Below are 144179 nucleotides of genomic sequence, written 5' to 3' on the forward strand. Positions count from 1 at the left end.
TATGTAATACCTTAATCCATAAAGAAATTTAAAAGATAAAAATCAAGTGAATAAAAAATCTGATGAATAGAATAAACTGGTGAATATAATAGAATCAGGGGCACAGAAAGGGAGTGGACTGACAATTCTCAGGGGGAAAGAGGTGTGGGGGTGCGGGAAGAGACTGGACAAAAATCGTACACCTATGGATGAGGACAGTCGGGGGGAGGTAAGGGCAGAGGGTGGGGTGGGAACTGAGTGGAGGGGAGCTATGGGGGGAAAAAGAGCAACAGTTGTAATCTGAACAATAAAGATTTATTAAGTAAAATAAATAAAAATAAAAAAATGAGAAAAAAAAGATAATGTAAAAGTTATCAAGTTAGTAAAATGAATCTGCTGATAAACGTTTTATCTGCTCATTGACTATTAGTAATTATATCAAAAAAGGGATCTTTTATTTCTAAAATGAAAATTAAACCTCGGGTTCTGTTAATTCTAATTGAGGTTTTCATAGTTTTTATTTTAAGGTGAAATGTGAGCAAGCAGAGTGTTATCAAATAAACACTGGAGTAATAGAAGTGTTAACATTTTGCAACATTCACTTTACCACTCTTTATAGTACTAGAGGCCCAGTACATGAAAATTCATGCACTGGAGGGGGGTCCCTCAGCCTGGCCAGCCCCCTCTCATAGTCTGGGAGCCCTCAGGGGTGGGAGGCAACCCAGCGATCAGGGGAAGGCAATGCCCCATCACACCTCTGCTGCCACCACTGCTGGCAGCGCAAGCCTTGGCTGGCCCTGGTTACCTGAGCCTTGGGCGGCCCTGGGTGGCTAGGCAGCTGCCATCCAAGGCTTGCCTGCACCTTAGGTCCACCCTGGGCAACTGGGCAGCTGCCATCTGAGGCTTGCCTGTGCCTCGGGCCAGCCCTGTGCGGCTGGGGGGCTGAGGAGACTGGGCGACTCCAGAGGCAGGCGCCCCGGCAGGGCTGAGGGGACTGGGCACTGCCATTTTGTGGCTGTGGGCGCCACCATCTTTGAGAGCATGGCAGTCAATTAGCATATTCTCTCCTTATTGGCTGTGGTCATCATCTTTGAGGGTGGGGCAGTCAATTAGCATATTCCCTCCTTATTGGCTGTGGGCGTTGCCATATTTTGCGATGGTGTGAGGGTCAATTAGCATATTCCCTCTTTATTAGATAGGATTACTAGAGGCCCAGGGCACGAAATTCATACACAGGTGGGGTCCTAAGGCCTGGCTGGCTATCAGGGCCAATCAGGGCCTGCCTTCATTCTGCACCACCCCCTGGTGGTCAGCACACATCATAGCGAGCAATAGAACTCCCAATCTCCCAGTTGAACTCCCACGGGGACATTTTGCATATTAGTCTTTTATATATATAGATTACTTTCTTTTGCTCAATGATTTGAGAGTAGGTTGCAGGCATCTTTGGCCTTTACTCCTAAATACATTAGCATGTACTTCATAAAAAACACAGACATTCTCTTACCTAGCTAGTCATAGTACAATGATTGAATTTCAGAAGTTTAACATTGGTACTATAGTATTATCTAATTTACAGTTTATATTAAAATTCTTGCTAATTGTTACAAAGATGTTCTTTGTTGTGATCTTTTTATTCAAACACAAGATCATGCATTGCTTTTAAGCTATGTAAATTTTGTTGCTTTGCAACATGTCACTTCTGTTCAGAATAGAGTTTATCCTTGTGACTCATCTCCTGCAAGTTTTATTGAAGAAAAAAAAAGATATTTGGGATTTCAAGGTGGCTGCTTTCTAGAAAACCAAATTTACCGGGTAAGAGGACCATTTTTATTTTTTATTCTAAAAACTTTGGCTGAGTTTTGGTGTCTTGACTCAGCAAAGTCTGTTGTTCATCAAGGCTTGGTAAGCATGAAAGTGGGTACTGAAGCTTTCCTTTATTTCATAATCCCAATTGTTTTTCTAGAAACCATCAATAGTTTCTGAATGACTGACTCAATTTTTGGATTCTATTCTCATGACCAAGCAAATGTTTGACTTGAAACCAGCCTAGTATAAATGTCTCTGTGCCTCTAATTCTGAATCTATTCCTGGATTTCAGCACTAGAGAAACCCATCAAAAAATGTCTAAAACTGGAACAAAGGTAAGTAAATGGTCATGCTGATTTTTAGCCTAACTGCTTTCTTTTTACCTAATGATACGTTGAAAAAAAACATGTAGTAAAGCTTTAGCTACTTTCCCTGCAGGTGAGTATGATAGTGTTCAGAAGGTTGGGATAGGGAGAGAAGATTAAGAAATACTTATTATATTTTCTACTCTAACAGAATTATCAAACAGTTTGTTAAGGGGTTATCAGTATGTGTGGTGCTATGTTGAATACTGTACAAGTATATAACATGTAAATATCATGATTTCTCTCTTCCAGCAACTAATATTCCATGAACTTCCACAGGAATAGGAATGCTGATCAGAGGATTATGTGAAGTAGAAAGCTTTCGGTATTCAATGAAAATTTTGTTTTATGAAATTTAGGCTCAACCATTAATATTTTAAAAGGCCAAGGTGGATGGAACAATCAAGAGAATTAAATCCTACATATCCTCTTCATTCAAGCAGTTACTCTTACCCTTTGCCCAAAATAAAGAGGTTATTAAGTTAAGAAAATTGCCTTTAAATATGTGATTTACAATTGTTGAACTGGCTATTTGATCCCAAGGTAGGGCTTAGGGAATGAAGGAATGTACCTTCATTCTCTTTTTAGCTCTTCCACTGACCGGGGACTAAAGCAAAGCCATGGTTCCTGATTTGCCCCCCTGACTTTTTACTGGAAAACTTTCAAACCCATTGCATCATTTTAGAGAGTACCTATTAATGTGTTCTAGAACTGGTTAAACTGATTATATTCCTTTTGGAAAATAGAACTAATAATCATACTTATTATTCAGAAGGAGAAAAATGAGACAGTGTCTTTAGTGCTCTGAATTTCTTGATAATATGCCAAGCACATCCCACTGAGAATGTGCAGTCCTAGAGAGATATCAATGTACCTTGAGGTATAAAACCACCTTAGATGAAAACATCCCTGCTTTCAGAGATTTCTGAAGTAGTAATGGTGTGCTCTCTCATTTCTTGTGGCTGGGCTTTTGCTTAAGTTAAATAACCTTTGTTTGCTAGACCAAAGAAGACAGCATCTCTTTCTCTTATTCTCCCTTTCCCACTATCTTGCTAGCAGTTTAATCAGAGGAGTTAAGGGCTTGGCAAATTCTTGCCTCTGGAATACTTGAGACACTTTTCTTTCTGCCACATTGGATTAGTAGGCTATTTTTCAAAAAGTCAACTTGAAAACAAGAGGAATTTTGAAATTTTAGGCAAATCTTCTGCACATTTCTTAGCCTTTTCTGCAGATTTCCCTCCCACCCCCAAGAGATAAAACCTTCTATTAGCTGACCATAGAGTAGACTTCATAGACCTACAAATGGAGAGTGAGTAGATTTGCAACATTCTCTGGGCCCTGAGAGTTAGAAGGTCTCCCTGAAAAGTGAGCTTGGTCCTGGAGCTCAGTAATAGTTCCATGGCAACATCAGTGCTTTGTTTCAATCTTGGGATGGTTAGCTGCTCTGCTGGGAGGTTGGACAGCAAGGTGATCTTGTAGAATATCGCGTATATTTAACTTCTCAGATATTGATGTTAGGCACATGTGCAGAAGGCAGTAAATGTGAGAAACAATGAAGGAAAAAGATGATACTAACTTAATTTCCCATAACATATCCCTTGCAAAGCCTCTTGTGATTAGTTGGCTGAAAACCAAAGGTAAATTGAATTAAGGACTTTGGGTCTATCTATTCATAGAAATGTTACCTTGATTTTCCTAAAGATCTTTCCACAGGTTTGGGGAAAAAACCCTCAGACTCAGGATCAGTCTTGTTCTGTTTCTAAGAGAGTAAATGCTGTTTGTCAAACAGGGATAGCTGTGTAGGTAGGAAGACAGCAAAAGGGAAAATAAAGTAAAATAAAATGAACCACAGATTACTAACCAGGAATTTGCACTGCAGTCCACTCACTTGCCTGCAACTAACTGATCACTGGATAGTGACCTTAAGCAAGTTAATTAACGTATTTTTCTGTAACAACTATAGGAAAAGCTTATTGGCAATTTTGAACTAGGTATTAAACTAATTGCGTTATCTACATTATCCCATTGGACCCTCAGAGCAATCCTGTGTAGTAGATATGATGATCCAGTTTTACAAATGAAGAGACCGAGCCTCAGAGAGATTCAATGGCTTGTTCAAGTCACAGAGCCAGTGACTAGTGGTTCTGCTATTTTATTTTGTTTGGGTTTTTTTGTGGGTTTTTTTTTTTTTTTATCTGTAAACAGGGGCACCATGTATCTTTAAATACTAGTATGTGCTGTGCTAAAATGGGAAAGGGAGCTGGAAGAGATAAATTTGGGAAGGGGTGAAAGGAAATAAAGTAGATGATTAGGGGTGGGAAGGAAGCTTTTAGAGAACAGGAAATAAAAGAGTTGAAAGAAATGGGAAAGGTAAAGAGGGGAGATTAAGATGGAAGGAAATAATTAGCAGGGAACCATCTAGAAAGAACTACATGTGGTGGAAGAGAATGAGGTCTTATGTCCATTTGTGAGTCATTCTTGGTTTCTTCTCGCCTTTATTCTCTTCATCTAATTAGTCACCAAACCCTAAATTTCTTTTGCCTGTTTTCTCATCATCATTCACATTGCCATTGCTTTTCCATTGGCCCTCATCACTTACCTTGCCCATAATAACCATCTATTTCCAGGTACATCTCCCACATTATCGCCAAAGAGATTCTAGCATGGTTCCTGTTTCTCGTTTCTGCCTTTATTTCCTAATACTTCACAAATACTCAATATAATGGTCCCTACAATGGCTCATAATCTCTCACTCCTTTATTCCTTTGAACAGGCTATCCTTTTTCCTTTGCCTATGGAGAAAACCCCTACTTAATCCTTCAAGCCTCACCTGGAAGATCCTCTCCAGACTACTTGGCTCTGCTCCTCCTGGTTTTCTCCTTTTAAACCCATAGAGCAAATAGTCACAAGGTGGCGGCATAACGCCAGGGAATTAACTTGAATCAATGACACCTGTGATTTCAGTTTTAAACGATAACCTAGCATTGATCTTGGATTGAGGAATTATAGCCCATTTGGTCTACTGGTTATCAGACACTGTTTCGTGAAGCCCTGGGTTATTTCTTGTAACTCTATCCCCTATTTCAACCAGAAAAGCTCTGAGTTTTATTTCACAGCCAGGGCGTCCAATGTAGTCTATTCCTTTCATTTGACAAATGGGAACTTGGAGCCCAGAGACGGCTTGACTAAGGTAGTAAGGCTGATTATGGAGATGCAGGTCAAGAGACCAGGTTTATTTTTTTTATTTATTTTTTTAAAAAAATATATTTTATTGATTTTTTACAGAGAGGAAGAGAGAGGGATAGAAAGTTAGAAACATCGATGAGAGAGAGACATCTATCAGCTGCCTCCTGCACGCCCCTACTGGGGATGTGCCCGCAACCCAGGTACATGCCCTTGACCGGAATCGAACCTGGGACCCCTCAGTCCGCAGGCCGACGCTCTATCCACTGAGCCAAACCAGTTAGGGCAAGAGACCAGGTTTATTATTTCCAGTTTTGCAGGGCTGCATGTTTTCCAAGGCCATCACAGATCCAAGGGGGTACCCCAAGCATTCTGTTAGAAACTGGGGAAGAGCTTGAAACAGAACATTTTGTTACTTTGCAACAATTTTCTTGGCAATAAAATAATACAGAAAATAATATGGTATATTTTCATGCTCTGTAGCCATCTAAAATAAGTTCTCTAAAGTTAAGGTCTATGTTTATTTTTCCTATGTCTCTTCCATTTCACCTAGAATGAATGTCTGCATTTACACTCACTTGCTTTCACCATTTATTGAGGGTCTGTCAAGTGCTAGGCACAGCGGTTTTTAGCTCAAATGAGGTTTGGTCTTCACCATTGAAAGAAGTCCACTAGAAGGTCTGGTGGGAGAGATAGACATGTTAGTAGATAATTTATTATGTAATGTGATAAGTACAGTGAGCTGTGGGAACAAAAAGCAGGAAGCAGTGAGCTTGAGTCTGAAATTGCCGGCTTATATTAGAGCACTTTTTGTTTTTTTATGTTAAGCCCTCAGAAAGTACTCATTCCTATCGTTGTCTGTTAGAAGGTAAATGTTATAAGGTGAGGTAGAGCAAAAATAGAGAAGGAAGGAATTTCTGAAGTGGGAAGTATGCTCGTAATTTTTATCTTATGTATGAATGATGCCACCCAACTCCTCAGTTCTCTTTGTTTGCCCTGTACTTCAGATTACTTTCTATGAAGACAAAAAATTTCAAGGCCGCCACTATGACTGTGATTGCGACTGTACAGATTTCCACATGTACCTGAATCGCTGCAACTCCATTAGAGTGGAAGGAGGCACCTGGGCTGTGTATGAAAGGCCCAACTTTGCTGGGTACATGTACATCTTACCTCGGGGCGAGTACCCGGAATACCAGCATTGGATGGGCCTCAACGATCGCCTGGGCTCCTGCAGGGCTGTTCACCTGGTGAGCCTGGTGGCGCTCTCCCTATCCCCACACTTCGTTTTACGTGAAAGTTTATTTTGAGGTTTTTCTACTTCTTAATGGGAAGCTGTCTTTTTTGGCTGTGGAGGCTTAAATAAAATCTTAGGTCAGTTCATCTTAAGACTGAATACACTAATTATTTCCATAGCACTTTTGCTACCTCTTGAGGATTTTAAGAAATTAAGATTTTAAGTCAGCTGTTTCAGTCAGTGCACAGTGGGGATGGGAGTTCGGATCATCTAGATTTCAAGATGGTGGGTTCTGAACCATCCTGTTCTCTCAGTCTGTGACCTGCTGGTGATTTCCATAATGGTTACTGTTCGTTTCCTTCTGTGTTTTTTTAGTCTAGTGGAGGCCAGTATAAGATTCAGATCTTTGAAAAAGGTGATTTTAATGGTCAGATGTATGAAACCACTGAAGACTGTCCTTCCATCATGGAGCAGTTTCACATGCGAGAGGTCCACTCCTGTAAGGTGCTGGAGGGTGCCTGGATTTTCTACGAGCTACCCAACTATCGCGGCAGGCAGTACCTTCTGGACAAGAAGGAGTACCGGAAACCCATCGAATGGGGTGCAGCTTCCCCAGCTGTCCAGTCTTTCCGCCGCGTTGTAGAGTAATGACATGGATGGGCCATAAGCTTCTTCCTGGGGGCCAGACGCTGGCTGGCCTTGTCATCAAATAGGCATCATAAATAAAACAATTGGCATGCACTCCACTGTTGACTGTTGCCTCCTTAAACACTCTTAGGGATCAAATAGTATTCTCCAGAGTGGGCAGTTACACAAAGCAACTAACTCAAAATGGGACTGCATGAAAAAGACTAGAAAATCATAGTGCCACAATGTTACTAAGTTTTGTGTTAATTCACAGGTACAATTATTATAGCTGCCATTCATTTAGTGCTTTTATTATGCCATTTTCTCTTCACAACAATCCTGAAAAAGAGGTGATTCATCTGCATCTTATGAATAAGGAACCAGAAGTTTAGAGAAATTAAAAACTTGCCCAAGTTCACCAACTAGTGAATGACGGGACCAGGATACTTATGTTTCCAAAGCCCTGTTCTTTTCTCTTTATTTTTAACTCATTCAACACATATTGGCTGGGGATCTGTGCACATCATGTAAGTACACAACCCTAGGATAGGGTACCTATCAAACGGGGCTATTACTTGAAAACAGTGCTGTAAGTCTCTTGAAGTCCTTTACAATCCAGAGATTCCTGTGCCAGTTACCTCTCAACCCTCAGTTCAGTTTATCTGTAAAAAGAAAGGACATGTGAAACAATTTATGCCTACTTTAGAATAGTTGGGATGGAGTTTTATTGAATTCTTCTTACTTTGAGATTTTACTAGTATTTATTTAGTCTTGAAGGAATTGGGGCATCACTAGTAATATTTAGTGCACTGAACTGGGATACTCTGGATGTACCTGTCTTTAGAGAGATGGCAAAGCTCGTGTCTCCTAGGAGTTTTTCCTGGAAAGGATGAGTAGAACAGCCGAGGACCCTCCCTTTGTGTACACTTCAGTCTGTACTCTTGTATGCAGTGCATGCTCTCCCCTGAATGCTTTTATTCATTTTGTTAACTTCAGCCCTGCTTTCTGTCATTTTTTTCATTTTGAGTGGAGGACTTTGAGAAATTTGAGTGAAAGTGAGTGAGAAAGACATGATACACAGAGGAGGAGGAATGGGAGGCCACTTGCTGAGCTGCAGAGCTCTGGACCTTGTCACCTACCATGAAGTTAACTTTCCTTATCTCCACAAAGAGGGAGGTGAGCCAAATGCTCAAGTCCCATCGAACATAAACATTCTAATTCTCTGAAGGCTAGGGGGATGCTGAAAGACTAGCTGATGTCTAAAGACCACTAATACTTATTTTTAGAGGCACAATTTCTGGGAATGACCTTGGAGATCCTGCCTCTCCTTTTCTGCAGAGGATGCTGAGGGTGGGGTAACAGTCAGTGACTGCAAGTCTCTCCTCTCAGACCAACTGCTGCCGTGTTCCAATCCTTGGTGAACTGGTCACAGTCTGTTCAAAACAAGCAGAAAAGCAGTTCTGGCAGCAAGGTAGGAAAACAGGCATCAGGATGACTAACCACGGTCTCAGAGAAGTAGAAGATGGCTTTTGACAGATAAAACAATTATTTGGGAATGTTTTATGCCCCTTGGTTCATGCCCTGGTCCAGAAAGAGATTGCCACCATTCTCCCCAGCCATGGACACATTAATCAACTTGCATGAAAAAGGAATTTCACTAGCAATCAACATTATAGTAAAAAACAAAATAAAACACTGTATGTCCTTATCTATCAATCAGCCCCAGGTCTGATAGAACATTCTGCTGTTAGAGCCAAAAGCACCTGTCATGGACACCCATGGGTTGTTATTTATAAGTATTATCTCTCTCTTTATTGTTTTGCTGCTCTAAAATGGGGGAGGAGGTGTCTCAAGAAAATAGGACAATGGCTTACTTAGACAATCGTAGTCCTGTTTCCATTCTACGCATTCCTCGGACACAAGTTGAATATTTCCCAAACATAGAGCCCACTTCCTCAAAATGTAACATCAGGGGCTCTTCTTTAAAGCCTTTATAGTAGTGGAATCTAAAAACAAAACAAATAAATAAAACAAACCCATAGATACAGAGAACAGCTGATGTTTGACAAAGGGGAGGAGGTTTGGGAGGGAGTATAGGGAGGTTAAATGTGACCAGTTATTTATTCCTTTATTAAAGGAAAATAAAATTTAAAAATAAAAAAATAAAGCCTCCAGGTAGGGTTGCCAGATTAAGTAGAGTACAGAATTAGTAAATCCCAAGTCAGAGAAGTCAGATGTAAACATAGTATAAGTATATCCCAAGTTTGGGATGGAATATACTTACACTAAAACGTTATTTGTCATTTGTCTGAAATATAAATTTAACTGCATTCTGTATTTTTATTTGCTAAATATGTCAACTCTATGCTTAAAGGGCAAAGGGGTCACATGGCGCTGAAAGGGAGTCAAAATCTTTCATTGAGTCAAAATCTCCCTGTAAGTTTCAACCTCTATTCTAGTTCTGCTTTTCATTTAATTCTTCATTCCCTTTAAATAAGCATGTCAAACTCAAAGGCTAACACGGGCCAAATAAACAAGGTTTAAGTTTATGTGGGTTGCAAAAAACAAAAGCTTCAATTTTCATAGAAACGTAGGTTTATTTCAATAGGGACATGCTGAATACAAAGGACTGAAATAAATGAGTAATCGTTAAAATAATAGAACATTTTAATAAAAATTAACATTTTTTCTTAAATATTAACTTACCAGACACTGAGTAACTGCACACACATTAATAAGCGTAACGCAAATAAACCTACTTTTCTTGTTCTTCGAAAGCGAAATATTTCCTATTGCGCACACCAAACAAGTCAGTACAAGACTAATGACATGGCAATCAGCTGCTAAAATATTCACTGCTAGTATTAGTGGAGAGAATGGTGCATCTGCGAGTAAGGTGCATAAGGGAAATGAATGCAACACAATTATAGTAATAAGTCATTAGTGAACGTTGTAGTTCATTATTAATAATTATGTATAACAGGATATTGTAAAAATTTAAGTTATAAAATTTTTATTAAAACGTTTCTTACATACCGTTATATTGGCTGGGCCACAAAAATATTTGTTGTGGGCTGCATGTGGGCCAGGAGTTTGACATGCTTGCCGTTAGGTATTTGAAGGTGTCTCCTGTTCTCCTCCACACTCTCATTTCCAAGTGGAACAACTCCTGGTCCTTCCACTGTTTCTTGATGTGTCAGCTCCCAGATTCCTCTCCATCCTGTGCTGATTGCAGATGATCTTTCCCACCGTTTCAGCTAAAGTCTGACCAGAGCAGAGGATCTGGGGGATTGTGTTCAGTTCTTCCACTTTCCTTTCTTAGATATATACTGCTCTTTCCTTTTTGAAAAAATTAAATTTATTGGGGTGACATTGGTTAATAAAATTATATAGGTTTCAGGGGTATAATTCTATAGTATATACTGTTCTTGACTAAGCTCAGTTCTCCTTGAACCTTCCCACCAGCCTTGATAATGGGTCTGGCCACTCCTTCCCAGGAACTAGCATTCCATTTCAAGGAGAAAGTTCCTGTCCCCTCTGGAAAGTTAGAGAGAAATGGATTCAAATCCTGCCACTTCCACATGTTAGCTCTAAATCACACAATCTAATATGAATAACCTTGATTTCCTTATCTGTAAAACAAAGACAACACTTGCTCTGTGGGCATTAAAGTAATGTATGAAAAATACATAAATATATGGTCAGTTCTTATTATTTGCAGTAGTTATATTCTTTTTAAAATATATATTCTTATTGATTTCAGAGAGGAGGGAGAGAGAGAAAGAGAGACTGAAATATCAACGATGAGAGAGAATAATTAATCGGCTGCCTCCTGCACACTCCCTACTAGGGATCGAGCCTGCAATCTGGGCACGTGCCCTAACTGGGAATAGAACCATGGTCTCCTGATTCATAGGTTGATGCTCAACCACTGAGCCATACCGTTCGGGCTGCGGTAGTTATCTATACTAATAAAAGGGTAATATGCTAATTAGGGTGGATGTCTTCTGGACGACCATCCGGACAAAGCCGCAGCAGCTGCCTGAGGCTCAGGCAAGCCGCGGATGGCGGCTGCCACTGCCCAGGGCCGGCCCAAGGCTCAGGCAGCCATGCCCAGCTGTGAGGCCTGAGGCTCAGGCAGCCATGGTGGCTGCCAGTGGCAGCAGCAGTGGGGTAATGGGGGCAGCGCCTTCCCCTGAACGGCCAGGTCACCTCCAGCAGAGGGAGGCCAGAATGCAGCTTAGGGCCAAGGCAGAGGCAGTTAGGGGTGATCAGGTCGGCAGGGGGCAAGGTAGGGGCAATCAGGCTGGCAGAGAGGGCAAGGTAGGGGTGATCAGGCTGGCAGGCAGGCAGAGTGGTTAGGGGTGATCAGGCAGGCAGGCAGGCAGAGGGGTTAGGGGTGATCAGGCAGGCAGGCAGGCAGAGGGGTTAGGGGAGATCAGGCAGGCAGGCAGGCGAATGGTTAGGAGTAAGTGGTCCCGGATTGCGAGAGGGATGTCCTACTGCTGGTTTAGGCACAATACCACGGGGGTCCCAGATTGGAGAGGGTTCAGGCTGGCCTGAGGGACCCCCCCTCCTATGCACGAATTTCATGCACTGGGCCTCTAGTATTCTATAAAGATAGTGAACGTGGATAGTGCATACTAAACCACTATTCCTAGAGGAAATATAGGGTCAGGTGCCTGTGAGCCCCTGGTCACAACATTTTTTACAACCAATCAATACATAACCTTTTAAATTTTTTTAAATTTCCAAAATATTATTTATGGAAGCCTAGCTATTAGTCAAATTTTTGCCTAGGTGCTAGGAATAAAAGGATAAATATATATATTGTTTCTACCATGTTATATGTCCCTTTAACAATGAATTCCAACTCTATCTGAAAATAGATCCCACAGAGGTTACACATAACCTTTTTAAATGTGTGCTTCTATTTAAAGACACATTAATATATATTGTTGATTCATTAACATTGAACTCACAGCCAACTCCTATCTGAATGAAACTTATCTAACACATATTTTCTCTGTAAGGCACACTGCAGCCCTCTGGTGCTAAGGAACACTAGACAGCACTTCAGCACTACATTGAGGGTCTTTTCATATGGCAGTTTCTCCAACCAAAGGAAAGCAATGCAAAACACAACACAAAAGGTACTTGTTTACCATATGAGAGCTGAAACCAGAGGCAGAGAGCATTTGTTTGACCTTAACTGGGAACACATACATTGGGAGACTCAAATTTTTTGCTGTTCTGCTTATGTTTGTGAATGACCTTGAAAGCACTGTGAGTAGTGGTTTAGGGATTGCAAACACATTTTAGTGAGCGGGCAAATCCTATATAATAAAAGAGCAATATGAAAATTAACCATCACTTTGCTATACCCACCAGCCACGCTCACCAACCAATCAGGAGTGAAGATGCAAATAAACCCAACCAAGATGGCTACGGCCACAGAGAGTAGGAGGGAGGCTTGGGTTTCCCTGGCAATGGAGGAAGCCAAGCTTTCCGCCTGCCCTTGCCGGCCTAGGCCTCCACTAAAGGCTACAAAGTTTCAATGATAGAAGATACATAAACCCAAACAGAAATGGCGGCAGCCGTAGAGCTGGAAAGAGCAGGAGGCTAGGGTTGCCACTGGTGATGGAGGAAGCCAAGCTTTCTGCACACCCTGGCCGGCCCAGGCCTCCGCTTAAGGCTACAAAGTTTCAATTATAGAAGATACATAAATTCAAAAAAAAATGGCTGCTGCCATGGAGCAAGCAGAAGGCTTGGCTCTGCTCCAGGCTACAAAGTTTCAATTGTAGAAGATAAATAAACCCCAGATACCAGGGCCTCCGCTTGGGTCACCAGGGGGCGTGGCCGGCCTGCAAACCACCACAGGCCCCTCACCCAGGCCGCCTCACGCCCCAAGGGAACCCCCACCCTGATCCGGGACACCCTTCAGGGCAAACCAGCTGGCCCCCACCCATGCACCAGGCCTCTATGCTATCTAATAAAAGAGTAATATGCAGATTGACCATCACTCCAACACACAAGATGTCTGCCCCCATGTGGTCAAAGATCCTACCCCATGTGGACACAAGATGGCCGCCACAAGATGGCTAGCAAGGGAGGGCAGTTGGGAGGGACCAGGTCTGCAAGGGAGGGCAGTTGGGGGCAATCAGCCTGCAGGGGAGGGCAGTTAGGGGTGACCAGGCTGGCAGAGGAGGGAAGTTGGGGGCGACCAGGCCTGTAGGGAAAGGCAATTGGGAGGGACCCAGGCCTGCAGGGGAGGGCAGTTAGGGGTGACCAGGCCTGCAGGGGAGGTCAGTTAGGGGCAAACAGGCTGTCAGGGGAGCAGTTATGCATCAATCAGGCTGGCAGGGGAGTGGTTAGGGGGTGATCAGGCTGGCAGGCAGAAGCGGTTAGGGCAGGGGTGGGCAAACTTTTTGACTCGAGGGCCACAATGGGTTCTTAAACTGAACCGGAGGGCCAGAACAAAAGCATGAATGGAGTGTTTGTGTGAACTAATATAAATTCAAAGTAAAGGAGCGGAGGGGAGAGCAAGAGAACCCTCCGCTCTTTCGGCTCCGCGGGCCGGATAGAACAGCCGAACAGGCCGGATCCAGCCCACGGGCTGTAGTTTGCCCACGGCTGGGTTAGGGGCAATCAGGAAGGCAGGCAGGTGAGCAGTTGGGAGCCAGCAGTCCTGGATTGTGAAAGGGATGCCCGACTGCCCATTTAGGCCCGATCCCACGGGATCGGGCCTAAATGGGCAGTCGGACATACCTCGAGGGGTCCCAGATTGGAGAGGGTGCAGGCTGGGCTGAGGGTACACTCCCCCTCCCCCGTGCACAAATTTTGTGCACTGGGCCTCTAGTTCAAAGTATAAAAATCTGTGAATAATAAAGATCGACTGTACTTTACCACCATGGCTAACATGCTAATACCATTTCCTAATACTTAAGTACCTCTGCTACCAAGTTGTTTGTTTTTTGTTTTGTTTACTTGTTTAGCTTTTACATACCGCATTTTTCCATGTATAAGACACTGTTTTTTTTCCTAAAATCATTGGACTTAATATCAAAGGGCGTCTTATACACAGAAGTCAGCCTAGGAGGGAGCCCTGCAGCTGCATACCTGTCCATACCTTGTCAAACAGGCTTCCTCCAACCACTAGCCTTATTGTTACTGACATCAGCTGATGCAGTAATTGGAGGTGGAAGTGGAGAGTGTGGAGGTGCAACAGGAACCAGAACGTTCTGAGCCCATAAAGATGCCAAAAAACAAAAAAATAAATAAATAAAATGAAAAAAAATAAATACCAGTAAGTGATTGTTTTACTCTGCAAAATTCAAACTGAATGTAATCAGCTATGCTCTATAGAGCTGCAAAGAGACAATATGGATCTCCTCCTATTGAGTATATGATCAGACAGTGGAGAAAACAGGAAGAACAACTCCTTAAGATGCTGAAAAAGAAGAAGGCCTTAAGAGGAAAACCAGCAAAATGTTTAAAATATTGATTTCTTGAGAAAAAAACAAGATGGCGGCATAGGTAAACACCTAAACTGCTGCCTCGCACAACAATATCAAAACTACAACTAAAAGACAAAACGGACACCATCGAGAAGCACAGGAAAGCTGGCTGAGTGGAAATCTACAACTAGAAGAAAAGAGGAAAGCACATTGAGACTCAGAGGAGCTACAAAAGGCTGAGGTACAGAGGCTCGCACGCAGAGAGGAAGGGCGGCTGTGTGCACGGGTAGCTGAGTGCGCGGCTGGCTTTCTAAAGCGGGAGGGAGAAAGAAACTCCCGACTGCACTGAACTCCAGTCCCGGGCGAGACGCTGGGAAACCAGACTCATTGCGGGGAATCTGGACTGTCAGGAAAAAGAAAGCACACTGAGACTCGGGAGCTGCCAAAGGTAGAGGTCTGGAGGCGTGCACAGAGAGAACCGACTGCTGAATGCACGAAAGGCTGAGTGCACAGCTCGCTTTCTAAAGCGGGAGGGAGAAAGACACTCCTGACTGCGCTGAACTCCAGTTCTGGGCAAGTTTCTGGGAACCCTGACTCATTTGGTGAGAAACTGGACTGTCTGGCAGTGGGCGAAACTCGAGGGTGGCTTTCACTCAGAGGTGCTTGCAGCAATTACCGAGGGACACTGAGACCCAGGGGCCTCATGGGGCAGGGCTGACGGGAAACCAAGGCTGTGTGCTCCACCCTGAAACTCTGCCCCATCCAAGCTAAGCACAGAGGCTTTTGCAGTTTTGCAAGTCTTGTCTCATAGGAGTGTCTCCAGCACAGAAGTGTTCCCATTGTAGACAGAGCTGATCCTCACAGCCAATTGGCCTGGAGGTCAATTCCTCCCAGTGATACCAACAACAATCAAGACATAACTACAACAAGGCTGAGCACACAGTCCACAAAGGGGTTCACCAAGAATGTCCACCTCAGGTAACTGGGGAGGCTCAGCCACTGGGCCCTATAGGACACCTACCATACAAAGCTACTCTACCAACTCAGGAAAGCAGCAAAAATGCGGAGACAAAGAAACAGATCACAAATGAAAGAAATGGAGGAAAACAAATGACTGGATATAGAGTTCAAAACCATGGTTATAAGGTTTTTCAAGAATTTCCTAGAAAAGGCTGATAAATTTAACAAGACCCTCGAGGATATGAAAAAGGACCAACTAGAAATTAAACATACACTGACTGAAATAAAAAATATTATACAGAGACCTAACAGCAGACTAGAGGACCACAAGAATCAAGTCAAAGAGTTGAAATACAAAGAAGCAAAAAACACTCAACCAGAAAAGCAAAAAGCAAAAAGAATCAAAATATTTGAAGATATTGTAAGGAGCCTCTGGGACAACCTCAAGTGTACCAACATCAGAATTATGGGGGTGCCAGAAGAAGAGAGAGAGCAAGATACTGAAAACCTATTTGAAGAAATAATGACCGAAAACTTCCCCCACCTGGTGAAAGAAATAGACTTACAAGTCCAGGAAGCGCAGAGAACCCCAAACAAAAGGAATCCAAAGAGGACCACACCAAGACACATCATAATTAAAATGCTAAGAGCAAAAGACAAAGAGAGAATATTAAAAACAGCAAGAGAAAAACAGTTAGTTACCTACAAGAGAGCACCCATACGACTGTCAGCTGATTTCTCAACAGAAACTATGCAGGCCAGACGGGAGTGGCAAGAAATATTAAAAGTGATGAATAGCAAGAACCTACAACCAAGATTACTCTACCCAGCAAAGCTATCATTCAGAATTGAAGGTCAGACAAAGAGCTTCACAGATAAGAAAAAGCTAAAGGAGTTCATCACCACCAAACCAGTATTATATGAAATGCTGAAAGGTATTCTTTAAGAAGAAGAAGAAAAAGGTAAAGATAAAAATTATGAACAACTAATACATGTCTATCAACAAGTGAATCTAAAAATCAAGTGAATTAAAAATCTGAGGAACAGAATAAACTGGTGAATATAAGAGAATCAGGGGCATAGAAAGGGAATGGGCTGACAATTCTTGGGGGGAAAGGGGTGTGGGAGGTGCGGGAAGAAACTGGACAAAAAGCGTACACCTGTGGATGAGGACAGTGGGGGAGAGGTAAGGGCAGATGGTGGGGTGGAAACTGGGTGAAGGGGTCTATGGGGGGAATAAAGAGGAACAATTGTAATAATCTGAACAATAAAGATTTATTAAATTAAAAAAATAAAATAAAATATTGATTTCTTAATTTTGGGTTGGAAAGTGGGGGGAATCTTATACACAGAAAAATACGGTATCCCTTTCTATTCCCCAGTTGTTTTCAGAAAAGCATCTCTATTTTTAGCAGATGCTTCATAGTTGGAAAGAAATACATCAGAGTCATCCAACCCATCCCACTGCCTTAACAACAGCCACATTTTTTTAAATATTTTTTTATTGACTTCAGAAAGGAAGGGAAAGGGAGATAGAAATATCAATGATGAGAAGGAATCATCAATCGGCTGCCTCCTGCATGGCTGACACTGGGGATCAAGCCTGCAACCTGGGCATGCATTCTGACCAGGAATCAAACTGTGACTTCCTGGTTCATAAGTCGACACTCAACCACTGAGCCACATTGGCCAGGCAACAGCCACATTTTTATAGGAGCCTGGCCTTCTCTTAGCTCTCTCATTCGCCTCTCTCCTGGTTCTGGTTGCCACTAAATTCCAAAGTTAGCAAGGTTGTCCCTAGTGTTCACACAACCCCGCCTTGTGTTGTAGCTTCTACCTAGTCTCTTTACTTGGGGTCTATCAGGTGACAGAGGACAATGAATTGCCGTCCAGCCCTTTGTCTTGGCCAGCCTTTGGTACACACAGGAAAGGAGGATTCCTGTGGGTGTGATTTCAAAGCAAGGGAAACCCCTCTGTCCACAGACACCTCCCACCTCTACCTCTTCACTCAAGCCTCAAACTTCAAAATCAGGGAATTTTAGAACTGGAGGGGCTGGGGGCTTCCCACATACCATAACAACACGGTGAGATGGAGCCTACTAGCCCCAGTTTACAAATGAGGAACTAGGGCTCCAACAGGATAAACACATTGTCCAGGGCCACTGGTTCCAAACCTCTTACTCTTTCCCTGCACTGTGCAGCTTTGAGATAGAGCCATGGAACCTGTCAGTCATAGCATCAACGATTCCTTTTAAAATAGCCTTATTGAGATGTCATTCGCTTACCACACAATTCACCTATTTACAGTGTACAACTCAATGGTTTTTAGTATGTTCACAGATGTGTGCAGCTATCACCTCAGTCAATTTTAGGATATTTCCATCACCTCAAAAAGAAATCCTATACCATTTAGGGATCTCTGCCTTATCTCCCACCCCTCCCGCTGTCCTGAGCAATCACTAATCTACTTTCTGTATCTATATATTTGCTATTCTTGACAATTCATGTAAATGAAGTCATATATTATGTGATCTTTTGTGACTGGCTTCTTTCACTTAGTAAAACGTTTTCAAAGTTCATCCATGTTGTAGCAGATAGCCTTGCTTCATTCTTTTTCATGGCCAAATAATATTCCATCATATGAATATTCCACATTTTGTTTATTCATTCATCAGTTGATGGACATTTGAGTTGTTTCTACCTCTTGACTATTATGAATAACATTGCTTTAATAAAGGCTTTGTGTGGACATATGTTTTCATTTCTCTTGAGACATATATAAGTGCAATTGCTGGGGGCATGAGCTATTTCTTCTTATATGCATTTGGGTTCTTAAAGCCACACAGACCCAGGTTCAAATCTAACTCACTTTCTAGTTGTAAGATTTCAGACAAACACACCTCTCTTAGTCTGAACCTTCTCATATATAAAAAAGAAAGAATTATACCTACTTCTACTTCTCAGTGGTTTTGTTGCCATTACATGAAATAATAAGGGAAAATTCTTAGCCCAGTGTCCTACCCAAAGGAGCAGATACTCCAGACAGACAGCTATTCTGAAATCTCCCTGGGGGGGGGGGGGGGGGCGGGGATGGTGGCCGAGCAGTCATTGGTGCTGAAAAGGTTGGAAACCAGTGGGCTTGTGGTCTCTCCAACCCCTCCTGCTTTAATGATCAGTACCTGAGATGTCTGGCCAGCAGGTGGAGGTGGTGGGGAGTGGAGGCGAGGCAGTGGTAGGGGTAAGGGCTATGAGAGAGCCAGAGAGCTCTGTGCAGCAGAGGGGAATAGCTATTGCACAGGAAGGGAAAGTTAACCTCTCCATTTCTGCCAGGCCTGTGCTGCCCCCTTGGTCTTCTCTTCTCTCTGCTAAATGATCTCATTTCCTTTCACTTTAGTGAAAACGGTTTCCCATTTACCCAGCACCAGTGTGGCCCTTTGTGAGTCAGCAATTAAGTGGCTCAAAACCCTGGTTGAATGATTCTGGAATTGATTAGCTCCGGGGGAAATCCTGCCAGCAATTTGTCCTTTGGGAGCACAGAGGGCAAAGATTTGTCTCCATTGTTCACGCCCCACCTCCCTGAATAGGCCACATTAGCCTGTCCACTGAACCAATGAGGACAGACAATGGTGGGCCTGGCCGTGGTGCTGACCTCCACAGTTTCCCAGTACACAATGGACGGTTACCCCGGCTCACCGCAAACCTCCTGACCCTGCCTAGGCTGGCATTCCAGCATCCAGTGTTCAAATGGAAAGAGAAATCTTTAGACTATTCCTATGAGTAGGAGGAGGGGGAAGGGGACTCTGCAGGTTGCTTACAAACTAGAAATAAAACATATCCCAAACTTTCTTTGACGCAAGGGCTCGGGACGCAGCCGCCCTCGGCCGAGCGCCCAGCCAAGAGCGATCCCAGACGGAGCCTTTCGGAGTCCCTCCGCCCCCACCTCGCCCGGACCCCGAGCCTCGGCCCTCCTCGCCGCTCTCCTCGTGGCCATGGAGTGTCCGCACCTCAGCTCCAGCGTCTGCATCGCTCCGGACTCAGCCAAGTTCCCCAACGGCTCCCCGTCGTTTTGGTGCTGCTCCGTGTGCCCATCCAACTAAAGCCTCTGGGTCTGTTTGACTTGTTCAAGTGTCCACTGTGGAAGGTATGTGAATGGCCAGGCAAAGAAGCATTATGAAGATGCACAAGTACCCTTAACCAACCATAAGAAATCAGAAAAACAAGATACAGCTCAGCACACAGTGTGTACGGATTGAAGTAGCTACAGTACATACTGTCAATACAAATGAAACTGTATGTGGTATGCATTATTGTATCAAACAGAAGCAGATTAAAATTAGCACTTTAGGCCCATTCCCTGCTCCCCTGGACACTTTTAGGCTGGTCTTGGCACGTTTGGAGACCAGGAAGTTGATATCGCGAGGCCAGCCGCTGAAAGGCGGCTGCGGCTCGCTGAAAGACGGCGGCTCGGGTGGGACAGTCGCCAGGGATGGAGGAGCGTAAGGATGAAGCGGGGGTGTCGGGGCTGCTCTCCTGGACGCTGAGCAGGGGCCTGTGGCTCTCCGGCCTCTTTGAGCTGGGAGCTGCCCCGGAGCCCCGATCATGAAAGAGAAAGCGCTAGAGATTTATGATTTGACTAGTGACCCCTCGCGGGAAATCGCGCGAGACCTAGACCCCGCTCCCCGCCTGCGCCATGGGACCGCCCCCAGTCCCGGAGTCCTGCCCCGCTTGGCCTGCGCGCGACGGGAGGGCCCTGAATCCTGGAGTGCCGCTGGATGCCCCCGCCCCCGCGCCGCGGAAAGCCGGGCAGAAGTCGCGCGAAGCGGCCGCCGGCCCCGCCCCCGCTGTGCGTGCCGCCATCTTGTGAGGGCGTTTCGCAGTGAGGCTTAATTTGTCTTTTACCTCTTTATTATATAGGATTCGAACTATGGGGGACCCAGAGAAGCCCAATACTTTGGAAAAACGGAAAGTGGTAAGGGAAAGTTGTGTGGAGGTTTAGGAAGTAAATGAAGAGGACTATTTAGTTATTACCAGGTTCACGCCAACAGTACCTCATTGCTCTTTGGCAACTCTTACTGGGGCGAGCTGAAGAGTCAAACTTCAGCGGTGTTTACCATTTAAACATAAGGTCTCTAAGGCCACAGCGCCTTCTCCGGCGCCTTCTCCAGGTCAGACTACCGCTAGCAACCACGGGGAGCATGGCGGACACGGACCTGTTTATGGAATGTGAGGAGGGGGAGCTGGAGCCATGGCAGAAAATCAGTGATGTCATTGAAGATTCTGTAGTTGAAGATTGTAATTCAGTGGATAAAACTACAGTTTCTGTGAGCCAGCAGCCAGTCTCAGCTCCAGTGCCCATCGCTCTCTATGCTTCTGTTGCTGGGCATCTCTCTACATCCACCACCGTTAGTAGCAGTGGGGCACAGCACAGCGACGGTACCAAGGGGACACTTGTCAGACTAATTGCGGATGACAAAGCCGAAAGAAAGTGGTGTGGACAGAATATGTATGAACAACTATTGGCACAACGTGCCTCTGCAGCTGAAAGAAGCCGGCGTTATCGACAGAATATGTCTGAAGAACAACGATTGGCACAACGTGAGAGAAGACGGTGTCGTCGACTGAATATGTCTGAAGAACAACTATTGGCACAGCGTGCCTCTGCAGCCAGAAGAAGCCGGCGTTATCGACAGAATATGTCTGAAAAACGACGATTGGCACAACGTGAGAGAAGCCGGTGTCGTGGACAGAATATGTCTGAAGAACGAGTGGCACAACATAGCTCTGAAGCTGAAAGAAGCCGGTCATCGACAAGTACTACCAATACTGGTAGGAACTGCCTTCATAGAGAAAATGAGGTAAATGAGGATGCAATTATCAAACACAGTTGTGGTGGAATGTAACACATGTGGTGTTACATGTCAATTTTGCCTATCCCTAAGTTTCTCCGATGAAATGGAGTTATTTGTTGCTATCTCTCAAGTTCAAAGAGTGTGTGACGTTAAAGTTGTAAATACTTCGTCACAAGGGAAATTAGTCAAGCACTCTGAAAGTGTTTTTACTCTTAATGTGGTATACAGGGAGATATTAGAATAAGTTTAATCAATTTATCAGTCATTGTTTTTAACCAGTTGTTTTTATATCATGTTTTTGTTGTTTTTACATCTTTTTGTTGTTTTCATATGTCTTTGTTGTTGTTATATCATGTTGTTTATTTGTTAATGAATTTATATATTATTTTCATGTACATTTTACTAATTTTCTTTCATCTCTGACACTTCTATTATAGAGAAAGGGTGAATAGCGATATTAAAATATTTCTTCTAATTAATTTCCTTTCAATGTGCGCGAATCCGTGCACCAGGCCACTAGTATTGAGATATTTATAGGTGAAATGATATGATCTAGAACTTGTTTCAGAATAATATGGGCACTAGTAAGTGGGTAGAAGGTATAGATGAAACATGATTGGCTAATTATTGAAATTCAGTGATGGTACATGGGATTCATTTTTATATATATTTTAACTTTCCCATAATCAAACATTTAATGTAAATATATATAGTCAGTAAGTTGCCAGTATAGTTATCATAGATAAAACTTGTTGGAATTTTTTATCTGTCAACCTCTATAATCACTACTCTGCTGGCCTAAGTGTCAGGGTCTAGTCCACTACTGGGCTCTCAGTTTCTCGGAGACTGTGGGACAAACCACTATTGGCCCATTAATAGCCACCTGTATACCCACTCTGCTGGTTTTGCTTTGTAGCTAACTGCAGTGACTCCATTTGCCAAGTTGAACATACAGTTCAGAGGAGTCCATCTTATTCTGGTGATTTGAGATAAAAAATTTGAGGCAATATTTGCTTTTATCTTTGATTTAGGTATATTGGCTCCCCCAAATTTTCTATCTGGTTTTAGAATATTTGTAAGTTAGAAAAGATAGTATTGAATTTTTTTAGCCAAATGTAGTATATGGAGGACTTAAAAACATTTACAAAATTGCTTTTCTCACAAATGAAAAAGAATGTAAAATATTTCAATAACGATTAGCCCAGTTTATTAGTATGTGTTTATTAATATTTATTCATGAATGAATCATTACCTTATGAAGTCATCATTTTTACTTAATGCTGTTGACCAGGTCTTTTCTTTATCAGTCTTGATGACATAAAGAGAAAGAAGGCAGACTATCAATCTCTGTGTTTCCATACCTAAGACTATGGTTGTTTTGAGAGTCTTTTGCATTTCCGAGATTTGACTCACTAGGAAGAGATGCCATTCTTTTTTTTTTTTTTTTAATATATTTTTATTGATTTCAGAGAGGAGGGGAGAGGGAGAGGGAGGGAGGGAGAGAGGCATTGATGATGGGAGAGAGTCATTCATTGTTTGGCTGCCTCCTGTGTGCCACACATTGTGGGTTGGGCCCCCAATCTGGGCATGTGCCCTGATCAGGGAATTGAACCATGACCTCTTGGTTCATAGGTCGATGCTCAACCCCTGAGCCACGCCAGCCGGGTGAGATGCCATTCCTTAAAGTCTCTGTACTTGCTGAGTTAATGCTTATTGATGAATATTCCTCTTATAAGAAAAAAAATTAGGTGGTGGGGGCGGGCTAGAAAGGATCAATGGGGGAAAAGGGGGACTATATGTAATACTTTCAACAATGAAGTTGTTTTTTTTTTAAAGTAAGGTGGGTTAGCAGCAAATTACATTCTGACAAAATAGGTGGTACCTAGTTAAAATATGGTGTTCTTGTTTTTTGTTTTAAGAAAAACATGTCATTTTATTTGTAAGAAAGATAAACATGTTATTTTGTTTTGCTGGAAAAAAAATAAAGAAACCTTTCAAGTTAAAAAATAAATATATCCCAAACTAACAAAGCTTTGGGGGCCTCCACTACACGCTGGGACATCTGTGGTTTTCAGGGAGTTGTGTTTTCATGCCACGTTGGCTGTGTCGTACAGCCACTCAGTAGGAGCTCACATTTGCCAGAGCAAACTATTTTGACGTTTATAAAGCTCTTTCACATACAATATCTCATTTGACCTTCACTATGGTTATGGGAGAAAAGAAAGATAGTTGCTGTTATCCCCATCTTTAATAATAAAAGCATAATATGCTAATTAGACCGGACCTTCTTCCAAATGACCTTCCGGATGAAGCCAGGGCTGCGAGGGAAGCCTAGGTCACGGGTGCCTGCCTGTGGCCAGAGGGAAGCAGATGCCAGCAGCAGGGGGAAAGAAGGCCTACTCTTGCACAAATTTCATGCATTGGTCCTCTAGTTTTTATATATGGCCTGTGGGATTGGGCCAAAACCGGCTCTCTGACATCTCCCAAGGGGTTCCGGATTGCGAGAGGGCACAGGCCAGGCCAAGGGACCCCACCGGTGCACGATCGGGGCCGGAGAGAGACGCAGGAGGTTTGCCAGCTGGGGAGGGACTGCAGGAGGGCTCCAGGGTGTGTCTGGCCCATATTGCTCAATCCTGATCAGCTGGACCCCAGCAGCAAGCTAACCTACAGGTCAGAGTGTCTGGCGCCTGGTGGTTAGTGCATGTCATAGCAACTGGTCGACCAGTTGACTGCCTCCTGGTGGTCAGTGCACATCATAGCGAGTGGTTGAGAGGCCTTAGCATTTCATTAGCATATATGCTTTGATTGGTCTGGTTGACCAGACACTTAGCATATTAGGCTTTTATTATATACTAGAGGCCCGGTGCATGAAATTCATGCACGGAGGGCAGGTTCCCTCAGCCAAGCCTGCACCCTCTCCAATTGGGGATCCTGCTCACAATCTGGGACCACTGGCTCTTAACTGCTCACCTGCCTGCCTGCTTGATCACCCCTGACTGCCTCTGCCTGCCAGCCTGATTGCCCCTAACTGCCCTCCCCTGCTGGCCTGATCTTGCCCCCAACTGCCCTTCCTGCTGGCCTGATCTCACCCCCAACTGCCCTCCCCTGCAGGCCTGATCTTGCCCCGAACTGCCGTTCTCTGTTGGCCAATTTGGTTCTGATTGGTCGGTTCCTATGCCAGTCAGTGTCAAAAGCTCCGCCTCCTAGACAGCCATTGGTTCTCACAGCACCCACATTTGGTTCTGATTGGTCGGTTTCTATGCCAATCAATGTCAAAAGCTCTGCCTCCTAGGCAGCCATTATTTCTTCACAGCACCCACATTTGGTTCTGATTGGTTGGTTCCTATGCCAGTCAGAGTCAAAAGCTCCGCTTCCTAGACAGCCATTGGTTCTTCACAGCACCCACATTTGGTTCTGATTGGTTGGTTCCTATGCCCGTCAGCATCTCCGGGCCTATCTCTGGGCCTGATCAGAGAGGCAGGGCTGAACAGCTGCCGCCACAGAGGCCAGGAGAGAAAGAAAAGCCCAGCTGCTGGCAAAGCTTAGAAAGAAAGAGGAAGAGAAAGAGGCAAGTACTGATCAATAGCTGCCACTGAGGCTGTGGATCAGACCCTGCCTCTCTCTGGGTCTCAGCGCCCTGCATAGTCAGTGCTGGGTCGCCAGGCTGCAGCGGGGCAGTCAGTGCTGTGTCGCCAAGACAACCCAGCGCTGACTGAAGGACTTCCAGGTTGGTCAGCCTTCAGTCGTGATCAGTTGTTACTACCCTGGGCTTTTATATATTAGGATAGGATGAAGTGAGTCACAGAAAGGCCTGGTGACTTTAGGGGGCATTACACACTTCTAGACGTCCATAGTTAAGAGCAGCTCTTTGATGTAGCAGGTGTTCATGCCAAAAGTCTTTTTTCCATGATAAGACAATTTTAAAAAAGCCATTTCTTTTATTTGTATCACAAGTCTAAAGCATACAGTCAGAGTAAGTGGCTCCTAGGCTAGGGTGCTGGACTGGAGAGGAATGTGTGAGTACCTGTGAGGATGCATCAGAAAGACAAATAAAAATGCATTTTGTTTATCCATTGCTTTGTATTGTCTTCTACCCTTCTGCCCTCTGTTTTTCTGGTTTCCAATGGGCCCTCCCATAATGAAAAGATGTATATGGAGGATCTATCAAGCAAATGGGATACACTCCCTTATAAGTGAATCCAATTCATGAAAAAATTCAAATTTGCAAAACAGATTAAGAGGAGAAATATTCACTTTACAATGACTATCTTTGGAATTCTTTAAAACTTTAACAAAAATGAGATATTCATAGAAGCTTTACTCTCAAAGAGCTCTCTCTGTCTCTCTCTGGTTTGGTAATCAATTGAGTGAAGGGCATTTAGGGAGTCGTTTAGGCTGAAATGACCCCTTAGACCAGGGAAGAGGGAGAAAAGCACAGCCTCTGCCTGGGAAACTAGAAAAAGAGGGTCTGATGGATTTACCTCTTTACTTACTTGGGGTAAACTTTATTGAGGTCAAATTTACAAACTATAAAATTCACCCTTTCAGTGTTTGGTTTGATGAATTTTGACAAACTTATACAGCTGTATTACCATCAGCACAATCAAGATACAGAACATTTTCATCACCCAATCAAATTCCCTTATGTCTCTGTTGTTCATCACCTCCCCTCTTCCTGTTCTGGCCACCTCTGACCTGTCTTCTCCCCACAGCTCCCCTTTTCCAGAATGTCAACAGGTGGAATCATGCAGTACATAGCCTTCTGTGCCTGGCTTCTTTCACTTAGTGTAATGTTTTTGAGTTACTTTTTATATGTTGTTACATGTATTATTCTTTTATTAGTGACTAGTATTCATTTGTATGGATGTAGCACATTTTGCTTTACCATTTACCATTTGAAGGAGATTAGTTTGTTTCCAGGAGGTCTGCTTTGTTTCAATAGTTGCTTCAAATTACCCAACACCAGGATCTAGCCAGAGAAGTTTCCATAAGAGAATTAAGCTCTTTCCATTCTCTCTTCATGGGTAATGTAGTTTTGGGAGATGCTTAGAACTGCCTGAAAATCCAGAGTTGGTAAAATAACATACAGGGAGGGGGGCCACCCTGCCTGCCCTGGCTTTCTGGGGACCTTGATTGTGTCAGTCCCTGTCCTGGGTTCAGAGGGTCTAGTCACAGCCAGTGATCCTGGGCCCAATTCAGCCTGTGTCCCATCCTGCACCAGCTGATCTGAGCCACCCCTTATGCCCATGGGTGCAGGGCTGAGCTACAGGAAATGCAAGGGTGACCCCTGGGGATGGGTTAGGAGGCCCTGGCTGGGAATGCAGGCCTGCTGTGGCAATTGCTTAATTTATAGTTTTAAGTGTTTAGACATCTGGTATGGAGGCCTCCATGTCAACACTTCACACCTGCAAATGTTATGAGGGCCTCTCTTGGCTGTAACTGAGGCACTTGGGAGCTGCATCCTACACTCCCAGAAGCAAAGGACTACACTGGCACCAGAGGCCCTCTGGTGGTTCAGAGGAGAAACATCAAGTCTGTACCTAAATCGACCTGCTCTGCTCCAGGGTAGCTTTTGTGGTGGGAGAACTCACCTCATTATTCCATCTGGTCCCCTGACTATCAGCAGCTGTCAAGCCAGGAGAAAACAATCTGTGCTTGGCAGTCCTTCTAGTGTCCCTAGTCAACTCCTCACCCACTCCCCACAGCAGCTGTTCCCTTCTCACTCCCCTCCTTCTCCTCCTCGCCGCCCCCCTGCCCCCATACCCACACACTACAGGCTGGTCTCTACAGATATCTCTACCCACTACTTAGTTGAAAAAAGAAAGACTAAGACTAGAGGGCCAGCATGCTCTCAGCCACCCTCCCCACGCCCCACCTCAGAACATTTTTTCTGTCTCTAAAATATCAGGTTTCCCTGACATTTTGTTCTGTGTCCTCTTCCCAATATACTCCTGGATGGATTCGACTTCTTTCTCCGTGTATATGACTCCCAAATCCTGTCTCCAGAGCCACACTCTCTCCTGAGTTTCAGAACCTAGCCATCCTGGTGTCTTCATCCTCTCTTCTTCCATATTCACTTGGTTACAAAGTCCTGTCCTGTCCATGCTCCAAGCACTTCTCAAAGCCTTTGTTTCTGCTCCAGGTCCCTGCCTTACACCTCTGCTATGTCCTCTGTCCTCATGAATCCCCACCCCAAGCCTCCCAGCCTTCTCTCACTCCTCGCCAATCCATCAGCCTCTCTGCTTTCAGCATATTCTCCTTAATACACAGTGGGGATTGTGTCCCTTCTTAATGTAAACCCTTCTAATTAATCTTTCACGTTCTGAGTGTTTTCTGAACAAAATCCAGATTTCCCAGATTATGACATTTCCCCCCTGACGTTGTCCATTGTGCTGAGGGCCTCCAGGAGGGCTGTGCAGTGCGCCCAGAGCCATCCAGCCAGTGGGAGGTGCTCTGCAACTGGAGAAAGGGGCTGGGGAAGTTCCAGGCCTGCAGATGGGCCCCTTCTTTCTACTCCCCCAGTTCCCACCTCCACCCTCACCCCCCTACTCCCAGTTGACTGCATGCTCAGTGAATTGCTGGTAATCCTTCAAAGATACCATGCTATTTCCTGCCTGGAATGGCCCTGCCTATCCTTTTGCATGTGAGTTTTCTCATCCTCCATACCAGCTCAGCTGTCTCCTACAGGGGAAGGTCTTCTCTGACAGCATCTCCCCTCCCCATAGGGCTACACACCTCTCTTTCATGCTCCCATGGCACGCCACCCTCACCTCTATCACAGTCCTTAGTATCCTGAGTTGTCCACGTTTTTCTTCCTCTTTAGACTGTGAACTCCTTGAGGTCAAGCACTATGTCTTGTCCATATATCACCGGATAGATTGAGGTTGCTACATTGCTATTTACAGCAGTGTGTGTCAGGTGCTTTGTACTGTTGCCAGTACTGGTGGGCTAGAATTCAAGAGAAAGATTTCTCTTGAAGATCTAAACTTGAGCATAACTTGTCATAGATCACAGCAGAGATCCTCTGTCATCTTAGGGAGACCGAAAGCTCCGCATCCATCACAGTTTATTGTGCTGTGATCGAAAGGAAGAAGTTCCTTATGTGTGGGCACAAATTATCTAAGAAAAGTCAAGCCCTAGAACAAATGTTGGCTGAGTAGGTGATTATGTCCTAATGTTGCCATGGGAAGAGGAAGCTGGGCAGGTACCTTCAGATTTCACAGCCCCAAGGGCAGGAGCAAGTAGGCGGCATGCCTACAGTGGCTGGACAGCTGCCAAACATAAGTTCAATGACTCCTTATTCTTCTTAAAATGTTTTTAATTTTTTCAGTTACAGTTCATATACAATGTTATATTAGTTTTAGGTGTACAACAGTGATTAGACATTTATATAACCTGCAAAGTGATCCCCCTCATAAGTCTGGTACCCATCTGACACCATACATAGTTATTGCAATATTATTGACTATATTCCCTATGCTGTACTTCACATCTCTGTGACTGTTCTTATAACTGGCAATTTGTACTTCTTAATCCCTTTACCTTTTTCACCCACCCCTTCACCTCCCCATCCATTTGACAACCATTAATTTGTTCTGTGTATATATAACTTAATTTCTGTTATGGTAGATTTTTATTTTGTGTTTTAAATTTCACATATAAGTGAAATTGTATGGTATTTGTCTTTGTTTGTCTTACTTCTCTCAATACCCTCTAGGTCCATTCATGTTGTCATAGATGACATGATTTCATTCTTTTTTATGGCTGAGTAATATTCCATTGCATATATGTACCACATCTTCTTTATCCAATTGTCTATCAGTGGACACTTAGGTTGCTTCCATATCTTGGCTATCATGTTTTTCAGATAAATTTATAATTCTGACTTGTCTTCTAAGCAACATGACTGCTGTTGGTCATATGGCTCAAGGGTTCTGGTTCCTCTAGTAGTTATTCCTCATTATGAATTACCAACTTGGATAAGCCCATATTTATTGTGCTGACAGAAGCTGGTTTCTGGGCTTACAAGTCTGAGAGCCAGCTCTTGGACCTGGACAACTTTACCAAAGCAATTAATAATATTCTGTGAAAAATCTTGGGACATAGACAGCATCCCCAGGAGGCGGCACATCCATGGAACTGTGTAGCTACAAATGAGAACTTTTAAAATGTAGACAGACAGCCTTGTGTAATGGTTACCATGCAGGCTCTCAGGCTAGATAACACAGGTTCGAATCTTGGTACATTATTTAATCTTTCTGTGCCTCAATTTCCTCATCTACTAAATGGGGATAGTAAAACTACCTACCTAACTGTCATCATGTTCTCCACACCTTAAGCCCTGTCAATCCTTGTAGTAATCCTCAGACAGAAATGCTGAGAAGTTATAGGTGAGGAAATGAAAGCTCAGAGAGATGAAGTAACTGGTCCAGGATCACAAAGCCACAAATGACAGCACCCAAATTTAAACCCAGCCTGCCCATTCTCTTTCCACTTCACCCAATACCTTACCATGCAAGAAAGGGTCATGGGCCTCCACCCACGCTGGTTCCAGTTGCTGTTTTAACTCAGCACTCATCTGCCCATGCGGCTGCAATGCCTGCGAGCAAAGGGAAGCCTCCCCCATCCCCGCCACGGGCAGCCAGGCAGAGCTGAGTTCTTCAGATGTTTCCATCACTTCCATGGAGTGGGTACACATGTGGGCTGGCTTGTTTCTGGTGACCTAAGTTTTTTATATTTTTTTCTGCCCTTGTATAAACACTGGCAGAGACTTCCCTGTTCCTAAACAAAAACAAAAATTGGTTGATATTTCAATAAACATAAATAGGCTAAAAATGATAGCATGAGGTAGGAAGCCCAGGAGTGCTATTAGCAGTTGGGCATTTCCATCTCTGATGGGAATGGTGATAGCCTCCCAGAAACGTGTCGTTATGACTAAGACATCGTTATGAGTGAGGTCATGTGATAGTTACCTTTCCCGGACTGGCCTGTTTTGCTTAGCATAATACTCCTCAAGTCCCTCCATGTAAAATCTAATGAATAAAATAAACTGATGAGCAAAATAGATCCAGAGACATAAAAGCATGGAACAGACTGACGAATCTCAGAGAGAAAGCAGGAGTTGGGGGAGAAAGGGGGGAGAGATTAACTGGGGAATTTATATGCATATATGCATAGCCGATGGACACAGACAATAGTGTGATGAAGGCCTGGGAGAGGTGGGTATGGGTGCGGGGGGTCAATGGGAAAAAAAAGGGGGACATCTGTAATACTTTCAACAATAAACATAAATCGAACAAACAAACAACAAGACATCAAAACTGTAGAAACTCAGACGTGTAGTTTGGCACAGGAACAGATGCAAATGTCCCACCAGAACCAGATATGGATGTACAAAGTTTCTCTTGGCTCCCACTTAGCAACTAAAGCTCTAATTTTATGACAAGGAACACCAAGAGGTTTCCTAGGATCACAGGCTATTTGAGCTGCTAGGAACAGGAGACCATCAAGCCCATTGCTCTCTGTACCTTGCGGGTGAAGTAACTGTGGGCCAGAGAGGATGTCTGACTGGCCCATGGTCCCAGAAGTTCACTGGGGCAAAGTCAGGAATAGGAACTGGTCTTTTTCCTCCCACAACTCTCCATGCCCATCTCTGCGCTACAGTTTTCCCCTCTTAACATGGTGTCCTCACCCGTTTGAGCTGCTCTAACTGCTTACCATGGACTAGGGAGTTTAAACAATAACACATACTTCTCAGAGTTCTGGAGGCTGGGAAGACCAAGATCAAGGTGCTGCAGACCCAGGGTCTGGCGAGAGCTGCATCCTGGTTTGCGAATGGCAAGGAGCAGAGGAAGAGTAAATCTCTAATCCTGTTCATGGAGGCTCCACGTTCATGACCTAATTATTTTCCCAAAAGCCTCACCTCCAAATGCCATCACATTGAGAATTAAGCTTCAACATATGAATTTTGGGGAAAACACAAATATTTAAACCATAGAAAATGGGAATTAAAAATAATTCCTGGATTTCAGGGTTGTAAGGATTAAATGGGATAGTTTATGTGAATGCTTTATAAACTGCAGGTATCATGCAACTAGGGGGAGGCAGTAGAGCAGAAAGAACATGTTTTTTAGAGGCAGGCCTGGTGGGAATCCTTGCTTCCCATCTGCTTCTCCTAGCCCTGATTTCTATAAAATGTGATGATCTCGTCTCCTGCATCAAATTGTTATGGGAATTAAATGAGATATTTAGTATAAATCTAATTCTCTGTCAAAATACTAAATACTAAATCCTCTGTCAAAGAAAATACAGTAGTTCCCCCCACCCCTTAGATCTGTGCCATCCCACTCTGTCTCACCCAGGATATGAGTCATCCCTCAGTCCAGCACATCCATGCTACCCACCCTTAGTCACTTAGTAGCCGCCTTGATTATCAGATCTACTCTCATGGTATCACAGTGCTTATGTTCAAGTACCCTTAGTTTACTTAATAATGGCCCCTAAGCACAGGGTAGTGATGCTGGCAATTCAGACATGCCAAAGAGAAGCCATAAAGTGCTTCCTTTAAGTGAAAAGTTACAGCACAATAAAATATTTTGAGAAAGAGAGACAGAGACCGCATTCATATAACTTTTATTACAGTATATTATAATTGTTCTCTATTATTATTGTTGTTAATCTCTTACTGTGCCTAATTTATAAATTAAACTACATGTATGACAACTATGCACATATAGGAAAAACATCTATACTAATAATAGAGGAATTGCAAATTGTCCATGATGCCGTCACAGTAACGACTGAACAGCAGGCTGCCGTGGGGCGACTAGGCCGGCAGGGGGGTTAGTGAGGGACAACCAAACAACTGACCAGCAGACTGCATGGGGCAACCAGGCCAGTGTGGGAAGGGCCATTTGGGGATGACCAGGCTGGTGGGGGGGACAGTTGGGGGTGACCAGACCGGCAGGGGGGTAGTTAGGGGCAATCAGGCCAGCAGGCAGAGGTGGTTAGGGGTGATCAGGCTGGCAGTGGGGGCAGTAAGGGGCAATCAGGCAGGCAGGCAGGTGAGCAGTTAGGAGCCAGCAGTCCCAGATTGTGAGAGGGATGTCCGACTGCCGGTTTAGGTTCGATCCCTGGGATTGGGCCTAAACCGGCAGTTGGACATCCCCTGAGGGGTCCCAGATTGGAGAAGGTGCAGGCTGGGCTGAGGGAGACCCCCTCCCTGCACCATGCACAAATTTCATGCACCGGGCCTCTAATAACATATATTAGGTTTGGAACTATCCATGGTTTCAGGCATCCAGTGGGGGTCTTGAATGTATTCCTTGTGGATGAAGGGGGACTACTGTACTAATCCTCTATCATATGTTCTCCACTTTTTGAAGGGATAACTGAAATTGGATATTTGGGAATATTACTAGAAATAGAAAATATTTGTTGAAACAGGAATTGGCCCAAATTAAACACATAAGGTCTTTTCATTTCCTAAGAGTGCCTACCATTTCCAGAGGTATCGGTGAAATCAGCTGAGTGGAGAGCAGGCAGAAATGACTTTCCATGAGGTTGACAAGATGTCAGGGGCTGGCTGTCAAAATGAAAGCCTGCTGCTTCAGTATTCTGAGCAAGTCTGCTGTGCTATTTATGGGAGCCTTATTTGCATATTTAAGGAAACACTCAGGGTTGCTGTATTTACAAGCAGGAGCAGATTCCTCCTGCAGGGACACCAGGCAAGGGGAGCAGGCACTGCTAATCCTCTAGGTAGCCCTTTTCTCCTCCCTGCAACAGAGTATGATATCAGTCAGACTCTTGACCAGGTTTTACATTTTTTTTCAACCTGTTTTTAAGCCCCAGGTAACCTGCTTTTCTAGTCTTACTCCTTTTTATTTTTAAGGTAGTACATACCTTAAATGCATACTACATAGAATGGTGTTCAGTCTCCTTCATCTCTCTTCACCCCTGACACACACCCTATTGCCTCCCCAGTAGGTAGCCACCAAAGCCATCTTCTCATGTATCCCTTCAGGAACATTTTTTTCATGCTGTTTTATTTCCTCACTTAATAAATACTTATTGAGTGCTTGTTCTAGATTTTGGGGATAGAGCAGGGAGAAAAAATGACACATTCTTGTGCTCAAGGAACTTACATTCAATGGTACTTCCATTCTTCCCTGTTGTATATGTATTCTGTGATTTTATAACCACATCTCCTTCAGGACATCAATCATGCATTATACACACTCTTATGTACCTTGCTTTTTTCACATAATACTGAAGCTAGGAGTATAAGGGCCATATTTAAACTTAGCACAGAGGCTTTTTTGTTTGGGTCACCTGGGCCCCAGACATCCACTTCGGCCCAAAGGAAGGTAAGATCCACCAATGACTCCTGACAGAGATAGAAAGAAAGGGCTGGCATTCCAAAGCTGTCTCTCTGGGGATAGCCTTGGTAATCAGGCCCAGATTCCTGTATAGGTTCAATATGGAATTAATTAGGGCTCTTCATGTTTCCAGTGTTAGAAACTCAAGTCACACTGGCTGAAACATGGAGAATCTATTGGTTCCCAGAGCCAGTGAAGACATGAGGAGAGCTCCCAGAGAATCAGCTTGAGGGTCCCAGGTCCCTTCAACTCCTCATCTGTGTCTCCTCCCTGAGTGTCTGGTTCGGTGGGCCTGCCGGCTTCCTTGTGCCCCACAGCAAGCAGACCTTTTGCATTTTGTGGGGAAGCATTGGTGCTAAGGTCCGGCAAGAACCCTTATTGGCCAGGACAGGGTCACATGTTCATCCTTTTGTCCAGGGGGATGGTATCTATTCCATGAGACAGGTGATGGGGAAGTTCTCTCAATTGATAGCAACAGTGACTAAGCCCTGTTTACTGGGCTCCTGCAGTCACTTTTCAGAGCAGTGTCCCCACCAATCTCATGTTTCTTAGACCAAATGTCATGCTTAAAACTCAAGTAAGAATGAAATTTCCAGAGCTATCTTAGGCCATATACAAATTGTTTATGTTTTGCCACACTGGCAATTTACTCTTTCATTGATTTATTATTCATTGATCCAACATTGATAAGTACTTATCATATGCCAGGCACTATTCTTGGATTCTGAATATACCTTCTGAATGAATGATACCTTGTCCCTGGTCAGAAAAAGAGATTCAGCCTCTGCCCCATACACTTTTGTCAGGGGCCACCTGACAAAAGTATATGGGAAGAAAATGGGCAAATGGCCACTTAGATCATTATCACACATGGATTTGGTACAGAACTGTGCACAAGATGCCATGGGAAGAGAGGTGGGGCAACTAACTCTGGTGGTGGAAACTTCAGAGAGGAGGGATACACACAGCAGGGTCCTAGACAGGTGGGGTGGGGTGGCTTGAGATGTTTATTATGACTCTTTTGGGGACAAGACATAGAAAGCAAATTTAGCTTACTCAAGGGAAAAAAGGAAAGAATTATATGATTACAGCTGTATTCTGGAAATTGCAGAATCAGGACCTGCAGGACAAAAGACAACCGGGCAGCAGTGTTATCTGTCCATCACTTGTCTTTACTTCTCTCTGTCTATCTCTGTCTCCATTTGTGTGTCTTTCTCTCCAGTCACTCCTGTCCCAGACCAGCTTTCTCTACCCTTCAGTCCATATTCAGGGGCATGTTCTGGTGGAGCGGGGAGGGGAGAGGGGATACTGAATGGGAGAGTAGAATGAAAAGTTAGACAGTGGCTCATGGAGGAGTCCAGAGCTGCCAGCTGAGAACTCTTGCACGCAGACTGGAACTTCATAAAAGCCAGTCCATGCAAGCCTTCCCAGGACGGAGAACAAGGTCAACTGGCCACAGTTCAGCCTGTAATGGCAAAGTGAGGGCCAGTTATTTCCAAAGGAGCAGGAAACAAAAAGTGCCTGATATCGAAGAGGGGGGAGGATTCCCATTGGAGGGGCCACCTGACAGAAGTGTCCCCAGAGCTAAGGGAGGGAGGGCGACCTTACACCAGAGGGACAAAAAGGAGCAGAAGCATGCATCCCCTTCTGAGCACCTGCTCGTCTCAGCCAGTGAGTCTTGCTCAGAGTGAAGTGCAACAGAAAGAAGAAGAAAGTCCTTTCAGTTTGAGTCTTAACATGTACACGTACAGCCACATCTCATTTTCCCAGAAGTCCAGGCCCATGAGCTCTGTAGTCAAAGGTGCATGGAAGAGAGTCCTCAGAGGTCCTGTGGGGCTGCCCATGTGGGAGTGAGCTCACCACAGTCACGGCCCAGCTTCCAGCTGGCCCACACAGCGTGCAGCAAGGCTTAGTAACAAATAAACGAACTTACCTCTTTCCTGGATTCAACAAGCCAGGGGCCTGGAGAAGGATACGATGGGCAGGTACACCTCTGAGGTCCTTTTGATGGGGATGTGAACCATACCTCGATTTGTCAAGTTGTGGGCTGGATTCTGAAATGACTAATATCACACACACACACACACACACACACACACACACACACACACACGCTTTGTCCCCTTACTGTATGATTTTCCGAAACTGGGCAGAACTAATTCACATGTTCACGATGTCACCATGTTAGGGATGCTCCCAGTGGCCACTAGCTGAATGTGGGGGCAGGAAAAATGCTTATCCACCCTCTAGATTATTCCAGTTTCAGAGGCAGAGGGGTCAACTGGGTATTCACAACTAATTTTATTTATCCATTAAATGGTTTTATATTTGCTTTGCAAGAATTCTTCCCATCTATGTTTTGACTGGAGCAAGGATTGGGTAGCGTGGGTCAAGGGAGGTGGGTTGTAAGGCCACCTGTTTCAAGAGGCTCTGAAACTACCCCACTCTCCTTTGGGGTGAGTCTCTGGGTGGGTGGTCTCATTTAATTTTCTTCTAAATACACCACTCACTTCCCTCATCTCATCTCATCTCATCTCATCTCATCCCTTTGAGGTGGGGCAGCCAAGTTTCTGTTAATATAAGCCAGAAAAGAAGACGGTAGGGCTTCTGTGCTTTAAAATGAGAGGTGTTCGGGCTCTGTGTTTCATTATTCCTTTCTTCAAGCCTGGGCTTTTTTTTTTTTTTTTTTTTCACAGAGAGGAAGAGAGAGGGATAGAGTGTCAGAAACATCGATGAAAGAGAAACATCAATCAGCTGCCTCCTGCACACTCCCCACGGGGGATGTGCCCTCAACCAAGGCACATGCCCATGACCGGAACCGAACCTGGGACCTTCCAGTCCGCAGGCCGATGCTCTTTCCACTGAGCCAAACCAGTCAGGGCCAGCCTGGGCTTTTGAGTGTAAGCCTAGCTCATAGTGCCCAGCACCCCAGAGCCCGTGTGAATGGACAAACTAGATACACTCAGTACTCACAGAGAGTCATTTGTGAGACCGGAAGATGGATCTGGGTTCAGATCCAGTTAAAAACAAGAGCTTGTATTTATTGAGCCCAGACTCTGTGCTAAGCATTTTTCATGGATGATGTCATCTAATCCTTCCACATCCATCCTCATAAATAGAGATTGTCATCCCCATTTAACAGAAGAGCAGGCTAATGTTCAGAGAGATTAATAATTAAGTCACACGCCTTTTAAGTGACGGAGCCAGCATTCCAATCCAAGCAGTTTGAATTCAGAGCCAATACTTCACACTCTCATCACTTAGCTGGGTGTTTGGGGGAGTTACTTAACTTGTCTAGGCTTTAGTGTCCTGGTCTACCAGTAAAAGCATGGTTATAATAGTACCTACATTGAGGACATCAGATGGGATAGAGTCTGCAGCAGCCAGCACACAGGAAGCAATGGCAGCAATTACGTGACGCTTTGTCAGGGACAAACATCCCAGACCCACCCCGGATGAAATTTCCTTGAACCCTGTGCAGGTATCCAGGACTATGTGGTCCTCAGCCCTGAGATCTCTCCGGGGATGGACCTTGACCTGCAAAGTCTCCGAAAGTGAGAAGGAGGTTCCTATTAGATGCAGTAGGGGGCCTTTAGTCCAGCCGGGTGACCAATGCACCTGCTTCATGCTCTCTCTGACCAAGCTCCGCTGGGCTGGGAGGGGACCCCCTGCTCAGCACTCAGAGGGATCCACTTGGGATGGCTTGTGTGATGCTGGTAGTGGGTGGTCCTTCTAGCTGGAATGTTCCTGAGAACAGATGGGGCTCTCAGAGTTGTTCGAAGGTGGCAGCTTGATGTATATTAACTGGCAAACTGCTCATTGTGTAGGGGCGGCCCGGAAGAAGGCCTGCAGCTGTGAGTGGGCGAAGGGGACCACAGAGGGGAAGTTGGCATGCGGGATGGCACAGTGTAGGCGGAGGCAAGGGCAGAGCTGTGGGTGGGCTGTGCTCAGGAGGTGAAGAGGTGAACCCGGCTCAGCTCAGAGCCCGCTTGGCCCAGGCTCCTCACCAAGGGAAGCATATTGGATAACATTGGCTTAATTGATCTCATAGAAACAGCATCGTGGGAGCCTGGAATTAGAGTGAGATGCTGTGCAAGGCCTTGCAGCTCCTACGGTGCGACCTGCAGACAGACACTGAGGCCAAGAGAAGGGAAGAGGCTAGTCTGAGTGGCACAGAATGTCTTTGTCCTAATGGTCGGTTACAGGCAGTCTCTCTATAAATAAATCCAAGTATTCAGACTTTGTTTTTAACTTTTAAAAGTATGATGATCGACTCAAAAGAAGTTTAGAAAGAAAAGAAAAACATCATCCTATAGCCCACTTATGATCATTTTGTGCTTTTGTTTTCAGCCTTAAAAATATTTTTATGGATCTGCAATCTTTAAAGAGAAAATTCTGCTTTCTCATCTAATAGTGTGATATTTTCTCACTCTAATCATCAGAGCTGTTACAAAAAATCCCACAAACCTCATGCTTTATAGTTGGACAGTAAATCAATGTTCAAAATGACACAGACTTGAACTCATGAAATGTGACCAGCCTGAACTTAGTTAAGGCTTTCTTGATGACAGCTTCATGTCTGTCTAGTGTCCCTCTTGTCCTATTGGGAAGGACCGTGCTTTGCCAAAAGATAATTTGAAGCCAAAATGAGAAGCAGGACTGGGTAGGAAACTGCCTAGGCTTGCCTAGAACCCCAAACATTACCGATGTTTATGGTCTGCAAGAACAGTGGTTCTCATCTGTGGTGCACATTGAAATCACTCGGGGACTTTAAAAAATATTATGCCTAGACCCGATGCCCAGGGATCCTGATTTCATTGTTCCGGGATGGGACCCCGGCATAGGCATTTCCCCCCAAAACTTTCCAGGATTCTAATATGCAGCCAAGATGGGGAACACTGATGTAACAAGCCAAATCCTAGAAAGATCCTCACCACATGTCACATAGAAGATTTAGAACTCTATCCAATAGCAGAGTAGAGACTTCTGTCATTTGTATAGTGTGACAGCTACAATTTGCATAGAACATGCTATTAACATTATTTGGCAAAATGGGGCTTAGAATAATGCTTGTTTGATGGGAAGGGAATGAAGGTGATCAGAGGGAGGTCTGGGAATGTGTTTTGAAAGGGAGGGTGGTGACATAGAAGATGTATTCCTGACCCACAAGAGGGCTTTGATGGCTCTCTGATCCTGAGGCTCATCAGTAGTTAAAAGACCTGGGTTGGCATTGCCAAGTGAACTATTTCCACAGTGTCCATCTCAGCTGGACCTGTCATGGATGCCTGGGCATCCCTCATGTCCCTCATGAACTAGACTCCTCCAGCCCAGAACCTGCAGAACCTTCCAGGGAGCTGGGGAAGTGTGCTGTTGGCACCACAGCTCGGGCCCACAGTGTCTGTCTGTGGTCAGTGAGCAAGTAATGACAGTCACCTCTGGCTTCTTTCATCTCTCTTCAGTTCAGCTTTTAAAAATTGTCTCAAAGGTTTTCCTTCTCTCTGGTTTGGAAAGTTTTGCCATGACTGATTGGGCATATTCAACATAGCTAATCAATACTGTCTGCTCTGGGCTTCTTAGATTCTCTGTGTCTTTAGGCTGCCTGCCTGCCTTGAGGGACCGAAGAAGGAAAAGGAAATTAATTCAATTCAGCAAACGTTGACTGGAGCAAGACTTGGGTCGCATGGGTCATGAACTGTGGTTGGCAGCAGAGCCTCGTAGACAAGTGAGGCCCAATCTTTGTCTTCCCTAATTAAGTCGTGTGTCAGACTGTGATAGGTTCCATCTCTGATAGACACGGAGGCAATTTATTCATTCCAAGGGCTCAGGAGCCTCTGCACTGAGGAGTGGGTATTTGAGCTGCACTTACAAGGAAGTTGCTCCAGAAATCTACTATTGTATAATAAGCCACTCCAAAACTTAGTGGCTTAAAACAACGATTGATCATTTCTCTCAGTTCTGTGGGATGACTAGACCCTCCAGGAAGTTCTCACTTGGGGTTTCCTATGGGGTTGCAGTTAGGTTGCAGCTTGGGCTGGGGTCATCCAAAAGGTCATCTGGGCTCGGCATCCAAGCTTCATCACTCCCCTGTGGCACCTGGTCAGGGATGGTGGGAAGAGCCTGGGCTGACAGAGTATCTCTTTTTTATTGTTGCTGGAATATTTTACAATAAACCGAGATCTCTTATTACTTCATTCACCCTTTTACATCTAACAAACTTTGTATTTAAAATATTTCTTACATCATCTCAGTGTAATTACGGACCCAATGGAATTAGAGATTTCACTCTTTGGATTCCAGTCCACAGTTGAGTTTGCCCAGTTGTATAAAAGCTAACTTGTCCAATCCAGGATCCAAAGTGCATTCATTAATTGCATTGGGTGGTTATGTCTTCAAAGTCTCTCAATCTGAAACAGTTCCTCTTTTCAAAGCCATTGAATTACTGAAAAAGTGAAATGAGTTAGTTGTTCAGCAGAATGAGTCACATTCTGAATTTGGCTGCTTCCTCACAGTGTCACTGAACTTGTTTCTCTAGCCCTTGAAATTTCTTTATCTGGAGATTAATTTGAAAGGCCTGATTAGGATCAATCTTTGTGGGGGCAAGCACAGTTCATAGGGTGTACTTTGTGCTCTGGGTAAAGCTTTGTGCTTCAAGTGGCCATGGTTGCAAACTGGCTGCTTATTAGAATCTGCTGTGACACTTAAAAAAAATCTCTGTGATGAGGCTGAACCCCAGACCTTTCAAATCATAATTGTGAGGATGGGTCCCAGGCACATTTTTTGTTAAGGCTCCCCAGGTGAGTCCCAAGTGCATGTGAGGTGCCATCCACTGTATGTCTCATCTAGCAAGGGGTCCATACATTGGTAATCCCATTCTTAGTGATCTCACCCATTCTTAGTGATCTCATTAATGGAACAGTAGTGGTCAGGTGGTGGCAGCCTTGTCTCTCCGTGTGAAGTTTCCCATTAACATACCGTCTGATCGCTTCCTCCACAGGTGATTTCACCTGAACCACAGGGGACTGCAAAAAGATGATTTTCTAATTCTACATTCCATTCACATTTTTTAAAGCTATTATTATCTATAAAAAAGAAATTTCCCGTATCCCCCTGGGCTATGTGGTTACCTCAAAATACAATCCAACTAAAGCAAGATACATGATTATCTTAATCAGGAAGAATGGTTGAAAGAAAAAGATGTCTTTTTCTGAGACCATTTGAAGGAGATGAAGGCTGAAGATGTAAGCATCCTTTGAGGTGAAGGTCAGAAGAGAGGGCTGGGAATTCACTATCAAGGGAGGCAGGAATAGAATAGAAGTCTGAAGTATGTGCTGCTGGGAGTGTGGCAGGAAGTTCATTATCAAGGATTGGAATGCCCAGTAGCCAAGGGATTAGAGTGTGGATTTGAGTTGGAACCAGTGGTGGCAAATTCCTACAGCCAAGTTCAGCAGCAGAAAAGGATTCACCCCTGTCTGGCCAGCATTGGAGTTGGCAAGGTGGGTCCTGAAGGACAAGGGGTGAGGGAATCAGGGTGCAGGCAAGACCATCGCTACAGGAATATCATGATTTGTGTGTGTGTATGTATCGCTTCCTCTGCCTAGACCTCACATTTCCTGGCCAACTCCTGGTTATCCTTCAGGCCTCATGCCATAGGCTACCTCATCCAGAGCCACCCCTGTCTTTTCAGCTGATAAAGCCCCTGTCTGACTGAGGAACCTTTTTTTCTGCTCCCACAGCTCCTACGTTGTCCCATCACAGCTCATATCAGCAGCACTGCAAGTGTTTATTTGGTTGTGTCCCTGCTTGGACTGTAAGTTCTATCAGCCGTGGGCAAACTACGGCCCACAGGCTGGATCCGGCTGTTCTATCCGGTTCTCTTGCTCTCCCCTCCACTCCTTTACTTTGAATTTATATTAGTTCACACAAACACTCCATCCATGCTTTTGTTCCGGCCCTCCGGTCCAGTTTAAGAACCCACTGTGGCCCTCGAGTCAAAAAGTTTGCCCACCCCTGTCTAGCTGAAGTCTGCAGAGGTGTGATGTGGGCTGTGCAGAGGTCGCTATTGAGAAGTGGCAGTGGTACCAGAAGGACAACTTGTAAACCCCAGACATCATTATTGATCTTGTAGCTGAGGGTGACATCACACACAGAAACCCATGCTTTCACACTTTAAAACCGGGATAGGATTGTGTAGCCCCTTCTGGAGTTTCCAACATCCGAGGAATAAAACCCTGCTGTGGTCTGAATGGTTGTGTCCCCAATACCCCATTCATATGCTAACATTTCAGGGCCTGGTGTAATGGTATTGGGAAGTGGGGCCTTTGGAAGGTGCTTTGGTGGAGCCCCCCCCAAATATGATTTATGTCCTTATAAACGAGACCCCACAACAAGAAGTCTGAATTCAGAAGAAGACACTCACTCAGCCATATTGGCACCTCATCTTAGACTTCCAGCCTCCAGAACTGTAAGAGATAAACTTCTATTGTTTATAAGCTACCGAGTCCATGGTATTTTGTTAAAGCGGCCCTTACTAAGACCCAGGAGGATCTATGATCTGCTCCCTCTGTCACCCTCACTCACCCTGCTCCAGCCTCAATGGCTCCTTGCTTTCTCTCCAGCACTCTACATAGGAGCCACCATAAAGCTTGGCACCTGCTGCTCCCCCAGCTTGGACCTCCTTCCCACAGATATCAGCCCATCTCCCACACTTCATCAAGTCTCTTCTCCAATGCTATATTCTCCTTCCTGACCACACCGCCTCTCTCCTTCACAGCACCTACCACCACTATGTCACATCTTTAGTTTCTCTTTGCTTGCATTCTGTCTCCCCACTAGAACATAGCTGCCATGATGGTGGGACTTGTTCTTGCTCACCACTGGCTTCTCAGCACCAAGAACATTTGCCTGATTTGAAGTAGATGTTCAACATTTATTTTTTTTTTGCATATGCCTAGGCACTTGCGAATGGGGTGTGTGCTTGTCTGCATCTGCTGCACCCCTTGCCCCTCACAGGATGAGGCACTAAGCCCCAAACAGAGAGGCAAAGCCAGGGCTGGAAGCAGCACCAACCATCCTCTGCACAGAGAAAAGAGCCCAGGGCATGTCATGGGTGAAATGAAAAACAAACAAACAAACGAACAAACAAAACACCACAGGAGGCATGAGATACCTGTGAGATTCCGGAAGTGCTATTGCCCAAGGGCAGCGGACCTGATGCGTTCTCTCAGCCAGCACACAGAGCCCTGGTGTGGTCTAGATCCTGAGCTGAACCCAAGCACAGACTCACCTGGAGGAAGACATAACCCTCTACTGAAGGAAACCACAGAATAGAGGGGGCTCTGAGGAATTAGCAAGTAAAAGGAGGGGTGACTGGTGCTAGAGGCTGGAGGGTACAGTGGTTAGGATGAGGCATTTGAAGCCTGACTGAGAGACTCAGATTCTCGCTCTGCAGCACACAAGCAAATTACTTCTTTTTGTCTTGGTTTCCCCATCTGTGAAATGGAGATAATGATAATGCCTATCTCATCCTGGCTGGTGTGGCCCAGTTGGTTGGAGTATCATCCCGTATACTAAAAGGTTGTGAGTTTGATCCACGGTCAGGGCACATACTGAAGGCAACCTGCATCAATGTTTCTCTCTCTCTCTTCCTCTCCCTCTCTAAAATTAATAAGCATATCTTCAGGTGAGGATTAAAAATAATAATAATGCCTATCTCATAGAATTGTGAAGATTAAATGAGTGAGGGTATGTGTGTGTGTGTGTGTGTGTGTGTGTGTGTGTGTGTGTGTATTTATATACACATATACAATAGTCCTCCTTTATCTATGGAGGGAAATGTTCCAAGACCCTCGGTGGCTACCTGAAACCACAGACAATACCAAACCCTACCACATACATTCTGTTTTTTTCCTATACATTTGTACCTTGACAAAATTTAATTTATAAATTAGGCACAGTGAGCGATTAACAAAACTAATAAACATAGAACAATTATAACAGTATACTATAATTAAAATTAAATGAAGGTGGTGTCTCAAAATATCTTATTGTACTGTACTCACATTTTCATTTAAAGAAAGCACTTTAAGGTTTCTCTTTGGCATATCCGAATTGCCAGTATCAGTGCTCTTGCACTTTGGGGCCATTATTAAGTAAAATAGAGGTACCTGAACACAGGCACTGCAATACCATGGCAGGCGATCTGATAACCGAGACAGCTGCTACATGACTCCAGTAGGTATGCTGAACAGAGCGATGATTCATGTTCTGGGTGGATGGTGGGAGATTTCACCACACTACTCAGAACAATGTGCAATTTAAAACTTGTGAATTGTTTATTTCTGGAATTTTCTATTTAATATTACAGACCACGGTTGACTAATGGTAACAAACCACAGAAAATGAAACTGCAGATAAGGAGGGCTACTATATATCTTAGAACAGTGATTGAGGCATAGCAAATACTTTATAAATGTCGGCTGTCACTTATTATTGTGAGAGACCTGTATATGGAGATAATGAGATCACAAAGTGAGGAGGGCCAATGCTCCCTGGGATATGGGAAGAGACAGAAAAGGCTCACAGAGTGGGCTGTGGAGATGCAGCAGGAGAGGTGAGTGAACTGGCCACCTGGGGAGGGGCGCTGTGAGGGATATGCTGAGCACTTGCTGGTACAGGGAACATCAGTTCTGAGGAGACAAGGGTGAGATAAAATTTACTGGCAGGAGCAGAAAGTCTGACCGAGCCCTAGCCGGTTTGGCTTAGTGAATAGAGCATCGGCCTGTGGACTGAAGGGTCCTCGGCTCAATTCCAATCAAGGGCACGTACCTTGGTTGCAGGCTGGACCCTTGGCTCTGGTCAGGCCCCTGCAGGAGGCAACTAACCGATGTGTCTCTTTCACATTGATGTTTCTCTCTCTTTTCTCTCCTCCTCCCTTCCACTCCCTCTAAAAATCAATGGAAAAATATCCTCTGGTGAGGACTGACCAAAAGAAGAAGGAGGAGGAGAAAAAGGAGGAGGAGGAGGGGGAGGGGGAGGAGGTCTAGGAGGAGGAGGAGGTCTGGTGGGAAGCAAGAGTGCAGGACTTAGTGACAGCCTCAAGGAGGCCTCCCTTTGGGATCCTGCTTGCAGCTTCCAGCCTGTCCAGGGAAGTGGCCACAGGATGGCTCCATGTCTCCATAATAAGCCAGGGCCATGTACAGGCTGACTGTGTTTTTTTAAAGAAGAAATACGATTTGCTGGTGCTGGAGAAGACATTAGTTTTCTTATGTGGGCAGCATGAGTCATCCAGGAACAAAGCGAGAAACCTAAGTGCACTTCCCACAGCCTCTGTGTGTCACTCTGGGCCTGCCCTGGGCTGGTCATCACTTCAGGCAGCTCAGATCCTCTGCCCCATGGAAGGTCCAGTGTTGGCCTGGCCCCTTGGAGCTGCAGAAACCCAGTCCTAGACCTTCTGGGTCCATACCAAACCTAAGCCTGTTTGCAAGCCCAAAAAGAGAAGGGAAAAAAAACACCTGACTCCTCCTTCTCTGGGTTGGGGTTCTTCTCATATGACCTTGGGTATGTCCCACGATTCCTCAGCTCTTTAGACTTCTCATCTGAAAATGGGGTGCAGGGCCCCCACATCAGGTGAGGATAAATGTGACAGCACAATCAGGACATATACCTACAAGGATGGGCTCTGTACACCTTAGTTCTGCCCCTCCCAGCAGGTGGAGAGCTCAAAGAAGACAGTGTCTCTTCTGCTGTCCTTCCCTGAAGCTCCCAGCCCAGCCCTTTCCCCTCTGAACCTCCTTAAAGGATCTGTAAGAAGAGGCACTCGACTCAGTTATTATCTTCCAGCATGGATAGTTTAAAATTCTAAGACTGAGGCAAGAACACATTTGCCTCAAGGTAACATAAGGGGTGTGTTTGGGCCTGACTAGAGAGTTAAATGGGTCGTTAATGGTGCATAATGGAGTAATAGCTCCCAGCAGGTGCTAAATCAATCTGGTGTTGGTTCCAATGGACAGGCAGTACTATTTGGATTGACAGTGTGGTTCTTTATTTAGGGTTGAATCACAGGGGTGGGGGGTGGGGAAGCTGAAGACAGAAATGAGAAGGGCCCTTCCCCAAGCTTGGCTGAGGCTTCATCAGCCCCTGTGGGAAGAAGAGGGGAGGATAGCAGCTGGGACTGAGAGCAGGCTGTTTGTACTCAGTTAGAAGCAGGGAGGCAGAGGAATGCCCTACCTTGAGAGCTGCCTAAAATATCAGCCTTCTGTCAGGCCCTGGTCAAATCCAGCCCCCTCTAAGAAGTATACAGCCTGGCCTTTTGGAACAAACAAGGGTTTTGAACTAAGACTCTGGTCCTGATTCCATTTCTCGCTGGCTGTGTAACGTTGGTCAAGTTACTGCTCCTTTCACTTGTAAAATCAGGGTAATAGCAATTCCATTCCTCACAGAGTTGTGTATATTAATTGAGATAAGGGAAGTACCTTGCACATAGTAGCTACTCAACAAATGGCAACTGTATACAGCCTCTCTAGAACCCCCCTGGTTCGAGAATCTCTTCTCAACTTACATAGCAGTTGCTCTGTGCCAATCAAGAAGTTCAGGACTGTTCATGGATCTGCCTTCTTCTCCTAGTGAATTCTGAGCTTCTCCGGAGTGAGGATTGCTTCAAATCCATATCTGATTCCTAGTGTGCCTGGCACAGAGTAGGTGTTCAATTAAAGCATCCGGACTCAAATGGAAGACAAACTCCAAAAGAAGAAATTGCATTTCTCTCCTTGCCAGCCTTCCTCGTCAGCCTAGCTTCCTGGCTCCTACCGGCCAGCCAGGTGCCAGTAAGCACGTGAGTGTGCAAGCCTGGCCCTTGGCACTGACAGCCTAAAATATCAGAACTGGGGACAAAACTGGGCAGCGGGAGAGAGGCGGCCCAGGCACCACATGCCCAGGGGCCCATCTTCTGTCTATTTGGCAGTATAGCCCGAGGTAAAACAATCTGCCAGCCAGACCCTGTTCAGGCCACCTTGGCTGTTCTCATCATTTGTAATAGAAGCCTCCAGCAGAACATCACAGTTAATTGCAAAGAAGGGTGAGTCACGTTAAGCTGCCTGAGAGGAAAGGGCACTCATGAAAGGACAGAAAGACCGGCCAGAAGGCTACAGAAGGCCAGCTCTGGTGAGGAGCCACAGGGCTTTGGGGGAGCAGGAAAGGGAACCATAACCATACCCGCTCTGCCCCCACGATGTGTCATGGACAATACACAGGTGCTCAATCGTTCTTCACATATCTCACATTATTATTATTTTTGACATTTTAAAAATACAAGATTTTAAAAATAACAAGACAGATATCTGTACACCTGATTATTTAATCCCGTGACAGTGCATAGAGGGAGCAATGTCAGCCTCATCTACAGATGGGAAAGCCGAGACCTGGAGATTCTGTGGTCTGTCCACCAAAACTTTTACGTAAAACTTCTCAGGGCCGAAAGACCATAGGAAGAGGCTGACAACTCCCTCATGATATCAAGAGTTTATTAAGGGGACTTACACACAAGGCTTGTCTCAGGAGGTGACAAGACGACTTGGATGTCCCACACGCTGTCCCACAGGCACCAGGGGTTATACAGGACAGGGCAGGATGGATAGGGGTACTGGCGTGTGACTGACCCCAGATAATGGGAAAATGCCTTTCATACTTGCCTGGGATAGGTGACAGCCTGTTCCAAGAACAATACCAGCCAGCACGCTGTGGGGCACAGGGGAGGGGTGACCAGATCATCTCTGAGAGGATTTTCAAGAAGCAGTCTCTGTTCTGGCCTGGATCTAACTGTGCGGTCGGGCAGCAGTCGCATCATGAAATCATCTCTCCTTCACAAAAGCCAATGCTCTGTTCTCCTCACTGTGGTCTGGTCAAATCTTCCCACCAGTGCAGGAATGATCTCGGGCATCCCTGACATTCATCATCCAGCTCGGTTTGACCGCTTCTGGCAATGAGGTCTCACCACCTTGCAGAAACAATTCTATTGAATACCTAGCACTTATGTACTAGTAAGTGTATGTATATGTCAGCACTATTCAATGCCCATTACAAACATTGACTTGTAACCCTAAAATGGCCCCAGGAGGTAGGTACCGTTATTTCCTTCACTTTACAGATGAGAAGAGAACATTTAAGAAACATGCCAAGTGCACACAACTGTTAAGTAATAGATCTGGGACTTGACTCAGGTGGCTGCCCCCTGAGGTCATGCTCTGGTCCACTTTCCTGAGGGCCTTCCTCGGGCAGCCCCCTTTGCTGCTGAGCTGCTCTGTTCAAAAGGTTTTCCTTATTATGGGCCAAGTCTGCTGCCCTAGAACTTCTACCTGTGGGTTTTAGTTCTGTCTGATGCAGAAAAAATTCCACCTCCTCTTGGACATGACAATGCTCTAGCTAGCTGCCCACTCCACTCTTCCTCCACCTGAATCTTCTCTTGCTGGGTTCTGACTTCACTTCACCTTCTGGAGTAAATGTGCCTCAGTGGAGGGTGCAGAGATGTCCCAACATTCCAGGCATCACTGAATAAGTCTCCAGATTGGATGAGCTTATCAGGAGTCACATCACCCTGTTGGCTCTTGAGTCATTTTCTGTTGAACATGGTGAGTCAGAGGCTCCACATCCCACTGGCTTAGCATTGCTTCGCCAGGAGGCTCAGTTCAGCTTCTGAGTCTGTACACAAGAGCTTCCAGACTCTTGGGGGTCCATGCCCTTTTTGGGCTCCCCAGTTGTCCTGGGGGCTCTACTCAGGGTATCCTCATAGGTGAGGCCAAATGAGAGCAGAATGATGATTCACAGCAGGGACCAGGTGTCACCCGAGGGTTGTGGTTGACATCTGAAGTGATGCTCCCCTTCACCTGAAGGCTACACAGGAGATGGGTTAGGCCAATGGTCGGCAAACTCATTAGTCAACAGAGCCAAATATCAACAGTACAATGATTGAAATTTCTTTTGAGAGACAAATTTTTTAAACTTAAACTTCTTCTAACTCCACTTCTTCAAAATAGACTCGCCCAGGCCATGGTATTTTGTGGAAGAGCCACACTCAAGGGGCCAAAGAGCCGCATGTGGCTCGCAAGCCGTGGTTTGCCGACCACTGGGTTAGGCCCATTGTAGATGATGTGAAGGTGCCACTTATGGGAATAAGGAGGATGGATTGAAAGCTGTCAGATCTGGCTCCTCAGCACTTACTCAAATGTGGCTACCAAAGCAGTTCTTCTCTCAGCCCATTTACTAAGCAGCGACATCTTAGGGGAGAAAAAAGGGGGAAGTAAAAAGTACAAATTTTGGGTTTCTTGGCAACTTGATTCTTTATTGTGTTGCTTATGATAAAGAATCAAAATAATGCCATGGAAGGGAGTCATCTTGGTTTTGGCCAAGTCCTAAAACATGACCTAAGCAAAAAAGGAAATTTGTTGGGAAGTTATCAGGAAGCTCATGGAAGTAATAGGGAGTCCAAAGATAGCCTGGAAGCAGGACAGGAGGCACTTGACCATCAGAGTGCTGCATCTTTGCGATACTCTGCTCACCTTTCAAAGCCCCAGGGGAGAGACTGATTGGTTGGGCCTTGGTCACAGGCATACCTCCTAGGCTGTTCTACAGTGACAGAGGAGGGATCTGACCAAGGGAGTCTCCTGAAATGGAGGCAAAACACTCCAATATGCCACACAATGTGTGTGGGGGAGTAACTCCCCAAAAGGACACTGGAGTATTTTATTTTTAGACAGGAAAATAATGCTGGATAGGCAAGGTGAACATACATGTAAAACAACAAACGTCTACCCCATCTATAAAAACCAGAGCTCAAATCATTAGTGATTTAAACATAAAAGAAGGAAAAACCAGGACCCCCTTCTTTGAAGGCATAGAGGTTTGGTGTTAGGAGAACACAGCCATCTTCTGCAGGCATTGGAAGATGTTTCATCCCGTCCTGAGGGAAACTAGATGAGATCTTCCAATGCAGCAAAGAAGTTCAAACAAATCCAGTGTCTTATCAAAGCAAAGGTCCATATCCTTCTACAGTTACTTGATCCAAAAAGTCATGGGATGTAGCCCATCTAAAAGCATTGCTATGAAAGATAAATTAGATGCTGTGGTGCTCTGAATGCAATAAGTGTATTGTTTCATTAGTTGTTGTTTCCAGTGTATAGACAGCTTCTTTCCCTATGTCTGCTCTAAACCAGGAGTCCTTGTTTGAGATTATGGAAAGATATGGCAGTTCTGGAGGACTGAGTTTGGGCCAATTTTTTAGGTTATAACAGGGCAAACTCCAGCCAGGAAACAATGAAAAACAACAATGACACGGGAAATGGGCAGGAGCAGCTATTTGGAATGTCCTTATGTGGGACTCTGTCTCTTTATAGATTACTAGAGGCCCAGTGCACGAAATTCATGCAGGGTGTGTGTGTGTGTGTGTGTGTGTGTGTGTGTGTGTGTGTACCTCAGCCCAGCCTCTACCCTCTCCAATCTGGGACCCCTCGAGGGATGTCTGACTGCCCTCTCACAATCCAGGACTGCTGGCTCCCAACCACTCGCCTGCCTGCCTGCCTGATTGCTCCTAACCACTTCTGCCTGCCAGCCTGATCACCCCCTAATCACTCCCCTGCCAGCCTGATTAATGCCTAACTGCTCCCCTGGGTGGATTCTGGGCCCAGAAGGCCTTACTTAACCCTTACTGTGCCAGCAAAGCAGCCTGTGCTGTGGGGTTGCTCCTGCTTGTCTGGCTGGCAGCATTTGGCAGTCGAGGCTCTCACTCCTCCTTCAGTCTCAGCCAGCTATGGGTTAGGGCTCACTTCCAATTGTTTCAGATTTGTCAGGGCTCTGCTTTAACCATCTCTGCCCTTAAGGGGGCGGCTGCGCAGGGCCTCCCTTGAGAGCCTGCAGCCCTCCCAAGGCTGAGCCAGGTGGTTGGCTGTGAGCCAGGGATTCCAGGCTTGGGTCCCTCTGCCCTTGTTCTCAGTTCTCAGTTCTTCTATGGCCCCAGCAGCCCGCAGAGGGCCTGGCCCAGATGCAGAACAGGCAGTGCTGTCAGCCTCATGCTTCTGCTGTTGTCCAACACCCACCTGGATGAGACCGAATCCCCCTGAGCCCAGAGTCGTGACAGGCTTTGTGCAGCTCTGCGCAGGCGGGGCTATAGTTCTTGTCTTTTTAGGGGCCACCAGAGGGCTGGGGAGTGTGGGAAAGGGTTGCGTAGGTTGGGCCAGGAGCTTGGGAGGAGCTGCAAAGTGGATCTTGGCAAGTGGAGTGACTCAGGCATCTCTGGGCTGAGAAAACAGTCCAGAAGCAGAGGAGGCCCCACAGGAGGGACAAGGCTTCAATTTCCAGCTGGGGACATCCGCAGCTCCCTGAGACCCCATTGTCCCTGAGAACTGTGGGGCGTTTTTCAGAGGCTCTTGTAGGAACTGCAATCTGCCTTTCATTTGATGGATTTATATTTGCTTTGTTCACTTCCCTTTGTTTCCCCAGAGTAGCTTCTGGTGTAAATGTTTCTTTTGAATCATTTTCAATAATGCTAAAGAGGGAAGGCATCCTCCCGCCCCTTCCATTCTATCTTGATGACTTCTAAGATGGAGAGACAGGCAGCAACACCTTCCCCCCAGAGAGGGTGGCGGCAAGAATGAGCTGCAGGCGGGAGGGAGAGGATTACTGAGCCCCTTTTAAGTGTCAGGAGCTCCATGTACATGGATCAGATTTCATTCTCACCGCAACCCCACAAATAATAAGCTTGACTATTCCCATTTCATTTCTTTAGATGAGTCAACACTGAGTCTCAGAGAAGTTGAGTTACTTGGATTACCGCCAGCAGGTAAGTGGCAGAGCCAGGATTAGAATTTAGGTCTGACCCAAAGCCTCTCTTGCCTCCATGGTGCCTCTGGGCTCAAAGGGGAGAAGCAGGGCTGCTCCACCTCTCAGGTTCAGAGTCAACTGCCCCAGAGCCACTCCTTTTCTTACCCCCTGGAGGATCATGGGTCCATGGGCTGGTCCCCTTTTAGGTGTATGAGTGAGTATCCTCAGCAGTAAGATACACCCATGGGAGAAAGAAGAGGAAACAAAGTGAGCCTGGAGAACCCGACCCACCTACACAGATAGGCCCTTGGCTGGACTCTGGGAAGGACACACATGCTGGAAAATTGTCAGTGGGCAAAGGGTGTTACAATTGGGCCAGGAAATTATGTCCAGGTCCACCTGCAGGGGAGAGTATTGTCCAAGAAACCCCATGCAGGTGGGTTTAAATGTGGTCAATATCCCCAGTCACTCTGTGGCTGTCTGCCTAGCCAAGCCATGGGGTCTGAAGGTCTGGGATTCACTGAGTAACACCATCCTGGGATGCCAGAACTGGAGGGTCCCCTGAGGTTATCCCATTGAGCCTCTTTATGTGGTAACACATGGAGAAGTGAAGTTGCACAGCTCTTTCATCATCCAGCAGTTGTCCTATGGTGACCAGCCCAGTGCTCTGTTCCCTCCTCAGTGGCTGTCACCAGCTTGGGTATCAGCCACATCAGAATCACCTGGTTTTGGCCCAGAATCTCCAGGAAGGGGCCAGGAATCCACATATTAAGAATTGCCATAAGGCAATTCTTATGCCCATTAAAGTTGAGCCTGTTGGCTAGGCCAGTGGTCAGCAAACTCATTAGTCAACAGAGCCAAATATCAACAGTACAACGATGGAAATTTCTTTTGAGAGCCAAATTTTTTAAACTTAAACTTCTTCTAATGCCACTTCTTCAAAATAGACTCGCCCAGGCCGTGGTATTTTGTCGAAGAGCCACAGTCAAGGGGCCAAAGAGCCACATGTGGCTTGCGAGCTGCAGTTTGCCGACCACTGTCATATACTACCCTTTACCTCTTTGCACACAATATGCCACAATTGCCTAATCCTCACAGCTTCCAACTACACGGTAACATTTAGTCTAGTCCAGTGGTCGGCAAACTCATTAGTCAACAGAGTGGCAAACCACTAGGCCATGCAAATGAGCTTACACAAACTTCAGTGATTAAGATGTTTTACCAAGCAGAGCTAAGGGACTGGATTCAGCCTGACTTGACTCACCTTCCTCTGGTGCTGTCCCGTAGATAAGTAGACTGGATGAGGTATGAAAGGTTAAGAAGTGGGGGTCATCCTTAGAGGGGTCTGTACTTTCCAGTTCAACATAGTCTCCTGTTCAGTCCACATCAGTCCTTTGGGTCCCCAGGTCCCCAGTCTGGAAACCTAAAGTTTGCCCCTTCATGGTGAAATGGCGAAGACCTCGCCAAAGAGTCCAAAGAACAGGATGTTAGTCTAGTTCTGATGCTAACTGTAGAACCTGCAGGAGTAAGACGTCCCCATACTGGGCCTCCTTCCCCTCCCTGGTATAATGAGAGGTTGTACCCTCTTGCATTCAGAGCCTCGTGATTCACGATGATAGACTCGTCTGAATCACTGGTTTCCTCCACACCTATTCAGGACCTGGAACATAGTAGGTGCTTCATAGCAGTTTATTACTAGAAAAACATTAATTTGGAGGTTCAAGCATTGTGGGAGTTTGTTTTGGTTAGAGACTGACTCTGGCCACAGACATATAAGAATGAAAGTTGTTCTGGGAGACTTGTTACATGAACAGCTTTCTTTTTTTTTTTTTTTTAATTTGTCTTTATTATTGAAAGCATTACAGATATCCCTTTTATTTCCCACTGACCCACTCCACCCCGCACCTGCCCCTCCCAGGCCTTCACCACACTATTGTGTAAGTCCATGATTTCTTGAATTTTTCCTAGTCTCCATACCAAACTAAAAGAGTGGCTTCCTTGCTCAGTAAAATGATAATGATGGTTTTAAACTGCTCTCTTCCCCTGTTAAAAAAGCTTTGTCCCCATCATTTAGAATGAGAAAACAAAACAAACAAAACAAAACAAATCAGGTCAGCATTCTAGCCTGTCAAGCTGCTTCTGGAGAGGCCCATTGATTTCATTAGCTTTGCTGGCACACCTTCTCTAGTAAATGATTCTGAGTTAGCGTGACCCTGAGGTAGGGTCTCTAGTTTGGTGCTTACTCTGTTACTAATGAGGTCGATGACGATGACGATATTTTCCAACGTGGACATATTGCTTCTAAAGGGCTCTGACTCAAGCAGTGGAGGCCTGCTTGCTTCTTTCACTCTGGGATCTCTCTGTCCCGGGTCCTGTCGGCACTATGAGCAAGCATGCGAAGAGACATCTCTGATGTTTTCGTGAGATGAAGGATAATACATTTTTGATTCACAAAAACTCCTGGAATATAGGAGCCAGAAGGACCCTGCACCCAGCACCTTTATTTTACCGACGAAGAAACTGAGGCCCAGAGAGGGGACTTGCCCACAGGTGGTGACTGGGAGCTGTGCCTCAGCAAAGCCTCCTCTTTCTTTCCTGTAAAACTGTCCAGTAGGAGCCACTTTGGCCTGACAGAGAAGAACATGCCCCCAGTCTCAGGGGCAGGCAGCATGCTCTATAAAAAGGCTGATCTGGGAGTTTACCCTGCCCCTGGTTATCATCGCTGGCGTGGCTTTGCATGCCACTCACAGGGCTCTAGGCCAGTGGTCGGCAAACTCATTAGTCAACAGAGCCAAATATCAACAGTACAATGATTGAAATTTCTTTTGAGAGCCAAATTTTTTAAACTTAAACTTCTTCTAATGCCACTTCTTCAAAATAGACTCGTCTAGGCCGTGGTATTTTGTGGAAGAGCCACAGTCAAGGGGCCAAAGAGCCGCATGTGGCTCGCGAGCTGCAGTTTGCCGACCACTGCTCTAGACAGTGTCTCCACAGCAGGCCAGGAAAAGGGCAGGGCAAGCCCTTGGAGGAGTAGGAATATGGGAAGTTCCTGAGAGAGTGTGTAAAGGAGATGAGCCTGAGGAAACTGAGGATGTGTGGAAGGTGGGGGAAGGACTGAGAAAGCCCTCTTTCCAGGCTCCTCTACCCGCAGAACAGCACTTTTGACAGATTTTCCTTATTTGTCTCTGAAAGGGGTTTCAGATTATTTAAGATGGACTCAAGTGGTTGCCAAGGCAACAGTGTTACCATCATCACTGCCATGGAAACCCTTTCTGTGGCACAATATAAATATTTTCCTTTAAGAATGAGACGAGGAGTTGAGTGGGTGACAAGTTATTTTCTAAGGCTCACGGGCAGTAGCTAGAGTCTGCAGTGGATAGGAGGAAGGAAAGGATCAAATTAGCTCAGATAATACATAGTTAACACAACATGCTGTTTTTATTTGTTTGCTTTTAGATATAAGAGACAAAAACATTGATGGGAGAGGCAAAAAATGTCAACAAAAATAGTCCATAGTCTGAAGCAGAGAGAGGTAAGAACTTTCCTTTTTTAAATAAATTTATTTTTTTATTGATTTCAGAGAGGAAGGGTGAGGGAAAGAGAGATAGAAACATCAATGATGAGAGAGAATCATTGATCAGCTGCCTCCTGCACACCCCACACTGGGGATTGAACCTACAACCTGGGCATGGGCCCTGACCGGGAATCAAACGTGACCTCCCGGTTCATAGATCAATGCTCAACCACTGAGCCACACCAACAGGGCTATTGGTAGGAGCATTCATGGAGGGACTAGCCCTGAACTTCCCATTTTTTTGTTTTTCTTACGGATGATCTACAGGACTGGATTCTTGGAAAAAGTGGTAAAGACTTTTTAAAGGGTTTCCAAAGCCTCCTCTTCTTCCTCAAACCTCCTCCAGCAAAGGACGAAGCTGTGAGAGTCAAGAGTACCCTAGACTTCTGCGAGCGGCAGTTCAGGTAGTGACCACAGAGAAGGGACATTGTTTGGCTGCATGTACTAGGTCAGAAACTAGAGCCAAAAAAATGTTTCTTACTTTTGCTACCTTGCTCATGTCCCTACACCCACAAGGTGTTGTAGCCACAACATTGCTGCACTCAGCTTTCTCAGGAGAAATTCCTGTCACCCAGGTGTGGAGATAGGACCAGATGCCCTCTGAAGGAACTTCCAATGCGACATTCTAGGATTCCCTGATTCCTACTCTCAAGAGTGTATGGTTCTAAGAGTCAATGGTTCTGTATACAAAGATGCTCTGATTTTATTATTCTAAGAGCCTGTTACTTTAATTGAGAGGCAAACGAACCCCGAGGGCAGCAGCTGGGGGGCGGGGCTGGCTGGAGGAACTGGTCACCCCTGTGCTGCTGTGCTGGCTTGTGTATTATCCCTCCCAGGGCCTAGAGCACTGATGTCAAGGCCTCCGCCTGGCTCTCCTCCAGGTGGTTTCTGCTTTGGGAGTTTTGCTGGCTTAGGTAACTGGTCAGGGAGCTGATGATGAAACAGGCTCACAGAAGGCACAGCTGGGCTACAGCAATGACATGGCCCAGAAGCAGCCAGCAACATCCCTCTTGAACACTGGTCGACTGGACTGCATTTCTTTGCCACGGGCTATTGGTAGGAGCATTCATGGAGGGCCTAGACCTGCATCCTCACCTTGCAAGTCCACTCCAGAGGGAGAGGGGAGGGAGAGGAGGGCTTTGCCTGGAAGCTTACACTATAGCAAGATGATGAATTTGGCCTGGGAGACTGAGAAGGTTCCGAATTCCAGTGACCTCCAGTTCTTGGGGGTTGTGTCTGGAGCACTCTCAGCTGTGTGATGCTGGCTGCTGGCCTGGCCTGGGTCGGGGAGGGGGGGTGCTTCAGTCCTCTCAACCTGTTCCCTGTTCTGCAGTGGGGGGAACAGCACAATGGGAGGAACAAACCATCAATCTGTGAAATGATCCCAGGTTTAGGAATGGAGCATGTACACCTATTTAAAAATTTTCAGGATGCCAAGGAATCCTCTTCATTGCAAGAGGGAGGGAGTGCTGGAATATTTTGAAGAAATACCACCTCCTTCATGACACAGTAAAATAAAGGAACCTGTCTGTTCTGGGTCAGGACCAGTTAAGATTTTATTTTAAAGAAATCATCAGGTATATTCAAGGATGATGGGTTCTGGGAAATTTTTGTTTGTTTTTTTCCCCTCAATGAAAACAGCTTTATTGATGGTTTAGTTTATATGATTAACATACTCTTTGGAATAATTTTAACAATGTTATAGAAATGTAAGAAGGACTTTTAAAAATCACTTAAAATTTTCACCCAGAGATGATCTCATTAACCATTTGTTGGCATATACATAAATGTTACACATCTCCATATCTATGTACCACTTGACATACATCAAACTACCTCATGCATGCTGTTTTTATTTTGGGAAATTTAAAAAATATGCAACCTGTTACGATCTCAGCTTCCTGCTTCCCTTCTACATCCCTCTTCACTGGCTTCCTCCCTCCTCCCCACTGCAGGTAACCCATGACAACCACTTTGGATACCAGGCCCTGGACTGGAGGCCAAGGAGGCAGGGGAAAATATGAAAAAATATATTCCAGAAATATCTCCAAGTCTTATGATTCAGATATAATTCCTTTTTATTAGTTTGGTCCCTGGTGATATGTTGTTTGCTTATTTGTTTTCCTTCTGTTTAATTTAATTGTGTTTTTTATTGGTCACTTAGAAAAATGTCATTGGATATATGGTCATTATATCTCATGGACTCTTGCTTCTATTTTATCAGATTCCAAGGAGAGAGACTGTTAGGTGGAAGGGTATGTGGATTATGTAGATTTTTTATTTTAAAAGATAGAGCAAAGTTGTTCTAAAAGATAGAGCAAAGTTGATTCCAAAAGTTGTCACATTTCTATTTATAATCTGGGGTTGTCATAAGTAGTAGCTGTTTTCCTTCTCTTTAATTTTTTGCCATTCTGTGAAGCTAAAATGATACCTCTTATTCTTTTAAGTGTTAATTTCTCTGATTTTTAAGAGTGCTGTACATATTTTCATATGTCCTTTGGCCACTTTGTATTTCTGTAAATCTATTTTTAGATTTGGCCTTTTCTTCTCTATATTTTTTTTTAACTTTTAATTTGAAATAACTTTAAACTTACACAAGATAGTTACATGATATCACTGAGGACATTAATCCTGATCACTTGGCCAACGTGGCATCTCTCAGGTTTCTCCACTGCAAACTTATTCTTTTCCTCCAAGGTAAGGGTTTCTCTTGATCTCTGTTTAGCCACAGTGCCCAGCTCTCAAGTCAAACCTAGATATTGCAGATGACACATGAGAAATCCCTCAATGCCAGTTGTAGACACAGGCCAGTCATGGATGGGCAATGATCTTACAAAGTCTACTAGCTTCTCTGTTCAATTTTATAATGGCTGACACTTTTTGAGGGCTTACTATGTGCCATAAGGAGCCTATGATGTCTTTTTGTTGCTGTTGTTCAATTAAGTCTGTCTCAATAGCAGTGCTATTTTTTCAGTAATTAATTTTTTTAAATCAAAGTTAGTCTTCATAACTTGAAAGTCAAATGAAACTAAAAGGCTCATAGTGAAAACACAAGTCCCTCACTCATTTTTTGCAACCCTCCCTGTGTCCATTACTATCCTTTTGGCAAAATGTAGGCACAGCAAAGAACTGGAAACCTGTGGCCAATTGGATTTTTAAAACGGAAACTTGTCACATGAGTTCTAAAAACATTGAGCCACAGATAAAAAGAAAGCAATTAGGGACTTAATTCTTTTCTCCCAGAAAGCTTCTTGACACCTACATAAATTTGTCTACTTGTTTTCAGGGTAATAATTTCTCTAGACAAAAATCCATGAGGTGGTAGACTTTAACAACCAAAAGATATATTGTCATATTGACAAATGGAGTGAGGGGGGAGGGCAAGAGGGGAAGAACAAAATGTGGTAAGGTATTGGAAGGATGGGAGCCAAGGAAGCAATGAGAGATTACATAGACGAGAGGAATGAAGAATTCAGGACTACCTTTATTCCTTAAATATCTCCTACTTTCCATTCTTAACATTATTGTCTTGATTTATACTTACATTGTTTTACTCCTGGATTGTAACAATGGTTTCCCTACTGGGAGGTGTCCCTCCTTTCTCTGTTGGCTCCCACTAATGCATCACCCATATGGTTATGTCCGTTGTTTAAAGTAATTTATCAGCTCCTGCTGCCCTCAGGATGAGGTCCACGTCACTCCCATGACATACAAGGCCCTTTGTTTCCTGGCCCCATGAAACCATGTGAGAATTTTGTATATTAGGGTAGAGAATGTTTTTCTAGCCATGAGATAATATCTAGAAAACTTAAAATTCATCTCTATAATTGTTTTTTGTAACTGCATGAAAAAAAAAAGCCATAAATAAAGTCAAAGACTAACTGGAAAAGCTTTTTGTAATATGCATAACAAAGGGCTAATTTTCTTATATAAAGAGTCACAACAATGGATTTATAATCCAGTAGAAAAATGGGCAAAGGACATAAACAGATAGTTCACATAAAAGAAAATACAAAGGACATTTAGATGATTTGAAACACACTCAACTTTATTTACAATTAAAAAAAAGGTATAAATTAAATATTTGGAGATTTCATCTTCACCTAGATTGGCAAAAACAAACTGGTTTGGCAAGGGTGTGGTGAAATAAGCATTATATTACATTGTTGGTAGGGATGTAGATTAATACAATTTTTTAGAGGACAATTTGCCAGTATCTATGAAAATTGAAAATATGCATTTTTTTGATCTGGCATTTGTATCTCTAGGTGCACCTTATATCTAGAACAGTGGTTGGCAAACTCATTAGTCAACAGAGCCAAATATCAACAGTACAATGATTGAAATTTCTTTTGAGAGCCAAATTTTTTAAACTTAAACTTCTTCTAATGCCACTTCTTTAAAATAGACTCGCCCAGGCCGTGGTATTTTGTGGAAGAGCCACACTCAAGGGGCCAAAGAGCCGCATGTGGCTCGCGAGGTGCAGTTTGCCGACCACTGATCTAGAAGTATACATTTAGATGCACCAGGATATCTATTGCATTTATTAACAAACTAGAGGCCTGGTGCATGAAATTCATGCATGGGGGCGGGGGGGGGGGTGAGTCCCCTCAGCCCGCCTGCACCCTCTCCAATTCTGGACCCCTCCGGGGATGTCCGACTGTGTGTTTAGGCCTGATCCTGGGTATCGGGCCTAAACAGGAAGTCGGATATCCCTCTCACAATCTGGGACCACTGGCTCCTAACTGCTCACCTGCCTGCCTGCCTGATCGCCCCCAACTGCCCTCCCCACTGGCCTGGTCACCCCTTACTGCCCCCTCTGCCGGCCTGCCGCCCCTAACTGCCCCCCCACCAGCCTGGTCGCCCCTTACTGCCCCCCCTGCTAGGCTGGTTGCCCCCAACTTCCCCCCCCCCGCCGGCCTGGTCGTCCCTCACTGTCCCCCCCTGCCGGCCTGGTCACCCCCAACTGCCCCCCCCTGCGGGCCTGGTCACCCCACGCAGTCTGCTGTTCGGTTGTTTGGTCACCCCTCCCTAACCCCCCTGCCGTCCTGGTTGCCCCATGCAGCCTGCTGCTCAGTCATTTGGTCGCCCCTCACTAACCTCCTGCTGGCCTGGTCGCCCCATGCATACTGCTGCTCGGTCGTTTGGTCACCCCTCATTAATCCCCCCTTGCAGTCCTGGTCACCCCACGCAGCCCGCTGCTTGGTCATTTGGTCGCCCCTTACTAACCCCACTGCCGGCCTGGTTGCCCAAGCAGCCTGTTCAGTTGTCCATTTGGTTGTGATGGTCGCTTAGGCTTTTAAATATATAGATATTGAGTGGATGGTGTATAGAAAGCACTGTGCTAAGTGCTAGAGATATAATGGTGAGGGAAAAAGACAAGGCCCCTGCTCTCAGGAAACTTGCAATCTCTGGACACAGAGATATCAGTTACATAGTTGTGTTACCCAGGTGAGGGCCATGGGGGTCTACTAGAGCAGTGGTCAGCAAACTCATTAGTCAACAGAGCCAAATATCAACAGTACAACGATTGAAATTTCTTTTGAGAGCCAAATTTTTTTAAATTTAAACTTCTTCTAACGCCACTTCTTCAAAATAGACTGGTCCAGGCTGTGGTATTTTGTGGAAGAGCCACAGTCAAGGGGCCAAAGAGCTGCATGTGGCTCGTGAGCCACAGTTTGCCGACCACTGTACTAGAGTATGCCTAAAAGGAAAATGACAGGAAAATCCTGTGTAGGAGATATTGCCACTAGGAACTGCATTCAGAGGGTTGGAGTTTGAAGGGAAACAATGTAAATAACCACAAGGCAAATTGTCGATTGTGATAGTTCAACATAACACAGGGGATTTAAATAACTCACATTCTTATTGTCCACCCTTTTCTACCGTGTCCAAGCAGTAGGGGGAAGGAAGAGAGGGCACTTAGCTTCTTTGAGCTTCAATTTCACTATCTGTAAAACCGGAATTATAGCACCCTGTAAGGTTATTGTAAGGGTTAGATAACACAATGAATGTGTTCCTACCTGGAGGGGCAGGGCAAGAGACTGACTTGTTTATCCAAAAGTGAGGCAGTATAACTGATTAAGAGTTAAGAACTCATCCTGTCCTTAAACAAAACCACATTTAAACCATCCAACCAGGAGAAAGCTTTTCTTTCAAGATTTCAAGAAGAAAATTAATAGCATTTTTTGATAAACCCAGTGTTAAATAGTAAATTAATTCTCATTGTGTTAGAATAATAGGATCTTAGAGCTAAAAGCCTAGAAAAAAAAAAAAAAGCAACATAGGGAGCAAGTTCAGGGACTTGCCTCAGGTACACCCATTAGTGTATGGGGTGTTCTTTCTCCATTATTGTCTGTTTTTCCTCATAGCTAGCTGAAATCCTTCTGCCTGACATTTTTTTCTTTGTTAAGAGTATCTAGTCACCATCTTGTGACCCTACTATGTTCAGGCACTAGAAAGGGCTGGGAGCTGGAATAAGATCAATATCATGCATGCATCCTGCCCTTAAAGGCTTTAAACTTACTGGGACAAGATGCCAACATGGGGACAATTAGGGATCCGTCCAGCACTGTGGGTAATAAGGTGTTTTCTTATGTGGCATGGGAAAATATTTGATTAGAAGTCACTTGGGCTTCTCTGTACAGAAAGTCAATGCCTCATTGTAATTTCAGGTGTTATTTGGCTTCTGGTCACACTATTTCCCCGAGACATCTTCAGACAAATTTCTAAATATTAGGCCACCTCACTGAGGAGCTTAGGGCAGGATCTGGACACTTTTAGGGCATAATACAATGTCTAGAACACAGCAAGTTCTTAATGAGTGCTTCTTGGTTTGGGATTGGAGGGGTTTAATGCCTTTAACAATTGTCTTCCTCAGAAGTAACCAAGGTCTTTTATATTTATAATCTACTAGAGGCCAGTGCACAAAATTCATGCATGGGGATTGGGGGAGGGGGTGTCCCTCAACCCGGCCTGCACCCTCTCCAATCTGGGACCCCTCAGGGGATGTCTGACATCCCTCTCACAATCTGGGACTGCTGGCTCCTAACCGTTTGCCTGCCTGCCAGCCTGATAGCCCCCTAACTGCTCCCCTGCTAGCCTGATTGATGCCTAACTGCTCTCCTGCCAGCCCGATCGCCCCCAACTGCCCTCCCCTGCTTTCCCAGTTGCCCCCAACTGTACTCCCCTGCCGCCTGGTTGCCCCCAACTGCCTTCCCCTGCTGGCCTGGTCACCCCCAACTGCCCTCCCCTGCTGGCCTGGTCGCCCCCAACTCCCTCCCCTGCCAGCATGGTTGCCCCCAACTGCCCTCCCCTGCAGGCCTGGTCGCCCCTAACTGTCCTCCCCTGCTGGCCCGATCACCCACAACTGCCCTCCCCTGTCGGCCATCTTGTGGTGGCCATCTTGTGATGACGTCACACGAGGGCGTCACGCGGCGCCACCTAAGCTTTTATTATATAGGATTCCTAAGTGTTCTCTAGTCAGAATTACCCTACAGCCCAGAAGGCTTTTAGTTCACAATCTCTTCCTGGGATGACAAAGTAGGATTGGAGGAAAAGTAGAGTGAGTTGCACAGAGGCTGTAGATAAGAGGGAGAGGGCCAGGGGAGAGGTCCTTGGTGGTAATTTGTCTCATTGGTTCATGCCTGTGGTTGAGCTCTGACAAGGGGTTAATACAGTATTCAAAATATATAAAGAACTCATACAACTCAATACCAAATAAACAAACAATCCAATTAAAAAATGACCAGAGTACCTGAACAGGCACTTCTCCCAAGAAGACATAAAAATAGCCAACTTCACTAGCTATTAGGGAAACAAAAATCAAAACTGCAATGAGATACACCAGTTGTATCCACTGTCCTTCCTCCTTAGACCTGTTAGAATATCTGTTATCAACAAGGTAAGTACTAACAAGTGTTAGAGAGGTTGGGTGGTGGACACACAATGCAATAAACATATCATGTATCATATAAAAAATAGAATGAGGAAAAAATAAAAAAATATGCACATTGGAATTACCTGGAGAACTTTTTTTTTAAGATTTAAAAAAAAATATATATCTCTTTATTGATTTCAGAGAGGAAGGGAGAAGGAGAGAGAGATAGAACATCAATGATGAGAAAGAATCACCAATTGGCTGCCTCCTGCACGCCCCTTCCCCCCACTGGGGATCAAGCCCACAACCCAGGCATGTGCCCCTGGCTGGAATCGAACCTGGGACCCTTCAGTCCACAGGCTGACGCTCTATCCACTGAGCCAAGCTGGCTAGGGCTACCTAGAGAACTTTTTAAAAATATTGATTTCTATTAAAGAGAAAATTAAACTAAAACCTCCAAGCATAAGGCCCAGGCTTCAACATTTCCATTCATTTATTCACAAATATTTATCAAGTATTTACTATATGCCAGGCATTTCTCTAGGTCTTGGGGACTGAGTGCAGCCTTCATGAACCAGTACTGCACCTGGAGGTGCTTAGGTTCTTGGAATGCATCACAAGCTTTAGGACAAACCTTTAGGAACAAACAGATCCCCTTCTAATCCAGGTCCCACCACAGTGGGCAGTGGGGGGAGATCCTGGGCCTGTGCCAGGCCAGTCTGAGTCTTCTTCCTAGGGCTCAGCATACCTGCTTCACAAGGTATGGAAAAGTGAGATGATAAAGGTGAATGGACCAGGGGCAGGGGTGGCAGGGAAAGAGAGCACAGAGAGGAGGGAGGAAGGGGCCCGGCACAGGGTAGGTGTTGAGTAAGTTGTGCTTCTTGTTTTGTGAAAGAGGTAAGTACTTAGGGCTTAGGGAACCATCCCAGTGGGAAGAGAATCAATCAAATTTTAAATAAAATCTGAAAAATTGTTCAGGAAGGAAAAGAATATTAAGAGGCTTTTGAGCAAAGTGCAGGAGCAGAAGGAGAAAACAAAGGTAATTGCTTTCTCAGGCCAATTGTTTGGTTTTGGAAGCTTTGCACCTTAAAGTAGGTGGTTTCACAGGAGCAGCAGGTGAGAGAACTGCAGGGAGCAGGTCTAGGGAATGACAAATGGTGCAGCTCTTTGATGAGGCTGAGAGAAGGGGAAAGCCCCACAAGAACTCAAAGGGGTGCTGCATGCCATCTTGTCTCTTGAATATCAAGTAATCGTGAGGCTGGGGAGCGGTTTTAGAGATCTTCCCCCCAGTCCACTGTGAGGAAGACACATCTGCCTGGAGGAGAGAGGGGACTTCTCTGGTCCCACAGCTGGCTAGTAAAAAGTCTGGGAACAGGGAGTTCCAGGGCTTCCTATGACTCTTTCTTCTCTAATGGGGAGCAATGTATCTCCAGGAAAATGTTGCAGACCCAAAAAGCAGGATCAGCCCCATGACCTGCCTTCACCCGATCTCATGCATCTGATTTGGTCTTCCTCCTGTGGAGGATGGAGCCTGGATTGGCCTTGTGAGCGAGCTGGGCCAGGTCTCATTCCAACAGTATGCTGCCCTGAGATTTCCAGACACCAGTAGTACCCACTGCCCCTCCAGCTCAACCCTCCAAAATAGCAAAGTTCCCTAGATTTTTCTGAGGTGGCCCTTAGCCTGCTGTTAGGAGGCTGCCTCACTCAGACCTTCTTCTTAGCAAAATTTTCCACCTCAAAGATGAAGACACAGCATCCAGGTTCTTCCCATACCTCCAGAAAACTGTGAGACTCAGATGTGACTGGTAATGGGCCCTGTGTCACTGCCACCAGAGAGCCTGTTGGCAAAGTGGATACCACTCTCCATACCATTCATTCTATTGCATTCCATGACCATTTGCTGTGATGCTGATGGAAGAGATAAATTAGAAATGGTCCCTGCTCTCACGACTCATAATTTTACCAGGGTACATATATATGACAAGATAAACCTAGTGGTATAACCTTCACAGAGTGTTGTTTTTTCTTCTGTCTTGCCACTCCATCACCTAGTTCTTTATTTCTCAAACAGCAGCTCCTCCCAGCCTTAGGATTCTGTACAGCCCTCTATAACAATATCCTGGTGTACCCTGGGGTCCACGTGGAGGATGCAAGGTGGTGGGCTAATTGTGACCACCAGACCTGCTGTGGTTGGTCCACATTGGGTTTTATTCGTTTATTTTTAATTTGAGCCCACTTTTAAGAATTTAGAAGTTTCACATAAACATATTGCTCTCTAGCTTCTCTTAAAAAATTAGGAAACTTTGGTAACATTTGGGCCCTTATTGGCAATAATGGGCTGGTGCTGAAAGCAACTGTGACTGAGATGAAGAAATCAGCTCATCCACAAAACCACAGCTTTGCACGTCAGAAAGAAGGAAAGGAAGTTGGGCTCATCATGCTGATAGTTCCTTAACATCTGGAGGGATGAGCGTGGCTTCCCCTCTGAAATATATTTTATGACTACTTTCATGCTTTTTTGAAGTTTGGACTTTGATTATAAGGTCCTGCTTCTCTTTCCCTACTTGCATGTCAGGAGGCCCTCCCTCTCTTGATGACCGTCTGGCAATTCTTAAAGGGGTCATGATTTGTATTTGTTTATAAAATAAAACATGTAATTTTGACATATCAGGTAAGGGAGGTATAGTGAGTGTTTAGCTACTGGCTGGTGAATACATCCTCCATCCTCCCTATAATCATATTCTTAATACACAATAAAGACATTTTGAATTTTGAGTCTAATCCTATCTAATAAAGAGGGAATATGCTAATTGACCATCACTCCATCACAAAGATGATTGCACCCACAGCTGAGGCCAAGTTCCCATAAGGAGCCTTAAGGAGCAATCAGCAGGGACCTGAGGCTATGCCCTCCCCAGCCCCTGTGGGACTTGACAGTGGACCTCAGGCTGCATCCCCCACCCAGCAGGGCTTGACAGGGTATCTCAGGCCACACCCCCCACCCGGCAGGGCTTGATGGGAACCTCAGGCCATGCCCCCCACCTGGCAGGGCTTGACAGGGGACCTCAAGGTGTGCTTCCTGTCCTGGTGCTGGGCTAGGGGACCTCAGACTGTGCCCCCTCGCCTGGCGGGGCTTGACAGGGAACCTCAGGCCATGTCCCCCACCCAGCGGGGCTTGACGGGGGATCTCAGGCCGTGTCCCCCACCTGCTGGGGCTTGACTGAGGACCTCAAGGCACGCTTCCCACCCCAGGCTGGGCTGGGGGACCTCAGGCCATGCCCCCCATCCTGGCACCGGGCAAGGGGACCTGAGGCTATGCCCCCTGCCCAGCAGGGCTTGACAAGGGTGGGACTGGCCTGGTCTGGATCTAGCCCAATGCGGGGGGGGGGGGGGGCGGGCGCACGGGGTGCTGGCTGGGTCTGGGTCTCACATGATTTTGAGGTGCATGTGGGTGGTGGGGACTTGACTCTGGGTCCCGTGGTGAGCCCAGACTCTTACAGGAGGAAGGTTGTCATATACGTTTTACTAATTTTATTTAATCTCTGACACTTCTATTATAGAGAAAGGGCAAGTAGCAATATTAAATTATTTTCTCTAATTAATCCCCTTTTAATGTGCACAAATTTTGTGCACCGGGTCACTAGTATTCTATAATACCCTTTAGACAAAACATGGACTTTTTAATTTGACACAATCCCTCCCCCAGGTCTTTGCCTCCTCAGCACTGGGGTTGAATATTGGTTGCCTTTTATTATCATCCTCACATCATTAAACAATTGTAAACACTATTTTTATGATAGTGACATATTTTTCTTTACTTATTCTCATATCTCACTGAAGATGGTAAAAAATGAGTTAGACAGAGAAGACCAGGTACTTAAAAAGAAAAACTGGAACATGGTTCCTAGTGGAATAAAAGCTATTTTTAAATGTTTCATATGCTAAGTGGATCTAAGTTAATTTTTAAAATTTTGCCTAATTTATTCACTTACATAATCTGCCTGACCCTTACAGATGTTTACATTTGCATTTATAGCTGATAACATCTCACGGACAAGGCCCAAGATCTGCAATTTCCCTCTTCCTATCTGGGAGGCAGGGAGGGAGCAGGTATGCTATTAACTATCATTTTACAAAGCTCTGCTGAAGCCAGAGAGAAAGTGGGGGCAGTCCCTGAAGGGGGCACTGTGAATAGCCCAGGATTTGAACCTGTCCTCCTTGGCTCAGATCCTGCCTCCACTACCTACTCTGGACTTTTGAGCATTCTGTCTGAGCCTCGGTTTACTCATCTGCAAATTGTGGATGATACCACCTATTTTATTGGGCTGATGTGTCAACTAGACATAGCATATTAAAAGTGGAGCGGGGGAGGCATGTGATGGGTAAAAGTGGCTGTTTCCCAGTTCCATGCTGAATTGGCAGCTGTAGATCAGACCCTGGCCAATACCCATGCACGGAGTGTCCTCTGTGTCTTTGCAGAGTGTTTTGAATGCTGTGGGAGAGCTGCCTACACCAAGTGCTTAGGATTACAAAGAGAAATTTTAGAAAATCTTTAAAGTGTTTTTGTGAAAATAAGACTTAATTCATGTGAAAGCAATTAGTAGGAGACTTAGTCCTTCTGCTCATTTTCCTAATATTTAATGTCCGGGCACAGGGACCTGCATGGGTTACAGACTCAGGGGTTCTCTGCAATAGTTCTCAGCATGATTGCAGGGGCAGGAGAACAATGCTGGGGTCTAGTCATTAGGTTTTAGCTGTAAAGACCTTACCACACTGGTTCTCCAACTTTAGTGCACATTAGAATTGTTTAAGATTCTGATCCCCAGGCCACACCAGATCTACTGAATTAGAATCTTGTGGGGGGAAGAGGGAGCAGGAACGTGTGTTTCAACACACTCCCCCTCAAGGTGTACCTGATGCAGGTAGTCCTCCAGTAGCATGTGGAAAAAATACTTGCTCTCTCTCTTAGCCCCCTCTCCTCCTTGCATCTTTTGCATAAGGTTTTTGGCCCAAGTCACAATCTCAGATGGAACTGACTCAAGACTAGACAGTGGTTGGTTGGTTTCTTTATCTATGTTTTAATAGATTTCTAAATTCATGTGACTTGGGCATAATCTCTAGATTTTATCATGATTGGTCAGTTGTGATGTATCTTTTATTTTAAAAAATTAAGCATATTACTTTAAAAGTTTGATTTTTAAGATTAACCTGTTCCAGCCTCTATAAAGACCTGTTTCTCCATTGATAGTTTTATTCCTGGGTGACAGAGGTCTCAGAATTAAGGCTGGACAGTGATGCCAGTTTCAATGGTTCTTCTTCACACTTGGTTAAAGGGTGTCTCTCCATCATTGACACACATTGACATTCTTCACAGAGATGGTCATCCATGGACCTTCAAATACTCAAAACCAAGATCCTCTCGATACCCATTCCCCCTAGGCCTCAGCAGCCCTGGCTACAGAGTCCCAGTAATGATTTTAAACCAATGGTACTGGTCTTTGCCCCTTTGGAGGACATGTCCCATCCCAGCTCACAAATCCTCCTCCATTCCCTAGAGCTCCACAGCTCTTTTTCCTCTTCACCCTGGCCCCTTCATGCAAAGCAAGAAGCCCAGTACCTACTGCGGTGTCTGTAGTGAAGAGCTGTCCTAGGTGCCTCCAGAGCTGCAGCCCCGAGAGGCCAGAGCAGGTGGGTCTTCCTGGAGAACTTGGTGGTCCAACAACTGGCTGACTTCCCTTCAGAGCTGTGGGGGTCTTTGTGCCATGCCGCCACTTGAGTCACCACAGGAATGGTGACTAGATACTCTTAACAAAGAAAAAACACACAAGAGACTTAATGTGTAGGGTCCACCCTACTACTTAGTTGTGACATGTTTAGGTCCAGCATGTGACCCCCATTACATGCCTACCCTCTTACACACACAGAGTGTGTGACTCGCAGTCACACAGGCCCACCTCACAAGGGGCTCTGCGCTTGGGCTAATGCTCTGCTGTCACTATGGTGAATTCTTTAAAAAAAAAAAAAATCTTTATTGTTCAGATTATTACAATTGTTCCTCTTTTTTTCCCCCATAGCTCCCCTCCACCCAGTTCCCACCCCACCCTCTGCCCTTACCTCCCCCCCCCACTGTCCTCATCCGCAGGTGTACAATTTTTGTCCAGTCTCTTCCCGCACCCCCAAACCCCTTCCCCCCTGAGAATTGTCAGTCCACTCCCTTTCTATGCCCCTGAATCTATTATATTCACCAGTTTATTCTGTTCCTCAGATTTTTTTATTCACTTGATTTTTAGATTCACTTGTTGATAGATATGTATTTGTTGTTCATAATTTTTATCTTTACCTTTTTCTTCTTCTTCCTCTTCTTAAAGAATACCTTTCAGCATTTCATATAATACTGGTTTGGTGGTGATGAACTCCTTTAGCTTTTTCTTATCTGTGAAGCTCTTTGTCTGACCTTCAATTCTGAATGATAGCTTTGCTGGGTAGAGTAATCTTGGTTGTAGGTTCTTGCTATTCATCACTTTGAATATTTCTTGCCACTCCCGTCTGGCCTGCATAGTTTCTGTTGAGAAATCAGCTGACAGTTGTATGGGTGCTCTCTTGTAGGTAACTAACTATTTTTGTCTTGCTGCTTTTAATATTCTCTCTTTGTCTTTTGCTCTTGGCATATTAATTATGATGTGTCTTGGTGTGGCCCTCTTTGGATTCCTTTTGTTTGGGGTTCTATGCGCTTCCTGGACTTGTAAGTCTATTTCTTTCACCAGGTGGGGGAAGTTTTCGGTCATTATTTCTTCAAATAGGTTTTCAGTATCTTGCTCTCTCTCTTCTTCTGGCACCCCCATAATTCTGATGTTGGTACACTTGAAGTTGTCCCAGAGTCTTCTTACATTATCTTCATATTTTTGGATTCTTTTTTCTTTTTGGTTTTCCGGTTGGGTGTTTTTTGCTTCTTTGTATTTCAAATCTTTGACTTGATTCTTGCGTTCCTCTAGTCTGCTGTTGGATCTCTATATATTATTTTTTATTTCAGTCGGTGTATGCTTAATTTCTAGTTGGTCCTTTTTCATATCCTCGAGGGTCTCGCTAAATTTATCAGCCTTTTCTAGAAAATTCTTGAAAAACCTTATAACCGTGATTTTGAACTCTAAATCCAGTCGTTTGCTTTCCTCCCTTTCTTTCATTTGTGACCTGTTTCTTTGTCTCTGCATTTTGGCTTCTTCCCTGAGTAGACAGAGTGGCTTTGTGTGTTAGGTGTCCTATAGGGCCCAGTGGCTCAGCCTCCCCAGTTACCTGAGGTGGACACTCTTGGTGCACCCCTTTGTGGACTGTGTGCAGTCTTGTTGTAGTTAATCCTTGATTGTTGTTGGTATCACTGGGAGGAATTGACCTCCAGGCCAATTGACTGTGAGGATCAGCTGTGTCTACGCTGGGAGAACTTCTGTGCTGGAGAAACCCTTATGAGACAAGACTTGCAAAAGCATCTGTGCTCAGCTTAGATGGGGCAGTCTCAGGGCAGAGTAGACAGCAATGGCTTCCCATCAGCCCTGCCCTAAGAGGCCCCTGGCTCTCAGTGTCCCACGGTAATTGCTGCAAGCACCTCTGAGAGAAAGCCGCCCTTGAGTTCCGCCCGCTGCCAGACAGTCCAGTTTCTCCCCGAATGAGTCTGGGTCCCCAGAGTCTCACCCGGAACTGGAGTTCAGAGCCGTTGGGAGCTTTTGTCTCCCTCCCACTTGAGAAAGCCAGCCGCGTACTCAGTTGCCAGCCCTCTCCACGCACGCACGCGCCTCCGTATCTCTGCCTTCCGGAGCTCCTCTGAGTCTCAGGGTGCTTTTCTCTTTCCTTCTAGTTGTAGAATTTCCACTCAGCCCACCTTCCTGTGGTTCTGGATGATGTCCGTTTTGTCTTTTAGTTGTAGTTTTGAAATTGTTGTGCGAGGCAGCAGTTTAGGTGTTTACCTATGCCGCCATCTTGGTTTCTCCACTATGGTGAATTCTTAATCATTTATCTTAGAACTTGTGCTTTGTAAATAAATTTCATGTGGGACAATGGAGCATGTGGGTGTGAGAAGAGGAGATGCCCCAGGTGGCACTGGGATGTGCCTGGTCCCAAGTCAGCTGCTACAGTGGGCAGCATGGGAGCCAAGCAGTTGGCGAGGCAGCCTGAGAGGGACTTGTGCCAAGACTGGTGGTGATGACAGTGCCAGCAGCAGCAGAGCCAGCAGTGGTGACTGCAGCAGCCAAGCCCTGGGAGAGAGGAAGAACTCTGCATGAGAGCAGCAACAGGGCCACTGCTCTCAGGATAAAATGCCTGTGTGTCCCCAGAACCCATCCCTGCAGTGTCTACAGAAAATAAACTCACTGGCCTGAACAGGAGATAGGAGCTGCCAAAGCTCAGACAGTCAACTGTCAGTAAATTATTACAAAATAAAGACATACAGCCCTGGACGAGTAGCTTAGCTGGTTAGAGCACCATCCTAATACACCAGGGTTGCAGGTTTGATGATCCCTGGTCAGGGCACATATAATAATCAACCAATGAACGCATAAATAAGTGGAATAACAAATTGATTTCTCTCTCTCAAATCAATAAAAAAAATTGATAAAGGCATACACATGGCAACAAAGCATATCAGAGAGTTAACTAGAATTCTCCAAAAAGTTTAGACTCTGGTTTTGAAAACTGCTGTAACATTGCAAAGCAAAATATGAACAGCCTTAGAGTAGAAATTAAATTTAGATTATTGCATTTGATGGGGGAAAAAAAACCATGATTTTCATGTGAAGCTTTAGATGAACCAGTTTTTAGTAAAGAAACCAATTGTAAATTTAATTTTCCTTGTAAGACAGTGAAGAATGCACAAATAAGTGTTCTGAATTATATAAAATCATGAAGCCACTTTTGGTTTCTTGTATATTTTCACAAGTTATAGAAAATGGCAGATGAAACTTTAAAATGCCAGTATATAAAATTACTTTAAAATTAAATTCAGACTATATAAAACTGGTTTCTATGAAGAATTAAATCTTTTTTAAGAATTAAATCTTTTTAGAAAAAAAGGTTTCATGAGAATCATCAATTCAGATATGTACTAAAATATATATTTCAAGATAATTTATCAGAAATTTATTCCAATGTTGCCACAGCTTATAAAATATTCTTAATAGCTCAGTAAGGGTAACATCATGAGAAAGATTATTCACAAAATTAATATAATCAATTGTCACTTACAGTCTTACATTTGCTAAGAATGGCACATATTGCCTTTAATTCATAATGATTGAAAATGAAATTGTTCACTGCTTGAGACTAGGATCCTAGCCTCGCCACCACCCAGTCTGGTCTCAGAAGCAAACCAGGACCCTTCAGCCACTCTGGTAGAAGACCTGCCACCACAGCTGCAGACCCAGGGACACCAGGACTCCAGGCACCCGGCCGCTGATTTCTGTGAGTCACAAAGCCAACCCCCCTCCCCTGCCCCCCCCACCCCCCCGTGGCAGTGACATAGAAACTACCAGACCCCAGCCACACAATAAGGCTTTCTGCACACACAAAGCAGTGGCGACTCTGCCTGACTTTGAGCCTTGGTGTCAGACACGGGAAGTTTGTTTCCCACAACTAGTCTCCGCGCCCAGGCAGGGAGACTGAGCGGAATTCAAGCCTAGCCGCTCACCCCTAGGAAGGTGGTCTTTTGCAACCAGATCCCACGCCCACACAGGGCAGGGAGACAGCACTGAACTTGAGCCCGGACTTGTGAACTCGGGGAATTTGTTTCCCGCAACTCATCTCCACGCCCAGGCAGGAAGGCAGTCCTGAATTTGAGCATAGGTGCACGACCTTGGGGAGATTGTTTTCTGCAACCAGATCCTATGCCCACACAGGGAGACAGCACTGAATTTGAGCCTGGGGGTGCAAACCTGGGGAGTTTGTTTCCCATGACCAGACCCTGCACCTTAGCAGAGAGGCTGCGGTGAATTTGAACCTGGATGTGCAGTCTCAGGGAGTATGTTCCCCAATACCAGACCCTGTGCCCACACAGGAAGGCAGCGCTGAATTTGAGCCTGGGTACATGGACACAGGGAGTTTGTTTTCCACAGTGCACACATGCATGACCAGACCTCACACCCACACTAAGGGGCAGAGCCACCTGACTTTGATTCAGGGCAAGCACACACAGAAGGCTGTTTACCGCAGGGCAGAAGTGGACCTCCTGCCAACACAGTGCGACTGAGCAACCCGGTCTCCCGGGCAGATCAGGGACCCTGAATCTCCACACAAGAGGCAGCACTGACCACCGGTGACTAGACTCCGTTCCTCATTACGTGTGCCTGAGATCCCTGATTCCCAGAACATTCACACTAAGAGCCAGCGACTCCAATTCTTGGCACATGTGCACACAGGGACCTGATTCTCAGTGTGAGGTAGCACCAAGAAACAGAGACTCTGATACTCGATTCTCGGTATAGACACAGGGAGCCTCTGACTCCTGACATGCCATAGGGGACTTTGATTTTTGGTACATGCCAGTGGGTTCTCTGTTTCAATGTGGCACAGGCCGGGTCCCTGATTCTAGGTGCACACACGAGGCCACACTAAGCACCTGTGACTCTGACCCAGAGCGAGCATGGTTCCCACAAACCCACAGCAACCACACATCTTGGTATCAGTGACACCTGGGGGGTGCAAAACTCCCACTGCACATGGTCCAGGCTCCCACAACTTGACATCTGAACCTTCTGGTGATAGTCAGAATGGGGAGACAATAAAGCAATCCCCAGAGGAAAAAAAAGGAGGAATCGCCAAGTAAGGAAATAAGTGAAACGGAAGCATGCAACATGACAGAAAAAGAATTCAGAGTAATGGTCATACAGTTCATACACCAGATGGATGAGAAAATCAACAACCTATGCAAAAATCAGGAAGAAATGAAAAATGATATAGCTATAATCAAAAACACCATGGAAGGCTTCAACAGTAGACTAGAAGAAGCAGAGGACCGAATCAGCGAGTTAGAAGATCAGGTACAGAAACAAGCACAATCTGAACAGGAACTAGAGAAAAAAATTAAAAAGCAGGAGGAGAGCCTAAGGGAGCTATGGGACAATGCAAAACAAAATAACATACTAGGGCTGCCAGAAGGACAAGAAGAGCAGCAAGGATTAGGAAATTTATTTGAAGAAATAATGACAGAAAACTTCCCTGATATGGGGAAGAAAAAAGTTACTCAAGTACAGAGAGTCCCAAGCAAGATGAATCCCAAAAGACCCACACCAAGACACGCCATAATTACAATGGCAAATGTTATTGACAAAGAGAGAATCTTAAAGGCTGCAAGAGAGAGACAGAAAGTTACCTACAAAGGATTCCCCCATCAGATTATCAAATGATTTCTCAACAGAAACACATCAAGCTAGAAGGGAATGGAAGGATATATACAAAGTGATGCAAAGCAAGGGACTGAATCCAAGAATACTCTATCCAGCAAGACTATCAATCAAAATTGAAGGGGAAATCAGGAGCTTCGCAGACAAAAAAAGGGCTAAGGAAGTTTATCACTACCAAGCCAGCAATGCAAGAAATGCTAAAGGGAATGCTGTAAAAAGAAGAAACAAAAAGGTAAGGAGGAACACAGCCTCAAAAAATAAAAATGGCTACAAACAAGTACCTTTCAATAATAACTTTAAACATAAATGGACTAAATGCTCCAATCAAAAGACATCGAGTGGCTGAATGGATAAAAAAACACGACCCATATATATGCTGTCTACAAGAGACCCACCTCAGAACAAGGGACTCACACAGACTGAAAGTGAAGGGATGGAAAAATATCTTTCAGGCAAATGGAAATGAAAAAAAAAAGCTGGGGTAGCAATACTTATATCTGACAAAATAGACCTCAAAGTGAAGGCCATAACAAGAGATAAGGAAGGGCACTTCATGATACTAAAGGGATCAATACAACAAGAGGATATAACCCTGATAAACATATATGTACCCAATGCAGGAGCACCCAAATACATAAAAAATCTCCTGGAAGATATCAAGAGAGAGATTGACAACAATACAATCATAGTAGGGGACTTTAATGCACCACTGACATCACTGGATAAATCCTCTAGACAAAAAATCAGCAAAGAAACAACAATCCTAAATGACTCACTAGATCAGATGGACTTAATTGACATCTTCAGAACATTTCACCCCAAAGCTGCGGAATATATGTTCTTCTCAAGTGCACATGGGACATTTTCAAAAATAGACCACATTCTGGGTCACAAGCAAAGTCTCCCCAAATTCAAGAAGATTGAAATCATACCAAGCATCTTTTCAGACCACAATGGCATAATATTAGAAATAAACTACAATAAAAACAATCCAAAACACTCAAACACTTGGAAACTGAATAGCATGTTATTACATATTGATTGGGTTACCAATGAGATAAAAGAAGAAATTAAAAACATTCTGGAAACTAATGACAATAAAAATACAACAATTCGAAACCTATGGGGCACAATGAAAGCAGTCCTGAGAGCAAAGTTTATAGCTCTACAGGCCTACCTCAAAAAACAAGAAAAAATGGTAGTAAATCATCTAATGCTACAACTCAAAGAATTAGAAAGAGAGCAACAAGAAAAGCCCAGAGTGAGCAGAAGGAAGGAGATAATAAAGATGAGAGCAGAAATAAATGACATAGAGACCAAAAAAAAAAAAAAAAACAAAAAACAAACAAAAAAAAAAAACACAAAAAAAACCAACAATACAAAAGATCAATGAAACCAAGAGCTGGTTCTTTAAAAGGATAAACAAGATTGATGAACCTCTAGCCAGGCTCACCAAGAAGCAAAGAGAGAGGACCCAAATAAACAAAATCAGAAATGATAGATGTGAAATAACAACAGACCCCACAGAAATACAAAGGATTGTTAAAAAATATTATGAACAACTCTATTCCAACAAACTAGACAACCTGGAGGAAATCGACGTATTCCTAGAAAAATACAACCTTCCAAAAGTCAATCAGGAAGATTCTAAAAATCTCAATAGGCCAATAACTATGGAAGAAATTGAAGCAGTCATCAAAAAGTTTCCAGCAAACAAAAGCCCAGGGCCAGATGGCTTCACAGGAGAGTTATACCAAACATTCAAGGAAGAACTAAAACCTATCCTCCTTAGACTATTCCAAAAAATTCAAGAGGAAGGAACACTTCCAAACTCATTCTATGAAGCCAGCATCACCCGAATACCAAAACCAGATAAAGACAACACAAGGAAAGAGAACTACAGGCCAATATCCCTCATGAACATAGATGCCAAGATTCTCAACAAATTTCAAACAAATCAGATCCAGCAGTACATCAGAAAGATCATACACCATGACCAAGTAGGATTTATCCCAGGGATGCAAGGATGGTACCATATCCACAAATCAATAAACATGATACATCACATAAACAAATTGAGGGAGAAAAATCATAGTCATATCAATTGACACAGAAAAAACATTTAACAAAATCCAACACCCTTTCTTGATAAAAACTCTCAGCAAGGTGGGAATAGAAGGAACATACCTCAACATCATAAAAGCCATATATGATAAACCCACAGCCAATATCACACTCAATGGACAAAAACTAAAGCCATTTCCCCTAAAAACAGGAACAAGACAAGGATGCCCTCTCTCACCACTCCTGTTCGACATAGTACTGGAAGTATTAGCCATTGCAATTAGACAAGAAGAAGAAATAAAAGGCATCATACTGGAAAAGAAGAAGTAAAACTGTCCTTATTTGCAGATGACATGATACTGTACATAGAAAACCCTAAAGACTCCATCAAAAAATTATTAGACTTAATAAATGAATATGACAATGTAGCAGGATACAAAATTAACGCCGAAATCTATGGCATTTCTATACACCAATAGTGAACTTACAGAAAGAGAGACTAAAAAGCAATCCCATTTACCATCGTACCAAAAAAATTAAGATACCTAAGAGTAAACTTAACTAGAGGTAAAAGACCTATATGCAAAAATCTATAGGACACTGAAAAAAAGAGATAGAGGAAGACATAAACAGATGGAAAAACATGCTGTGTTCATGAATTGGTAGAATCAACATCATCAAAATGTCCATACTACCCAAAGCAATCTATAGATTCAATGCAATCCCCATTAAAATACCAATGGCATATTTCACAGACCTAGAAAGAACTCTCCAAAATTCATCTGGAATAAAAGAAGACCCCAAATAGTTACAGCAATCCTGAGAAAGAAGAATACAGTAGGAGGGATCTCAATACCAGATATCAAGCTGTATTACAAAGCCACTGTTCTCAAAACAGCCTGGTACTGGCACAAGAACAGACATATAGACCAATGGAATAGAATAGAATCCAGATATCGACCCAAATCACTATGCCCAATTAATATTCAACAAAGGAGGCATGAACATACAATGGAATCAAGACAGTCTCTTCAACAAATGGTGTTGGGAAAATTGGACAGATACATGCAAAAAAATGAAGCTAGACCACCAACTTATAACATGCACAAAAATAAACTCAAAATGGGTAAAGGACTTAAACATAAGATGGGAAACCATAAAAATACTAGAGGAATCCACAGGCAGCAAAATCTCAGACATATGCCGAAGGAACTTCACTGATACTGCTCCTAGGGCAATGGAAAATAAAGAGAAAATAAATAAATGGGACTACATCAAAACAAAAAGCTTTTGCACAGCAAAAGAAACCATCAACAAAACAACAAGAAAGACCACTTCATGGGAGAACATATTTGCCAATGTTATCACTGATAAGGGCTTAATCTCCAACATTTACAGGGAGCTCATACAACTCAACAAAAGGAAGATAAACAATCCAATCATGAAATGGGCAACGGACCTAAATAGAAACTTTTTGAAAGAAGACAGAAGGAAGGCCAAGAGACATATGAAAACATGCTCAAAGTCACTAATTATCCGAGAGATGCAAATCAAAACGACAATGCAGTACCATCTCACACCTGTCAGAATGGCTATCATCAACAAATCAACAAATGACAAATGTTGGTGACGATGCAGAGAAAAAGGAACCCTGGTGCACTGCTGGTGGGAATGCAGATTGGTGCAGTCACTGTGGAGAACAATATGGAGTTTCCTCAAAAAACTGAAAATGGAACTCCCATTTGACCCAGTAATCACACTTCTAGAAATATATCCCAAGAAGCTAGAAACATCAATCAGAAAGGATATATGCACCCTATGTTCATAGCAGCACAATTTACCATAGCTAAGATTTGGAAACAGCCTAAGTGCCCATCAGCAGATGAGTGGATTAAAAAACTGTGGTACATCTACACAATGGAATACTACGCTGCGCTAAAAAAGAAGGAATTCCTACCATTTGCAACAACATGGATGGAACTGGAGAGCATTATGCTAAGTGAAATAAGCCAGTCAGAGAAAGATAAGTATCACATGATGTCACTCATTTGTGGAATATAATGAACAACATAAACTGATGAACAAAAATAGTTCCAGAGACAGAGAAACATCGATCAGACCATCAAACCTCAGAGGGAAGGTAGGGGAGGGTGGGGGTAAGGGGGAGAGATCAACCAAAGGACTTGTATGCATGCATATGGGCCTAACCAATGGACGCAGACATCAAGGGGGTGAGGGCATGAATGGGGCGGATGGGGGGGTAATGGGGGAAGAAGGACACATATGTAACACCTTAATCAATAAAGAAATTATAAAAAAGAAATTGTTATAAATATAATTTTTTAAAAAACCTATGAAGTCAAAATATCACATTAATAAAATGTAATTATTTATAGTATTACATAAAATTATGACACTAAAATGTTATTATTTTGCAACTTGTAAATTTTTTTTTTATATATATTTTATTGATATTTTTACAGAGAGGAAGGGAGAGGGATAGAGAGTTAGAAACATCGATGAGAGAGAAACATCGATCAGCTGCCTCCTGCACGCCCCCTACTGGGGGTGTGCCCGCAACCAAGGTACATGCCCTTGACCGGAATCGAACCTGGGACCCTTGAGTCCGCAGGCCGACGCTCTATCCACTGAGCCAAACCGGTCAGGGCTGCAACTTGTAAATTTTTGTTGCTACTCATATATTTTTATTTATTACCTGTTATGTTTTATAAGAAAACAAAAATAGTTTTAAATGAAAAAGCCTAATCTTTTAGTACCTGTAATGGCCTTTTCCCTTGCTTTTTTGAACAAGTTGTGCTGCATTTTTATTTTGCACTGGGCCCTACAAATTACACAGACCACCCAGCCTGCAACCTTCTTTCATAGAGGCTGCATGCCCAGGTCCTTAAGTTTTTCTTTATTTGGCATGGTTTTGAACGTGCTACCATCCTACTACCACTTTCATGCTTGCTATCTCTTTGTTACAGAAGGCCTTCCTACAAAACTGCTCGCAGCCCCCTGTGGTGTTCTGGCCAGTATGGAGAAGATGCAGACCACTAACGTACAGCCATTCAGTAGACCACATTATATGGCCCTGGATAATTTTTCACTCAACTAAAAAGCCCAAAAAATTTCTACCCTCCTTGCTTGCTGTCAAGTATGCCTCACTCATTCCGTACATGTGACTGTGATTTTTGGACTCTGAAGGCTTTTTCATTTAGCTGGTTACGTTCAAATTTTCCAATCTTGTTGAGATGATTTTAGACCCAAATTCTGCTCTATAATGCTTTAGTTTTTTCTTACAGTTCTATAGTGTCTCAGATTTGATCAGTATGCTTCCTCTGTTTTTATCTTGGCTACTGATAGAAATGGACTTGCTGGAGGGTGCTACTTAATACAGAACACAGTGTGTGTGATGATTTGACTTGGCTGGGTCAGTTGGCGGTGAAAACAGCACCAGTTGTTTTCAGTGATTGAGCCTCGGTTCAGCAACCTCAGTTCTTGAGTTCTGGCTAAGAGAAGAATTCAGAGCCAAGACTCAAATTATAAGAGAAGATTTATTTAGAAAGTCACAGAGGTAGAAAGATTGAGCCATAGAAGAAATGGGCTCAGGAAACAAGTTACAGAGGCAAAAGAAGAGCCTTGGAGTTTAGGGGAATAAGAGGGACAAAGAAAACGTGCCTGCGGGGAGGGGACAGGAGAAGGCATGGGTGTGTTTGAGAGAGAGGTAGAGACAGAGACAGAGAACATGTGCTGGGTCCTTAGTCTTGAGGGGTTTTCTCTGGAGGTCTCAGGGGGAGAATTGCAATAGAATATTCATCAGCTTTCCAGGTGCGTCCCCATGGTCTCCATTAATTGCTCAGTGCCAGGGCAGGGGTTCATTAGTTGGTGCAGCTGGTCCTGATGTCAACCATGATGTCACTTGTCTGGTTTTGCTGCTTTTTGGGGCCTGCAGCTGAAACACAACTGAGATCTACATGTATTTGATGCGGGTCAGAACCTCATTGTTCTGGGGACTTAATGCCCAAGGACTATTTTCTGGCCCCCTTGTTCATTCCCTCTCTAAGGGGGTCTAACCAGCATGACTAGCAACATATCAGGGGAAGAAAGGTTAGGGGAAGATCCAAACTGTATGATCACCAATATGGAAGGTCAGGTGGTCTCAACCACATTACCAGTGATATGCTAGGAGAGGAAAGGACCCCTGGGAGCCAGGGCCCAGCCCAGTATTGCCTATTACTAGGTACCTGGGGCTTTCTGCCCTGGTGGTCTTCTGTACCTGGCCTAGCATCCTTGCTCTGCTCATGTCTGTCTAACTGCCTACCACAGGTCCTTTGCCTCTGCTCCTTTCTTTCCTGTTCCCCTCAACCCAAATATGCATGATGCCTCTCTGAAGTGTTATCTTTGATCATCTTCCTCCTATTAGGCATTCCACTAAGGATGCTTATACTCAGAAATAGCTCTGGGGAAAATGGTGCAGTGTGTAGAGTTTTCTCTCTGCTTCCCTTGTTTTCAGTCTCCAAACTCAGGGCAGGCCACTGCTGTCTGCTGTTCTTCATTGTTGGAAGCAGCTTGGGTGCTCTCCAAAGTGGGGTACCACTTACCAAATCTGCAGCAGCAGGAAAGCAAAAAGGCAAGTCAAATGCTGAGGTCCTTGGGATTTAATTTCCCTCCTAGGAGAACTTCCTTCAACCCAATAATGTTGTGCAGAAGATATGGCTTTGGAAAGAGCATCTTATCTCTCTTATTGGATGCCTGACAATTTGGCTATGTACCTCATTCAGGTAACAAGAGTTACAGAAAGATAAGAGCATGGCACTATAGATAGACAAGGAAGCAGCAGAGAGTAAGATTTAATTTCCGGTTCCTTCACACATTATGCCACACGTCTTCTAAATATAAACCACTAGAGGCCTGGTGCATGAATATTGTGCATGGGGGGTGTGTCCCTCAGCCCAGCCTGCACTCTCTCCAATCTGGGACCCCTCGAAGGCAGTTGGACATCCCTCTCACAATCCAGGACTGCTGGCTCCCAACTGCTCACCTGCCTGCCTTCCTGATTGCCCCTAACTGCTTCTGCCTGCCAGCCTGACCACCCCCTAACCACTCCCCTGCCAGCCTGATTGATGCCTAACTGCTCCCCTGCCAGCCTGATTGCCCCTAACTGCCCTCCCCTGCAGGCCTGGTCTCCCCCAACTGTCCTCCCCTGCAGGCCTGGTCCCCCCAACTGCTCTCCCCTGCAGGCCTGGGTCCCCCCAAACTGCCCTTCCCTGCAGGCCTGGTCGCCCCCAACTTCCCTCCTCTGCTGGCCTGGTCACCCCTAACTGCCCTCCCCAGCAGGCTTGATTGCCCCTAACTGCCCTCCCTTTCAGGCCTGGTCCCTCCCAACTGCCCTCCCCTGCTGGCCTGATCACCCACAACTGCCCTCCCTTGCAGGCCTGGTCCTCCCCATCTGCCCTCCCCTGCTGGTCATCTTGTGGTGGCCCTCTTGTGTTCACATGGGGGCAGGATCTTTGACCACAGGGGGGCAGCCATCTTGTGTGTTGGAGTGATGGTCAATCTTCATATTACTCTTTTATTACATAGGATAGAGGCCTGGTGCATGGGTGGGGGCTGGCTGGTTTGCCCTGAAGGGTGTCCCGAATCAGGATGAGGGTTCCCTTGGGGTGTGGGGTGGCCTGGGTGAGGGGCCTGTGATGCTTTGCAGGCTGGCCATACCCCCTGGCGACCCAAGTGGAAGCCCTGGTATCTGGGATTTATTTATCTTCTATAGTTGAAACTTTGTAGCCTTGAACAGAGGCCAGGGCAGGCCAGGGCGGCTGGGAAGCTTGGCTTCCTCCATCGCCAGGGACAACCCAAGCCTCCTGCTTGCTTCAGCTCCATGGCTGCTGCCATTTTTGTTGGGATTTATTTATCTTCTATAATTGAAACTTTGTAGCCTTGAGCGGAGGCCAGGGCTGGCCAGGAAGCTTGGCTTTCTTCATCGCCGGGAAACCCAAGCCTCCTGCTTACTCTGTGGCTGCAGCCATCTTGGTTGGGTTAATTTGCATACTCACTCCTGATTGGCTTGTGGGTGTGGCTTGTGGGCATAGCGAAGGTACAGTCAATTTGCATGTTTCTCTTTTATTAGTGTAGATTACATGCCCCAGTCCTTGTCTACACCCTGACCTCTGGCTCTACCTTCCATCAAGAAATTTCACACCTCTGAGGTGGAGTTCACATCTAAAGGATCTGGGGTTCCTTGGTCAGAGCTGATGACCCCTCCAGTTTTCACATTACCTATAACTCCAGTTTCTAGATCTACGCCTGGTTGAAACCTCAGAACCCATGAACCTCCAGTTCTTCAGCACCACAGCTTTGCTTTATTCTTTGGTTTCTATAAATTTCTTGGTTCTTAATGTCCTATCTGATTTGGACCATGACCCCTCTCCAGGCTTAAGCCTCATCTCCATTGCAGCACAAGCTGGCCTCAGTTGTCCTGATTCATCTCCAACATCCTCCAATCACCTTTGATTTTAGTGTGACAATATAACTCTGATTCTTTCTCATTGTTTTTCTTTTTTTTAAATTATATATAATTTTATTGTTTAAAGTATTACATATAGTAGTACATATATCTCCTTTTTTCCACCCCCATTGACCTTCCCCCAGCCTCCCCTACCCCCTGTTGCATGCCCTCACCCCACACCCCCAGTGTCTTGTGTCCATTGGTTGTGCTTATATGCATGCATACAAGTCCTTTGGTTGATCTCTTTCCCGCCTCCCCAACACTCCCCAGCCTTCCTGCTGTAATTTGACAGTCTGTTCGGTGTTTTACTGCCTCTATATCTATCTTTTTGTTCATCAGGTTATAATGTTCTTTATTTTCCATAAATGAGTGAGATAATGTGGTATTTTTCTTTCATTGCCTGGCTTATTTCACTTAACATAATGCTCTCCAGGTCCATCCATGCTGCTGCAAATGGTAAGAATTCCTTCTTTTTTATAGCAGCGTAGTATTCCATTGTGTAGATGTACCATAGTTTTCTAATCCACTCATCTGCTGATGGGCATTTAGGCTGTTTCCAAATCTTAGCTATGGTGAATTGTGCTGCTATGAACATAGGGGTGCATATATCCTTTCTGATTGGTGTTTCTAGTTTCTTGGGATATATTCCTAGAAGTGGGATTACTGGGTCAAATGGGAGTTCCCTTTTTAGTTTTTTGAGGAAACTCCATACTGTTCTCCACAGTGGCTGCACGAGTCTGCATTCCCACCAGCAGTGCACGAGGGTTCCTTTTTCTCCGCATCCTCGCCAGCACTTGTCGTTTGTTGATTTGTTGATGATTGTCTTTCTGACAGGTGTGAGATGGTACTGCATTGTCATTTTGATTTGCATCTCTCGGATAATTAGTTCCTCATTGTTTTTCTTACAAGCTGCACAATCTCTTCAGCTATGCTGGTCATAGTCATAAATCACTGGGACAATCTCTTAGATTCTAAGACTTAGAAATTGAGAGAAAATAGCCTCTCCTAAGAATTTCAGGAAAGCTGTCCCCCTGAGTTAACTAGACATTGCTCTTGCCATTCTTATATGAGCATTAAGTAGATCTTCCATTGTTCATAACCAAACCAAACCACTTGGCTTTTACAAACACTGCATTTTGTGAACAGATGGGCATTTTATAAATCAGACCATATTGTAAGTGATCCAGAACTTTTTATCAAAAGGAATCCTGAGAAAAAATGGTACAAATTTAAAAAAAACTTACCTTCACTAATTTAACTGATTCCCCAAACAGAATTTTCATTTACAGGTTGTCCTTTAAGTGACATATGGCTTCCCTGCCACCTGACTGTTGCATTCTCTGCTCTGTAAGACTCTTTCTGCTGTATGCTCACGATAATGGACCTCATTCAAGCCGCATGCCTTATCTACCTCATTTACATAGTTTGGATGCTACATTTAAAGGTTGAAGGCCCTTTCTGAAAATAGCTTTTAAAATGTTCAAATTAATTGTGATTTCAGATGAAGATTTTGCTGCTGTTATTTGGCACCAGGAAAATAGATGTTATGTGTTACAGATGAAATTGCCATGGAGCAATGCAATGGCTATTCTGCTTTCAACAACAACTCTCTTGGGGTTGGTGCTCTGTGCTTTTTGAAGAGCACATCTGAGTCTTGAGCTTACATGAAGCCCGCCTATTTAACAAGTCACCTCTCAACCCAGGTCCACGCTTTGCTGTCTGTATCTGCAGGCAGGTTGCATGTGGAGAGGAAGGGACTGGCTCTCACCAACCTGTCTTCTCCTGTGTTGCCACTGAGCAGCTCTGACTGCTTTCAAGCCCTGCCCTCTTTTGGGACCTCAGATTTAGAAGGGCTTTGGGGACTACCCTAAGGTCAAGTTTAGATACCAATGTGCTTCCAGTTGAAAGGCTGATTTCCCCAGCAATTTTCTACCCTACTCAAAGAACACCCTTTCTTCTCCCTCAAAACAAAGGACCCCAAAGGAGAATTAATTTGCCAAAGAGACACAGCTTTCAACACACAGATTCCAACTCTGGTCTTCCTCTTTGGGGATCATACTTGACATTCAGGGCAAGTAGGGACTTTGGGAGTCAGGTGAAGGTGGAGGGAACCAGGGGGTTCTTCATTTGCATAGAATCTCACTACAGGTGTGTTTATTTAAAGAACACCAGAGAAGGAGAAGAGGGAGGGATGAACTGTTAGTTACTCTTCTGCACCTGCCTGCATCTGCACTTCCCTCCTATTTGAGGGCATCAGAGTCACAGAGGCTGGACTTCCAAAAGGAAAGCTGAGAGCTTCCATTTCTATAAGACTTTTTGAGAAATTACACCTGTCCTCCCATGTATCATAATTATCCAATATGGGATAGCAGACCTCTTCTACACCCTTGACCCCATTACACACACACACACACACACACACACACACACACACACACACACACTCACCTCTTTTTTTTCCTTTTAGTGCAGACATGAAGGAGGGGAGGAGAGCAGTCTACACTGGTGTTGGGAAGCCTCAATGATGCTGTTCTTCCTCTGAGGGGGAAGATCGAGGGTCTGGAGAAATCCAAGCCAGTAGGTGCAGGACAGATATGGGTTCTATACTTACCTGCTGTGTGATCTTGGGCAAGTCACTAATGTAAAATGGAGAAATAATAATAGTAGCTGCCAGGTATTGATCTTTTACTGTAAGTTAATACCCTGACTAAGCAGCCTTCTAGAATTATCTCGTTTAATCCTACAACAATCCAGTGACAAAGGTACCTGTTTTTATCACTTACTTTTTAATTGTGGAAAAGCCAAGAAATAAAAATATATTTTGGGTACAAAGTAGAGTGATCAATGTTTCAAAACATTAATACACTAGAGGCCAAGTGCACGAATTTGTGCACAGGTAGAGTCTTTCAGGGTGGCCTGTGGAGATCGAGCCCCAGCTCGTGCCCCAAGCCTCCCAGTCCCGCAGCCCCACCTGGCACTCCACCTTGGCCTGGTGCTGCCCCCTCACCTGCTCCACCATCCCGCCTGTGGGACGATTGATCGGGGCTGGGCCCCCTGGCTCCTTCAGCATCTGGGAGCCAGGTGGCAGCCCCGCCCCCCACCCACCCTCCACCATCGGTACTGCTGGTCACCATCTGCAGGGTGATTGGCGGGGCGATTGGGCCCCTGCTCTCACCCACCTTAACCTGGCACTGCCCTCTCACCTGCTCCATCATCCTGCCACGGTCCTGCTCTAATTGGGGCCCATCGGGGCTGGCAGCACCTCCACTGCTGCCTGCTGCCAGTGCCACGTTGTGGATGCCCACCATGTTCCGTGCCACCCCCTGGTGGTCAGCTCACTTCATAGAGAATGGTTGAACTACCGGTCGAACTTCTGGTTGAAAAACCACCCAAAGGGGTCAATTTACATATTAGGCTTTTATTATCCTATATAATAAAGAGGTAATATGCAAATTGACCATCATGCCCTCACATAAGATGGCTGCCCCCATGTAGTCACAAGATGGCTGCCACAAAATGGCCGGCAGGGGAGGGAAGTTGTGGGCAATCAGGCCAGCAGGGAAGGGTACTAAAGGGCAACCAGGCAGGCAGGGGAGGGCAGTTGGGAGTGACCGGGCTGGCAGGGGAGAGCAGTTGGCGGCAACCAGGCTAGCAGGGGAGGGAAGTTGGTGGTGACTGGGCCTGCAGGGGAGGGCAGTTGGGGCCAACTAGGCCTGCAGGGGAGGGCAGTAAGGGCCAATCAGGCCTGCAGGGGAGGGCAGTTAGGGGCAACCAGACCTACAGGGGAAGGCAGTTGGGGGTGACCAGGCCAGCAGGGGAGGGCAGTTGGGGGCAACTGGGCCTGCAGGGGAGGGAGGGCAGTTAGGGGGGACCAGGCCAGCAGGGGAGGGCAGTTGGGGGTGACCAGGCCAGCAGGGGCGGGAAGTTGGTGGCGACCAGGCCTGCAGGGGAGGGCAATTAGGGGCAACCAAGCCTGCAGGGGAAGGCAGTTGAGGGGGGACCAGGCCTGCAGGGGAGGGCAGTTGGGGATGACAGGGCTGGCAGGGGAGGGCAGTTATGGGTGACTGGGCCAGCAGGGGAGGGCAGTTGGGGGCAACTAGGCCAGCAGGGAAGGGAAGTTGGTGGTGACCAGGCCTGCAGGGGAGGGCAGTTGGGGGGGACCAGGCCTGCAGGGGAGGGCAGTTAGGGGCAACCAGGCCTGCAAGGGAGGTCAGGTAGGGGCAACCAGGTCAGCAGGGGAGGGCAGCTGGGGGCAATTGGGTCGGTAAGGGAGTAGTTAGGCGTCAATCAGGCTGGCAGGTGAGCAGTTATGGGTTGATCAGGCTGGCATGCAGAAGCGGTTAGGGGCAATCAGGCAGTCAGGCAGGTGAGTGGTTGGGAGCCAGCAGTCCTGGATTGTGAGAGGGATGTCTGACTGCCGGTTTAGGCCCGATCCCACAGGAACATCCCCCGAGGAGTCCCAGATTGGAGAGGTTGCAGGCTGGGCTGAATTTCGTGCACTGGGCCTCTAGTATAGGATAAAAGAGAAGCACAAATCCTTTCCATGGTCGGCATAACAGGCTTTCTTCCTTCCTTCCTTCCTTCCTTCTTTCCTTCCTTGCTTCCTTCCATAATCAACCCATCCATCTAGGACCCCACAAGCTTCATGGTACTCTTCTGTAATGCTCACCGATTGATGCTGTTAAACTCTAGCATTTCAGGTTAATGGACAGAATTGAATGATCCAGAGATAAACTTGGCATTTGCCCAATGGATAATACAATTTATAGCCAACATTTCTAGGAGAGGGCCCAGGAAAGGGCTAGAGTGACTGGCACCCTGAGAAATCCCACTTAGTGACTTGGTTCTGTGGGAACTTGCCGCAGCTGAGGAAAGTCATTCCTCCTGCCTTCACATACTAGCAGAGCCGTCTGAGTCCTGGCTCTATATGTGTGGTAAGCAGATTTAAAAATTCTTCTCTTTTTCATCTTCTCCTAAATCCCTGATGAGAATAGAATTGTGGTAGGTTTTTAGGTAACAGCCTCACAGCCTTAATTTTGTTTATCTGATAAATTTGACTCTGGGGATACCAGCTGTAAGTTTATGCAAAATCACCTAGAAATTATTCACTTTTCAGCCAATGGTTCTACTACCCTCATAACAGGACTACAGGGCTGAGTATACCAATGCTGTCCTCAAGTCTTGGAAAAAATAAACCAACAAACCTCATGCAAGCCTTGCACAAGTGGCTGCAGGAAAAACTGTGAGCTGGAAACATTTTCCCAGAGATGTTTTCTCCACTGGCTTTGTAGCCCTATCCATGTTCCCAACTTTCTCCTCTGGGGATGGCAGGCCTGGATCAGGAGAAGCAACTGGAGACTAAAAAAGAAAGTAAAATAAAAAATAAAGATAAAAAGGAAAGATAAAAATAGAAGTAAACAGAGGTTCCACTTTCCTGGGCAGGTTGAAGTCCCTCGATACAAAGATTAATGAGCCTATTATGATTAACATAATGAACATCATAAGATGTTAAAGGAGGTTGGGCTTGAGATTCTCTGATATGGATTGGGCAGGGAGGGAAGGGTTAACCACCAAGGGAGGGAAGGTGGACCATGTGCTGGGTGAGGGAGAGAAGCCAGGCTGGTGTGACCAGGAATTCAGAGAATGTGAAGCTTGGCAAGGAAGGTGGGGGACAGTGAATTTGAAAATAAGAAGGACCTGGTAAGAGGGGGCAGGTGTCCCAATAGGTGGAAGAGAGGATAGAGTCGCATATTAGGTACTCTCAGAGGACTGAGGGGAACAGGAAAGGGAAGAGGCAAAAACAAGGCAGGTTCAAGGCTAGAGCCACAGAGCAGATTTCCAGAACAAGAGAGACTGAGACTAAGGAGATAATCCAACAATGAAGGTACCAACACATTTGTGAGAGCCAGGACCCAAGGTCAGAGTGGGACCCACAGCCAAGGTGAGAATGCTGGGTCATCACAGCTGCCCTAGAGCTCCTCAACCCAGCTTTTCAGACTGAGGTCATGGGCCCAGAGCCTGGGGCCAGGGCTGAGCTTGGGGAAATGGGAGGGGAGGGGGAAGAGGAAGGCTATGAAGCTGATTTGGGATGGAGGGGCTTCATGCCTGTCACCTTGCATAATATGAAGACTTTGGGTGCAAACCTGCTACTGCTTAGAGCAGTAGTTCTCAGTACTTGTTGCACTTTAGAATTACCTGGGGAGTTTTAAAATATACTAATACCTGGGCAATCCCTCTCTCCCACCCCAACCCACCCTATTAAGTGAGATTCTCTGGTCATTTCCATGTCAGCCAAGGTTGAAAACCACCAATGCACAGAAAGAGTCATACTATCAGTGACTACAGGTATGCTGTGCAACATGGCAGCCATGATTAACATGTAGTATACAGCGCATGAAATGAGACTAGTTTGAATTGAAATGTACGGGATTTTTAAGTATATAAAGAAATGTAAAATATCTCATTAATACTGAGATACTTATTGACATATTTTGGGTTAAATAAAATATATTATTAAAACTAATCTTTTTGCTTTCACTTGCCCATTGTGGCTACTAGAAAATTTACACTTACATGTGTAGTTTGCATTCTATTTCTTTTGAGCAGTACTGCTCAAAAGTTCCAGTTCACCAACACACAACTAAAGCTGCTTTTCCAACATTGCTGCTGCAGATGATAATGGACTTTGGGGAAAAGGCACTTACCGCAGTTTGTAATTGTCTATTTATTTGTGCTTACTTGTTTAGTGTCTGATATCATCAGCGGGCCAGCTGTTTACCCATTTCTGCACCTAGCAGCTAGGTTATGAATCGTAATGTAAATATCTGTTTTTTCCTATGGTCTTAGGCGACCCTGCTAGCGGTTCTCAACCTGTGGGTCGCGACCCACAGGTTGAGAACCACTGCTGTAGAGCCTAAGACCATCGGAAAGCACAGATATTTACATTACGATTCATTAACAGTAGCAAAATTACAGTTATAAAGTAGCAACGAAAATAATTTTATGGTTGGGGGTCACCACAACATGAGGAACTGTATTAAAGGGTCGTGGCATTAAAAAGGTTGAGAACCACTGAGTCCTAGCTGAATATCTGTGGCATAGTAGCAGTTCAACAAATATTTATTAAGTGACTTGATGGAGGAATGAATGAAATAGCAAATGAATGGGTGAGTAAAATATATCTCTTTCCTATTGCTGCATTACCTGTACATAGAAGTTCATCAGCAAGAATCTCCTGCTTGGACTTGCACCACAAAAAAAGGGAGGGGAGGCATTTTGCATAGAAGGGAAGGACTGAAGCAGAGGTGAAATGCAAGGGCTTTGGAGGCAGGAAGACCTGAGCTCAAATCCAGGCGCAGCAATGAGACACCCTTAGGGTCTCAGGCTCTGGTTTCTCCACCTGTGAAATGGAGATAAGATTATCTCAAAGGTTTATTGTGTTATGAAGGGCTTAGCAGTGCCTAGCACATTGTAAGGCAGTGTTGGTTTAAGAAGGAACAAGAACAGAATTAGTTGTTGAGATGCAATCTGTTCTCCACAGGAGATTGTGGCAGTTCTTTGCTTCCTGGGGGGCAAACATGCTGCCCCCACCTGAGCTGGCTACTCTTAGTTCTTCAAAGTCTGGCTCTCACCTTGCCTTTGGGCAGTTGACGACAGTGGAGGAATATTTGGAGGAATTAAATTTTTAGTGTCTTATGCTACACAAAAAGAATTTTGCTTTGGCTGATGGCACAGCCATGGCCATTACTCTGACTGCATCTTTCTTCCCACCTTCATCAGCCAAGCACTTTTGAATGAGGTTTCAGATTCAGATCAGCACCTTGGGAGATGAGCAGGGGTCTTTTGCACCCATGTCTTGTTTGGCCCAAAAAGAATTGCCTTCTTATCTTGCTCATGATAGCCTGTGACACAACCCATGGGAACAAAGAAGGGATGTTAGGAAACATGAGGCTGAATCAGTATGCTCCAAAATGATCTCATCTGACCAAACAGTACAATAAGAGCCGCCCTATTGATCAGGCTCAAATTGAAGAGGGAGTAAGGGTGGCTGTCAAGAAAAAGAAAGTAGCTTATTCTTTCCTTTGGGACTATTTGAAATGAATATTCAAGCTACATTTATCCAGATAAAGAAAATGTTACCCTTATGGACAAGTTTAGTAATTTATGTGTCTCTTCAAGATGGGCAGAAGCATATCCATGTGCCAAGGCAGATGCAGAGGTGATCAACAAAATATTTCTGCAAAATCCTCATTCCCAGGTTTGGAAAACTTGACAACCACAGGGACATACATATGATGGGTCAGGTCTTAAAGTTGTAAAACACATAGGATCATTAATGCTGTCAATGCCCACTTTGTCTGCAGTGAAAAGAGAGAACAGAATATAAAAATATGGTTGAAATAATAAACTGGCCGAGAATTGTGCAGAAACTAGGTTTCTTCCTTAGTAGCTAAGACCAACAGAACATTCCTGAGCCAGACAGCATTGGGTTATATTGCAGGGCATTGGCAAGGGTGTCAAGAAACTATTCACAGGCTCAAGAAACTCTATCACCCACCTGGACAGACAGGGCCATGATGTAAAGCTTGATGTCTGGTCATGTTTCATCAGCAAAAACCATTACTTAAGCCTCTTTGGAAAGGGCTTCGGCAAGTTCTATTATCTGTGAATGCACTGTCTAATGTCAAGGTCTTTGTCTTAGATCCATGCGTCCCACTAAATGAAGACATGAACAAAACTGTGAATTATTTATCTTTATTTTTCTTATTAATACAGGCATTGACTCACTTCCCACTTGAGCTCAGACCCATCTGCATTAGCCACAAGAAGCTCTTGGCAGTGACTTAAAACCACATGGAGAGCTGGCCAACCAATTCTAAGCATGACCTGCTGACTAGTAATTCATCTTCAAGTTGTAGACTTGTCCAACAACCACTGCAAGCAACTCAAAGTGAATTCCATCCTGGAACTCTCAGACTCAAGTAAAGCTCCAATGAGACAGCACTTAGCCTCTTAGACTCTATTTCTCTCTTTCTTGCTTGATTTTAATTTGTCACCCATAAGTTCAGACCTACATTTGCCTCATAAATGGAAGTTTTGCCTGGGCCACTGCTAAACTGGAGCCAAATACTATAACAATTGAAAAGCAGAATTGTACTGGTTCAGTATCAATCAGGATGGGTTCGATTATACTGCGGTAACAAATAATCCTCTTATCTCAGTGACTTAAAACAACAAAGTTTACTTCTTTCTTCACCATATAGGGTTGGTAGGAGCCCTGCTTCATATCCTCTTCCCTCATCTACAGTAGTTGGGACCATTTGGTGTAGGGCAAACACTCCTACATGTTAAGAGCATGTTGAAAATTCTGGAGTCTTGGGTCAGGTTCCCTGAGAAACAGACTACAGTAGATGCAGAGGTGATCTACAAAATATTTGATTTGAGGAAGCGGGAATGAGCAAAGGGAGAAGTTGAGATTGATGCAGTTGCAACAGAGGTCTCAGCTAATTCTATGAATTATTTTAAATTGAGTCAGAGGAGCCCTAAAATTGAGGCAATGGAGCTCCATCTTGCTCCCCAGACCAGTGCCTTTAGTGGGGGCTAGTCCAAGGGGGGCCTGGTGTGAGCACTCACAAACCAACACTCATGGAGAAGGGAATGGATGGCACCTTGGCCCTAAATTAAGGCATCTGAGCATCCACTACCGTCCATTGTTTGCGCTGGTCAGATCCATTGGCTCTCTATAATAAGTTCAATCTCTCTGGGAAACAAGTCTTCTGGGATTCTGGTTGGTCCCCTTTAACACTTACCAGGGAAATGAGCTATAATCCAAGTGGCTGTAGTTGACCTCAAGGTCACAATTACCCATTTTATATTTCTCTCACTGTTGACTTTGCTAGAAAAGGTGTTTATTATGGTGGGATGACCCAAATCATCACCCTTGAGTTTCTGGTCAGTATTCTGTCTCTGGCAACAGCTACTGCACTTGTCAATTTACCATCAGAAGAGGCAGGAGAGTACTGAGAAAAGTCCCAGGATATCATCCCAGGTCATGGTGTAACAGCAGCCCTACTTTCTCCTGATGGTCAGGGTCAGTTACCCCCACTAGTATGGGGATTCCTTTTCTCACCTCCTTCTTTTGGCACAAGGAGCTTAACATGACTAGGCGGCAGCTGAGGCTTATAGTTTAATGGGGCATTTACTATGTTCACCAGTGCAAACATTCCCTCTGGGAATCAGGACTCTAGACTTACAGAGCCTCATGCTGCAGCAATGGGAAGCATTAACTGACCTGGAAAGAAAGGTGTAAGGGGCCTTTCCTACTTCTACCCCTTGGTTCCTAGACCCAGGTATTCTACCTACTGGGGATACCAAATCACATAATAGTCTTTGATTGAGGATGTTAACTGCATCCTCTCCTCTGCAGATGGCAGGGTCTTGCTTCAGAACCCTAGAGATCTGCATTGCAATTCTCCTATTGGAGGTTCCTATAAGTTGCACATGGTGTGTTTTTCCACCACAGATAACTCTAATATCAATAGGGTCTGTAAAATCTCTTGGCTCAAGCAGTATCACATCCTAGACTTTCTGCGATTCAAAGTTGACAGCCTTTCATGCTACCTGATAAATGGGCCAGAGTAATATCACTAGGTGGCCTCCAGATCCTGAAGAGGCCTACCAGACATTGAAGTTCCTTCTCAGTGGTGGCAGGTGTGAATTGCAATAATTTGTCCTTTATTTCCAAGAGATGACTCTGCATTCCCCAAACTACTGGACCCCTGGAGTACTGTGATGTGACAGTGATTGTTATGTTCTTCTCAGGCATTATATCAGATGGTACATGATGCTGATCTGCCTCCTTATAGGTGATGTTAACTTTGACCACTTGGATAATGTGGTGTCTATCAAGTTTCTCTTCTATAAAGTTTCAGTTTTTTTCCCCTCCAGTAATTAATGTCTGATGAGGAGATACTTTGATACCATACAAGTATCCTATTTATCATCACACTTCAGCCACTGATTTTAACATCCATTGATGATTTTAGCCCACAACAATTAATATTGCGGTATTTGCCAAATGGTGATTTCTTATTTCCCCTCTTCCCTTTATGTGGCCATTGGGAGTTTAAGTTAAGCACTTCCTTAAAGGTAAACACTTTTATTGCAATTGATTAAGACCATTGTCTCTTTCCACTACAACCTCATCTCTATTGTATTCCCCTCATGCCAGGTATTGTTGAAATGCTCATGGGCATTTTGGGCATTTGGCTAAGGAGAAACTAAGTTGGGGATATATTTAATTTAGTTATACCATTTATTAGAATGTAATTATGTGGTTTGAAGTCAATATCACTTCCATGTATAGTTGAGTTATTATTGGCTATCTGGTGTAGGAATGGCTTCTAGGAATATTTCTACTATCCAAATGTAGACAAGAGGTTTCATTTCAATGTGAGTGTGTCCTACACTACCCAGCACTGTAAGTATGTAGATAAGGCTTGGTCTGCTATTACAAATCTGTTCATCTTGCAATAAGGATACATGCCCTTTAAAAGATTCAAATATATTTTTTATGACTCAGATGAAAAACTTGAATACAAATAAGAAGCAAGTATTTGCTTAAAAGTTCATAAAGCTCAATATGCCATTATAATTCAATTTGGAAAGACATTTTGCACCATTTCAATAAAAGAAATAAGAGAATATAGAGTCCCAATTTTGGCATATATGATGGATACATCCTTTTGTCATCTTTAAATAGATTTATTAAAGAATTGAGAGAAATTTCAGAAAAAAATGTTAATGAAAAAGGTAAAGCAATTAGATAAGTAGAAATTATTCTGACATCAAGGATAGAACTAGAACCAAAAAATGTTTCATCATATTAAAAGCAGTATTTCAAGTAAGAGGAAGAGATAACTTTCCAATGGAATAATAATGAATAGAGTTTTGTATTGTTTAATAATCCAGTTAATGAAGAGGACTGAATCATAGGAACACACTGAAGAAAGGTTTACATTTCTTGCTGATAAACTAACACCTATGAAGATAATGTACAACTCATGATATGCCTTTCCAATGAAGACATGAATATCTAACTAACTGATTAATGGGTCAATAAGTAATTTCCAAATGAAGGAGCATTTAATATTATTAGTCACTGCTGAAGTAAATTTGATATTCTCTGAAGGCCTCCAATCATATAGAAACTTGGTTGGAAATTTTCCCCAAATTGGCAAATCAGTTCCCCTAAACATTCACATGGCATCCTATCTAATAAAAGAGTAATATGCAAATTAACCATCACTCTGCTACACTCACAAGCCACGCCCACCAGCCAATCAGGAGCGAGTATGCAAATAAACCCAACCAAGATGGCTACGGCCACAGAGAGCAGGAGGAAGGCTTGGGTTTCCCTGGCAATGGAGGAAGCCAAGCTTTCTGCCTGCCCTTGCCGGCCTAGGCCTCCACTCAAGGCTACAAAGTTTCAATGATAGAAGATACATAAATCCAAACAGAAATGGCGGCAGCCATGGAGCTGGAAAGAGCAGGAGGCTAGGGTTGCCCCCGGCGATGGAGGAAGCCAAGCTTTCCACACACCCTGGCTGACCCAGGCCTCTGCTTAAGGCTACAAAGTTTCAATTATAGAAGATACATAAATCCCAAAAGAAATGGCTGCCACCACAGAGCAAGCAGAAGGCTTGGCTCCGCTCCAGGCTACAAAGTTTCAATTGTAGAAGATAAATAAACCCCAGATACCAGGGCCTCCTCTTTGGTCGCCAGGGGGCGTGGCCGGCCTGCTAACCACCACAGGCCCCTTGCCCAGGGAACCCCCACCCTGATCCGGGACACCCTTCAGGGCAAACCAGCTGGCCCCCACCCATGCACCAGGCCTCTATCTTATCTAATAAAAGAGTAATATGCAGATTGACCATCACTCCAACACACAAGATAGCTGCCCCCATGTGGTCAAAGATCCTGCCCCCATGTGGACACAAGAGGGCCACCACAAGATGGCCAGCAGGGGAGGACAGTTGGGAGCGACCAGGCCTGCAAGGGAGGGCAGTTGTGGGCAATCAGGCCAGCAGGGGAGGGCAGTTAGGAGGGACCAGGCCTGCAAGGGAGGGCAGTTGGGGGTGATCAAGTCTGCAGGGGAGGGCAGTTAGGGGTGACCAACCCGGCAGAGCAGGGAAGTTGGGGGCAACCAGGTCTGCAGGGAAAGGCAGTTGGGAGGGACCCAGGCCTGCAGGGAAGAGCAATTGGGGGAGACCAGGCCTGCAGGGGAGGGCAGTTAGGGGTGACCAGGCCTGAAGGGGAGGGCAGTTAGGGGAAAACAGGCTGGCAAGGGAGCAGTTAGGCATCAATCAGGCTGGCATGGGAGTTGTTAGGGGGTGATCAGGCTGGCAGGCAGAAGTGGTTAGGGGCAATCAGGAAGGCAGGCAGGTGAGCAGTTGGGAACCAGCAGTCCTGGATTGTGAGAGTCCTTAAATGGGGAGGGCAGTCGGACATCCCTCGAGGGGTCCCAGATTGGAGAGGGTGCAGGCTGGGCTGAGGGACACCTCCCCCCCCCCTGTGCACGAATTTCGTGCACTGGGCCTCTAGTTTATAATAATAAATTGTGAAGCTGAAAGAAACTTCTTGAAACTATAACATAACAATTTTGAGCAAACACACTAGAGGTAAGACTAGCTTATCTTCTCTGGGCAGAACTATTATTAAGTTACTTCCATTTGAAGAAGTGATGTGATGAGTATGTGGCTCCACCAAAATAGGAAAAATATTTTAGTCAACTGTTAGGCAGTTAAGGAAATATTGTATCATTTTTCTGAATTTTCTGGTGTTTTTGTCAGCATTTTTAAAATTTGAAATTTGCTGTGATTTCTTTTCTCGCTCTAAATAAATAGTGACTTTCAAATCTCACTTTATATTCATAATTTGGTGTTCTTTTTAAAAATATATTTTTATTGATTTCAGAGAGGAAGGGAGAGGAAGAAAGAGATAGAAACATCAATGATGAGAGAATCACTGATTGGCTGCCTCCTGCACGCCCCCTACTGGGGATCAAGCCTGCAACCTGGGCATGTGCCCTTGACTGGAATCGAACCCAGGACCCTTCAATCTGCGGGCCGACACTCTATCCACTGAGCCAAACCTGCCAGGGTGGTATTCTTTTTCTTAAAGAGAGCCTCCAACTTGTATAAGCTTCAGGCCTCACAAATGTAATATCTACCCTGTCCCTGAGATCTCAAATTGGGCAGGTTTCTGAAAGCAGGCCCATCACTGTGGAGGGGGTCTTTCCAACCTGGGAACAAGAGTGCTGACATTGCCCAGGGCATACAGGCTCCTCACATGCAGGAAGTGGGGGCAGGATCACATCTCACCCACTGCTGCCAGGCCCACAGGAGAGGGAATCCAAGTGAAAGCAGCTCTCCAGCTCCTGCTGTGCGCAGTCCAGACACCTGCATCCCAGTCATTAGGTGTGAAATGGTTGCTGTGCATGTGTATGAGTGTTTATCCAACAGGTCTGCAAGAAGTGTGAAGCTCAGATTGCTGCCAGATTTATTCTCCAAATAGAAACTCATGGTGGTGGGGATGATGACAGGAAATTGTACCAGGCAAAGGGCTTATGAATATCAATACTTCTCACCATGACTAATGAGTGTCCTGGGGGCTCTAAGGATCTGACAGGTTTTTATTTCCTGTAAATGAGACCTCATAGGACCTCAGTCTTCACAGCCTGGGATGGATTTACAACAATCAACAAATGGCGGCCCCAAGACCAGATGTCCTTACAAAATTGCATGGTGGACATGGGATGAGCCCGAAAACACCCCCAGCACATTTCCATCTTTCCAGCTCATCATTTGGACTTCACTTAGAGCACAGCTTCATTATCCCCATGAGCTGCTTCTCTTCCTAGAATGCTCTTCTCCCATCTCTACCTTCCCCAACGGTATAATCCTTCAAAAAAACAGCTCAAATGCTGCCTATTGGAGAAGCCAACTCAAGATTCACCCCCACCCCCACCTCCCTCTCTGTGTCTCATTGCTCTCTAGCTATTCTCCATCAAAACAGAAACTCTTAACAGTTGCTCAAAAGTATAGTTTTTTATGTACCAGGATTATTTGTCTAGGATTAAAGAATTCTTGAGAACAGGCCCCAAGTCTGAGTCACTGCTGTGTCCCCAGCGGGACCAGCAAGTGTCTGTGCTTGATAAATGAAAGTTGAACAAGTCATTCCATTAGCAGTGAATATTAACTTTTCTAGTGCATGCAAAGTGCTCAGCCCAGGTCCTGACACATGGCAGATCCTCAGTAAATTATAGCCATTATTTCTGTTTCTATACATGCTTTCATCGTAGGTCTGAGATGAGCTTGGCCCAGCAGGGAAGGCAGTACTGAGTTGTAACTAGGAGTATGGCCTCTGAACCAGGCTCTCTGACTTTAAATCCTGCTCTGCCACTTACTAGCTGTGGGGCCTTGGGCAAGTTGAGACCTTTTTGCACCATAGTTTCCTCATCTGTGAAGAAACCAATAACAACGAGCTGTTGTGAGGATTAAATGACTTAGCACATATAAAACACATAGAACATAACCTGGCACACGGTAAGTGCTATGCTAGTGCTAATTATTATTATTACTAGAGGCTCAGTGCTTCATGCAGGGGGAGGGGACCGGGGGAGGGGACCGGGGGAGGGTGGGAGAGAGTAGGGGGAGGTCCCTCAGCTCGGCCTGTGCCCTCTTGCAATCCGGGACCCCTCGGGGGATGTCTGACTGCCGGTTTAGTTGCTTATAACAACTGTATGAAGTGGGTTTTATTATTATTTTCAGCTTCCAATGATAAGACGATAGGGATGAACTTAAATAAACTACCTTGCAAGTAAGCATCAAGTAAACAAGCAGAGGCAGCCTCCTGTTTTCTGCCAGTAAATTCCTCATCCTTACTGCTGAGAGAGTTTTAAGGGGACAAAATCATGGGAGCCTTCAAAAAACTGGAGGGTGGCAGCACAATGCAGACAAAAAGCAAGACTGTTGACCGTCCAAGAAGTCTCAGCTTTAGTTCTGGCGCCAACAATGTGACATAAGCACATTGATGTCCCTCCCTGAGTCACCTATAAAAGCAGGGTGTGTGTGTAAGCGGGGCAGGGGAAATATGGCTGAGCTCAGCAGTCACCTGGGGAGCTTTATAGATACACAATGCCCATCCCACCTCAGATCTGCCTTTTGAATCAGACTTTCGGGGGGCACCTGTTCAGTTAAGCCAACTCTCCTGGGGTTTCAGCCACACAGCCCTTGGCAGGAGCCAGTGTTTGGGAACCATAGAACTGAAGATGGCTAAGGTCCCTCCAAGTACCAGCATTTAATTCCATTTTAGGACAGGAAGAAGGAAGAAGCTGGATCAGTTTGGGGAGCACTGATCCAGTAAAGGCCACTCTGCTCACCATCACCCTCTGGCAAAGTGCCTAACCGTTCTACCTCATTTGCTTTTAAGATGTTACTTGTACTATTTGGAGACATTTGAATGGAAAATCCACCTCTTTCAAAAATCAAATAATCTAGCCAACTTAATAGGGTTCTCATTGGTCAAATCTGAGCCAATGTGGGCATCAAAATAAATAATACTAATTTATTACAACCTATTAAATATAATAGGAATTCATGAGTTGATGTTTATGTAAATAAACAGATAAATGGAAGAGAAGGAAAAGCTCTCCCCTATAGTAGAATGCCAACTAATAAGTATAGATGACATGATAAAATTAGAATCTCCCTTGGGTAACCATCATGGTAACCATGGATTCAGGCAAGGATCATCAGTGGATGCTGGAACAAGTAGGCGAGAGGGTGCTGAGAAACAGGCTGTTTATATGGTCTCAAAGTATATTCCTACAGAATTCTTACTAATTACTAACAAAATGCTTAGAAACTTCACTGAGAAACTTGGAAGAAACCATCTTAACTAGGGGATACAAGTTAACAGCACTGTTATTGGGGCAAGTGGACACTGTGCAACACCTGTTAGGATGCACTGAGAATACAAAGCCGCTTCAGTGGTTTTCTCATCAAAGATGTTTAACCTGAGCCCTGACTGGGTGGCTCAGGTGGTTGGGCCATCATTCTGCACACCAAAAAGTTGCAGGTTCAATCCCCAGTCAGGGTGCATATGGGAGGCAACTGGTAGATGTTTCTCTCTCTCTCTCCCTTCCACTGTCTAAAAAAAGTGTAACCTGAATCTAATAACGAGGAGGTATCAGACAAACCCAAATTAAGGAGTATTTTTGTAAAACAATTGGCCTGTACTCTTAAAAAATGTCAAGATGTGGAATGCAACTGAAGACTGGGGAGGAGTCCCAGATTGAAGGAAACTAAAGAGGCATAACAATGGAATGCAAGGCATGATTGTGTATTGTGTCCTGAGCCAGAAGGAAAGGGGGAAAAGGAAAAATGCTCTTGCTAGTGTGGTTTGTGTTGTTGTTGTGTTTCTATAACAGGCATTATTGGGATAATCAGCAAAGCTGAGTAGAGTCCATAGATTAGCAGAAATGGGGAACCTTTTTTTCTGCCAAGGCCCATTTGGATATTTATAACATCATTTGAGGGCCATACAAAATTATTAACTAAAAAATTAGCCTGCTATATTTGGTCAAACATTTAATTAACTCACCCCTAATGCCTTGGCAGGGCAGACCAAATGATTTCACAGGCCTTATACAGCCCACAAGTGGGATGTTCCCCACACCTGAATTAGAGGATAGATGGTATCAATGTTAATGTACTAATTTGTGGTGAGTATATTGTGGCTGTGTAGGAAAATGCCTTTATTCTTAGGAGATGCACATTGAAGTATTTGGGAATAAACTTGCAACTTACTCTGGAATGGTTCAGAAGAAAAAGTTGTATGTTTATAAGAAAGAGAGGAATAAACAAATGTATTTCAAAAGAGCATATATAAGAAATCTATTTTTCTTGTAACTTTTCTATAAATATGAAATTATCTTTTTTACATTAGGAAAAAATTAAAAAATCAAATACCCTTAGGTAGGTTATGGGCTCATCAATCATTCACATCTTAGTGCTTTCCCTTACTATTCAGCTGCCCTGAGGAAATGGCAGTCTACTGGGTCATGGGAGAAGATAAGCAGTTTGGAAACTTGCAACACTAGAATAGTCAGACAAAATGAGCTACTTCCAAGGGAAACTTAAAAATAATAAAAATGCAAAGAACTATGGGACAAGGACTCAAAGAGGTGGAAGAGGAATGCAGAAAATGAGGCAAGAGGGGTCAATCGTTTAAAATTTTGCCTCGAGCTGAGAAGACTTCCCTGTCTCTACAGCACATTAAAATTGCCTGCAGTGCCCAATCTTTTTTGGGACAATTAAATCAGAACCTCTAGGCCAGTGGTTGGCAAACTCATTAGTCAACAGCCAAATATCAACAGTACAACGATTGAAATTTCTTTTGAGAGCCAAATTTTTTAAACTTAAACTTCTTCGAACGCCACTTCTTCAAAATAGACTCGCCCAGGCCGTGGTATTTTGTGGAAGAGCCACACTCAAGGGCCAAAGAGCCGCATGTGGCTCGCGAGCTGCAGTTTGCCGACCACGGCTCTGGGGGTGGGGCTAGGGAGCCAATGAGTTTTAAGAAGCACCCGGTGATTCCAATGTCATTTTATTGCTACTTATTACAAGACTGTGGCCAGGATGGAGCATCTCTGAGCTGCACTGTGAGGCAGGCAGGGCACTTGTTCATCTCAGCAGCCTCCCATCTGTCCACCTCACTTCTAGCCTCTCCCCAGCCTTCACATGATCACCAGGCTGATCTTCCTAAACTTTAGAATCTAAAACATAGATGTAATCATACCAGTCTCCCATCTGGACAGCTTTCCTGGATTCCTAATGTCCTAACTCTGACATCCAAGGCTTCTTGTTGTCTAGCTCCAACCAGCCATCTCTCCCCCATGACCTCCCTGATGCTAAACTTCACACCACTTTCTTCTTTAAAGTTAAACATTCATAATTTAATGACACTGTATTGTCCTCAGGTCCCCAGAACCAGCATGTACTGTCTCCTGCCTCTGCACCAACAGTTGCCTTGCTCCCTTCACTGGCCAGTCCTCCCTCTGGCTTCTAATCATAGACCACTGAAAACCTCTCATTCCTCAAGACTCGTGTCAAAGGCCACTTCCTTCATGAAGTTCCCCAGGTCGTCCCAGGTGGATCTAATTTCCTTCCCTGTCATTTTTTTGTACCTCCATCACAGCACACAATTATCGTCAGCTTCATTTTATTGTTGCTTATTACGAGATTGTTTTCACCCATTAAAACATACAGTTAGTTTTACTGGGTGAAGGTAGAGCCTAGAATGATGGAAAGGCCAGTGCTTTGGAGGCTGCCAAATTCTGGTTTGCCTTTGGGGTGAGTTTAAATTTGTGATAGTCCTTCCTTCAAGAAGTAGAGCTTAATTCCACCCTAGAGTGTGGGATGGACTTAGTAATTCATTTCTAACAAATAGAATGAGATACACAGTGTAACTTTGAGACTAGATCATAAAAAGCATTGGGACGTCTTCCTTGCTCTCTTTATCTCTTGGATGTCGGTGAACCCACTGCCATGTCATGAGGAGACTCAGACTTCTTATGGAGAGGCTCATGTTGTATGGTCTCCGGCCAACAGCGAGGGAGGAGCTGCCAGTGCACATGAGTGAGCCATCTTGCAGTGGATCCTTTGGCTTCAGGTTGGACCCTATGAACCAGGTCCAGGCCAGTTTTCCTGGGAGGACTTTATGAGCATTGACCCCATAAGTTCCATTAAATGAGCATCATTCTCAATATGACATTTCAGGCCAGGCTTTGGTTACATAATTGATTTTGCTAATTATATTGTGGTTTAAACAAGCAACAGATTTTTACTGACCCTACGTAAATAACTATATTGCCGTGATAAGTAAGGAGACTTAATAAGAGTTTCTGATTTTAGGAGGAACAGTAAGAGTCAGATATAATTTTTAAATGTTAATTTCAGTACACAAAAGCAGAGCCTATTGAATTGTTATGGATTATAGAGAGTAAGAAGAAAAAGTGTTCACTTTTATATTTGGTAAATTGAACGTTTAAACAACTACAGTAATCAAAGCAAATAATCACAATGAAAACTTTCTCATCAATTCATTCAACCCTATGTAGTTAATTCCTGTTCAACTGAACCTTGAGTAGCAGCCTCATGAGCCCATATACGTTTTAATGAAAAAGAGTTCTTACTTTAATGGAAAAGAAACCCTTACTCAACACACTGGTTTGGCTTGAAAGCTGTCCAAGAGATGCATCAGAAGCCTGTGCCCAAGAGTCTGTTCTTTGAAGTGACAACGGTTTGTAGTGCCTGGTACAGTCCTTGTCCATGGGGCTCTGAGATGGTCCTTTGTTGAAGACAAAGTCAGGCCTATAGCTGATAACAGAGCCTTCACACAAGCATCAGAGTAAATAAAAACCATCTTATTCATAGAGAAAAATGGCTGTGGTTAACTTATTACTGATACTTTTCAAATGTAAAGGTCTAATGAGAGTTCCTAATAAGAATAATGTAACTGACAAGGAAATTTGATTGCTTCTGTGGCATGCATAACAAGATGATGAAGCCATTCCAAAACAAGTTTTAGCCAGCATGTCTCTAAGAATAATGAGAAAACCTATTTTCAGAGAAGTCAGAGAATATCTGCTTACAAAAATAAACATAATTTTATAGAGGAAAATCCTTGAGATACAGCATAATAATTCTGAGGCACAATATACGTATATAATATACCAAGATTATACCAAGCATATAATATAAAGAGATTCAATAAATCTGGCATATGTCCTACACATACGCATTTTTATAAATCTCCATAGGTAAGTCTGATGTATATTCCCAGTTGAAAACAAGCGACAAAAAAGATACTAGTCTATAATAATAAAAGTGTAATATGCTAATTAGACCAGACAGCCTAATGACATTCCAGACATCATTCTGGACGTCCTTCCTGATGAAGCCGTGATGGCGGGGGCCGAGGCAGAGGCAGTTAAGGGTGATCAGGCAAGCAGGTGAGCAGTTAGGGGTTATCAGGCAGGCAGATGAGTGGGTAGGGGCAATCAGGCAGGCAGGCAAGTGGTTGGGGTGATCAGGCAGGCAGGTGAGTAGTTAGGGGCAATCAGGCAGGTAAGCAAGTGGTTAGGGGCAATCAGGCAGGCAGGAGAGTGGTTAGGGGCAATCAGGCAGGCAGGTGAGCAGTTTGGGGAGATCAGGCAGGTAGGCAGAGAGGTTAAGGGTGATCAGGCAGGCAGGCAGAGGGGTTAGGGATGATCAGGCAGGCAGGTGAGTAGTTAGGGGCAATCAGGCAGGCAGGCAGAGTGGTTAGGGGCAATGAGGCAGGTAGGCAGGCGAGCAGTTAGGAACCAGAGGTCCCAGATTGCAAGGGAGAGGCCCGGTGTCGAATTTCGTGCACCGGGCCTCTAGTTTCAAATAAAAGAAGACTGTGACAAAGTTAACATTCTAAATGATAGCTGAAATTGACTAATACTATATTGTTGTCTAATACCAGGCAAACCACCACTAAGACTCTGACAAATATAAAAAAAAAACTCAACATTTTGGTCAATATTTCCTCTGACATTAAAACATATTATGAAAAGTGAGGACTCTGAAAAATATCCAGGGACTTTCCATGAATCATATAATTTCTGAAACCTTTATGTTAATAATATTGTATCCATCCAAATTTAACTTAGGGAAGGCTGAGTGTCTCTTCGGATTAGACACTTTTTTCCATGGAACTTTACAATGGTATCATATTTTTTAAAAAAACTAATTATTTCTGGCATCTCTCTTTTTAAAAGGTGAAGGAACCAATTTGTGATTTTTTTAAGGGCCCACTGGGAAATCTCAAAATAGATTTTGGTATAAAAGATATCCTAAAACATTCTTTATTTTTATATTTCTATATTTAGATCTAATTTGGGGGAGAAAAAAATAAAACTTGTTAGAAGAGAATTGGACATTTTGATTAAAAAGGGATCATAGGGGCCTGAAAACAACAATTTATCTATTTAATCAAAATAGCAATAAAATTTTTTTAAACATATAAAATAACATGATTGTAAAGAACATGCAAGTTCTTTCATAACTGAGATTCCTCTCCCCCTCCCCCCCCGCAAATAATCAGGGATAACAAAATTAACATAAAGGATTTTTGCTATGTAGGAATATTAACATAAAGGATTTTTGGTATGTAGGAATATTAACATAAAGGGTTTTTGGTATGTAGGAAAATTACACAGAAAGTGAAAAATAACCCTTCATATCGTTAGCAAAGGCATTAATCAGTAAATCAAGCATGCAAGCCCATTAAAGTGGAGCAAACTATACTAAAAATTTAACACACTTCACAGGTTCTCTTAATTCAAATATTATAAACCCAGACAAGTACAATTCACTTACCAAGTTTTGTTCTTTATCATAATCTTTCATATTCTAGAATAACTGACACTTCAGGATGGGCTTCAGGGCTCCATGAGGTAAAAGTAATTTTATAATATTACACTAAGATGTTATTTCTGTTAACATGAAATGGGTTCCTCACTGGTATCTTCAATTGGAAATAAGTATCATTATCACCCACATGAAAAAAGCTCTTTGGGAGTCCTCAATCATTTTTAAGAGGGTAAAGGGGTCCTGAGACTAAGAATTTGAGAGTCGCTACTCTACATCCACTGCCATGACACAGTGCTGTGTCCTCAGTAAGCAGAATGCAAGGGCCAGAATTAGAAATTGCCACACTCACCATCACTCCCAGTGACCCATTTGTGGAATTTGTTTCTCACCCTCGTAACTGAGCTCTATGGGTTCAGAGGTTCTGGTTTTCAGAGAGAAAATGCTTCCAACAGGGGCCAGGCAAGATTCCCATTAAACTTTTAGCTATGGCTGTAAGGGGGCCACTTTTGACTCCTTGTGCCAAGAGAACAGTAGACAAGGAAAGGAGACACCATCCTGGCAGAAGTAATTGGCTCGATTATAAGGAGGTAGGGCTACTGTAACCCTAGAGTGGTAGGAAAAAAATGTTCAGCATTCAATCCTATCTAATTAAAGAGTGATATGCAAATTAACCATCACTCTGCTACATCCACAAGCCACGCCCACCAGCCAATCAGGAGTGAGTATGCAAATTAACCCCAACCAAGATGGTTGCGGCCACGGAGCTAGTAGGAGGCTTAGATTTCCCCAGCAATGGAGGAAGCCAAGCTTTCCACACACCCTGGTGGGCCCAGGCCTCCATTCAAGGCTACAAAGTTTCAATTATAGAAGATAAATAAATCCCAACAAAAATGGCAGCAGCCACGGAGCTGGAGAGGGCAGGAGGCTTGAGTTGCCCCTGGCAATGGAGGAAGCCAAGCTTTCCACACACCTTGGCGGGCCCAGGCCTCCACTCAAGGCTACAAAGTTTCAATTATAGAAGATAAATAAATCCCAAATACCAGGGCTTCCTCTTGGGTCCCTGGGGGGCATGGCTGGCCTGCAAACCACCACAGGCCCCTTGCCCAGGCCACCCCATGCCCCAAGGGAACCCCCACCCTGATCCAGGACACCCTTCAGGGCAAACCAGCTGGCCCCCAACCCGTGCACCAGGCCTCTATCCTATCTAATAAAAGAGTAATATGCAAATTGACTGTCACTCCAACACACAAGATAGCTGCCCCTATGTGGTCAAAGATCCTGCCCCCATGTGGACACAAGAGGGCCACCACAAGATGGCCAGCAGGGGAGGGCAGTTGGGAGGGACCAGGCCTGCAAGGGAGGGCAGTTGGGGGTGACCAGGCCTGCAGGGGAGAGCAGTTAGGGGGGACCAGGCCTGCAGGGGAGGGCAGTTAGGGGTAAACAGGCTGCCAGGGAGCAGTTAGGCATCAATCAGGCTGGCAGGGGAGTGGTTAGGGGTGATCAGGCTGGCAGGCAGAAGCGGTTAGGGGCAATCAGGAAGGTAGGCAGGTGAGCAGTTGGGAGCCAGCAGTCCTGGATTGTGAGAGGGATGTCCGACTGCCCGTTTAGGCCTGATCCTACCAGGCCTAAATGGACAGTCGGACACCCCTCGAGGGGTCCCAGATTGGAGAGAGTACAGGCTGGGCTGAGGGACACCTCCCCCATGCACGAATTTTGTGCACTCGGCCTCTAGTCTTGATAATAAATGGATGTGCCTTGAGGCTCAGCCCTCACAGATATAAATCTGTTCACCACATCAGGTAAGCCATCCAGACCAGAGGTGCCAGCTGTGAATGAGGGGAGTCTGGAAAGGCAGTCAACATAGATGATGAGTATCAAACCTTTATATGAGCTGCATCGTGAGGCTGCTGTTATCCCTATTTTCTTTCTCTTGTAAGTTTCCCCAAGCAAAATGACCAACCATGATTCTGGAGGAGCTGTTCCCAGGACATATTGTAAGAAGCACATGGATCCAACGGCACAACATGGGCTGTGTGGATGCTGCAGTGCCCCCCCCCCCCCGATGCCCTCTTTAGGACTGAGGCACTTGCCAATAGCCTCTATAAGAATTTGCACCTCCAGCTGTGTCCTTCTCCAAGAATTCCTCTCAAGGGAAGAGAGATGCCTAGCCCAGGATCACGCCCGCTGTCATGGAGACAGCTAGTGATGAGGGTTATGAACACTGGCCACTTGCCTCAAAGTGAGACAACTTTGAGGGGCCATCCCAGCTTCAGAGACCTCCTGTGACAGTGGGAGGCCTTTGTAGTGACTACAACAAAGTTAAACTTCTCCCTCTGCCCAATGCCAGGCCATAGCTCCCCACGTTGTTCATCCTGAGGACACACCAGTAAACTTCCACATATTTGTCCTTGTCTCAGAGTTTGCTTCCTGAGGGCCTGATTTCAGGCAAGGGCCTATACATTGTCCTGTTTCATTGCAGTCCTGCACATTTTTCAAAATTATACATCTGATCTAAAATTTACATATATCAACATATCTTAAATTAGAATCTGGGGAAGCATGAAGCAACACCAAAAACAATTCTGTGTTGAGATACATTTGAGAAATACTTAATTAACTAAAATAAGAACACATTTCTTTACAATGAAACTTCTTGGGGCTTCAAATATGCTGATTTGGAAAGTGACTCTAAGAGGAGTGATGGGGCTGGCCAGCAGCCCCTGAACGACGAATGAACAGATTACTCCAACACAGTTTCACTGTGAAAGAGAAGGCTAAGGGATGGCCCACCTGAAGAAGCCAGGCAGCCTCAATTGCCTGCCTCGTTAGGCTTTTATTGGAATTTTTATCTTTAGATACCATCAGTACAGTGAGTAATCTTGGGAGGACACATGTGTTTACATTGTCCTCTAGGCAAGGGAATCCAGGGATTAAGCATAAGGATTCCAGTAAACACCTGGGGTCTGTATGTAATCAGACTTGTTTGGAAAGGTCAAGGAAAAATTAAGGGTGCTGCCTTTGACAGTCCCCTATGTCTCCCCTATGTGGGAATTCTGATAAACAGGGAAGGCAGCCTTCCACACACTACCGTTTTATCAGAATGTCCTCCTTACAACTTTCCAACCAAGTCTCATGCTTCCCCACAGAGGAGATCCTGTCGTAAACAAATTCTTCCCAAAGGTTTTCACCATGGCTTTAAATGTTTTAACTTTCTTTATTAATTTATTTACTTAATTTTGCTGTGTACTTATTAGTATTTCTTTTAAAAATATTATTATTGATTTTTACTAAGAGGGAGAAAGAGATAGAAATATCAATGAGAGGGAAACATCTAAGGGCACCTCGTGCACACCCCCCAACAGGGTCTGAGGTCACAACCAGGCATGTGCCCTGATCAGGAATGGAACTGGTGACCTCTTTATATATGGGTCAACGCTCAATCATTGAGCTACACCAGCTGGGCCCTATTAACATTTCCTGAAGCAGTTTCCTACAGGGTACAGTTTAGGAAATACTAGTCTACATTTATAGACAATTAATTAATCATTCTGCTTGGCATCTTTAAAATTTAACACAGAGAGAAGAAGCCAAGATGGCAGCATAGGTAAACACCTAAACTGCTGCCTCGCACAACAATTTCAAAACTACAACTAAAAGACAAAACAGACATCATCCAGAACCACAGGAAGGCTGGCTGAGTAGAAATTCTACAACTAGAAGGAAAGAGAGAAGCGCACTGAGGCTCAGAGGAGCTGCAGGAGGCAGAGGTGCTGAGACGCGCGTGTGCGGAGAGGACTGGCAACTGGTGCATGGCTGGCTTTCTCGGGCGGGAGTGAGACAAAAGCTCCCGGCTGCACTGGACTCCAGTTCTGGGCGAGACTCTGGGGACCTGGACTCATACAGGGTGAAACTGGACTGTCAGGAAAGAGAAAAGCACACTGAGACTCAGAGGAACTGCTGAAGGCAGAGGTACGGAGGTGCGCGTGCGCAAAGAGGGCAGGCATCTGGGTGTGCAGCAGGCTTTCTTAAGCGGGAGGGAGACGGAGGCTCCCGACTGCACTGAATTCCAGTTCCAGGTGAGACTCTGGGGGCCCGGGGTGGAAACTGGACTGTCTGGCAGTGGGCGGAACTCGAGGGCGGCTTTCTCTTAGAGGTGCTTGCAGCAATTACTGCAGGACACTGAGAGCCAGGGGCCTCTTAGGGCAGGGCTGATGGGAAACCAATGCTGTCTACTCTGCCCTGAGACTCTTCCCCATCCAAGCTGAGCACAGAGGCTTCTGCAAGTCTTGTCTCATAAGGGTGTCTCCAGCACAGAAGTTCTCCCAGGGTAGACACAGCTGATCCTCATAGCCAGTTGGCCTGGAGGTCAATTCCTCCCAGTGATACCAACAACAATCAAGGATTAACTACAAGACTGTGCACACAGCCCACAAAGGGGTACACCAAGAGTGTCCACCTCAGGTAACTGGGGAGGCTGAGCCACTGGGCCCTATAGGACACCTAGCACACAAAGCCACTCTATCAACTCAGGGAAGCAGCAAAAATGTGGAGACAAAGAAACAGGTCACAAATGAAAGAAATGGAGGAAAGCAAACAACTGGATATAGAGTTCAAAATCACGGTTATAAGGTTTTTCAAGAATTTTCTAGAAAAGGCCAATAAATTTAGTGAGACCCTTGAGGATATGAAAAAGGACCAACTAGAAATTAAGCATACACTGACTGAAATAAAAAATAATATACAGAGATCTAACAGCAGACTAGAGGAACGCAAGAATCAAGTCAAAGATTTGAAATACAAAGAAGCACAAAACACCCAACCGGAAAAGAAAAAAGAATCCAAAAATATAAAGACAGTGTAAGGAGCCTCTGGGATGACTTCAAACGTACCAACATCTGAATTATGGGGGTGCCAGAAGAAGAGAGAGAGCAAGATACTGAAAACCTATTTGAAGAAATAATGACCGAAAAACTTCCCCCACCTGGTGAAAGAAATAGACTTACAAGTCTAGGAAGCTCAGAGAACCCCAAACAAAAGGAATCCAAAGAGGACCACACCAAGACACATCATAATTAAAATGCCAAGAGCAAAAGACAAAGAGAGAATATTAAAAGCAGCAAGAGAAAAACAGTTAATTACCTACAAGGGAGCACCCATACGACTGTCAGCTGACTTCTCAACAGAAACTATGCAGGCCAGACGGGAGTGGCAAGAAATATTCAAAGTGATGAATAGCAAGAACCTACAACCAAGATTACTCTACCTAGCAAAGCTATCATTCAGAATTGAAGGTCAGTTAAAGAGCTTCACAGATAAGAAAAAGCTAAAGGAGTTCATCACCACCAAACCAGTATTATATGAAATGCTGAAAGGTATTCTTTAAGAAGAGGAAGAAGAAGAAAAAGGTAAAGATAAAAATTATGAACAACAAAATACATATCTATCAACAAGTGAATCTAAAAATCAAGTGAATAAAAAAATCTGAGGAACAGAATAAACTGGTGAATATAATAGATTCAGGGGCATAGAAAGGGAGTGGACTGACAATTCTCGGGATGAAAGGGGTGTGGGGGGTGCGGGAAGAGACTGGACAAAAATCGTACACCTGCGGATGAGGACAGTGGCGGGGGGGGTGGGTAAGGGCAGATGGTGGGGTGGGAACTGGGTGGAGGGGAGCTATGGGGGGGAAAAAAGAGGAACAATTGTAATAATCTGAACAATAAAGATTTATTAAATTTAAAAAAATAATTAAAAATAAATAAAATTTAACACAATTTTGGGGGTGCTCTTTATAAGTCACTTATAAAACTGTCAAGGAAACTAGAGCTGATTTGCTCTCAATCAATTGTTCAGTAACAGACAGAGATATTGAAAAACCAATTCATTGTACTACAAACTGCCTCCAAGTTGGAGTCATTATTTTGAAAAGTTAGCCCCACTAGGACTTTAGCTATAAGGGTTTATTACAATGTCCCCCAATAATAACTGTACTGAACTGGTTGAGGGGGTTCACTCATGAATTCATGCAATCTCCATGCAGGCCTGGCCAATAGGTACACTGTAGTATAAGGGACTTGAAGAGACTCCTTCTTGTATCAGTTGCTATGGATCTTGTCAAGTGAATTGAGTAGCACAACCCTGATGACTTCCCCCGAAATGGTGGGCCCATGGATTGACTGAATACAAGGAAGGTTGGCATGAATTAATTCCCAGTAGAGCTACTCCATTTGGATGGTGGCCATCTGACTCAGTCAAATTCTCTACTTTAGGAAGCATAATTGCTGGGCAAATCTCTGAAACTAAGGTTGTAACCCATATAACCCAGATTGAAAAAAGAAAACTGAAGCTGTTTTTATTTGCAAATGATGTGATCATCCATGTAGAAATGATGGGGTCTACAAAATAGCTACTCTAACTAGTAAATGAGTTTAGCAATGTTGCAGGATCCAAGATTAATATAAAAAATCAATTTTATTTCTACAGTTGAACAATAAAAATCAGAAATTGAAATTTTAAAATATTATTTACAATAACATCACAATCTATGAAACACTTAGGAATAAATATGACAAAAGATGTATAAGACCTTTACACTGGAAATCACAAAACAGTACAGCATGGGGAATACAGTCAGTAATCCTATATAATAAAAGCCTAATATGCAAATTGTCCCCTCCACTGGGAGTTCGACTGGGAGTTTGACCAGGGGGCAGGGCCAGCTGGTCAACAGCGGGAAGGGAGGCCCTGGCTGGCGGTGGTGGCAGGCAGCCAGGGGAAGGGAGGTCCCGGCCACCGCTAGGAACACTACCCATGCACGAATTTCGTGCACTGGGCCTCTAGTGTTGTAATAAGTATATATGGTGTCAGATGGGTACTAGATTTACCGGAGTGATCACTTTGTAAGTTATATAAATGTCTAATCACTGGGCTGTATACCTAAAACTAATATAACATTGTATATCACTGTAATAAAAAATAAAAATTATTTTATTTTTTTAAAATATATTTTTATTGATTTCAGAGAAGAAGGGAGAGGAAGAGAGAGATAGAAACATCAATCATGAGAGAGAATCATCGATCGACTGCCTCCTGCATGGCCCACACTGGGGATCAAGCCTGCAACCCAGCCATGTGACTTGACCGGGAATTGAACCATGACCTCCTGGTTCATAGACTGACTCTCAACCACTGAGCCACACCGGCTGGGCTAAAAAATTATTTTAAAATAAAATGAACCTCAAAACATTGTTGGAAGAAATTAAAGACCTGTATAAATGAGAGCACCACCCCAGGGAGGAGCAGTCTGACTCTGCTGGCAGCTAGTGTGTCCTGGTCCCAAAGAGCATGCATAAATGGCTAAACCTAAAGTTGTCTGTCATAAACCAGGGGTAGTAGGCAAAGTCTTGGGAAATGACCTCAGGCTGATGCTTCTCCCTTTTATATCGCTGATTATGGGGGAAGCTTATGAGCTGATTGTATAGGTTGAGATACAATAGAAATAACACAGGCTTTGGAGTCAGGCACACTTAAATTAGATCTCAATTGCTGTGACTTTAGCTGCTTGACCTTTGAATGTTATTAACCTCTGAGCCTCAATTTCTGTTGGTAAATGGGTGACAACACCACTGTTAGCAGAAACAGACCAGATAGTCACTAATCTCTTCCTGGCATCAAGGAAGAATACATTTTGCAGTCTCCTTTGCAGTTAGGTTGGGGTCAGATGACTAGTTCTGACCAAAATAATTGGCTGGATGTGATGAATACCAATTTCAGGCCTGGCTGGTACAGCTCCAGTGTGAAATCATGTTCTTTCTTCCCCTGATCACATGGCTAGAAGTCAAGGCTTCTGAGATAGTCGAGCCTGGATCTCTGAGTCACCATCTGCAAGACAGCTGCTCATCAGAGCATCTTGTCTCACAGTGGACTATGGCATCAGCAAATATTAAACCTTAATTGTGTGAAGTCACTGTGACTTTGGGTTTATTTGTTACAGCAGTAAGCATAACGATTGCCTAGCCTTGCAGGAATAGTGTTAGGATTATTTGTGGTGTATCCATCTTGTGGGGCATTTCCCCCTGCCTTTTAATGGAGTCTAGCACATAATAGATGCTGTGAGATGACTTCTACCAGTTCCCAAGAGAGCTACCTCCTTTTCCCCAACCTGCTGCTGCCTTCCTAAGATATTGATTGCTAAGTACCAGCATTACAGGTACTTTGACTACTTAATCCTGTTAGACATCACTTAGGGACATAAAGTTGAAAATGAGAGAGTAGAGGTAAGAGCCAAGATAGAGATGATTTTTAACATGGTCTCTAATGAACAGATAAATGAAAAACAATAAAAGCTAGAGACTACCTATAGTCACTTAGAAATTTCTCCTAATAGCTTATAACCTCCTTCTCCCCACTACAGCAGGGGAGAAATAGCTACAAGTAGCTATATATTTTTGCTGTGAAACACTTAGCCTTGCCATGAATGAAAATCTTGCCCTGAGCTGTTTTAACAGAGACATCTGATTTTTAAATAGGATGATCATAAAAACCAATTTTCCTGGGACAGTTCCAATTTGTGCCTGTAGTCCCCAGGTCTTATCCAGTGAGCACCCCCTCTCCCTCTCCGAAGTGTTCTGGTTTGGATGATAAGTTATATGGTTACCCTATTTCTGAATAACATATGTGTAATCTATTTTCCTCAAATCATTTACTTTAATTGACTATTCTTGACTTGTTGTTTGAACCACTTATCTTTCCCTACAGTATATTTTCCCTTTGACCAAACACAGTCTCATCAGAGGAATGGAAATGTTAAAGGAATAGAGGATTGAGGATAAATAGGCTCTGCTGAGAGTAAAGATAAGGAGTTGAGGAGTTGATGAGTAGACACTGACTTCTAACCATCTCCCTCGCTCATAGCTATAGAAACTGCCATCTCTATTTATTGGCAGCTTATCTAAACCCATGATGTAAATAAAAGAGATGAGGATTCTGTCTTTGGATGGTTGGCAAATGAAAAATAAGCTCTGTGTTTTAAACTGTCCAAAGTGATTTGTAAGGGGAGCCAAAAATCCATTTTCTGTCTCCAAGGAGATAACTGCCAAGTCCTCTCCTAACTGAGAAGTTGGGCTAAGCTGAACCTCTTTGGGCACAATCTGAGAAAATACCAGGGCTAGGAATAAGGTTTCATGAGAGGAGGGCCAGTGGTAGCCAGGCACTTACTCTTAGGAGCAAATCCTTATGCTGTCATGGGGAAGGAGAGGAGGTCCATCTAGGAACATAGGAAAACCCCCAACACAGGCGTTGATTGACTTTGTCTGCCAAACCTTCCATTTAGGTAGCTAGAAACAATATAACTGCCATCAACAAACATTTATTGAGGACCTCCATGTGTTCTTACTGACCTAAGCTTTGTGGAGAATAGGAAGGTGATGCCTGCGCCTAAAGGGCTTTTATTATATCAGAAATTGCAAACTGAGATGCTTACAAGGGCCAGAGAGGTAGCATGAGTGAATGAAGAAGACTTGATAAAAGAAAAATGATAATGGAAACTACCATTCAGCCTTAGAGTCCTGGAGACAGTAGGAAATGATGGAGACTGTGGGTACCTTCAAAAGTGGCAGCCACCACCCAGATCCAGCTGGCTATTGCCATGAGATCCCAGTGCTCCCAGATTTTGTAATTTTCCAGGAGAATAAAAAAATACAGATTTTTATTCAAAATGTGTCTCTTTTTAAGTATTGATGTAGTGTTTTTTTTCTTTTTCTTTTTAAATTCTGTACCCTTATAACACTGTGAGCCCAAACAAACCACATGTGTGGGCTGGATAAAGCCCTTGGACCTCCAGTGTGTGCCTGGATCCTAGACTTGTAGTTCATACTATATGTCAAAGATGAGAGGGAAAATGGGGTTTGGGCACATTCCAAACAACTCTTGTCAACCCCTAGAGTTGGAAGGAGATGGAGAGTTCATCAATATTAACTTCTCATTTTACAGAAGAAGGAGTGGAAGTCTGGCACAGAGCGGAGGCACTAAGGCCCTGCCCAAGGTAAGATTTGTCAGCCTGCTCAGAGTCACCACATATACTTGGAAAATACACAAGGCAACAAAGCTCTCAAAGGGCTGTCCTCCTTGTCATTACAACTTAGTGAGGCTGTGCCCCAGTGCCCTGGATGCAGTGCCTGGGCTGCTTCTAGGTGGGTGTCTGGCCCTGGGGCTCTGTTCATCCCTGAGGAATGTCTTGTGGGCCAGTGTGGAGGGGTTTGGGTTAAATGTGAGGAAGGACCTTTTGATTGATGACAACACCAAACCATGGAGAGGGTACTGAATAGCTTCCTTCGTAAAGTTTTGGGCAAGTTAATATGCCCTAATGACCTGAATGTAGGAGCTGGAAGGCCATCTAGCCCATCCCTCTGCCTACAAGGAGCATTGCCTTTGATTTCCAAACTCTGGGAGTTCCTAAGGCAAGAGAAAGCCACGTGTGCTGCCATGCCACTATTCTGCCTTCATGGAGATTGTCTAAGGCAGTGGTCAGCAAGCCACGGCTCGCAAGCCACATGCGGCTCTTTGGCCCTTGAGTGTGGCTCTTCCACAAAATACCACGGCCTGGGCGAGTGTATTTTGAAGAAGTGGCGTTAGAAGAAGTTTAAGTTTAAAAAATTTGGCTCTCAAAAGAAATTTCAATCGTTGTACTGTTGATATTTGGCTTTGTTGACTAATGAGTTTGTAGACCAATGATCTAAGGGAAGAACACACAACTTTCACCTTGGTAACATGCATTTTTAAAAAAATCACATTAGGATTTTTTAAATGCCCCTTGTGGAAAATATGGAATATAAAGAAAAGCAAGAAGCACAGTTAATACAAGAGACCCTCCACTCCAGAGCAAGCCGAGGCAGGGTTCATTGCTAGTAGTTTTTCTGCAAAAGGTCATTTATCTTTATTCTCTCCCTGCCCCCCTTCCCTGGCTGCAGAAGCTATTTTTAAATCACCCTGGCAACCAGAGGACACAAGCTGAACCTCCTGTGATGCTGCAGACACCACAGACTGAAAGGAGGGTGGTGGAAGAGCCTATTCTATCCCCTCCTATCAGAAGTGATGTTCTTAGTGCACATAAAGACACAAGTTCACTGCCCTACCTCTGCCTCCTTCCTTAACTTGGCCATCGTCAATTTATTCTGAGAAAACTTCTCAGACAGTAGGTCTCATAGATAACTGTGAAAGGTGTTCAGAAATCTGAGACAGAACTGCACCCTCTGGTGCAGAGGTGAGCTGGGCGGGTGGTGGTAGTACTGGCTGTGGGAGTGGCCTCACCCGTGCAGTAAATAAAGACACACATTGTCTGCAGAGACTGTAATATCAGTCATGAACCAACTTAAAGCTGATCTGCATTTTCCCATTATCATGGGCCAGCAATTTTTTGTCAGTGATAAATACTCCTCAATTGGCCCCCTTCCCTCCTGTACATGTTGCGTAGCTGGTCCCACTCCTGCTGGTGCTGCTCCTCTGATGACCCAGCTCATGGTGTGAATGCCTAAGAGACCAAGGCACTCTTCAGCTCAAATTCTATCAGTCCTACTATGGACCGAATGTTTGTGTCCCCCTCAAACTTCATATGTTGAAGGCCTACCCCAATGTGATAGGCATTTAGGGAAGAGGCCTCTGGGAAGTAATTAGGTTTAGGTAAAGTCATGAGAGGGGGCCCTTGTGCTGGGGTAGTGCCCTGAGAAGATGAGACCAGAAGATGAGAACTTGCTCCCTCTCTGTCCACCATGTGAGGACATAATAAGAAAGCCACCATCTAAACCAACAAGAAGGGCCTCACCAAGAACCTACTAACTATGTTGGTGTCCTGATCTCAGAGTGCCAGCCAACAGAACTGTGAGAAGTAAATGTTTGTCATTTAGTCCGTGTGTTAGAGCAGCCCGACCTGATTAAGGCAAATCTGTCTTGCAGGTGCTGACGATGAGAAACAGAGACATCCTATCTGCATGAGAAACCACAGCCATGTCCCTGAAATGTAAAGTACCCACTGGTTCGGGGCCTTCCCTGCCAAGACCAGGAAGAATGAATTATAGTGAGCCAAACACCCAAAAGGCTCCCTCTCACCCCTGCTGGTAGAGATTCACTCTTCTGAGTCCTGAATGGCATGTGAAGCTCAAAATTCCTCTGTGATGGGGATTGCCACTTAACCAAAAAGGGTTTGTCCCCCAGAAGGGCTTAGATCAGGGGTGGGCAAACTTTTTGACTCGAGGGCCACAATGGGTTCTTAAACTGGACCGGAGGGCCGGAACAAAAGCATGGATGGAGTGTTTGTGTGAACTAATATAAATTCAAAGTAAACATCATTACATAAAAGGGTACGGTCTTTTTATTATTATTATTTCAATAGTTTTATTCATTTCAAACATTTTAACAAGAAGAATGTAAACACTAATTATTATAATTTGAAACTTCAAAAAATGGAGGAATCATAGCACAATAACATACCTTATATTGAAGATGGCAAAGGCAAAATAAAATTGCCTAACAAAGGAAAGGTACAAAAGCCTTTCAAATTAAACTTAAATATAATAAAATAATTTAAAACTAAAACAAATAGAAAAGAACAAAATGTGTAAACAGTAAATTAAACATTTTCTTTAGTGCAACTTCCAAATTATGCCCGGGACGTAGATGTAGATGGCAATGTAGACTGGGTTGAAAGGTTTTTGGTTTTTAAAACATCAACTTCAGTGGGAACAGTGTTGTTGGTCTCCTTTTTTAGCTAATGCATCAAAGTCTGGAGTTAGTTTTGTTGTGGCTATTCTCAGGAGAGGTGTTAGTCAGTTAAGCTGGATCCGTGAGGGGCTTTGTTGATGTTCATGATGCTAAATGTCTGCTCACAAACATAGGTTGACCCAAACAGCACCAGTATCTTCTGTGCCATCCTCCGGATGTTTGGAAAAGTGGCTTCATTAAGTGAAGCATAAAAGTCTCTTAGTTCAAGAAAGCTGAATTTCTTCTTTAGGACAAAGTCAGACTGAAGATCAATGAGTTCCAGTTGCACCTCTTCTGGTGCTGTTTCAGGGTTTTGTGACAAAGGACAGGCCACCAGTTGAAGTGACTAAAAGCTGAAAGTCTTTGTTGTTTTATTAACAAGTCATTGTGATGTACAGAATGTGGGAACAGGAAAAAATTGTGTTTGAGTAGAGCTCTTAATCTTACCTCAGAAAGGCTCTGATACTGTGCTCTCCAGGGGCGTGTCTCCCTACATCACCACGATAACCTGTCTACGCATTCCCAGGGTGATGTCGGGAGACGCATCCGCGGGCATTACAAGGAGCCTCTGGAAGATTGAGAGGTTGTTCCTTCTACTGAATGGGCGGATATAAATCCGCCCACTCAGAAGAAGGAGCTGCGGCCGTGTTTCCCGACGTCGTTGCCATGTTAACAGTGCTGCTGGTGAAGGAGCAGAGGGGAGAGCAAGAGAACCCTCCACTCTTTCGGCTCCGCGGGCCGGATAGATCAGCCGAACTGGCCGGATCCGGCTCGTGGGCCGTAGTTTGCCTATGGCTGGCTTAGATGGATCACAGGAGAGTGAAGAGTGGAGGAAATGGGTGTGGAATAAAACATCCTTTGCTTGAAAGTTTTTTGGGGGCTACCCCTGCATTTTTTGGTTCTTGTTGCAATCAAATTTGTAAACATAATAAACATATTCAAAATGAATGAAATCTTATTGCATGGCCAAATTTTATACCATACGCCAAAATGGGCCATTTTGTAAGCACAGTGAGCTCCGACAGTGCCCAGGCACATGCTGGTTGGGGGCCGCGGGCAGCATTTACTCTTTAAAGGAACTATATGTCCTTTCTGCATTTTTACACTAACTACCCCATCTGGAACTGCTCCCCTAGCCTTCCTTATATGTCCCTCAGTTGAGCTAAATTCCCTTTTACTTTGGTAAGAGCACCACTCACATCGAGGTGCGTAAGAAGCAGGACTTTAGGACCTTGGCAGTCTAAAAATACACTTGTGGTTTGGATTAATTTTCTTTTTCTATTTTTAATCCTTTTGCATATTTCCATAGGACTTTCCTCCTCTGGGGTTCGTATTGCTTCTCAGCTGTGATCTGTTCTTCCCAACATCTAGAGGCAACAAACAGGCACTGCTGTACCACTCAGCACCAAGGAGAGTCCCTCCTATAGTCTGTCCAAGGTCCCTCAGGACTCGCCACTGTCAAGCAACCTTGGGATAGTCTCTTCATCCATCTCTATCCATCTCCCTTGTCATCCTGCACTAGGTTACTTTTTTTTTTTTTTTTAATATATATTTTATTGATTTTTTACAGAGAGGAAGGAAGAGGGATAGAGAGTTAGAAACATCGATGAGAGAGAAACATCGATCAGCTGCCTCCTGCACACCTCCTATTGGGGATGTGCCCTCAACCAAGTTACGTGCCCTTGACCGGAATCGAACCCGGGACCCTTCAGTCCGCAGGCTGACGCTCCATCCACTGAGCCAAACCGGTTTTGGCCACTAGGTTACTTTTTAATAAAGTTCTGGTTGGGTAACCGTGTCACTTATGACCATTGTCTGGGAACAGAGGATAATAGAAGTATTTAACAATGGGTGGAAAATGAATGTTGCAATGCTAGAGCAAAGGTCTTTCAGAGCCAAGCATTCACCCTTTGGTTGTTGGAGTGGGCAGAGGATTGTGGGTGCCAGTGGAGGAGCCAGGACAAATAAGGTAGCTGGCTGCGCTCAAGATGGTTCAGGAAGCAGTTGATTTCCAAAGGGTACAAAAATATATTTTAATATTTTTAACAACTGGGGCAGCTTTGCCTGTGTGTGTTGGCTGAATATCAGCCCTGCCAAAGATTAAAGCCTGGAATTCTTAGTAGAAATCCCTTGAGTGAGAACCAAGTTAATTTACTCAATTGGTTTGCTGGTTTTATGCAGATTGTGACCAAATTAAAAGGAATCTTATATAAGTTTCCCCTTTAAGACAATCACAGAAGCAGCCATTCTAACTCTCTCTGCAATTGGACCCAATAGTCAAGTCAATCTTCCCGTGTCTCCTTGAGCTGAGCTCAAGTTGTATCTGCCTCCCTTCTCCCCACCCCACCACTCCCTATCTTTTCTTTCTCTTTTCTGGAAACACAAGTAGCCACTGAGGCTTAGAATTACAATTAGACTATGATGGTAAGGGCAGACCTGGGTCTGTTCCTCTGTGTACCTTTAGAACAGGTCAAGGATGAAGACACACTGGAGAAACAAATTTTGCTTTCAGAAATTGCATTTTTTTAGAGAAAGAAATCATATAGAGACAGCTCTCAGGACAGCTGTGTGTTCAAATGTAGCATGACAGAAAACCACCTTAGCAGAGCCACAAAGATATGACCCACCCAAGACTGAGTTGTGACTCTTTCTTTGCAGCCACATCCACCATTGACCAGGCACTGCCCATCCACCAGTTCCTTCAACCCTTTTGTGACAATCAGGACTCCTTCTATAAAGAATTCCGAAGAAGGATTATTTTGAACTCCAAACTCATTCAGTGAATCGAATTATATGAATCACAATTATCTTGCAAAAGCCTAAATATGCATTGGGTTATCCTTGTTGTAAGTTTCAAGTGATTATACCACCAAACTGTTCGCATCTGGTGTCATCTGTTCAGGTAGCCTCAAAATTACGTCATAGTATTTTTAAAAGTGAAATTTTAAATTTTATTGTTAACTGCCTAAAGGATGAGATTCTTTTAGATTCTGAGTAAGACTGTAATAATTCACTTGGGTGCTCATTATAACTATGTAAATATTTCACTGGGGTCAAGAGAATGATTAATACAGGAATAACCAGCTAATGAAAAGGCCTCTTAGGACTTTCTTTCTCTGGAAAGGCAGCCAGAACCACCTGCAAGGGGAGGGTATCATGGTGGAAGCTGATTGCTCATTTTGTTGGGAGATTGGCATGGGAAATCTGCAAAAGCTGGTTCCTTCACATGTACATTTCAAGTAGCTGCTGACAGTATAAGATTCCTCAGAACTCAACATAAAAGTCAGTACTTTTTATGATCTGGTAGAATGTGAAAGAAAATTTGTTTGGTTATTGGCTTCCTGAGAACAAGATGGCAAACAGCCCTTCCATGATAACATCTTGAAAGCATTTGATTCCTTGAAATCAATGGACAGTTGAACCCAAAAGGTTATTAGCTAATTCTTACATGAAATTGTTGAAATTACCATTCTTGATATTTTCCTGGGGTAATGAAATTCATAGCTTTAGAATATATTGGGTATGCACTTTAAGTTTCACTGGACCTTCCTCTTCATTCTGGCATTTTTGCAACAAACATTAGTGCTTTCTCTTCAGAATGTTAATACTTTTATAATCATGTTTTCCATCTGGCCTCATGTGGCAGCATTTCCACTCACTATATATAGCTCACTTATGTCTTCCTTAACATTCAGCAATCAGGATTTGGTTCACCCAAGGTATCCTAGTCTGGAAGTGTCCACTGTTTAATAATGACAAGATGTTTCTAATCCATATTCAGTTTAGAGATCATCTGCATCCCATTACAGGTAAATGATGTTCCCAGTCTCTTTTACTAATTTTGACTATACAAGCTCTTAAAGTTCGGAAATTACCATCTTTGGGAGATGACCCAAGTCACTGTCCTTAGTCTTAACTGGTCTCTTGGATGCCCATTACCTTATAAATATAATTTTGCTTACCTAAAACATCCAGCTTTATAAGATTATACAGGAGTTTGTTCCCATTGGATTGACATTCACAAAGCAGAGATGCTTACTATCAGTTCCTTTTTTTTCCATGTGACACATAACAATGTTAACTAAGGCCAATAACTTACTTTGATTCCTGCTCTTTCTAGCTCATCACCCAGAAAAGTGTTGTGTTTTGTATTTTTTCATACTTTTTATATCCTATCTCTTAGGCATGTCCCTGCACATAAGGGGAGGAAACTGAGTTATCACTGAAGTGCAGAAAATACTCTAATAAATTTTGCACAAAATATTGTTACAGGACTATTGAAAGTATCAATAATGTCCACTAATTCATTTTCTCATGAGTGCTCTTAACCCCTCTAAAAATATGGTGTATAAGTCTGTGCCACGCTAGCACAGCCAAGGGTTTGGCGAGCCTGAGGGAGGGCCTGTGAAGGATGAAGAAAAGACAGATAAAGAGAATAAGCTGGGTCTAGGTCAGCCGTGGGCAAACTAGCGGCCCGTTCGGCTGTTCTATCCGGCCCGCGGAGCCGAAAGAGCGGAGGGTTCTCTTGCTCTCCCCTCCACTCCTTTACTTTGAATTTATATTAGTTCACACAAACACTCCATCCATGCTTTTGTTCTGGCCCTCCGGTCCAGTTTAAGAACCCATTGTGGCCCTCGAGTCAAAAAGTTTGCCCACCCCTGGTCTAGGTGGATCTCCTGTGCGTGACTGAGACCACAGAACAGATCCAGACTGCAAGCTGATGCTTTATTTCAGGGGTCCTCAAACTATGGCCCGCGGGCCACATGCGGCCCACCGAGGATGTTTATCTGGCCCGCCAGGTGCCGCTGCCTGTCCTGCTTAGCAGCCGACTCATCCTGGGCCCGCAGTGCGCATAGGAATTTGTTCATAGTTTTTTTTTAAACTATAGTCTGGCCCTCCAACAGTCTGAGGGACAGTGAACTGGCCCCCTGTTTAAAAAGTTTGAGGACCCCTGCTTTATTTTATAGTCAGAGGTAAACAAGGTAATTTACAATGTTCTTGTAAGTTTCACTTGTTTTGGCAGCATTTGCTGCACCTCCCACAGCCCATTAGCTACCCAGGAAAGATCTAGGGAGCAGTCACAAGATCAAGCTTAATTAAGCTAAGAGGGCTGTGCCCTCTAAGCTGGGACTTGTTTTCGGCTTTGCCAGCAGGTCAGTCCGAGGCTTAACCCTATAACCGCTCCCTACATAAGTCTATCTTAACTTTAATATGAGAAATATCCTTTATCACCCATCTATAGTAATAAAAGCATAGTATGCTAATTAGACCAGACGTCCTTCTGGACATCCTTCTGGACGACCTTCCAGATGAAGCCAGGGCTGCAAGGGAAGCCCGGGTCCCAGGTGCCAGAAAGAAGCTGGTCCTGGCAGCTGGGGGAAGGAAGGCCTACTCTTGCATGATTTTCATGCATCGGGCCTCTAGTACTAGTATATTATATTTGCCTAAGGGTACAATAATTCCATCCTTTAGCAGCTATCAACTCACCTGATGTGACTATAACCTTCAATGTTGCAGTGCTGTAGCACCAAACTTGCAAATTTTTGCATTTTTTCCTGAAAGGAACACAGAATACCTAGGCCAAGTTTCTCACTTTATGGAAAAATGAGAATGCTGAAGTGACTTGACTAAAGCTGCAGAATGAGTTATCTCAAGGTCAAGATTCTCAGGAGCTCTCTAGCATTTGAATATGACCATTGAGATATTCAAGACCCTGTCATTTATAAGGAATTATTCAAATATTCTGACTTGGCATCTCTGCCATGTCCTATATGGGCACATGTATAATATAAGTAAATACATATCACCACTTTAAACATTTGTTGCCTCAGTTTCCACTCTTTTAAAAATGCATACGGTAGTATGTAAATATTTTTCAAATTCATTTATAAACACAGATTCCTCCTACTTTACAACAAGCTCTTTTCACTTAATGATATTTCATTATCATAGATTCCTCCCAGTCTGCAGCCACTGAAATGGGCCTAGCAGCAAGAGACTAACGTTTACTGCTGAGCCTGATTTGATAAGCAGCCCGTGCACTAAGCAGACTGTCTTCCTCCAGTGAAAGCTTTCTAGGCTAATGCAGGGAAAATGTGTAATTGGGATAAATGCCCTCCCAGTGTTTCCCCAGAGTGTCATCAAACTTCCCTAAGGCTTGTTTGTGCCTGTGGTCAGGGGAGGAAAAAGGCTCTTTGCAGCTGACTTACTTTACTACCATTGTTTTGCTTCTTGCTGAAATCCCACAGCTGAAAGGCTGGAAGGCATTTGGAAACCACCTGGGGAAGCACCCTCCCTTAAGTGTTTTGAGGCCAGTTCTCAACTAGAGCCATAACTCACCTCTGGGGCCTGAGGCGAGGCCAGAGGAGCTATTCATAAAGCTACCACCCTGCAAGGATTACCCAGTCACAAGCCCGGGTTGTGGGCTCCATCCCCAGTAGGGGGTGTGCAGGAGGCAGTTGATTGATGTCTCTGTCATTGATGTTTCTATCTCTTTCTCCCTCTCCCTGAAATCAATGAAAACATTTTTTTTTAAAGAAAGAATTTTGGCCAGCAGAGAAGTATATAGAAAATCAAGAAAACTTGATATATGAACATCTGAACTTGCATAAGTAAGGCCTGATTATTTATATCATAAAGAATAATTTGCTTTGCAAAGATTTGATCAATTAGTCAACAAAGATTTATTGGGTGTGTACTATGTTCCAAGCACAGTACTAGGTCTTGGTTACAGAGAGGTAAATAAGTCAGTCTCTGCTCTCAAGCTCTTTACATTTTTGACAAGGAAGAGAGATAATTAACTCATACTTTAATACTTGCAGTCATAGACATAGACATATAAATATAAACACAGATATAGCCATAGATCCTATCTAATAAAAGAGTAATATGCAAATTAACCATCACTCCGCTACACCCACAAGCCACACCCACCAGCCATGCCCACCAGCCAATCAGGAGCTAATATGCAAATAAACCCAACCAAGATGGCTATGGCCACAGAGAGCAGGAGGGAGGCTTGGGTTTCCCTGGCAATGGAGGACGCCAAGCTTTCCTCCTGCCCTTGCCGGCCTAGGCCTCCACTAAAGGCTACAAAGTTTCAATGATAGAAGATACATAAATACCAATAGAAATGGCTGCTGCCACAGAGCAAGCAGAAGGCTTGGCTCCGCTCCAGGCTACAAAGTTAAAATTGTAGAAGATAAATAAACCCCAGATACCAGGGTCTCCGCTTGGGTCGCCAGGGGGCGTGGCCGGCCTGCAAACCACCACAGGCCCCTCGCCCAGGCCGCCCCACGCCCCAAGGGAACCCCCACCCTGATCCAGGACACCCTTCAGGGCAAACCAGCTGGCCCCCACCCTTGCACCAGGCCTCTATCCTATCTAATAAAAGAGTAATATGCAGATTGACCATCAGTCCAACACACAAGATGGCTGCCCCCATGTGGTCAAAGATTCTGCCCCCATGTGGACACAAGATGGCCACCACAGGATGGCCAGCAGGGGAGGGCAGTTGGGAGGGACCAGGCCTGCAAGGGAGGGCAGTTGGGGGCGATCAAGCCTGCAGGGGAGGGCAGTTAGGGGTGACCAAGCTGGCAGAGGAGGGAAGTTGGGGGTGACCAGGCCTGCAGGGGAGAGCAGTTGGGGGTGACCAGGTCTGTAGGGGAGCAGCTAGGGGAAAACAGGCTGGCAGGGGAGTGGTTAGGGGGTGATCAGGCTGGCAGGCAGAAGCAGTTAGGGGCAATCAGGAAGGTAGGCAGGCGAGCAGTTGGGAGCCAGCAGTCCTGGATTGTGAGAGGGATGTCTGACTGCCCGTTTAAGCCTGATCTTGGTGGGATCGGGCTTAAATGGGCAGTCAGACATCCCTCGAGGGGTCCCAGATTGGAGAGGGTGCAGGCTGGGCAGAGGGACATGCCCCCCCATGCACAAATTTCGTGCACCAGGCCTCTAGTATATATATAAACATATAGATAGACATAGGCATAGACATAGATATAGATATAAACATATACATAGACATAGTCATATGTCATAGTCATAGATACTAGGTATTGATTTAGGCATAGACATAGGTATAGATATAAACATAAATGTAGACAGATATTTTCCCCTTTGTGGTATGTGCTATGAAGAAGATAAACTAGGATAATCAGGTAAAGAATAACCATCATGAGGATGCTTTAGCTAGAATAATAACCTCTGAGGAGGTGACATATGAGCCAAGATTTAAACAATGGGGAATGAGCCATGGAAAGATCTGGGGAGAGAGCAAATCAACAAGAACTACAAATGCAAAGATGCTATGGCAAGGCCAAGCATGGGCAAGGAAGAGAAAGCAGGCCAGTGTGACCAGACATTGTGAAAGAGGCAGGGAATAAAGGGAGGCATGATGGGAGAGGGGGCTTTATGGGCCACATAATCTCTGTTTGGGACTCCTGAACTCTGCCCTTGTGATGGCAAAGCAGCCATAGATGATTTACATATGAATAGGTGTGGGTGTGTTCAATTAAACTCTCTTTATAAAAACAGATGGGAGGTGAAGGGGGGCCTTATTTGGCCCATGGGCAGCAGTGTGTCAGCTCTTGATTGACGTTCTTGAAGGCCCAGATGAAGAACCTGGACTTATAAAGTGTGGGTCTTAAGCAGGGAAGTGATAGGAACTGGTTTACAGTTTCAAAGTCTTGCTCTGTTCTGTGGAACATGGACTGTGGAGGCAAGAGTGGAAACAGAGACCTTGGAAGGAGGTTGTAGAAACAGTTCAGGGAGAAATGATGGTTGTACAAAAGCAGCAGCAGAGGTGTTGAGAAGGGACCAGATTCTGATTACAGATTGGATTAGAACCAACAAAATTACCAGTGAATTGAATGTGCTGGACATAAGGAACAAAGGAATCAAGAATGATTTCTGGGTTTTGCCTTTAGCAATTAGGTAATGATGCTACATATACTGAGATGGGGATATAGTAGCAATATGTATTTTGAAAGGAAAAGTTTTGTCTTGACCCAGTGAAGTTTGAGATGCCCATCAGAAACGCAGATAAGTTATCAAGCTGACAGTGGTGTTTGCTCATCTGGAACTCACAGAGAGATCCAGTGAAGGGGAGCAGAACAGACCTCCCCAAAATGAGCCACTTTGGCACATGGATTATTTTGAGATGAAGGCAATCAAGACCCAGCAGACTTAAGGAAAAAACATTTACCTCTTCCTTAACTGCCTAAAATAATTTGGATAAGGGTCCTGGTCCAGATAGAGAGCTATTACCAGAGATAACTTTTTTTGTTTTGTTTTGTTAATCCTCAGCTGAGAATATTTTTTTCCATTGATTTTTAGGGAGACTGGAAAGGGGTGGGGGCAGAGGGAGAGGACGAGAGAGAGAGAGATCAATGTGAGAGAGACACATGGATTGGGTGCTGAACATCGAATGTGGAACTCAGGTATGTGCTCTTGACTGGGAATTGAAACCCGTGACCCTTCCGTGCTGGGGCCAATGCTCTAACCATGAGTCACTATGGCCAGGGCTACCAGAGATGACTTTTTATCTGAAAGACTTAACTGCTTGACAGGGCAAACATCTCATTACCAAACATCTGCTCTTCTTATCTTCCTATGAATTGTCCTCCCCTTTGAAGCCCCAGGCCCCTGTCCCACTCCTTAACTCTGAATGGCATATGAGCCTCTATTGCCTGACTGCTCTTGGGTCTCATATTTTTATGGAGCTCCCATACATACAAAATTAAATTTGTTTTTCTCCTGTTAATGTTTTATGTCAGTTTAATTATTACACCAGCCAAAGAACCTAGAAGAGTAGAGAAATATTTTTCCCTTGACATCAACTATAGAGAGAAATTTGTGAGTCATCAGGATGCAGGGGATGGGTCCCTCTGTTACAGAAGACCAAAGAAAACCAAGGACGCTTCAAAGAAGAGGAGGGACACTGTTTAGTACACTGGCGGACTCAGGGAACAGCCTTCCAAATCTGAGTGAAGAAACATGCATGGGGCTTTCCTTTATATCTCCCTGTGGTCTTTGTCCCGCAAATATGGATTATGCTCCGGTCCTTTTTGCGGGCCTTGCAAGAAGGCCCCCAGGTGTTGGGGGTCTCAGGCCATATCTGATGGTCTGGCCTGGCGCCAGCATTAATAACCCTCCCTCCAGGCCAGTGCACTGTTCACAGTAACAGGTCCTGCAAGACCAGTATCTGGGAAGGAGGTAGTGACTTAATTATAGGTTATCAAGAATGTACACTGAGCTTGCTGGCATGGGTTCAGATCACTATCCCCCAAGTATCAGGGTTACATTGGAATTAGCCCTTTTTAGTCTTCTCACCTCCAGATCATCTAGGAAGAGAGAATTGAAACAGTAGGACCGGAGGTAGAATCCTAGGTCCCCACAGTGGTTCTCAATCTTTCTAGTGCTGTGACCCTTTAATACAGTTCCTCATGTTGTGGTGACCCCCAACCATAAAATAATTTTCATTGCTACTTCATAATTGTAATTTCCATCGGAAAACACAGATATTTACATTATGATTCATAACAGTAGCAAAATTACAATTATGAAGTAGCAATGAAAATAATTTTATGGTTGGGGGTCACCACAACATGAGGAACTGTATTAAAGGGTCACAGCATAAGAAAGGTTGAGAACCACTGCAAGGTCTGGGAGAGGCAAAAATCAGCAGAGGACACTGAGAAGGCACAGCCAGTGACCTGGGAGGGAAGTCAGGTGAGTGTGGCAGTCAAGGAATCACCACTGTTTTAAGAAGAAGGCTATGGATGACTGCACCGAATGCTGCGGGGGATGGGTGTGGGGTGTGGGATGATAGATCATCCCTTCCCCCAACTAGTGGGCAGAGTATGTTGTAACTGGCATCTGCCGCTGGGACATCCCGAGACATTCAACCACCAATCAGCGCATGCCGAGTGCCCTGGGCCCCACCCCTTCCTGTTCCTCCCCTCAAAGGCGTGTTCACTGCTGCACGTGTTGCTGTCTCCCCAGTCTGCGAGGCAGTCCGGCTGGGTCCTTCTCCTCCTCCCCCTCCTCTAATCCTGGTTTTTCTACCCTCCTCCATAATGAATCTCGCTCGTTAGTGTGGAATAAACTTCCTCTTTAACATGCCTTGGTCTCTGACTCCCGTTTCCTGCGCCTCGAACCTTACAGGGGGCTGGATTAAGAGGAGGTTTCTCTGGAGGATTCACTAGAAAGTTTATAACTGTTGAGCTATCCATAATGTTTAAAATATGATTCAACCTACAAAAATACAAAAATTCAATGTATCCACAGCTTCTTGGTAACAAATCAATTGAACATACATTGAGTTACTACCATGACTCACTTCTTTGCTAAGAAATCATTGGAACAAACATAATTGTACAGTGTTTTAAATTAAGCAGCATACACTTAGAAGGAGGAAGGCCAGACAATAATTTCACTTACTTCCAGAACTGGAGGTAGGGAAAAAACAAAAACAAACCAAAAAACCCCCACCAGGTTTTGATGATCTATGCCAGTGGTCGGCAAACTCAATTAGTCAACAGAGCCAAATATCAACAGTACAACGATTGAAATTTCTTTTGAGAGCCCATTTTTTTAAACTTAAACTTCTTCTAACGCCACTTCTTCAAAATAGACTCACCCAGGCTGTGGTATTTTGTGGCAGAGCCACACTCAAGGGGCCAAAGAGCCGCATGTGGCTCGCGAGCCGCAGTTTGCCAACCATGGATCTATGCCAATCAGAAATAGAGTAGGGATAATAGGGCCCATCAGTAATTCACAAAATGCACCAGTGATTTCTTTTTAGGCCATGGTTTTCCTCTCTCCCACCATTTAGAGTTTACATTAGCCTACCACTTTTAGGAAGGGACGATAATTAGGAAATAAAATGACCTCAGGGCATAGGGAAAGGAAGAAAAAGCAGGGGGCTTCTAGAAGCTGGTGGGAGCTGAAGTCTCCCATGTCCCTGCAGGGCTGGAGAGGCACTCACGGCAAGCACCTGGCCCTGCTGAGGCTGTTATTCACATTTCCTGGTTTGCATTTAAAAGACTGCTCTTTCTGACCCAATTTGGCCATTGGCACGGGTTTCCCTGTCTCTTGTCACGTCTCAGCTTTCCTTTCTCATATCAATGCCCTCCCTTCCCTGACTGATTCTCTCCTTCCTGCCTTGTGAAGAGCAGTTAGGTCTTCCAGGTCTCTAGGTGCCTGGTGAAGGGAGCACTGTACCTGCTGGTATGTAAAGAATTATAGAGAGTTCCCCAGCTTTCTCTTCAAACCAGTGAGTCCTGCAAGCCCCCACAGGGATCAATGAGCTAAAAATAGCTGAGGCATGTAAATGAGCTGGAATCCTTTCTGCCCGCCTTCTGAGTCCTTCACAGTCCTGGGGATACAGGGGAGCCGCACAACTCAAGTGCTGTTTGTTTTTCCTGCCAGGCCTGGTGGAGGCCAGGGCTGCCACCCCCTGCTGCTTGTGGATTAATGATGGCATTTCCACTCTCTAGCTTCCTGGTCTCCTGTGAAGGTACAACTTGTTCTGCCCTGGGACACCCGCCACTTGGCCTTCCTCCTGGAGGAAGCGGATTTTGAGTTGCATTTGAAAAGAAATGTAATGCCACACGGATGTGCTCTAAATCAGCCATCTCCTGGGTTGTCAGGATAAGTCACACTCCCCACTGCTCCTGCTCTTCTCCCTGGCATTGGTGCTCCCAAAACAGGCTATCCACCATCCATCTGTCCTTTAATATTTGTTGAATGCCTGCTAGGTGCTATATACTATGTAAAATACTGCTGGATACTATGCCAGATGCTCCGAATTCACAGATGAATAAATGGGGATTATTTGTAATTTCTCATTTGCCCTGGGAGATATAGAGCAAGGGAAGGGTGTTCCCAGGGTCTTTTGAAACAGGCCAGGAGCAGGCAAGGTCAAGAGCACAGTGAGCAGGAGGAAGCCTAGACCATCTCCAGGGCCTAGGGTTGGAAGGGTACTTTCCTTGGGGTTCAAAGCCCTTGGGATGGCCTTGTCTGCTTGGGTCTTATGCTATATTTTGGCAACTAGTCAGCACTCAACAAATGGTAAGAGAGTGGTTAAGAGTGTGGTTTTTGGGAATCAGACAGATGGGTTCATATTCAGCCATATGCCACTTCCAGGTGGCACCTAACCTGTAGAGGCCTATGTTTCCTCATCTGTACAACAGGGTTAATGATAGAATTATCCTCATAGTGTGGTTGTGAGGATTGAATGAGACAATGTGTCTAAATCAGTTGTCTTTCTGCCTGTGATACAATAAATAAACAATAAATAGCATTGTTTTAAAATATGGTGTATTTATAGAAAAGTTGAAGCACAGTAAGGCCATGAGACCAGGAGATGATGGCCACTGAAAATATAGTTTGTTATAGTTCCCAAGAGGATGGGGCGTGCTTTGCCAGAGGGGCCACCCCGGGAAGTGCCAGGTGGGTCAGGAGGCAGAGAGAGTGAGGAGGAAATGTGGACAAGAACTTTTATTGTGGGTTCCATGGGAAGAAACAGGTAAGGCAGGTTTAGGATTGGCTAGATTGAGCAATTTCAGGGGCTCTGGGCATTGGGGCTAACCCTGGTTTTCTGGTACCTGGCCCTGGGGTGATTAGGCAGGTGGATAGTGGCCCAGAGTAGGAGAACCAGGTAGAGGAGTTGGTTGGGACTATGGACTCTGATTGGTTGGTTTGCATTTAAAAGGCACACACTTCTGGGCAAGTTGTTTACTATGTCTAGGAATTTATGAACTCTGGGAGGGACAGTTGCTCCAGGGTCAGCAAGGCGCCAGATGTGGAAGCCCTAGAATATAGAAAATAAGCGACATGGTTAAAATAGGTATCTAGTATTTTTCTATAAATGTATAGAGAGGATGACGCTTGATTCACAAAATTGGGCAAGTTATGTTACCTTTCTTCTAAATAAAACTATAGCTGACTTAGAGACTTGGTTCTGACAGGTTATAGTCATTCACTGTTACTGTTGGGGCTCTTCCCTCACTGCCAGAACCCCATCTCCAGGTGTAGAACAAAGGCCTCTGGATTCTTCAGCAGAGCAAACAATTCTGGGAGGCCTCCCAGAAACCCAGAAACCACAGTGGTTTCTGCTGAGAGGGCCACTGACCAGGCCATCTTGGTTCCTTGGGCCAGGAAGTCCAATGGGGCTGCTACTTTCATGCCACTTAGGTAGGAGCATCATCTCAGAGGCCAGGAGCTTCCGGGTATACCATTTCCTCCACGGCCAGGGAAATGTGGGCAACTGACTGTGAGAAGCTCCCAAGAAGCAGAACTTAGATGTGGTATCAGCTCACCTCCAGACATGGCCTGGCCCCGCTTTTTTTTTTTTTTTGTCTTCCTCTTCCTTAATGGCTGCCAGAGCTGCTCCTCATTCTAGCCATCCCCAGTCCTTTTTACCCCACAATGGTGTTTTTGTTTTCCTTGCTGTTCTCTTTGGCTAGAACTCACTTTTCTCTCTTCTTTGTCCACCAAATTTGTACTCTCGCTTAGCTAATATTCATAGAGACCCTGCTGTGAGCCAGAGGGCCTATGTGACTCACTTAGTTCTCACCACAACCCTAAAAGATAGGCACTCTTATTGATTCCCATTTTATAGATGAAGAAAACAAGGTTCAGAAAGGGTAAGTGATGTCTTTTACCATCATACAGCTAACAAAACCAAGATGTATATGATTGGAAAGCTGTTGTTCTGAAAAAGCATGCCAGTCTGCTTCATGCCATTGTTACCTTCTCCAAGAAGTCTCTCTCAACTTTGAACAAGGAGTCCATGGATAAAGACCAAATAGCTGCTCATCACACTGTTTCCTCTTTTGTCTTTGCACAGCTAAACAACATTTCCCAGCCTCCCCTTTAGTTAGGTATGGCCATATGACTAATTTCTAGCTAATGAAATATTAGAATGCTAGTGGAAATGGTGATGGTCATCCCCAGGACTAAAAAAACTCATTAAAAATCTCTATTATGCACTATTTCCACTGGGTTAAGAAAAGTACCCCTTTCCTGGAGCAACCTTAGGGGCTACGGGCAGAGTCACTGGCAACCTGGGTCACAAATGACTGTATGGAGCACATGGCCCCTCTCCCACTACCCTTACCACCACCATTGAATTATTGTGTGAAAGAGAAATAAACTGATATTGTGTTAAGCCCCCAAGTTTATCTGTTTACTTCTTACTGGTTCTTTCTGCAGCTGGTGCTACCTTAACTTCAAAGCTTCCTTTGAGGCTTTCTTTTATCTAAATGCTTCATAATGATTGACTTCCATAGGACTTCATAGGAGTAAACGGAATTTAATTCCATTGAATATCAAAGGCAGTTTTGAAGAGAAAAGAAATTTACAAAAGGCAGCCTGGAGAGTATATATGCAAAGAGGGGAAGGGGGTAGATTTTACATGTGGATCAAATTTGCATGTTACAGACACTTGGCTTGTTCATGGCCTCCAGGCCTTTGCCAACCATAGCATGGCCCCACTCCCATACCCACCCCCTGACTGCTCTGAGGGCTGCCAATGACCTTTACATTCTAGGTTATATAAAAATCACCTGGGGGCCTTGTAATAAAACAGATTCCCCTGTCCCTAGACCAGCTGTGGGCAAACTACGGCCCGTTCGGCTGTTCTATCCGGCCCGCGGAGCTGAAAGAGCGGAGGGTTCTCTTGCTCTCCCCTCCGCTCCTTTACTTTGAATTTATATTAGTTCACACAAACACTCCATCCATGCTTTTGTTCCGGCCCTCCGGTCCAGTTTAAGAACCCATTGTGGCCCTCGAGTCAAAAAGTTTGCCCACCCCTGCCCTAGACTATAATTTATCAAGCAGCATGTGGGGTCTGGAAATCTACGTTTTTACTAAGTGTTCCCCATGACCTTAAGGCAATGGCTCACACACAGACCAGACATTCGGGTGCCATCTCTGAGCCCTGGTTCTCAGGCTCCTGCCAACAAGCCTGGGGTGGCACTCAGGGTGCACAGGCAGGACTCATGGGGCCAATTCCATTGTGGGCAACTTACTTTATGGGTGATATGGCATTCTTCATGCTGGTCTGGAGTTTAATCCTATATAATAAAGAGGTAATATGAAAATTGACCATCACACCTTTACAAGATGGCTGCCTACAACCAGGACGGCAGGGGGGTTAGTGAGGGATGACCAAACGACTGAACAAGCAGGCTGCGTGGGGCAACCAGGCCGGCATAGGGGTTAGTGAGGGACAGCCAAATAACTGAACAGCAGGTTGCGTGGGGCAACCAGGCTGGCGGGGGGGCTGTGAGGTGTGACCAGGCCAGCAGGGGGGGGGCAGTTGGGGGTGACCAGGCCAGCAGAGGGGGAAGTTGGGGGCGACCAGGCCAGCAGGGGGGGGAGTTAGGGGCAAACAGGCCAGCAGAGGGGGCAGTTGAGGGGGACCAGGCCAGCAGGGGAGAGCAGTTAGGGGCAATGAGGTTGGCAGGGGAGGGCAGTTAGGGGTGACCAGGTCGGCAGGGGAGGGCAGTTGGGGGGACCAGGCCAGCAGGGGAGGGCAGTTAGGGGCAATCAGGCTGGCAGGGGAGCAGTTAGGCATCAATCAGGTTGGCAGGGGAGTGGTTAGGAGGTGATCAGGCTGGCAGGCAGAAGCGGTTAGGGGCAATCAGGAAGGCAGGCAGGCGAGCAGTTGGGAGCCAGTAGTCCTGGATTGTGAGAGGGATGTCCGATTGCCCGTTTAGGCCCAATCCCAGTAGGATCGGGCCTAAACGGGCAGTCAGACATCTCTCGAGGGCTCCCAGATTGGAGAGGGTGCAGGCTGGGCTGAGGGACACCGCCCCCCCCCCCCCATGCACGAATTTCATGCACCAGGCCTCTAGTACTATATGAAAATTAGGACAGATCCTGACCCCCCCCCAAAAAAAGTGGACCCCAGAGTGAAAGGGCGGGGGTCATAAGGACCAAGAGCAAGGAAGGCCTGTAGCTAATGGAGGAGCAGGGAAGGGGTGGTGATGCCTGGAGAGAAAGAGAATTCTAGCAGGGGTGGGGGAGGTGGGGGTGAGGGAAACACCACTCACTGGGAGGTCATGGAGGAAGACTGTGAGGACAAGGTCTGGTAGAGGAAAAGACGGGTCAGCAAGGTTGCACCTGGGGGAGGAACCCCAGGGCCTGGGAGAAGTGTGGGGCTCAGGGAGGGGGAGCAGTGGGACAGTCAATGCCAGAGTAGGCCCAGGGACGGAGCTGAGATTCCAGCAGGCTTTGTGGGGAGAGGATGAACTGGAGTATAGGCTGGGATACTGCAAGGGAGGTTGGGTTAAGAAAAGAGACTGAGTGGAATTACTGGGTCAAACGGGAGTTCCATTTTTAATTTGTTGAGGAATCTCCATACTGTTTTCCACAGTGGCTGCACTGCATTTCCACCAGCAGTGCACAAGGGTTCCTTTTTCTCCACATCCTCGCCAGCACTTGTCATTTGTTGATTTGTTGATGATAGCCATTCTGACAGGTGTGAGATGGTACCTTTTTGTTGTTTTGATTTGCATCTCTTAGGTGATTAGTGACTTTGAGCATGGTTTCATATGTCTCTGTATGTCCTCTTTCAAAAAGTGTCTATTTAGGTCCTTTGCCCATTTTTTGATTGGATTGTTTATCTTCCTTTTGTTATGTTGTATGAAAATTTTGGAGGTTAAATTTGCATACAACTTTAATCTCCTGCAAATTTTGGAGATTAAACCGTTATCTGAGATAGCATTGGCAAATATGTTCTCCCATGTACTGGGCTTTCTTGTTATTTTGTTGATTGTTTCTTTTGCTATGCAGAAGCTTTTTATTTTGATGTAGTCCCATTTGTTTATTTTATCCTTAGTTTCCATTGCCTTAGGAGCTGTATCAGTAAAGATATTGCTATGACATATGTCTCATATTTTGCTGCCTATGGATTCTTCTAAGATTTTATGGTTTCCCATCTTGCATGTAAGTCCTTTAACCATTTGTGTTTATTTTTGTGTATGGTATAAATTGGTGATCTAGTTTTATTTTTTTTGCCTGTATCTGACCAATTTTCCCAGCACCATTTATTGAAGAGACTGTCTTGACTCCATTGTATGCTCTTGCCTCCTTTGTCAAATATTAATTGAACATAATGGCTTGCATTGATTCAGAAAGGACATATGCACCCCTATGTTCATAGAAGCACAATTTATAATAGCTAAGATTTGGAAACAGCCTAAGTGCACGTCAGCAGATGAGTGGATTAAAAAACTGTTGTATATCTACATAATGGAATACTATGCTACTATAAAAAAGAAGGAACTTCTACCATTTGCAACAGCCTGGATGGACCTGGAGAGCATTATGCTAAGCGAAATAAGACAGTCAGAGAAAGATAAATATCACATGATCTCACTCATATGTGGGATATAATGAACAACATAAACTGATGAACAAAAATAGATCCAGAGACAAAGAAACACTGAACAGACCATCCAACCTCAGAGAGAAGGCAGGGGAGGGAGAGGTGTATAAGAGGTCATTCAAAGGACTTGTATGCATGCATAGTAGCATAACCAATGGACATGGACACTGAGGTGGCTTGTCTTGAGGGGCAGGAGTGGCGGGGGCGGGGTCTATGGGGGAGAGAAAGGAGACATACTGTGGCATTTGGAAAAAAGAAAAGAGACTGAGGGGAGGGGATGCAGTGATGAGATAGCTGAAGAGTGGCCACAGCGGGGTGATGTGGACAGGTGAAATGTTGGGGAGCAGGTAGAATGTGTTAACACCGCTACAAAGGTTACCTTCCTGGGCCTGGATGGCAGCAAGGTGGTGCAGCAAGCAGCCAGGGGGAGGGATGATGTGTTAGTGGCTGCCTTTCACCCAAAGGGAAATACAACATTAGCACACCCAGTGGAAACATCTGTGTCTCCAGAAGGAGGGCTGCTGGCATCAGCAAGAGCAAGGAGGCAAATGCCAGCCTGTCTACTCCCAGCACCCCTGATGGGGGCCGGGGGAGAGCTTGCCCTGTTTGGCCTTAGAAAGTAAGGAGCCTGTCTGCCTTGTTTCCTGCCATAACCCTGTGCCAGAGCAGTGCCTAACACATAGTAGGAGCTCAGAAAGCATTTGGTAATGAATGAATGGGAGAGCACGTGGGTGAAAGGCAGCCGTTACCCACTGAGTCAGACTGGGCCCAATGTCATTAACCTTTGGGCTGTGACAAGGTGCACTGACCTGCTGCCAAGCTCACAAGACCCTTTGGACCCTCCCACCTACGGGGACAGAAGCCCCCCAGGCAGAACACAGACTCCAATCAGTAGCCACGGTCACACTTCACCTTGGGAAGTACACACCCGTCTTCTGACTTTAACTATCAATCTTGGTTTGTTCTCAGTATTTTGGCAAAACTAGGCTTCTGCGTCTGCCAGCATGATACCAGGCTCTGGACCATGGACATTATGAAATAATAGTAATAAAGTAGCTAAAATGATTGAGGCTTATTTTATACCAGGCTTAACATATATTAGCTGATTTAGTCCTGGCCACGTGCGAGGTGCGTCCAGTGGTTACTCCCTCTGCTGAATTCTTGCCCAAGTAACACATCCTAAGTGGCAGCACTTGAACGCTGGCAGTAGGACACAGACTGGTACATGGTCAGCGTCACCACCTGTCTTTCACTGTCTATACTGAATCCCCCCCGCAGGAACACACCCTCTGCAGTCTGTGCCTCCCTCCCCCCTGAAAGAAAACAACAACAAAAAAACACACCACAGACTTCTGCAAGGTAGTGAAGGAGAATAGATGGGAGACAGGACCTGGATTTGACCTTTCTTTCTACAATTCTATGACTGTATATCTTTGAGCAGGTCACCCAGCTTCTTGGAGTCTCAGTTTATTCAATTGTAAAATAGTTGTAGCAATTTTTGCTCAATGAATGAACCTTCCACCTTACCCCCTCTGCAGCTGTTAACATCCAATAGATAGTGTAGATGACAACACTTTACAAAGTACAAAGCTCTGTTTGGACTCTCACGGTTATAATTTACAGAGCCTTCAATTGTCCTTCGGGTTGTTGTGGTTCTAAGGGAACAGCACTGCCTCCTTTAGTGGTGCTCTGAGACCTGACTTAGGGCCTGTCTTTCAGAGCAATATCCAGGGTAGAGACCCTGTCTCAGCAAGGACTCCATGAGGGATCTGTGCCAGGCTGCCTTACAGAGGCAGGGCTTTGGGATGCCAGGGACAAGGAGGCAAAAAAGAAGGAGACAGCCCCCCTGCACCTGAGGCAAGGGTGGAGAAATCGAAAGGCTCTTGGAGAAGGGGATTCCCTAAGTGTTTTTGAGTAGTTGTCCTACTGTGCGGAGCCTCTCCCTCACCTGACTTTAGCTTCAGGTAAACGCACTTCCCTGTGATAGGGCTGCTTCTGCTAGTGACAATGGGCCGTCCTGACCCTGACTTGCTACAGTTACTGGTCGAATAAGAGACCTGGGCTGCTGCTTCCCAAACTCTCCAGAACTGTCACTAGGTTTCCCGAAATGCGAGGCTCAGGGGTGGATCTCAGAGCCTGGCACCTTCTCCCAAGCTGGAGGCCTGTCCACCTCCACGGCCTGGCTGCCTGTCCAGCCCCTAGTCAGCTCCTTTTCACACCCCTGGAGCCAGGGGAGTCTGTGCTGCCCCTGACAGTCTCCAGGCCTTGGTTCTTCTCTTCAGGGAGATGGACTCCACATGAGAGTGGACGTGGCCATTGCCCCAGAGTGACACCCTATGTGTTTGGGCAGAAACTTCAGGCTTCTTAGAAGCTTAACTTCAGCTCTTGACCTCTCTGAAAGTTTTCCTTTTTCTACTTAAAGGGCAAAAAAAAAAAAAAAAAAATCTATCACCAGGCTATTTTAGGTGAACTCACACAAAAAAAAAGAAAGAAAAAAAAAAGAAAGAAAACCAACGTTGAGACGTCACAGCTATTTTTAGCTGGATCTCTCTCCCTCCAGGACTCAGGCTCTGTTTGGGAACCTGGTGCCTTGGTGGGCAGCCAACCTTGTGCTTTTCAACAGAGTAATCCCCTGGCATATGGCAAAGCGTCCTGGTCCTTCTCACTGTTTTTATGGAGAAGAGTTTGTTGGTGACAGCTTAACCTTTGTTTTGGCTCCTTGCTCACAGGCCCTGGCCTCCAGTAGCTCATCACCTTTTATTTTTTTGGTTTGTTTTTGTTTTTTAAATTTATCTTTATTGTTGAAAGTATTACAATGTCCCCTTTGTTTTTTTCCCATTGACCCCCTCCACCCCGCACTGGCTCCTCACAGGCCTTCAAAACTCTATTGTCTGTGTTCATGGGCTATGCATATCCTATATAATAAAAGCCTAATATGCTAAGTGTCCAGTCGACCGGTTTGCCGTTCAACCAATCAAAGCATAATATGCTAATGATATGCTAAGGCAGCTCAACTGCTCACTATGACATGCACTGACCACCAGGGGGCAGCCAGACACTCTGATCGATAGGTTAGCTTGCTGCTGGGATCTGGCCGATGCGACTGAATGAGATGGGCTGGACATGCCCTGGAGCCCTCTGTGGTCCCTCCCGGGCTGGCCAACCTCCTGTTTCTCTCCCTGGCCCCGATCGTGCACTGGTGGGGTCCCTCGGCCTGGCCTGTGCCCTCTTGCAATCCGGGATCCCGAGGGGGATGTTGGAGAGCCGGTTTGGGCCCAATCCCACAGGCCAGGCCGAGGGACCCCACTGGTGCACAAATTCATGCACTGGGCCTCTAGTATGCATATAAGTTCCCAGGTTAGTCACTCCCCATCCACCCTCCCACCCCTGCCTTCCCTCTGAAATTCGTCAGTCTGTTCTGTGCTTCCATGTCTCTGGGTGTATTTTGTTCATCCATTTATTTTACTCATTAGATTCCACATATGAGTGAGATCATGTGATATTTATCTTTCTTGACTGGCTTATTTTGCTTAGCATAATACTCTCCAGGTCCCTCCATGATGTTGCAAATGGTAAGAGTTCCTTCTTTTCTACAGCCATGTAGTATTCCATTGTGTAAATGTACCATAACTTTTTTATCCATTCACCTGCTGATGGACACTTGGGCTGTTTCCAAATCTTAGCTATTGTAAATTGCTCAGCACCTTTTCTACTTTGCAAAGCACTTTGCAGTTGGGACCACTGTTCTGCTTCTTCAGGCTTCAGACACATCAGAGCAGAGAAACTTTAGCAAATGTATCAGTCTGTATCCAGGTCACATGCTGTTATAAAGAATTGTTCATTCCCTGTTAGCCTAAGAACTCTTGTTAAAGTCATGTGCAAATGTTGCCTGATCTGGGATCCTGGCTCCCAAATTAAAACTCAGAGAGTCACATGTACTTTTTTTGTGTTGAATTTGTGGGGTGATATCCTATATAATAAAAGACTAATATGCAAATAGACCAAACGGCAGCACAACTGAACAACCCAACAACCAGTCGCTATGACGTGCGCTGACCACCAGGGGGTGTGTGTGGAACATGGCAGGCAAGGGCAGCAGGTGGCAGAGCATAGAACATGGCAGGCGTTGGTTGAAGCGGGATGGTGGAGCAGGTGAGCGGGGACACCAGACCAAGGCGGGGTGCCGGTTGCTGTCATCAGGGTGAGCCTCTGGTGGTTACTGAAAATTCTTTGCTCCCGTGCACTGTGGTCCTGCCCAGTGCTTGCACCTGCTGCCAGTGCCAGCCCCAATCGCACCTGCTGCTGGCACCTGGTGCCGGCCCCAATCACTTGGTGCCATCAGTGGATGTGAGCGGCAGCTGCTAGCCCTCATCGCCACTCAGAGCTTCTCCACCTCCCCCTGCTCCTGAGGGGTGATCAGGGCTGGCAGCCACCTCTTGCACCCATTGCCAGCAACGGCCCCACTTGCACCCACTGCTGGCACCAGAGCCACCACTCGCACCCATTGCTGGTGCCAGCCCCGCTTGCACCCGTGGCTAGTGCCAGAACCGCCACTCTCAATCACTGCCATGAGCGGGGCTGGTACCGGCAGTGGGTGCAAGCGGCGGCTGCCGGCCCCAATTGTCACTGAGGGCTTCTCCACCTCCCCTACTCCTTAGGGGCAATAGGGGCAGCAGCCACCGTTTGCACCCACTGATGGTGCCAGCCCTGCTAGCATCTGCTGCTGGCGCTGGCCCCAATCACTCCTTGCTGTCAGCAGGTGCAAGTGGGGCTGGCGCCGTCACTGCATGGGATGGGTGGCAGTGGGACCGGGGCTGCTGGAAGACAGGGGACCAGGGGCCATGGCAGGAGGGGCTGGGTGGGGGAGCAGAGGATGGGCTGAGACCCACCCCTGTGCCCACTGCAGCCTTGCATCCCACAGTTCCTTTCAAGGTGCACAAATTCATGCACTGGGCCCCTAGTGGGTTAATAAAATTATATAGATTTCAAGTGTATAATTCTATAATACATCATCTGTTTATCTATTGTGTGTTCACCACCCCAAGTCAAGTCTCCTTCCATCACTGTTTATCCCCCACTTTACCCTCTGGTAATCACATTATTGCTATCTGTGTCTATGAGTTTTTGTTTATTTGTTTGTTTTCTTTTTTCAAAATATATTTTTGTTGATTTCAGAGAGGAAGGGAGAGGGAGAGAGAGATAGAAACATCAATGATGAGAGAGAATCATTGATCGGCTGCCTCTTGCATGTCCCCTACTAAGGATCAAGCCCGCAACCCAGGCAAGTGCCCTTGACCAGAATGGAACCTGGGACCCTTCAGTCTGCAGGCCAACGCTCTACCCACTGAGCCAAACGAACTAAGGCTATTTGTTTGTTTTTATAATCCCTTTGTCTTTTTCACCCAGACATTCAACCACCCTCCCTTCTGACAGCTGTCAGTCTGTTCTCTGTATCTATGAGTCTATTTCTATTTTGCTTGTTAGTTTATTTTGTTCACTAATTCCATATATAAGTGAAATCATATAGTACTTTTCTTTCTCTGACTGGCTTATTTCACTGAGCAAAATACTCTCCAGGTCCATTCACCCAGTCACAAAAGGTAAGATTTTCTTCTTTTCTATGGCCAAGTAGTATTCCATTGTGTATATGTACCACAGTTCTTTTTATCCACTCATCTACTGATAGGCACTTGGGGCTGCTTCCACATATTGGCTATTGTAAATAGTGTTGCAATGAACATAGGGGTGCATATATTCTTTTGTGTTAGTGTTTTGGTTTCTTCTAATATATCCCCAGAAGTGGAATCACTGGGACATAAGGCAGTTCTATTTTTTGAGGTTACTCCATACTGCTTTCCACAGTGGCTGCATTAAGCTGCATTCTCACTAATAGTTCACAAGGATTCTCTTTTCTTCACATCCTTGCCAGCACGTATTATTTGTTGATTTATTGATAATAGCCATTCTGACAGGTGTGAGGTGACATCTCATTGTGGTTTTAATTTGCACTTCTCTGATGATTAATGATGTTGAGCATCTTCTCAGATGTTGGCCATCTGTAATTCCTCTTTGGAAAAGTATCTATTCAGGTCCTTTGCCTCTTTTAAAATTGGATTGTTGCTGCTGAGTTTTAAAAGTTCTTTATATAGATATCAACCCCTTATCAACTTTATCAACAAATATGTTCTCCCATTCAGTGGGTTGTTTTCTCATTTTGTTGATGATTTACTTTGCTGAGCAAAACCTTTTTAGTTTGATATATTCCAATTTGTTTATTTTTTCTTTTGTTTCCCTTGCTCAAGGAGTCATATCAGAAAAAAAATATTGCTATAAGAAATGTCTGAGATCTTACTGCCTGTATTTTCTTCTAGGACTTTTATGGTTTTACAGCTTATATTTAAGTCTTTAATCCATTTTAGTTTATTCTTGTGTATGGCATAAGAAGGTGGTCTGGTTTAATTTTTTGCATGTATCTGTCTAATTTTCATAACACCATTTATTGAATAGACTGTCTTTACTCCATTGTATGTGCTTGCCTCATTTGTTGAATATATTATGGCCTTGTAGTATAGTTTGTTATCAGGTAGGGTGATCCTTCCAACTTTGATCTTTCTCAAGTTCACTGTTGCTATTCTCGGTCTTTGTGGTTCCATATAAATTTTTGAAATTTTGTTTTAGTTCTGTGAAATACGCCTTTGATATCTTGATAGGAATTTCATTGAATCTATAGATTGCTTTGTGTAAAATGGTTATTTTAATGATGTTGATTTTTTTGAATCCATGAACATGATATATGCTTCCAGTTGTTTATATTTCTTCAGTTTCTTTCTTTGGTGTCTTATAATTTTCCAAGTATACGTTTTTTACATCCTTGGTTAAATTTATTGATCTTTTGTATTTTTTAGATTCTATTTTGTTTATTTCTGCTTTGATCTTTATTATTTCCTTTGTTCTACTCACTTTTGGCTTCATTTGTTTTTCTTTTTCTAGTTCCTTTAAGTGTAAAGTTAGATTGTTTGAGATTTTTCTTGTTTTTTGAGATAGGCCTGTAATGCTATGAATTTATCCTTAGGACTGCTTTCACTGTTTCCAAGAGATTTGGGTTATTGTGTTCTCATTTTCATTTGTTTCAAGGTATCTTTTGATTTCTTCCTTGATCTCATTGTTAACCCATTCATTGTTTAGTAACATTTTATTTAGCCTCCATATCTTTGTGTGTTTTTCAGTTTTTTTCTTGTGATTAATTTCTAGTTTCATATCATTATGGTCAGGGAAGATGCCTGATATGATTTCAATCGTCTTAAATTTATTGAGACTTGTTTTGTGTCCTAACATGTGATCTACCCTAGAAATTGTCCCATGTGCGCTTGAAAGGAATATATATCCTGCTGCTTTGGGGTGAAATGCTCTGAAGATACCAATTAAATCCATCTCATCCAGTGTGTCATTTAAGGCTGCTCACATGTATTTTTAATTCAAGTAGAGGAAGCTACTTTAATTTTGAGATACTTCACT

At 44.7% G+C, this 144179-nt stretch overlaps 2 protein-coding genes across 5 annotated transcripts; both read left to right on the plus strand.

Moving 5' to 3' along the window:
• Positions 1 to 1728: 1728 nt before the first annotated feature.
• CRYGS (crystallin gamma S) lies at positions 1729 to 7318 on the plus strand. Of its 2 annotated transcripts, XM_080656522.1 has the most exons (3): positions 1729 to 2123; positions 6344 to 6586; positions 6949 to 7318. In XM_080656522.1, exons 1-3 carry the CDS (start codon positions 2103 to 2105, stop codon positions 7219 to 7221), a joined length of 537 nt encoding a protein of 178 aa, XP_080512648.1. In that variant the 5' UTR covers positions 1729 to 2102; the 3' UTR covers positions 7222 to 7318. The 2 variants fall into 2 exon arrangements, with proteins under 2 accessions (XP_080512648.1, XP_080512647.1); XM_080656521.1 differs by lacking the exon at positions 1729 to 2123 and having other exon boundaries at positions 6146 to 6586.
• Positions 7319 to 20078: 12760 nt separating this feature from the next.
• LOC308241907 (uncharacterized protein) lies at positions 20079 to 92056 on the plus strand. 3 transcript variants are annotated; one of them, XR_013959905.1, is made up of 4 exons: positions 20100 to 21472; positions 51614 to 51667; positions 55105 to 55180; positions 91830 to 92056. XR_013959905.1 is itself a non-coding variant. In XM_080655619.1 (2 exons), exons 1-2 carry the CDS (start codon positions 20813 to 20815, stop codon positions 91899 to 91901), a joined length of 732 nt encoding a protein of 243 aa, XP_080511745.1. In that variant the 5' UTR covers positions 20079 to 20812; the 3' UTR covers positions 91902 to 92056. The 3 variants fall into 3 exon arrangements, 1 of the variants encoding a protein (XP_080511745.1); XR_013959906.1 differs by lacking the exon at positions 51614 to 51667 and having other exon boundaries at positions 20708 to 21472; positions 91830 to 91845; XM_080655619.1 differs by lacking the exons at positions 51614 to 51667; positions 55105 to 55180 and having other exon boundaries at positions 20079 to 21472.
• Positions 92057 to 144179: the final 52123 nt, after the last annotated feature.

The sequence above is a fragment of the Plecotus auritus genome (assembly GCF_963455305.1).
Source record: "Plecotus auritus genome assembly, chromosome: 2".
NCBI lineage: Eukaryota > Metazoa > Chordata > Mammalia > Chiroptera > Vespertilionidae > Plecotus > Plecotus auritus.

Coding starts and splice junctions, on each gene's coding strand:
- CRYGS (XM_080656521.1), top strand. CDS start 6,296: ATGATGCCACCCAACTCCTCAGTTCTCTTTGTTTGCCCTGTACTTCAG. Junction 6,587..6,948: donor CCTGCAGGGCTGTTCACCTG/GTGAGCCTGGTG, acceptor GTGTTTTTTTAG/TCTAGTGGAGGCCAGTATAA.
- LOC308241907 (XM_080655619.1), top strand. CDS start 20,813: ATGGCGGACACGGACCTGTTTATGGAATGTGAGGAGGGGGAGCTGGAG. Junction 21,473..91,829: donor GCCTTCATAGAGAAAATGAG/GTAAATGAGGAT, acceptor TTATTAATACAG/GCATTGACTCACTTCCCACT.